Here is a 144,179-nt window from a genome sequence, read left to right on the forward strand (position 1 = left end):
CTTGACTTCTATTCTTTCCGCGCGGCATACAGCCCACAATATCTGCTTTATCGATAGTAGAGTGTACTACATAGTTTTGTAAATTTTTTGGTCGTCTGTATGTAACCCGCGGAACCACAGAAAAAATTTTGGAGAGGCGATCACTTTGTTCGGTGATGTTAAAGTGTTTTTTTAGTATTTTGTTGATGTTCGGAAGGTTGTTTGCGGAAGTTAAGATCAGGTTTGAGCGGTGTTCATTTTGTGCTGCCGGTCGGTCTTCCCCAAATGTTTCATTGCGATCAATTATTCCCGCTTTTTGGATGGCATCATCAATAGTTGCCGGATAGTGCTGGTGTTTCAGAACCTCCCGCATACGGTTGGAATTTTCCTCAAAATCTTTTGAGCGTGAGCAGATTCGTTTGAATCTTATTGCCTGAGAGTATGGAATTGATGTTTTGCAGTGGCGCGGGTGGCAGCTTTTAAAATGAAGGTGTTGTTGTCTGTCCGTGGGTTTTCTGTAGACATTGGTGATTAGTGCCCCGTCTTCAAATTGAATTAATACGTCCAGGAAGTTAATTTGAGTGGAGGAGTAGGTATGTGTGAATGAGATGTTGGGATGTATGTTGTTAAATGAGGTAATGAATTGGATGAGTTCATGCTCGTTTTCTGTCCATATGATAAATATATCGTCTAGGAAGCGTTTATAAAAAGCTGGTTTTTTTGGGTACGATCGTAGGAAGTCAGATCCAATGTGATCCATGAATATGTTAGCATAGTTTGGCGCCATTTTCGTTCCCATGGCTGTACCACTGATTTGTAGGTAATACGAGTTGTTGAATTCGAAGGAATTGAGTTTTAGAACCAGATTAGCGAGTGATGCGATGGCGGTTGGGCTAGGGGAGTTTGGGGCTTTGTGTTTTTCATATGATGTGATCAGAGCTTGGATCCCGTCCTCGTGCGGAATGTTCGTGTAAAGGGACACCACGTCAAGGGTCACTAAAAGGACTCCTTTGGGGACAGTAAATTTAGATAACTCTTTCAGGAAGTGATTAGTGTCGCGTATGTAAGATGTATGTTTGGGAGGGATAAGTTTGATGAGGGAATCGATGTAGTTAGATATTGGTTCAGTGAGCGTGTCAATGCCGGATACGATTGGTCGACCGGGATGATTTTCTTTGTGCACTTTCGGGAGCATGTAGAAACGCCCTGGGGACAGATCTATTGCCTCTAGTGCCTTTCTTACACGTGGTAGTATTTATATATATATATATATATATATATATATATATATATATATATATATATATATATATATATTTACATGCTTGCGAAAATGACGTCCTTGGCTGCAGAAGAAATAAACAGCGAAGAAGCTTAACACTTCATTTATTCTTCGTCGATGTTTAGACCCAGGGTCCGGTCTTTCTCAAGACTGTGGTTACATTGCTTGAGTTTCAATTTTAAGGGTTTGAAAATAGTACGGATGCTGAAAAGAAGGAACAACCCCGCCCCTCATATATATATATATATATATATATTTCCGACGTCCGATGGATGGATGGATGGATGGATGGATGGATGGATGGATGGATGGATGGATGGATGGATGGATGGATGGATGGATGGATGGATGGATGGATGGATGGATGGATGGATGGATGGATGGATGGATGGATGGTTGGGATGGTTGGGATGGATGGATGGATGGATGGATGGATGGATGGATGGATGGATGGATGGATGGATGGATGGATGGATGGATGGATGGATGGATGGATGGATGGATGGATGGATGGATGGAATATAGGAGCGTCCCCTTTGAAACGGGGTGGTAGCAGTAGCTATCATGCTCATTTTTCTCCGAATCGGATTATGTAAGGCGCCCTACAGTGCGGTGCTTCAGAACTTTTCCACCTGCAGCTATTGATTGTGAACTGACATCGCACATCACAAGGGCGCCTAGCTTCTCGCCTACATCGAAAAGCGGCCGGGATTCGGTCCCGCGTACTGGGGCAAGGCAGTCGAGTGCCCTAACCGCTGCACCACCAGGCGGGGCGCTTACATATGGGTGCTTTCAAATAAGAACGGTAATATGAGGTCCCATAACCACTTCAGCTTTCATTGAAATTTGTTTCATGTGGTGGGCAAATGCCTCAACACAAATGAATAGACCTTAGATTTGCAAGATACGGCGTAGTTTTCTCGGAAAAAGAAGTATATCACTAGAGGTCGAAAACGCCTATTTTGCCATTCAAAAAATTGCCACGTTTGGAGACCTGCTGTTTGCGCATTAAAATTTTTGTCCTACCCATTATGTTTCATTCACTAACTTTATGAAACTCTTAATTTTGTTAGGGCTAGTGAAACCTTTGTCGCAACAGTGAAATTAGTAAACAAATCGATAACATTGCTCGAAGAGCGACGCGCTGCAAAAAAAAGTCTATTTTTAACCTTAACCACGGGCATCATGCGTGAAGTTGTACTAAAACATTTTTTTTTATTTATTATGCGGGTTATGTTCTTAATTTCAGGCCAAATTTGGATCTTTAGACCTATAGGTTGACTATCCACAACTAATCGAAATAGCCCGAAGTGGAAAGCAGCAATAAAGGGATCACTTCCATTCTAATTTATAGAGAAAACTGCATCATGATATTTATTAATATCTCTCTAAATAGTTCCCAGAACCTCGCAAACATTAGGTACTAAACGTTTATTCTGTTCTTTGAAATTTTAAAAATAAATATAAACTGAGCGTTTGTCCTGAAAACTGTCGATATCCTGCCTTACATTATAGCTTGACGCAATGAAGTGTTGCATTATAAATTTCCACTACCTTATCCAGGGTTAGCTCTTTAGCCCTGAAAAAATTTCAAACCCTAGATTTTCCCTTTCTTCATATTTTATTTTCGAATCGGCAGAAGTTCAAGAATGTTAAAAAAATGGACCACTTTGGTTCCAACTTAAAACACTACCGCATCTTGAATTTTTATCCGAATCTTATTTGCAACTTTCACCCCCTTGTCGATGTCATTCCAATTCTTAGTTTGCAAAAATGGGCAGGATCGGGCCTAGTTGGTTATTTACAGTGGTTCACCGCACTAACACCTAGACAGACAAGAAACATTTGCGCTGTTTCTGGTTTACGCCAGAAAAAAGTCGTTACGGAAAAAATTCGCTTGACGTAATTACAATATAATCAAATATGTAATGTTTCGCGCTTTGTAATTTCACTTGGACCACCGTTGTATAGAATTTACGGCTGTACAATGTATGGTTTAATAAGCTACATGTCACAGGTTTCTGTAATATTTGATTTTTTTCAGATAATCTTTCCATTTTTATGGTACAAACATTCGATTTAAAAACTTGTCTTGCCTTTTGCTATGCAGGACTTTCGACCTGAGAGGACAGTGTTTTCTTTTGCAGTGTACGTGTTTACAGGCTGATGATGATGACAATTAAATCTAGCATTACAAAACTGTGACACTTATGTGTGCCGCAGAAGCGCACGCCTTGGAGCTGTTCAGGAACCCCACTCTACGTCGGAGGTCGCTGATCATCTTCGGCTGCTTCTTCACAAGCATGGCCGTGTACAACTACCTCAAAACGGGACACTTGATGCGCGCCAACCCACTGGCGCGCATTACCCAACTGCTGCTCCTGCTGCCTACTATCGTCACCGACATCATCCTCATTATGCGCGCCGGCCGGCGCAGGTCACTCGCCTTCAGTCTGGTGGGCCTGTCCCCACTGGCAGCAGCCCTGGGAGCAGCCCACATCGTTCATGCTCCAACGCAGGTTCTGGCCACCATATCCGTGTGCTGGCAGCTGCTGTTCTTCGTGTGCTCTATCTCGCTGTTCGTGATCACGGCCGAGCTATACCCGACCGTGCTGCGGGGCACCGGAGTATCCATGGGCTACGCTTCTGGGCGCGTGGGAGCGCTGGCAGGCAGACTCGCCAACGAGGTCCTTGCGGAAGAAAAGGAAGGCGTAGCGTATATCACGATGGCAGTGCTACTGCTCGTGTTTGGAGTGCTGGCTATGGGGCTGCCGGAGACGACGGTGTATCAGCCTGCCAACACCATGCGAGACGTTGTGGCTGAGAAATGGCGGCTGTACTCGCCCATTAGGGTGGCCCGCAAGCACAAGCGCCCGAAGCCTGGGGGCTCGAAACAATGATAGCGATGTCAGAATTGGCATAATGGGACACAACTGAATATTCAGTCAACAAGTGTTATTTTTATTCTCAGCATCTTACGCAGTTGCTTGTATGCCATTATATATGTTTGTGCTTATTTTTCACAGTAACCAAAGCTATATACTGCAGATATAATTATTTGTATCGATGTATTGAACGCACATACGAGAATAACATCTCTGTCATTTTCCCGATGTATTTCAGGACTAATATGCGGAGGTTATCTGGGGAATAAAGACGCGGCAGGTATCCTCCTCACAAATAGCCGGAGTTTTTATTCAGCATTGATCTTCTGGTTACATACTGCAAAAACTTCTGAAACCATAAAGCACAACACAAGCGCTAATACTTTCGCAACGGTTGTCATTTCTGACCGGACATGTCGCACCGTTCAACCAGTATGCAACCATAGAAAGGCTTGTTACCCAGACGTCGTCACCTTTTGTCCGGCATTATTGATACCCTCGTTTTTTCATGTCATTTTATGTGGTGTGAAATTTGTCTGTGCTTCAGTAGGAGTTTGTTTTCTTTCCTCATTTTAAACTGCTGCCATTAGTACGTCTAAACGCGATTCTATCTTTTCGTGTTTTGTCCACTCTTTACAAATAAATCACTGTTGCTTTGATTAATAGACGTTAACCACCACGTTGCGTTCAGGTACAGTAAGGAGCTACGTTCTGGATAGGAAAAACAGCCTGTGGTCAAGATAACGCACCCCTCTCGTTTTTCGTTTCTGTTGTGACGCAGCAACTTCCTAACTATGCAAAAACAAATATTTGATTATAACCTGTGCAAGAGCATGCATTCATTTCTGAGGCAAAGATCACGAGGCTAATAAATCAGTCGCTACAGGTCTGTACAGCATCGGTATAATGTGTTCATTTGGTAATGATCCGTTGTCTCTTCTCGTACATCTACTTCCCTTACCAAACTTTCAATGTTCCAACCTTTTGCAACAAGCGCGTCTTGGTGACATCCGCGCAAAACACATGTTCGCTTGCTTATTTTCGCAGGTGTTGCCCCTCTGGGTGCAGTCCGATAATTGTGTCCATATGCATGTTCCACAATCCTTAGATGTAGCACAAATAGACAATGGACCAAGAAATGCAGACATGTACAGCGCAAACGACCAAGAAAGTTATTTCAAATCCACACATTTAAGCACAATGCACTGCAGCGTGGTCAAGAATAATTATGCAGTAAGTGATAACGATGATAACGAAGCTCATTTTTGATACAGATTCACAGAAAGGGCGCACACATAAACAGTGTCGAGCCTGTCTTGCCACCATCGATGATTTCTCGTTTGCACCTATTCTATATTTGCGCCCATGACCCTGTCCATCTGGCTACGAGAAGTGTCGCACTTCGCGAAACTCCGCGTGGTACCGCGAGACTGTGACGTTGCTGTTAAGACACATCTAAGAGACTCTCTAATTTCATTTATTTTTAACTATTGTCCTCACGGCAGACAAGAATTATAATGTGCGTTTCGTGATCCTGGGCATCATGCCCGATGAAGTTACTAGGAATAAACAAGTAGAGAAAGCAACCACGACCCTACGGGAGGACGATGCGCCGGTGACGGTTGACAGCAAACTCCTTCATATGTGGGAAGCAAAATGCGGCATGGAGAGGCGTCTCCGGTCGCAAAGATGGAACAGGAACCTTAGGCGAAGGATAGCAAGATATAACAGATTGAAGATTACGCAGTAAGACTTTGCGAACAGAACTGGTGTAGTATGTGTGATGAGATCGAAGAGAATATAAGCCTTGTTAATACGTGGAGCCTACTCAGACACCTACTTGATCCTGACAATTCGAAAACTCAGTCGGACATAGGACTGACGAAACCCAGACACGCGTTCGAGGGCACGGACGAGGAACTCATGGCGAAACTAATTAACATGTACGTAGGCGACACACAAACCTTACCCCTGCCGGATTACGAAGGACCCTTAAACGAGGCCCTAGACGTGCCGATCACGGAGGCGGAGGTTCGTGCCGAAATATTAGGACTAAAAACAAAATCGGCTCACGGCCCAGACGGAATCACAAACAAGTTTCTCCGAAATTTGGAAGATAACTCCATCCGCACGCTCATCAAATACATGAGAATCGTATGGGACAGAGGTCACCTCCCACGACAGTGGAAGACGGCAAACGTAATTTTGATACCGAAGCCAGGCAAACCCCCGAAACTAGAGAACTTACGACCAATCTCTCTAACATCCTGTATAAGGAAATTGATGGAGCGTGTAGACCAAACGCGACTAACGCGTTTCATGGAGCTTAGCGACCTGTGGCCGCATGAAATGGTTGGGTTCCGGCCTGGCCTGTGCACACAGGACGTAATGCTCCGCTCGAGGCAGGACATCATAAAAAGCGAAACCAGGGACGCGAGGGTACTACTAGGTCTAGACCTGACAAAGGCGTTCGATAACGTAAAACAAGCGGCAAATCTTTCTGGCCTGCAAGAATTGGGGGTCAGAAAAAAGATATACGACCACGTAAAAGACTTCCTGTCGGGTAGAACGATAAAGTTTCAGGAGATTGAGTCCTTCACCGTCAAACTAGGAAGCAGGGGTACGCCACAGGGTTCGATGCTGTCCCCGTTCCTCTTTGATGTTGCCATGCGAAACCTGCCGGCAGAACTGAGAAAGGTGGAAAACTTGAAATTCAGCATGTATGCGGACGACGTCAACCTGTGGGCCACCCAGGGAGCAAAGCGAGCGTCCAGGAGCGCTTGCAAGCGGCGGCGGACACCGTGGTGTGGTGTCCTACGCGGCCGAAAGGGGCCTCTCGTGCTCTCCACAAAAATAGGAACTGTTTATCTACAACCCGAAGGCGCTCAGGTGCAAACGCCAGATAAACATCAGCGTAACAGTAGACGGCCAAACAGTGCCAAAAGTCGAACAAATTAGGATCCTGGGGCTGTTTCTATAAGCAGATGGGTACAACGATACAATGGTAAACTGAACGCGTACGCCACGCAAGTCACGGGTCTGTTCAGGAGAATCGCACTCAAGGGTAGGGCCCTTAAGGAACGAAGCCTCCTGAAACTAATGCAGGCTTACATCACTAGCCGCGTATGTTACGCCACACCATTCCTAAACATCAGATCAGACGAAAAGCAGAGAATAGACGCACTCATCAGAAGATGCGCGAAGAAGGCTCTGGGACTACCCATCTCTACCTCGACTGAACACCTCCTCGAAATGGGGGTGCACAACAATTAGACGAAACTAGCGGAGGCTGTGCGCACGGCGAAACTAGAAAGATTGAGCAGTACCACCACGGGCAGAATCATCCTCGGCTGGGTGGGACTGCAGTCCTATAGAGGAACAAGCGACAAAGTGGACATTCCACGAAAGCGTCGCGAATATTTAATAATGCCCCCCCCCCCCCCCTACCTAAAAATATGCACCCTACATACAACAAGGAGAGCAGACAAAAGAGGGCCGGGACGCTCGCAAATAAAGCGGGGAAAATGAAACCGGGGGAGGTCGTTTACGTGGACGCGGCTAGCGGGAAGTCGGGGGCGGCGGTGGCTGCGGTCGTCAACAGCCGCGGCGTACCCGCCACCGCCGCGTCCGTTAGAAGTCCAAATGTAGACACTGCTGAAGAAGTTGCAATAGCGCTCGCTTGCGTTGGAACGGAAGCCAGCATAGTTACTAGTGGCAGCAAAACAGCTGTCTGGAACTTTGGAAAAGGCAAGGTCTCGAAGGAGGCAGCCAAAATTTTAGAGAGAGGAAAACTTTAAAGAAGGATTCCAATTATTTGGACCCCCGCGCACGAATCCGTCCCCGGCAACGCGGCGGCGCACGAGCTAGCCCAAGCTCTCTACTTCCGGGCAGCCGTAAAGCCGCCTGGTTGCGATGGGATGGACGAGAGGTTGCAAACATATATTAAATTTTAGAACACTACAGACTTAGCAGAAGGTTCCTGCCACCACCGGACCGAACGCTTAATAACAAGGAGGCCGTCGCTTGGCGGCGCCTGCAAGCTGGGAATTACCCAATTCCCGTCTGGTTTTTCCACACGCAAGTGGAGGAAAAGGCGGACGATAAATGCGAAACATGCGGGTGCTGTGGATCATATAATCTGGCAATGCCTTGATTCCCATGGCGCCAAGGAAAACATAAATAGTAGAGAAGCCTGGGAACTGCTACTGCGGAGCGAGTGCCCCGCCAGCCAGCAGCAAGCTATCCTCCTGGCGGCTGAAGCCGCGAAGAAACGCTGTCGCTTCGCTTGTCTAGTCGCGGAGGCCACGGCCTCCGTTCCATAGTGTTCAGAAATGTGGCGCAACAAAAGACGGCATTGAGCCGAACGGAGAGTGCCAGTGACCTATCCGCGCCGCTTCGCGAAGATTACCCTGCCACAAGGGACGTTGTTGAGATTGACTCTAGTGGTGATGAACAGACAACGTGACATGGGGCTCAAGTGTTTAAAGTATGCGTCGGGTGAAGTCTTCACTATGCAGATGCCCAGGGTGCGGTTCCCTATGCCGTATGGGCTAGAGTGGCATCGGCATTCTAAAGCCGTTTCTGCTTTTCCGCAGCTTGGTTTGAGCAGAAGTGCCTGCCGTTCAGACTTACCGCCTGCAGTGTTCCTCTTGCGGAAGACAGTTATCACATAATGTGCCTATCGCTCTCCGCCGTGGTGTACAAACAGGAGGGCGGTGACTCCTACATGCCGCAAGCCTCGAGCTTACGACGGGCCCACTCTGAGGGCGACATAGGAAACCTGCAGTGGCCAGGCGACACGATCGTGCGGTAGTTGGAACAATCTTTGGCACTGCCTTTCTTTGGAATGGGGATGTAAGCTGACCTCCTTCAATCCTGTCGCCACTGCAGGGTTGTCCAAATTTGCTGACATAATGTATACAGAACGTTAACAGCGACGTCATGGTTGAGGTTTTGAAGCACCTCAGCTGGAATGCCATCAATTCCGCTAGCTTTGTTCTTACCAAGCCTGGCTAAGGCCCATTCAACTTCACTCTTCAGGCTCGAGATCAGTACTCACAACCGTCTTATGTTGGGTTTGCACGTCCGGGTCCTTCTTGTACAGTTATGTGTATTCCTGCCACCTCTTCTTTATCTCTGAGGCTTCAGTGAGGTCTCTGCCTCGTTTGTCCTTTATCACGCCCAGCTTAGCACAGAAGCTTCCTTTGATATCTTTGATTGTCGTATACAGAGCTCTTGTGTTCCTCAATTGGCTGTTGTCCTCAACTGCTTGGCACTGTATGTTCAGAAAGGCGTTCTCATCTCCTTCTTACTATTTTCTTAAAATTTGCACTGAGAACCTTGTTTTTTTTTCTTTCAACCATAACTTTTGCCATCCTCCTGAAGTACATGTGTACAGGCGCCTCTAGTGTTGTTGAAAATGAGTATCCGCTATGGTCAGGTTGTTTTCTTGACCAAACTGTACTAGCCTCTGCCCAGCTTCATTTGGCTCACCAAGACCAAACTTGTCTGTAATTCCGGATATTTCTTCACTCCCCACCTCAGCATTCCAGTCTCCTATGAGAAAAAGGACGTCTGATGATGGTGTGCGGTCTAAAAAGCTTTGCAGGTCAGCATAAAATCTCTCAACGTCAGCTTCTTCTGCAGTAGTGGTTGATGCATAGACTTGGATAACTGTTATGTTGAAAGGGTGACCTTGGATCCGAAGTGAAATCATTCGGTGGTTTGGGGTGTTTATACCCTAGCACTGCTTTGCCCATTTTTCTGTTTACTATGAGAGCGACCCATTCCTTCTCCTAGATTCGTACCCACAATAAAAGACATAATGGTCACCGCAATTCAATTCTCCCATTCCGGTCCACTTGAGCTCGCCGATACCCAAGATATCAATGTTCAATCTGTCCATTTCTCGCTTGACGACATCCAGTTTACCTTGCGTCATAGATCTTACATTCTATTTCTATATGATATATCTCCTTGCAACATTAGACTTTTCGGTCGCTTCCCGACACATCCACAACTGAGCGTCCTTTTGGCTTTAGCCCAGTCGCTTCATTTGTCCTGGAGCTACTAGGAATCGCCCTTTGTTCATCCCTAGTAACATGTGGGATGCCTTCCAACCTGGGGGCTCATCTTCCGGCGCCATATCATTAATGCTATTGTGACTGGTCATAGAGTTTTCTTGGCAGGAAATACTAGAGCGGGTTGCCATTACCTTCTCCAGTGAATCCCATTTTGTCAGAACTCTCTGCCGGGACCTGTCTATCTTGGGGGGCCCTACACAGCAGAAGAGCTCACGACTTCATTGAGTTTCGCAAGCTCCTGCGCCACGACAAGGCAGTGATCCATGAAGGGGATCACTGTCTTCTGAAAGGGATGCTGTCATTACTGCGTACCAAAAACTCTCATAGGACTGTTAGGGTGTCACTTTCGAATATTTGAATGATTCCCGTACTCTGAAAGGTTATTTCCCACGAACATTTGTTTTCGTTTTTCGCTACCAAAACTCATACAGCCAGCAAAAATTGCCATGACTGCAGCCATTCTCTGAAATGAACTGCTTTCCAGAGGTTGCTTATTACTGCGGTGGTTTGCCTCAGCGTTTATTTAAAGACGCATGGTTATTGCATACTAACTTGACCACGTGGTAGCACGAATCACCTTTTTAGGATGAGGCTTCCAAAACTCGATTTATCTACGAAAGAGCACAAAAGAGTTCGCCGCTTTTCCAGTCAGTCACTTTCCACACCGGAGGCAGATATTCCAAGCCTCTGCATGCGGCCCGCTCCCCTCGTGTCCTGTGTACCCATTCTGGCATCCCCTTTTCTCTTTTCCCTAATTGTTGAGAGAGAGTCTCCTTGCTTTGGGTGCCGCAAAAGCCAGTAAATTTGTATCTGTACCACGTGGCTGTAATCTGTAAAGAGTATAAATTATTTTATTAAGGAATCTTTCGCTTCTTGGAATTAGGCTGGCGTTTCAACTTCCAGACCATCTGTAGTTGTCCACTGCGACAAACGTCATGCTATTGTGGCCAAATCCACATTATTTTCCCAACAATAGCTAAGTCAAAACTAAAACGTCTTCCCAGAACTTCTGCTTTCTGTGGGAGATTAAGTTTCATGGTGAAACTATTCGCTCCATGCACTATTAACAGACACTATGTGCAATGTTAACGCACGTTAAAGACCCCCACGTGGTCGAAATTACTCCGCAGCCCTCTACTACGGCGTCCGTGTGCTGTGCGATGTCAGCGCATGTTAAAGATCTCCATGTAGTCGAAATTACTCCGCAGCCCTCCACTACGGCTCCTCTTTCTCGCGTTCCACTTTCACTCCCACCTTCCTCCTTTCCCTTACGGCGCGGTTGAGGTGTACACAGAAAACAAGTGAGACAGTTACCGCGCCTTTCCCTTCCTATAAATCAATCAATCAATTTTAAGAGACACTATGCTTTCATGGTATTTTTGAAGCGATAAGCTTCACCACGGGTTGGAGACGAGTTTCACATATGCTCTATGCCTCGACCGAGGTACGTCACAGCCAAGGCCAGCTTCGCAGCCCCCTCAACAAGCTCTGCCGGCGTTGCTTAGCAACGCCTAAAAGGTGTGCGACTCCTCCTTATTAAAAAAATTAGTCTCCATCTGGGAATAGAACCTCCATCCCTTGGCTCGGTAGGTGATATCGGCAATACGTTCTTTAAGTTTGCGGTTGTGCTTTTGGCTACACCAGCGGCGTCTAAGGCCGCGATGAGCTTCCCAGAGGTTAAGGAGGTGGGTATCCACGTCTGTTATTGCCTCTGTGAGCTGGATCTGCGATTCATGTGTGCGAAGTTGTGGGCCGAGTACGCGGCCTAGCTCGCGGACACGAACTAGGTGAATCGTAGCAATACGGCAGCCACACAGATGTCTAGCTGTAATACATGGTGGCTCTTCCGAGCTCTCATCAATCCAACGCAGACCCGCACGGAAACCCAAAAATATTTACACCGAGCATTCACTTCTTTAAGGCAACACTATGCAGCTGGCACAATCGCTTGAGGGACGCTACTTGTGCACAGGTGAAGGCCCTCGAGGATCAGTCTACTCCTACGCAGGCAAGGAGAACTCGGCGCTGGATAAACCTTTCCAGCTTCACGATCTTCGGGCCAGTCTAGTCAAAATGAAGAGAGGCACCGCGCCAGGTCACCGTCACCGTCAAGCTTTTGGCAAACCTGCCTGACTCAACGTACCAGTGCCTACTCGAATACATTAAAGCAATCTGGACAGGGGAAACATCCTTACCCAGCGATTGGAAAACAGCACCTTTGACTTACATCCCAAAAACGTCCAAACCAATTGACGCGGATAACCTCCGCCCCATCTCTCTGACCTCCTGTGTGGGCAAATTAATGGAGACTATAGTGCGCGATCGGCTATCCGAGTATCTTGAATACCGGAACACTTTCGCGGACACCATGTTCGGATTCCGCCAACACAGATCCGCACAGGATGTGCTTCTCCAACTTAACAGAGAAATTCTCAACTCTCCCTAGACTTAAAAGGCGCTTTCGATAACGTCACACATGAAGTCATACTCACCCGTCTAAGTGAAACACACTGTGGCTGCAATACGTTCAATTATATAGGATAATTCCTTACAGATCGACAATCCTACATCAAAATAAAAGACAAGAAGCACGGACCATTCATGCTCGGCACGCGAGGCACACTTCAGGGCGCAGTTCTCTCCCTGCTGCTTTTTAACATTGCCATGATGCGTCTGCCGGCCCAGCTGGCTGAGGTAGAAGGCGTGCAATACGCGCTCTATGCCGACGACTTCACCCTCTGGACCACGCAGGGCAGCCTGTGCGACATTGATTTGCCTGCAAACAGCAGCAAGCATAGTGGACTGCGATTCCTGGCGCTCTGGTCTTCAATGTTCCCCCAGAAATCGGTTTGTGCATCTCCGCCCCCATCAAAGATGCACCACACAAATCTCGCTCTCGCTTGCGAGTGGTGATGGTGGTGGTAGTGGTTATTTATTGTATATACAAAAGGAAAGAAAACATGTTTGCCAGCCCCGGTATGTGCTATCTGATATCTGAAGCACCTGAACTGGGGCGGTGGAAATAAAGGGATAGCGAGGAAAAGGTAGAGGAAATCAAAGAGGTGAGCGATAGGGAGAAAGAAAAGGGTAGGTAAAAATAAAAGAAATATATACACTATGGTACAGTATAACATAGTTTGCTTGAGGCCCACCCGCAAATGTCTTAGGTCACTGAGCACTTGGCACATCGGGCGGGCCTCCACAATAGCTCTGCGTCCAGGCAACTGTTCACTATGCACGCACTTGCACACTTTCAGTCACAGCGCGCACTATCTGGCGAGGTGAAATAGGCGGGTCATCAAGCCCGCCTGTTCGATATACTCACACAGGCTCACGTGTGCTCGCTAGCGGACACGCGCACTGCCCGGCGGCCACAGAAGCACAGCTAAGCTGTCCGGGATTACCCCCTGCGCTCTGTAAGCCGCCAGCAACTCACGTCGTGGTTCGGCTAGCGCGGCGCAGTGCAGTAGATTTTCGAGAGGTTCTACCGCGCCACAGCCGTCACACATATTACTGGTGGCAAGTCCGAGGCGCATCCGTCGTTCCCAGGCCACACACATCCAATGCGTGTACGGAGGATCAATGCGCGGTGCAGCCGAGTCAGCGAGCGGGCGTTGACACTGTGAATGCGTTCACCTCTTGCGATGCGTGGTTCGGGGTGCTTAGTCCGAAGGTGGTCGTCGTTTACTGCACGCACGTCCTCCAAAGCGAGTTGCTCGTCGCTATGAGGGAGTTCATGTGCTGCAGTCGCGAGCTCGTCGGCACGTTCGTTGCCCTCTATGCCGCAGTGCCCGAGGATCCACTATACCCGTATAGCGCAGCCGCGCTCCGCCAAGAGCTCGAGACGCCCGCGAACCTGACACAGCAGCGGAGTTCCTTGGCCGGTGGTTCGAAGGCGGCTGAGGGCAGCGCGGGAGTCATATAGCACGGCACACCTGGGTGGCGGCGGAGTCAGTTCAAGCAGTAGATCTAGGCCTATAGCCGCAGGCCCAGCAGGTACGCCGTAATGGAAGAACCCAGGAATGACAGGTGCAGCTGTCTGTGCAGTTTCAGGGCGGGGATGGTAGCCGCAGCTTCTAGCGAGCAACTATCTCTGACCACGGAGCCGTCGGTGTAAACGAGGAGGTGTTGTTGGAGTTCCTCGTAGATGACGACTCTGGTCAGCTGCTGCACTGCACAGAGCGGTGTGGTGCGTTTCCCCGCGATGCCGACCATCTCTCGCTGAACCTCAGTAGCAGCTAGCCAGGGCGAGCAGAGGTCGTAGGGGGGCGTTGCGTTGGTGAGCTGCTCGTACTCGAGCAGCGCCGCTCACATGCGCAGTGGCAAGCGTCGCGTATTGTAGCAAGCGTCCGCCCACGCCAGCCTTCTCAAGCGTCGCGAGAATGGGAGCGCGGCAGACGTTATCAAACGCGCCCGACACGTCCAGCAGCAGAAGCAACGCAACCTGTCTCACTGCCTTCGCGTGCTCGAGCGCGCTGACAACACCGGAGATGAAATCCCCAGTGTACCGAATTCCGCGAAAGCCCGTCTGCCGCTCATCAAACAAATCCGCCGCCGCAGCCTGCTCGTTAAGGCGATGTAAAGCCATGTGTTCCATGAGCTTACCAGCCGCAGATGTTAGCGCCACTAGACGGTATCCCGCGAGCTAGGTTGGTGGCCGTCCTGGCTTGAGGATGGGGTAGACGACTGCCATGCGCCACTCCTCCGGGTGGGTCCCGCTTTCCCCCACTAGGTTGATCTGCTGCAGGAGAACTAGCCGTTGATCTTCGTCCAGGTTGCGCAGGATCTGATAAGTCACCCCATCCGGCCCTGGAGCCGAGCGACGGTGGTTGCGCTGTAGCGCGTTGTTGTGCTGCGTCACTGTGAAGGGGGTATCACAAGGGCCACCAGGGGTAGGAGCGCTGGCGCTGTCTCCGGGGCTCACAGGTGAAGTATGGCTGCCTGCGTTCGCGGGGCTTTGTGGCGCAAAGCGGTCCGCAAACCGCTCAGCTAGCTCCTCGTAGCTAAGGCCGCGCTCGAGATGGCGAGAGCGGCCAGCAGCTGTGTGTTCGCGTGTGGCGTTGTGATGGTAAAGAGCCATCGGTAAAGAGCCAGGATGGTAAAGAGCCATCGCGAGCTACAGTCTTCCTCCATCTTCCTGGAGAGCGATGCCTACTGCCGGCGGTAAAGTTAGTTGGAATACCGCCTCGCTGCCGCGTTCAGCCGATTGTATACTGTCCAGTCAGTTGGTCGATCCGTCCGCCGCGCTCGTCACTCAGCTTTGTCGCGTTTTTGTCTCAGGTCGAGCAGCTTGTTGTCGGGCTTTGGTTGCCTTGCCCCAACCTCTACGCGGCGAGTGGCTGCGAACGCGCTACGGACGAGACTGGAGAAGAAATCAACTCCGGACGTAGCTGCGGCTTCTATTTCGCTGCGGAAGCGGGTCCAGTTGACAATTAAGTGCGCGTGGTGCGAGCTTCCTGGGCAGTGGGCTCAATGAGGATGGAGAAGTGATCAGAGACCCAGAGTGATGGTGCACGATGCCAGGTCGCCTCGATGCCGCTGGACGCGAACGCAACGTCTATGCAGGAGCCGGGTGTGCCGCGTCGCCAGGTGGGCTCGCCGGTGTTCAGCGGTGTGAGTCCCGGCTGTGTTGCCATGGCGTGCAGGTTGTGTCCTCGCGCGGTGTTTCGGGCACTGCCCCACGCAAAATGATGAGCGTTGAAATCTCCGAGGATGAATTGTCGGGAGGCGCAACACGACGAGACTGCACTGAACCACTGGGCATTCCACTCCACAGCTGGGCGCACGTAAACACTAGCCACAGACGTGTCCACACCACATATACGGACTGTAACAACAACACACTCCTGCACATCACTCGTCGCCACCGCCGAGTCAACGAGGACATGTTGGATATCGCGCCGCACATAAACCGCACACCGTGATTTCCCTGCCTTGTGCTGATGATCACTGCACGGCACTACAGCACAGGTCACCTCCTCACATGTTGTCGGGGAGTGGTATCCGACGCAGCCGAGCAGCCGCATTTGAGGCTCCCCCTCTTGTGCACGAACGTACGGATGCTGCAGCGCTACAACCTCAGGAGACTCGTCAGACACTCGTGAGCGCAGCTCTGAATAGCGCGCGGCAAGAGAACGTACGTTCCACTGCAGGATGGAAGGAATTCGGGGAGGTGTCTGGCGACTAGACATGATGTTGCACATCATGTAAGGAGGCGCCTGCTGTTTCTAAGTAGACGCACCTGTCGGGAGAGTCCTCGGGGATATACCGGGCGAGGACGCGAATTGCAGCCATCAGCTGCTCGGTCGTTTTGTCTCGCTCGTTCGGAGAGGTGGTGTGGATGTTGCCCGCACCGAAAATGGGTTGTGCGATGCGAGCTGTGGTCTGGGAGCCCCCGGGGTGCTGCTGGCGTTGCTGCTGGCATGGCCGCTGCTGACGCCCCTGCTGCTGGCGCGGTCCCTGCAACTGGCCCTGGTCCTGTCGGGGCTGCTGGGGCGGGCGCTGGTACGCGCCATGGGAGGCCATTTGCGCATAGGTGGGAGCATGCTGCTGCTGCTGGCAACCCGAAGGAATGGTACCCTCACAGACAACCGCGCGAACGGCCCGCCGAAAGAGGGGCACTTCTGACGTCGCGAGGATGATGGCCACGTGCCTCTCTCTCTGCCACGCGGGGCAGACTGGATTCATGGCAGGATGGCGGCCTCCACAGTTTAAGCACCGCGGCTTGGCTCTGGCGGATTCCGCACTTGGATGTGGCCCGCCGCAACGGGCAGAACGCTCCATGGCGCGACAGGCTTCGGTTGCATGGGCCAGGCTAGAACGCCGAGCACACACTAGCGGGCGAGGACTACACGGTCGGACCTGCAGAACCCGGCCATGGATGGATATATGTGGCGGCGGGGCAGTAGCGGCGAATCTGAGCCTCAGGATGCTGCCGTCCAATGAGGCCGCTTTCACTGTCACAGCAGAATCCACCGCTGCAAGGAGCTGTTTGGCCGCGAAGCGGGTGTCGACACCAAATAACAGCCCGCTGCACTCATTGAGCGGGCTGGTTCCTTGGCCCGCACAGGCAGGCCACGGATGATAGTTGTGGCAAAGAGGGCATTGAAATTGCCCTCATCGGCCACATCCACGGCCACTACGTTGCGACGCGTGTTCACGCGCACTGCTAGCACGCCAGGACGTGGATGACGCTCCTCCGCCAGGTCCCAGCCTTGTTCTCTGGTGAACCCAGTACCCCGGACCGCAGAGCAGAAAAGCACCGTCTTGTGTGGCAGCGCATTGGGGGCCACCACAGCAGACGTAGCCCTACGGAGGGCCGCCTGACGGCGCCGCTGGGCTTTGATTGTCTTGATTGTCCAAGGCACCAGGTTGGTGGGGTCCAATGCTGCCTGGACACACGCGCTCGGCAGCTGCTGTTTTGTGCTGGTCTCCGCCATGGAGCAGGTGCTGGAGGCTGCCGGTCGCTCCTGCTGCACCAAAGGCATCGCTCCAGCAGGCAGGATACTGGATATACCCATGACTAGAGCTGCTTCCACTGGGACTGCAATTCCCTCCGGTGGGGTAAAGCGGGAGAACGAGCCAGAATCAGGGGGCCGGTGGGCCTCCTTCTTGGCACCTGCTGCCTCTAGACTGTCAGTGTCGCTTAGTCTGGGCCTGGGCGAGCGCAACCTCTTGCGCAACACGGAAGTATCCATTGCGGAACATGCGTCTTCGCCTTGGGACGTCATGTTGTGCACTAAAGTGGGAACTACACAGTCTGGTCCAATTCTATTTTTTTTTTCAGGTTTTTTCCTTATTTCTCTTTCAAACAATGAAAGAAGGAAGTGCGACAAAAGACGGTTAGGCCAAATCAAAAGAGATCAGAGTACTCAGTCTCTTCATTCATCACCAAGGACGCCCTGACACAACACTAGCCAAGCTCTGCCTGGTTGGGGACAACGTGGGCAGTATGGTCTGCCGGGTGTCTAACAAAAGCGGGGGTCGCGAAGTAAGGATGCCTTGCGGCTGCAAACGCCTTCGTAACCAGTCGAATCCTGTATTCGACTCCTTGCTTCCACTTGCGGAAGCACGAGGAGGAAACCCTTGAGGTGATCCTCCGCAAAATCATAAAACGTGCCCTCGACCTCCCGCTCTCCACCTCTAATGGTCGGCTAATGGCCCTAGAGGTGATGAACACTTTCAGGGAGTTCGGGAAGCACATTTGATGAACCGATATATCCGCCTCATACAGTGTCGGGTCGCCGCCTTCTTGCTAGGCTAAACATGCAACATAAACATTTCACAGAGGAGAAGCTTGGCCTCCCAGAACTCGGGAGACGCGCCCTCAGAATGCGGCCTGCCCCAGCCAACATGTCACGAGAAGACCATAATGGGAGGCGCCTGGCGCGGACGGAATCCTTGGCCCGCCATTATGGCAACAAATCAGGCATTTGTTCTACTTGGATGCCTCGGGCCCCCATCCGGGGGGGGGGGATGATATACGGCCGCAGTCGTTCACAACGGGAACACAGTCGATGGCCTTACCTTCAAGGCCAAATCTATAACACACACTGAAGAGGTAGCCATTACACTCGCGGCCTCATAATACACCTCTAAATATATCATCACCGACTCACGAGGGGCTTGTCGGAACGTCGCGCAAGGGTGGACTACCCCCTTAGCATATAGAATATATCAAAATTGCAGTCGGGACAAGGATCCCGCGTGCCGATATCTCATCTGGGCTCCTAACCACCAGGGTCTTGCAGGGAACGAGGCAGCTGACGCAGCCACCCGCGCGGTTTCTCTCTGAGTAGTTTCCTCGGGACTCGAATCGGTGGAGGACATCGATTTCAATCCAGCCTACATATTCAAAGACATTGTATTTTTTATCAGAACTCGCATCGTAAATACCCTAACACATGCAAAGGGTTGGGAAAAGCGAACGAGAGGCTGCACCTGCGCCTCTTCACCAACATGATGATGTGCCCGGTAGCACTTCATCATTTTGACTCCCAATTGAGTAGTCAGTACCAGTACTGTAGGGAGGTGGCTGACACCTACCACATATGTATATGCCTGCCACATATGTATATGCCTAGTCCCTTCCCCAATCCCTAACCTTTCGCAGGAGGACTGGGAGGCAGCGCTGCTCGGCTGCTGCGACCTACAGGCCGAAAGAGCCTTGACGCGGCGTGCGCAGGCGACGGCAACCACCAATGGGGTCCCTGACTAGGGACTTCACCCAGTATTGTAAGGCCGAGGCCCTCAAGGCTCCGCGCCAAACAAACCTCCTTCAAAATGTACAATAAATGATTTTACCACCACCACCATCCCTTGGATCCCCAGCCGTACGAGCAACGCGTAAGAGGTTTGCGACTCCTCATTAGTCTCCATTCGGGAATCGAACCTCCATTCCTTGAATCCCCTGCCGACCCCTTTGCCGTAGCGCTACGCTCCGGGCCGTGAAACGCTGTTCATGTTTCCGCTTGTCTACCGTGAGAATGATAGCGAGATTCCGCGAGTGACAGATATTGCGATTAGCGCTGAATTTGAAAGTACCAAATACTAAAATAGTTAAGTCACTTAATTAGGGGGAATTCAAGGATGTGCCGTCACCCATCTGCCGCCAGCTATGAGGACCAAGCGGGAACTTGAAAGGCCAATACGGGGTAACAAAATTGCCAGCTTGCAGTCGCCGCCCTGTGGTCGCCTCTATATTACTTAGGGTCTTATCCGGTGGTGGCAGTAGTTTTCTTTTTAATCTATAATTCTCAACCATTTAACAGTATGTTTGCGCGCCCTCATCCTGGTTTTGGAAATCCGGCAGTTCTACAGTTAACCAGAAGTAGATAGCTCAGGCTAAATCATGTGCCACTTCATTGCCGGGAGCTGACGCATGCCCTGGGGTCCATATTAAGCCGACTTTGAGAGTCAACTCTTTGCCGGCCAGGATCCTCGCCGCTTCCGGCGAGATTCTGCCTTTCATTAAATTCCAGATACAGTTTTACTATCGCTGACAACAAATTTTGCTCCCGTTAAAACACAAGCGAGCGCTATAGCAACTTCTTCGGCCGTCTCTATGTTGCGGCTGCGAATAGTATCTGCCGACATGTGGGCTCCTAGTGACTACTGAGGCAACCGCCGCGCCAGACTTCACACTAGCCGCGTCCTAGTAGGCAACCTCTTCGTGATCCATTTTTCCGAAGCGTTTTGTTAGCGCTTCGGCTCGCTTATTCCTGCTCCCGGTATTACGCTCTGGATGTATCTTCCTCGGGAGTGGGTGCATCACTAATTTCTCCCTACATTTAAGTGGGATGTTAGTTTTAGAGTGCAGCCCGAGATCAGACTGCAAGCCGGCAGCCTGCAAGATGGCTCTGCCGATGGTGCTCCTTAGTATCTGTAGCTGAGACATGCGAACTGCCTCTGCGTATTCTTATCAGTTATTATGCACCCCCATGGAGAGGAGTGTCTCCGTAGAGGCGCACATCGGGAGTAATAGGGCACTCTTGATACATCTTCGGATGAAAGAGTTTAATTTCCTCTTTTCATCCGCTCTAAGATTTAAAAAGGGTGTAGCATAGCACACTCGGCTAAAGGTGTAATCCTGTACTAGCTTCAATAGGCTTCTTTCTTAAAGGCATCTGCCCCTAAGACAGATTCTCCTATATAGGTCTAGAACTTGAGACGCGTAGTCCTCTAGCCTTTTTATGACGCCGTCATTATATCCGTTTTCTTGGATAAAGAATCCCAGGATTCTGACTTGTTCTACTTTACGAACGGTTTTACATTGAACTTTAATTTCGAATTTTGAGTCTGTGTTTCTCCTAAGGTATCTAGGATAGTAGCTGAATAGTTGCGATTTTGACGGGGAGCACGAGAGGTCCCGATCGGCGACGTAGGCAACTACCGTCTCCGCTGCCTCCTGCAAACGCTCTTTTATGCTCGCGTCATTCCCCTGGTTATTCTGAGGTTTACGTCATCCGCGTATATGCTGAAATTTAAACAATCAATTTTCTTGAGGACCGTGGCGAGTCCTCTCATGATCACGTTGAAGAGGAAAGGCGATAGGACAGAGCCTTGCGGCGTGCGCTCTGGGATTTTGGTATCGGGCCCATCTCGGTCCGCCCACTCGGTGTTATTTGGTATGCCACTTTACGCCTTGTCATGTTACTGAACGGGAATGCTGTACGAAAGCGCCACAGACCTATATGCGTCAAAGTGGCAGCTTTTAGATGCTAACAATGTTGAAAACGTTGCAAGAATCACGCCATGACTGCTTCTGGTATTGCGTTGGGCGCTAACACGCTCAAACAGGGCTGAAATTGTCAAGTTAAGCAAGCCATGTCTCGTCGGTGCTAGATGTGCTGCATGATCTTGCAGTATCTGCTTTGGCGAGAACAAAGTTCGTAAGAAACAAATGACGTGTCCTTCAGATAACCGGGACAGAGGGGTACCAGTGCGCTTGCTGGAACAGCTGCACCCTTTCCAGATAACTCTAAAACACGGCACTAACAGCGCTACTGTGCTACCTTGTAGAGTGCCCAGCCACGCGCTCGCGTGGTATAGCTCATACTGTTGTTGTGCTGTTGTGGCTGTAGAAAGAAGGAAAAGAAAATGCACGGGCCTGCTACTGGCTCTGTAGCTGAGCCACCTCCGCTGCCTCGTGCAGATAGAAGAGAATATAGAGAAGAAAGAAAAGCAAGAGTGAAAGAAAGACGCGCGCCGCAACAACAGCCGTCGTCCACCACCAGCGGTGACGTGCGCAATGACGGCCTACCACAGATAAAAATTCGGTGCCAGGCCAGCCCCCGCCGCAAGCTGCGGTGACCCACCTGCACCAGCTCATACTGAGCGCAATAGTACATGTGCTTTTGAATACCTCACAATAACGGCCGGCTTCGGGCCTGCACAGCTGCAGCCTCTCCAGATAACTCTAAAACATGGCACTATCTGCGCTACTGTACTACCTTGCAGAGCGCCCAGCCGCACGCTCGCGTGGTATAGCTCATACTGAGCGCGATAGTAGTAAAACATGTGCTTTTGAATAGCTCACTATAACGGCCGGTTTCGGGCCTATATCCCTTATGTGATTATGTGCCAATAGTTATAATAACAATAGTTATAATAACAAGGGGGCAGCGGTGGCGTAGCGGTAGAACATCCGCCTCGCATGCAAGAGGACCGGGGCTCAAATCCCGGTGCCGCGCAATTCTCCACCGGATGAAAAAAAAAAATCCGCGTTTCGATGGAATTGCATATACAGGTTTGGGGTGCGACCTGATGCCGGTGAACACCTCCGGCAACGCACTCCCTCACCAGAACAGGAGTTGGCCACCCTGGTGCAGTAATTGGCCACAACCTCCTATGATAAGCTCCATAAAACCCGGGTCCTCAGTCACCAGCGGCTGCGGAACAACTGACCACGGCGGCGGTCAGACCTGTGACGCAGCAGGGGGTGCTAAAAAAGCCTGGCTCCGCTGGACAGGCCGCCATTGGAAACTGACCCTGGCAACGTTTAATGCTAGAACTCTAGCTAGTGAAGCTAGTTTAGCAGTACTGTTAGAGGAACTAGAGGGCATGAAATGGGATGTCATAGGGCTTAGTGAGGTTAGGAGGCCGAATGAGGCATATACTGTACTGAAGGATGGGCATGTACTGTGTTATCGAGGTTTACAAGAAAGGCGACAACTAGGAGTAGGTTTCCTTGTCAATAAGTATATAGCGGGTAATATAGATGAATTCTATAGTATTAATGAGAGGGTTGCAGGCATGGTAATTAGGCTTAATAAGCGGTATAAACTGAAGGTTGTACAGGCCTATGCACCTACATGTAGTTATGATGACCAGGCAGTTGAAAGCTTCTATGAAGATGTAGAATCGGCAATGCGAAAAGTAAAGACGCAGTATACTGTACTAATGGGCGACTTCAATGCCAAGGTAGGGAAAAAACAGGCAGGAGACAAGGCAGTAGGTGACTATGGCATTGGTTCTAGGAATAGCAGAGGGGAGTTACTAGTTGAGTTTGCAGAGAGCAATAACTTACGAATCATGAATACCTTCTTCAGCAAACGGAAGAACCGAAAATGGACATGGAAAAGTCCTAACGGGGAGACTAAAAATGAAATCGACTTCATAATGTCTTCAACCCCCGCCATTGTGCAGGATGTAGAGGTAATCGGGAAAGTTCGATGTAGTGACCACAGGATGGTGAGGTCCCGAATTAACCTAAATCTGAAGAAGGAACGCAATAGATTAGTAAGAAAGAAACCCATCAACGAATTAGCGGTGAGGGGGAGGGCAGAAGAGTTCAGGATCTCGCTACAGAATAGGTATTCAGCTCTAACTGAGGATGGCGACATTACCCTAGAGGCAAGGAACAATAATTTCAGAGATATCATTACTGAGTGCGCGGTAGAAGTAGGCGGTAGGATAGTTTGAGAGGATACCGGTAAGCTGTCTAAGGAGACGAAAGATTTGATTAAGAAACGGCAGAGTATGAAAGCTTCCAATCCAACAGACCAGATCGAATTGGCCGAGATATCAAAGCTAATCAATAAGCGCAAGGTGGCCGATATAAGGAAGTATAACATGGAGAAAATTGAGCATGCTGTAAAGAACGGGGGAAGCCTTAAAGCGGTAAAGAAGAAATTGGGCATAGGCAAAAACCAGATGTATGCGATAAGGGACAAGGCGGGCAACGTCATCACTAATATGGACAAGATAGTCAAAGTAGCCGAGGAGTTCTATACAGATCTCTACAGTAGCCAAAGTAGTCAGGACCGTAATGAGATTGGCGGTAGGGAAAAACAGTCAGACGTTCCACCAGTGACGAAGGACGAGGTCAAGAAAGCATTAGAAACTATGAAAAGGGGGAAATCAGCTGGAGAGGATCAGATAACTACAAATTTGCTGAAGGACGGGGGGGATATCGTACTAGAAAAACTGGCCACCCTGTATACGCAGTGCCTGGTGTCATCGACGGTACCGGAAGCATGGAAGAATGCAAACATTATCCTCATTCACAAGAAAGGGGACTCTAAGGACCTTAAAAATTACAGACCAATCCGCTTACTCTCTGTTACGTATAAGGTATTTACTAAGGTAATCGCTAATAGAATCAGGACAACCTTAGACTGCAATCAAGCAAAGGATCAAGCAGGGTTTCGGAAACGGTACTCTACTATCGATCATATCCATACCATCAATCAGGTGATAGAAAAATGCTCGGAATATAACCAGCCCTTATACATAGCATTCATTGATTACGAAAAAGCATTTGACTCAGTTGAAACCTCGGCGGTGATGCAGGCATTGCGAAATCAGGGGGTAGACGAGCCGTACGTGAAAGTGCTGGAAGATATATATAGTGGCTGCACAGCAACCATAGTTCTACATAAAGAAAGCAACAAAATTCCCATAAAGAAAGGTGTTAGGCAAGGAGACACAATCTCCCCAGTACTGTTCACAGCTTGTTTAGAGGAAGTATTCAGAGACTTGGAATGGGAGCAGTTAGGGATAAGGGTAGATGGAGAATACCTCAGTAATCTGCGATTTTCTGATGACATTGCCTTGCTAAGCAACTCGGGAGATGAACTGCAAATAATGATTGATGACCTAGACAGGAAAAGTAGAAAGGTAGGCTTGAAAATCAATGTGCAGAAGACTAAGGTAATGTTCAACAGCCTCGGGAAGGAACAGGAGTTTACATTAGGTAGCGAAATACTGGAAGTAGTAGGCGAATATATCTACTTAGGACAGGTAGTAACCGCAGATCCGGATCATGAAAAGGAAATAACAAGAAGAATAAGATTGGGATGGAGCGCATTTGGCAAGCACTCGCAGATTATGACTAGCAGCTTACCGGTATCGCTCAAGAGGAAAGTATACAACAGTTGCATCTTGCCTGTACTCACCTATGGGGCTGAAACGTGGAGGCTAACCAAGAGAGTTCTACTTAAGTTGAGGACAACCCAGAGGGCTATGGAACGAAAAATGGTAGGGGTAACATTAAGAGATAGAAAGCGTGCAGAGTGGGTCAGAGAAATAACTCAAGTTAACGACATTCTAGTGGAAATTAAGAAGAAGAAATGGACATGGGCAGGACATGTAGTGCGAAGAGAGGATAACCGATGGTCGCTGAGGGTAACAAACTGGATTCCAAGGGAAGGAAAGCGTAGAAGGGGGCGGCAGAAAGTTAGGTGGGCGGATGAGATTAAGAAGTTCGCAGGGGTCAAGTGGATGCAGCTAGCACAGAACCGGGTTAAGTGGAGAGATATGGGAGAGGCCTTCGCCCTGCAGTGAGTATAATCAGGCTGATGATGATGATGATGATACACATGACCGCTTACATGTTAGAATGCGAAAGAGTTATAATGAATGTGAGTCATGACTCGTGACTATCAGTCGTTACTCTACGTAACGCTTGCACGTACTTTGCACTTTACTGCACGTTACTTGTAAAGTCCCCTTTTATGCAACATTGCACAAATCGTGTGTCAAGACAATGTAAAATGTTACGTTCCAGCATTGATGGCCGTACACTTGCTTTTACTCGACAAGGTGTCCCGACGTGGCAGCAGCATCCGGATTTGGAGTCACGGACGCCGCCGTCGCCGCCTGTATGCTATTGGGATACATAATACCCATTGTTTGACTCGCATTATAGAAACTCCACCTCCGCACACATCTGCAGATTTGGTCAGAGTGAATTGATTTTGCAGGCCCCGGTTTGTAGGTGGTTATAGGCAGTCGCTTTCCGAGTTATGATGAGTTTCCCTAGTAGCAGGGCTTCTATTTATTTCGCATTAATAGATTCAACTAAGTGTGATTGGTGGCTGTTGGAGGTGGTTTTGCGTAGTCACTTTTCGAGAGACACTGGGTGTTACGAAAGCAAACACACCGAAAGCCAAAGCGAGACCTCGGGCGGAAGAGGGGTAGCTACGAGGAGAAGCCGCTGGTGATAGCAGCTTGGTAGTTGCCACACTATTAGAGACGAACGACAACAGCGAGTTGCCCACACCGAAAGCTTTCGCTCCACATCCGGTTCACAACTTTGTACCTCTCTAATTTTTCTTTGTCTGTGCTTTTATTGCCTTCGCATTAATGGCCTCAAAGGATTTTCACAAGTGGCAGTTGGCAGGTGGTTTTAGCGACAACAGATTTCCTTCGTAATAGAGCTTGTATTGTTTTAGTACTGGTTTGATCTGTATTAGCATTAGTTAAATGTAGCAAATGGGTGCTGGCTTTTTATTGGATGACACCTCTTTCATTTCGCAAACACAAAGGCCTCCACTCAGATGAAAAGCAGTTCTCTGTCTAGTATCTGTCTGTCGGTCCTCTTGACCAGCATCCCTCCAGTAGGTGGCGGCAGGCATAGTAACGCCTGCAATTAAAGTCACCGGCCAAACGCGCCTCCCACATTTCGTCCCATGGACGTCGGACGTCGATGCCGTCGAATTCGCGCTTATTGGGCACATAAGCATTTTTATTTATTAGTAAAGGTACATTTCCCCCACAAGTGCATTCATTTTCTTCGTCATCGCATGCTGCTAACACCAGCCTTAAACCTCGTGCTGAAAAAGAAGACTAAGAAGAAGAGTGCGCAGCAACGAGAGAGCTACGTTTCGAAGCCGATCTCTCAGACTTCTAATTTCCCTGACGATTTTGCGAAATAAGAGCGACACACTCCTTGGTCGGCAAACACCTTTCCAAAATGTCCAGCCCTGAAGAAGATACGAGGACGTCGTCTCGGAGAAGATGTTCACACAACCCACCCGAGGACAAGGCGAAACCATCAGAACAGCGTCAGCGAGGTGCCGGCCACCCAACAGGAACAGCCACGACCGCTGAGATTTCCGCTGTGGTTTCGCCACCACTCCTTTGTCCAAGCGAGCCAAATCACGTCGAAGAGACAAGGACTTCGCGAATTTCTCGGCGAAAACGCTTGCGCGGCCGGCCAGATGATTGTCCCATGCCTCTGATGTCTCCAATGTCTCTAGAGGTCCCTCAGGCAACCGACTCCGCCACTCCTGGGCCTATCGCTATTACCTCTGCAGAAGGTGACGACTCTACATCTGCAGCGCCAAACATCGCAGCCAGTCAAGTTGCGGTCACACAAGAACCCATTCATCAAGATATCCGTAATGTTGAAGAAGAGGCCCAGACGCCCCAGGTGTCCTTAGAACTCCGTAGCCGGCCTGATGTCCCGAATATGTCATTGTGGCCTACGGAGGGTCTCCAGGAAGTTTATTCCTCAAATAAAATTCCCAGCAGCATCCTTGCCTCAGCTGAGCCGGTATCAACGAATGCGAGCGATCTCGACAGAGAAACCACAGTGTCACAAGTACCCCGCGGTCCACCTTTTCACTCGCTTGTGTCACCAAAGAATTCGCAGGATCCACGGAAGGACGACGATTCTACAACTGCTACACCCGCCATTAGCACGGCTCCCACTGTGGCTGCGGTAGATTTCCTTCAATCAGATTTGAGCAGTATTGAACACAGACGATTGTCGCAAGTCATCCACAGTCCAGCTGCGATCCCGCCCTCGTCGATCCCGCCTTCCGACCTTCCGCAGGCTGCCGATGCTACAACTAGAGATCCTGCCACCGTGGCCACTCTCCCTCAGGTGCTTCCTCCACCACTTATACGTAATATCGAGGAAGGTAAGCGCCCGTTGAAAATATCTCGAAAGAGACGCTCTGGGCCACGTCCCGAGACGCCTTATTCGGGCCCACCTGGAGAAGATACTAAACATACGCTGACTACGTCACGTGTGTCGCGTAGTAAACGCTCATCTGGCAGACATATCTTTCCGGTCTCGCCGATGTCATCCGTCGATGCCCATGGGACCGATGCCAAACCTTCAGCACCCGCCACCGTTTCTGAACCTGCTGTGGTCGCACCACCACTTCAGAATTCTAATGTCGGAAACGCGCCAGAGCCGCTGACTCGGAGTAAACGCTGTCGTGGCCTCTCCACAACCTCAGTGACACCATTATCACCAGGTAACCAGCAGGAGATCGGTACCACAGTTACGGGACCCGCCAGTTCGACGACAAGCACTGCACCACCACCAATGGACAACATCCTGATATTCGGTCACGGCCAGTTCCAGAGGCTTGTCCTCTTCTGCACAGCATTGGCTTTCTTCGTGGCGATGCTGCAGACCTTTGCCTTCGACAGCCTAGCCCATCCTGTGGACCACTAGTGCAGGCCTCCCGCAGAACACGTCCTTCTGCCTACTAAGACGTGGAAGAACGGCAGCGTGCCGCTTGAGGACGGCGGAAAGCGGTACAGCCAATGTCTTCGTTACGATCCGCCAATTCCTGTGGAAGGCGTCGCCGTCAACAACCGGAGTGTGGTTCCCTGCGATAATGGATGGGACTATGAGGCAGGGTCCAGCGCGGGCTTTGGAACGCCGTCGATTGTTCAGCAGTGGGACATTGTTTGCGGCCGAATTTGGATTTTGGAAGCTCTCCCAGTGCTCAACTGGTTGGGTGGCGTGATAGGAGCTTCAATTGCTGGAATCACGGCGGATGTGATCGGACGGCAGCCAGTGCTCGTCATATGGGTGATGTTCCTCCTTTTTACGGGAATCGCTATGGTGTTCGCCAATACCATGTTAATATTTACCGCCCTCTACACCATCTTCTCCGCTTCCGCCATTAGTGTCTTTGTCACGTCCATTGTTATCCTGTTTGAGGTTACAGATATGCAGCATCGGGCTTCTTTCTGCACCTTCGCTATTATTGGTGCCATTTTCAGTGCCAGAGCATACAAACGCATAATCTCCGCAATCTTTCTCACCTGGCAGGAGAGACAGATCGCCTATATGGTTCCCGCATGCGGACTGGTCATGGCGGTCTACTTCATAGAAGAGTCCCCATGCTGGCTTCTGGCTGTGTCAGATATACGGCGCGCCGAGGCCGTGCTATCGAGAGCGTCACGAATGAACAGAATTGACCCGAATGCGTTCGCTCAACGCCTGGCTGCGTTGAAAGAGGACCATAAGAGGCAGCAGCATCACTCTCAGACCTGTCCTGACGCTCATACCATCGTCTCCGCTGACCAAGGTACCGTTTCTTTCTTTTCAAAAATCACCTATCAATCACTCCAAGCTTACCCAAATTTTTCTTGGGCTATGTATGCTTCCAGGAAAAGAAAACGACCCGAAAGCTAAGCACTGAAGTGCGCTGGACGCATGATATAGCAGAGCGTTTTCCTGTACCTTCAGTTTTGTCAGTCTTTTCGTTCTGCTTCCTGTGTAATATAACACTAAATGCACAACTGACATGAGTATTTGTAAGCCGCCGCATAATTTGAGAATCTAAATGGACAAATGCCAACTCACCCAAAAGCGGTCGCTTTCCCCTCTATGGGCGTCGTGCGTCCGCAGCACAGAGCTCGATAGAACTCAAAGTTGGAACAAATAGATACGACCGCCTATCGCAGAATAACCCTACTGAAAACATTGTATGAGGCAATAACCTCACACTTTCTCAGATGCTCTCATGCAATTTACATAAGAAGTCACGTACAAGTCGCATATAATTGCATAGCGTCTCATAGTTTCTTGCACATTATCATAAATTATGGGAGATATTTTATGATAATGATGTGCACCGTATCAGAGTATATGCGATTTGATGAGATTGTGTGAGGTTATTGCCCCGTAAAACGTTTGCTTTTTCAGTAGGGAGGAGAAGGGCTGTAAATTTGAACGAAGACGGTGATGAGCAAAGCGCAGTCGATGCACAGCAAGGGGGTAAGTGCATGGTGTGAAGAGGCGGGCGCGAATAGTGGGTCAGTACAGATGTTGCATGTCTTAACGCGGCCGTACATTATGCCTCAAAGCAAGATTTCGACTCGGAGGCCATTGGAACAGAAAATACCGAGATTGTCTCTGATACAGCCGAGATCACGCCCGCAACCGCATACTTTAAAACACCTCATCCACGGCACCCAAATCTTCATATTTTCCGCACTCTACCTGCCATGTTTAACAATGATGCTTTTAAAGCTGAGCTGAGCTCTAGCGACTGCCGGGACCCGGAACTACCGCCTTCTCGGGGCAGTCACTCTAGCTCAGCTCAGTTGGTAGAGCGACTGCCCCGAAAAGGAGGTGGTTCCGGGTTTGATCCCCGGACCAGGGCGACGTTTTCTTGAACTGCGAAGTTTCTGAGAAAGCTGTACAGCTTTAATTTGTAGCGTTATGTGTATACGCTTGGGTGGATGTCAATGAGTAAATACTCCCTTGTTACAAATCTACTCAACCTAAAGGGATTGCTCTAAATATTGGACCAAGACTTTTCAGTGAGGCGTTTCAAATGGGGCACACGAAGCGGTATCTGTAGTAATACTAGAAATCATTCCATTTCAGTGATGACTGTTGTACACCTCTTCATAACAATCGCATCAAATGCTTACAGGCGAATCATTACACGCAATTTTCTTCTATTCAACATTTGCTGCGTATGGACTTTGCGTGCGTTTTGAGATGGGGCATCCATGCCAAGATCAGCAGACTTTAAGCATGATCCCCTCTGATTTCTTGCACAACAGTCATCGTTCTTTTTCAGAGTGACGAGAGTGGCGACCCTTGCTGTATCTGGAGAAAACATTGCAGTCGCGTTGTCACCCGTTAATAATTATGGGGGTATTATTAACGATGCGCCCTTAACGGTGCGCACACTCCCAGACACCCTTAGAGTGAGTGGGGGTAGCTGTTCCGGCCGCAAAGGAGATGCCCTCGACCTGCGTGGCAAGCTCAGCCGGAATTCAACTACCTTGTAGTGACAGAAGGGGGTGGTCGTTTGGTGCCCAGCGGTCGCCGGTTCAAACCAGAGAAAGGATCGGAGTCAGAAGTAACAAACAAAACACAATTTATGCACAGCAAGAGACGATACAACGGAACGCACAAGATCACTTGAAATGCACAGACGAGAGGCTCACAGAATAACAAACGCTAAGCATGCGATTACACAGATATTCAATAACATAGAGGCTTTACAACAGATGAAACACGAGAGAGTTACATAAACAAACACCAAATTGTTCACCGGGCACTGTTGCAGTCCGACGCCTCAAGAGTCACGATGTGGCCGCCATACGAGACGAGCGCCGCTCCCTTGAAAGTCCGTGGGCTTGCCAGCAGCGGGTGATCCCCGGGAGTCCAGTCGAAACACAGGCGAGCACGTCGCAAAACACTTGACGAACTGACTGACTGACTGGCTCAACAAGCGGCGCGGTCGCTTTAAATAGGGCGCGCCGCGTCTGTTTGTTAACACGCGCCAAAGCTAGTGCGCACACACACATAGCTTCGCTGGTTATAGCTCCCTCTTCTCCTCCCGTCGAGCCGCGCGTCGTCATTGGCTAGGTCCCATAGAGGATGCTAGAATTTTCTGGCTGATTCCAGTCCGATGAATCACCGTCCTCCCCGGGCAATGGAAAAGAGGGTGACGGCAACGCGTACAAAGCTACGCGCTCTCCCGCGCGGGGATGGGGGCTTTCTCTACATGCTTTCCACGCGACGCCGCGCGGGCCTCGCGCCGTCCCGGCTTGATGAAAATGGGCGCCGATTTCGTGACACGCGTCACAAACTATAACCTGGCCAGAATGAAACTAGCTCTCATAAAAGAAATTAAGCAAACCACTATGCTTTCTGCACGTGGCATTATTTGTTAAATCTGGTTCCGTTGTACTTGTGTGTAAGCCAGGTATAAAGTAACGTAAGAAAAAAAATGTGTAAAAAAATCAATTCTACAGTCACTTTTGTAAGTCTTCGCGCGGGTTTCAGGACCGCTATGAAACGCTTCGTCGACTAAAAAACGCACGCTTCGTTTGTTCATTTCTGTCTCTCATCGCGTACTCAGCCCTATATTCCATCATTGGAACGTACGAAATGCTAATACGATTCTAATTACGCTCAGCGATTTTATGAAGCAGGAATAAGTTTTAGGGCAGGGGGGGGGGGGGGGGGAATGTTCACGTCGTGTGCCATCATCCCAGGTGATTTATTTACAGCAATGACACTGCACGTCACAATACAGCGCTGGGGCTGCTCGAAATAATCTGCAACGCATAATTGAATGTCGATACCAAGACCGACTGAAATACAGACCTGCACAAAAACAGGGTCCTATGGGACCTCGTGCGCCAACTTTCGTTACCTTTCTCGTCGTTGAGGGCGCTCGGTTGACCTGTTCGTCTGTCATTTTCATCATCATCAAATCACAAATTAATACAAATTAATATAAACAAACTGTACCCAAATTAGAAAAAAAAAAAAGATCTTTGCCCAAGTTATACTTCTAAAACTTTGCCTTTTTGTATTTTAGCGGAGAGTGTTTATTTTTATAATGTTTTTCCCTCGCCAGAAGACATACCGCGATTCCGCTTTGCGCGACGGCACTGCAGTTACTCGCTGCACATGCGCAGAACAGGAGCTTGTGCATTACAGCGTGGACAGATAAATAAACTATAACGACGAAGAAAAATGACAGAACTAATAGACCCTTCTTATTAACAGGTTTACAGTAGCGCCAGGTTACCCGTAGTGTTCGTTCCCTAGCGGCGAAGGCTATGAACTAGAACGTGCGCGCTGGAGCAGTGCTATCTGTGCAGGTCTGTGTTTCAGTAGGTCTTGGTCGAGACGTTCATGGGCCCACGCCCTGGTCATAGCCGGAATCGGGGCTTCTAACAGGCGAACGAGGTATACAAACTCTGTCATCCTGCGGTTTGCGTCTCTCCGTTGCTCCTCTCTGCCGTCTGTTGTTCTCTCCCACCTTTAGATGAGCGTTAGCACGTCACTAGACTCCCTAAATATCTAACAAATGTGTTAATGTCATCATTAAACTCAGCCAGCGCCGATGTTCAAGAAAATGTTCCTGAGAATTCCGCGTGATGTTATCGGCACCGGCACGTTGTCGCAGTGGGCTGTTAGGTTTGGTTTGCGCGCCCCTCGGTAGCGTTGGCCTGGCGGCTCCGTGGACGGCGGACGGCATCAACGGTCCCAGCAAAGACGAGGCGTCTTCTAACGAAATAACCTTTACTAAAACATCATGAAGAAACGGGCAGTGAAGCTGACCCGGAGAGATTACAGACACTCTCACACAGCTGGTGTCTAGCGTCGTCTCAACGGCGCGTCAAAGTAGTCTCTATCTCAGCGGAGTCGGCCGCTGCTTTTTATAGTTTTTCCAGTTCACAGGGAAAGGATAAACCCTCACAGGAAAGGGAGCGCCCGACAAGTCTGGGCAAAGTCTGGGCAAGATTGGATTACTCAATCGCAGGTGGTCCGAACGCACCTCCTCCACCTCCTGCAGACTGGCGAGGGCGGCGCACTCTCTCAAGAGCTCCAGGCTTGGCCGGCGTTTGCGCACACACGCACGCACACACATTTGGCGCGTGGCAGGATCACGTTGAGACTTGTCGGCGGGAGGAAGCGTTGCGCGGCCGATGAACGGCGCCGAAATGGCCGATCCGCTCGCGGTTCTGCCTGTTGCTATGCGGTGGCCGCGTCAGCTGTCCCACTTCTCGGTGGAGAAACGTAACAAGGTCTATACGTACTCTTTAGTTATTGCAGTATAATCACATAACATCTAATCCGCCTCTTAATGCACCCTAATTCACTTCTTAATTCATCTCAAGCGCCTAAGCAGTCTTCCCTCCTAATTATTTCGCCTAATACACTATATTCAATGAAACAACTGCAGCAACAAAATTGCTAGGGGACACTTTGGACAGCTAAAGCGCGTTTATAGCCTTTATAGCGCGGTGGTCTTGCCCCGCCGGGATGGTGCAGTGGTAAGACGCCCGACTACTGTGTTATTATATTATTATTATTATTATTATTATTATTATTATTATTATTATTATTATTATTATTATTACTATTATTATTATTATTATTATTATTATTATTATTATTATTATTATTATTATTATTATTATTATTATTATTATTATTATTATCAGTCCACAGGAAGGGAAAGGCGCAGTATCTGTCACACCTGGACACCTGCATGAACCGCTTGCGCTGCCTCTGGGGGCGGTAGATGCTAGTCGGAACCGCCCGCTTTTTTCGTCTTTTCTGTCGTTTTCTCTCTTGCGGAGCCACCGTACTGAGCAAACCAAAATACGCACCCGGGTGCGATCCCGACCTCGGCGGCTGCGTTTCGATGGAGGCGAAACAAAGAGGCGTCCATGACCTGTGCGATGTCAGCGCACGTTTAAGAACCCCAGGTGGTCGAAATTACTACGTAGCCCTCCACTACGGCTCCTCTTTCTCTCTTCCCACTTTCACTCTTACCTTCCTCCCTTCCCTTACGGCGCGGTTGAGGTATCCACAGAAAACGAGTGAGACAGTTACCGCGCCTTTCCCTTCCTATAAATCAATCAATCAGGGTGACAAATAATGCGCCTTTCCCTGCCTGCGAACCAATTATATTCTCGCTTTCTTCTTTCGCTCCTACATTCCTCCTTTGCCGTGCGGCTTGGTTAAGTTGTCCGTGGAGTATTGTGACAGATACGGCGCTTTTTCTTTCCTATAAACCAATTTGAAACGTCGCTGATGCCTGCTGTACTTCGTCAACTTCTACGGGGTGATCAAGCTAACTGTGGCCAGGGGCTGAAAAATGAAACATTTGAGGTGGTCCAGGCCCCGCCGGGGTGGTGCAGTGGTAAGACGCCCGACTACTGTGCCGGAGTTCCCGGGTTCGAACCAGACCTCGGCGGCTGCGTTTCGATGGAGGCGAAACGAAGAGGCGTCGTGTGCTGTGCGATGTCAGCGCACGTTAAAGATCCCCAGGTGGTCGAAATTACTCCGTAGCCCTCCACTACGGCTCCTCTTTCTCTCTTTCCACTTTCACTCCCACCTTCCTTCCTTCCCTTACGGCGCGGTTCGGGTGTCCACAGAGCAAGTGTGACAGTTACAGCGCCTTTCCCTTCCTGTGAACCAATTTATTTAATTTGAGGTGGTCCAGAGAAACCACTTGTAAACAGATGCCACCCATCTGGCGCACCACAGAGAGATTCTTGTTTTGCAGTTAGCTAATTAACAATTAGGATTATTTTTCTACTTTACCAACTATGCTTTTTAGGCAATAAACGGATTTGTAGAGTTGAAAAGCACCTTCGGAACCCCCATTCCATTTGCTTCCAATAACGAAAGCCTGACGTGTATTGTTTTTCCAAGTTCTGAAGAAGGCCCGCGAAATACAAAAAAAATATCACGTCACTGGCGCATTTGTGCGCAGCGATTGTGCTGCTGTCAACCTAGGTTTCAGTGAACGAAATCAGCTACAGCCTTGGCTACACGACCCCGTTGCAGCGGCAAGCTGATATGTCTGCAGTGGTTTCTTCGTCCGCTTCACGCAGTCAACGCACGTCACGTGACGGTTCATGTCGCGGCGAGCTCACCGGCGCTGGCTGGAGCCATCTCCAGAATATCAGCCTACCGCTGGAAATGTGCTGTCGAGGCACGGACGCAGCTAATTTCTCAAACAATTGAGAGCATGATAGCAACAGCTACCACCCTGTTTCACATGGGGCGTTCCTATGTTCTATTCATCCATCCAGAGCAACACGATCGTGGAGCACGAGTGCGTTAGCCGCGTGATATTTTTGTATTTTGCGAGCTTTCGTTACAGCTTGGAGAAACTATACACGTGAGATTTTATCGAAAATTAAGGAAATGTGAGTTTCAGAAGGTGCTCTGCAACTTTGAAAACCACATTTATTGTCTAAAGGCAATACATAGCAAATTAAAAAATCGTCCTAATTACTAAATAATTGCAAAATAAATTGCCTGAGGTGCACCTGATAGCTGACAGCTGTATATAACTGGTTTGTCTTGCCTGCCTCAAATGTCTAATGTTTTAACTCTTGGGGAATGTTAGCTTCGATACCATATATATATATATATATATATATATATATATATATATATATATATATATATATATATATATATATATATATATATATGGTTGAGGGTGGCGCTGGTGAACACTCTCAAGGTTCGTATACAGACAACATAAATACCCAAGCAAGTAGCAGGGGGGACAGCGGCCGATGTAGCTCAGTTGGAAGAGCAGCGGACGCGATATTCGGAGGTCGTGGGTTCGGTTCCCACCATCGGCACGTTGTTTTTTCTTCTACTTTGTGTTTAATTATCTTTCCCCTAAACAGATTACATACTAATTTCTGTGATTATCCAAGTAAACGTAAAAAATAATAAAAAAATACATAAAGTACCATCCCCAACGCTTTCCTTGGCATCGCCGACTGTTGGCTTCTTTCATTCATGTATTATAACGAGCACCCTCATTTGCCCTTAATTGATCTGCTTATAAATATACATATATATATATATATATATATATATATATATATATATATATATATATATATATATATATATATATATATATATATATATATATATATATATATATATATATATATTTAACGTACTTGGCCGCTTAAAAAATTATAGAGCGAAGGGTGCGCTTCATTTAAAGAAACATTTTATTGGCCTCGACGTTTCGACCAGAAGCTGGCCTTCATCAGGAGTGTGAATGCAAGCGATGGGAGTAGGTTTTATATGCAAAGAGTGGAAAGAGAGAGAGGTGCGCAGATTACAATGGCATTGTAGTGATGGGTGGGGTAAAAAGCAGGTGCAGGCGGGGAGTGGAAGAAAGTGCAGGTGGGGAAAAAAAAAACGGCACATGGAAGGCAACAAAAGCAGGAATTGTGTGACCTTCATTGTGTGTATGGTGGGGGAGGCTGACATTCCTTTGGGCCACCTGCAGTAAGCTTGACTTGGCCGTTTTGGGTGTGTTTGAGGAAGGAATTTATGGGGTAACTGAACTTTGAAGTGGAGAAAGAATACCAGGGCTCTCATTAATACCGGCATGCAGGGCATTAAATTTAAATATAAAGTACGATTCTCGCTGTTCCCGTTCGCGGTTGCTATGGAAGCCGTTCTGGAGCAGGAAAACTTTCGAATTCGTGACTTTTCTGTTGCAGGTGTTTGGACAGGGGAAGGTGGGGGAGAGATTTGGTGTGTGCGCGATGGTTGTTGAAACGAATTCGGAAGGGGTTCTCGGCCTGCCCTATGTATTGCATTTACACTCGCCACACTCGAGCATATATACCACGTTCCTGGAGTCACAATTCAAATTTCCGCGGATGGAGTGCTTAAAATCAGAGCGTGTGCTCTTTGCCGTGGTCGTTGTTTGCATGTGTTTGCAAACTTGACACCTATTTTTTCCGCACGGCATACAACCCCCAATATCTGCTTTATCGATAGTAGAGTGTACTACATAATTTTGTAAATTTTTTGGTCGTCTGTATGTAACCCGCAGAACCACAGAAAAAATTTTGGAGAGGCGATCACTTTGTTCGGTGATGTTAAAGTGTTTTTTTAGTATTTTGTTGATGTTCAGAAGGTTGTTTGCGAAAGTTAAGATCAGGTTTGAGCGGTGTTCATTTTGTGCTGCCGGTCGGTCGATCAATTAATCCCGCTTTTTGGATGGCATCATCAATAATAGTTGGCGGATAGTGCTGGTGTTTCAGAACCTCCCGCATACGGTTGGAATTTTCCTCAAAATCTTTTGAGCGTGAGCAGATTCGTTTGAATCTTATTGCCTGAGAGTATGGAATTGATGTTTTGCAGTGGCGCGGGTGGCAGCTTTTAAAATGAAGGTGTTGTTGTCTGTCCGTGGGTTTTCTGTAGACATTGGTGATTAGTGCCCCGTCTTCAAATTGAATTAATACGTCCAGGAAGTTAATTTGAGTGGAGGAGTAGGTATGTGTGAATGAGATGTTGGGATGTATGTTGTTAAATGAGGTAATGAATTGGATGAGTTCATGCTCGTTTTCTGTCCATATGATAAATATATCGTCTAGGAAGCGTTTATAAAAGCTGGTTTTTTTGGGTACGAGCGTAGGAAGTCAGATTCAATGTGATCCATGAATATGTTAGCATAGTTTGGCGCCATTTTCGTTCCCATGGCTGTACCACTGATTTGTAGGTAATACGAGTTGTTGAATTCGAAGGAATTGAGTTTTAGAACCAGATTAGCAAGTGATGCGATGGCGGTTGGGCTAGGGGAGTTTGGGGCTTTGTGTTTTTCATATGATGTGATCAGAGCTTGGATCCCGTCCTCGTGCGGAATGTTCGTGTAAAGGGACACCACGCCAAGGGTCACTTAAAGGGCTCCTTTGGGGACAGTAAATTTAGATAACTCTTTCAGGAAGTGATTAGTGTCGCGTATGTAAGATGTATGTTTGGGAGGGATAAGTTTGATGAGGGTATCGATGTAGTTAGATATTGGTTCAGTGAGCGTGTCAATGCCGGATACGATTGGTCGACCGGGATGATTTTCTTTGTGCACTTTCGGGAGCATGTAGAAACGCCCTGGGGACAGATCTATTGCCTCTAGTGCCTTTCTTACACGTGGTAGTATTTATATATATATATATATATATATATATATATATATATATATATATATATATATATATATATATATATATATATATATATATATATATTTACATGCTTGCGAAAATGACGTCCTTGGCTGCAGAAGAAATAAACAGCGAAGAAGCTTAACACTTCATTTATTCTTCGTCGATGTTTAGACCCAGGGTCCGGTCTTTCTCAAGACTGTGATTACATTGCTTGAGTTTCAATTTTAAGGGTTTGAAAATAGTACGGATGCAGAAAAGAAGGAACAACCCCGCCTCTCATATATATATATATATATATATATATATATATATATATATTTCCGACGTCCGATGGATGGATGGATGGATGGATGGATGGATGGATGGATGGATGGATGGATGGATGGATGGATGGATGGATGGATGGATGGATGGATGGATGGATGGATGGATGGATGGATGGATGGATGGATGGATGGATGGATGGATGGATGGATGGATGGATGGATGGATGGATGGATGGATGGATGGATGGATGGATGGATGGATGGATGGATGGATGGATGGATGGATGGATGGATGGATGGATGGATGGATGGATGGATGGATGGATGGATGGATGGATGGATGGATGGATGGATGGATGGATGGATGGATGGATGGATGGATGAATGAATGAATGAATGGATGGATGGATGGATGGATGGATGGATGGATGGATGGATGGATGGATGGATGGATGGATGGATGGATGGATGGAATATAGGAGCGTCCCCTTTGAAACGGGGTGGTAGCAGTAGCTATCATGCTCATTTTTCTCCGAATCGGATTATGTAAGGCGCCCTACAGTGCGGTGCTTCAGAACTTTTCCACCTGCAGCTATTGATTGTGAACTGACATCGCACATCGCAAGGGCGCCTAGCTTCTCGCCTACATCGAAAAGCGGCCGGGATTCGGTCCCGCGTACTGGGGCAAGGCAGTCGAGTGCCCTAACCGCTGCACCACCAGGCGGGGCGCTTACATATGGGTGCGTTCAAATAAGAACGGTAATATGAGGTCCCATAACCACTTCAGCTTTCATTGAAATTTGTTTCATGTGGTGGGCAAATGCCTCAACACAAATGAATAGACCTTAGATTTGCAAGATACGGCGTAGTTTTCTCGGAAAAAGAAGTATATCACTAGAGGTCGAAAACGCCTATTTTGCCATTCAAAAAATTACCACGTTTGGAGACCTGCTGTTTGCGCATTAAAATTTTTGTCCTACCCATTATGTTTCAGTCACTAACTTTATGAAACTCTTAATTTTGTTAGGGCTAGTGAAACCTTTGTCGCTACAGTGAAATTAGTAAACAAATCGATAACATTGCTCGAAGAGCGACGCGCTGCAAAAAAGTCTATTTTTAACCTTAACCACGGTCATCATGCGTGAAGTTGTACTAAAACATTTTTTTTTATTTATTATGCGGGTTATGTTCTTAATTTCAGGCCAAATTTGGATCTTTAGACCTATAGGTTGACTATCCACAACTAATCGAAATAGCCCGAAGTGGAAAGCAGCAATAAAGGGATCACTTCCATTCTAATTTATAGAGAAAACTGCATCATGATATTTATTAATATCTCTCTAAATAGTTCCCAGAACCTCGCAAACATTAGGTACTAAACGTTTATTCTGTTCTTTGAAATTTTAAAAATAAATATAAACTGAGCGTTTGTCCTGAAAACTGTCGATATCCTGCCTTACATTATAGCTTGACGCAATGAAGTGTTGCATCATAAATTTCCACTTCCTTATCCAGGGTTTGCTCTTTAGCCCTGAAAAAATTTCAAAGCCTAGATTTTCACTTTCTTCATATTTTATTTTCGAATCGGCAGAAGTTCAAGAATGTTAAAAAAATGGACCACTTTGATTCCAACTTAAAACACTACCGCATCCTGAATTTTTATCCGAATCTTATTTGCAACTTTCACCCCCTTGTCGATGTCATTCCAATTCTTAGTTTGCAAAAATGTGCAGGATCGGGCCTAGTTGGTTATTTACAGTGGTTCACCGCACTAACACCTAGACAGACAAGAAACATTTGCGCTGTTTCTGGTTTACGCCAGAAAAAAGTCGTTACGGAAAAAATTCTCTTGACGTAATTACAATATAATCAAATATGTAATGTTTCGCGCTTTGTAATTTCACTTGGACCACCGTTGTATAGAATTTACGGCTGTACAATGTATGGTTTAATAAGCTACATGTCACAGGTTTCTGTAATATTTGATTTTTTTCAGATAATCATTCCATTTTTATGGTACAAACATTCGATTTAAAAACTTGTCTTGCCTTTTGCTATGCGGGACTTTCGACCTGAGAGGACAGTGTTTTCTTTTGCAGTGTACGTGTTTACAGGCTGATGATGATGACAATTAAATCTAGCATTACAAAACTGTGACACTTATGTGTGCCGCAGAAGCGCACGCCTTGGAGCTGTTCAGGAACCCCACTCTACGTCGGAGGTCGCTGATCATCTTCGGCTGCTTCTTCACAAGCATGGCCGTGTACAACTACCTCAAAACGGGACACTTGATGCGCGCCAACCCACTGGCGCGCAGTACCCAACTGCTGCTCCTGCTGCCTACTATCGTCACCGACATCATCCTCATTATGCGCGCCGGCCGGCGCAGGTCACTCGCCTTCAGTCTGGTGGGCCTGTCCCTACTGGCAGCAGCCCTGGGAGCAGCCCACATCGTTCATGCTCCAACGCAGGTTCTGGCCACCATATCCGTGTGCTGGCAGCTGCTGTTCTTCGTGTGCTCTATCTCGCTGTTCGTGATCACGGCCGAGCTATACCCGACCGTGCTGCGGGGCACCGGAGTATCCATGGGCTACGCTTCTGGGCGCGTGGGAGCGCTGGCAGGCAGACTCGCCAACGAGGTCCTTGCGGAAGAAAAGGAAGGCGTAGCGTATATCACGATGGCAGTGCTACTGCTCGTGTTTGGAGTGCTGGCTATGGGGCTGCCGGAGACGACGGTGTATCAGCCTGCCAACACCATGCGAGACGTTGTGGCTGAGAAATGGCGGCTGTACTCGCCCATTAGGGTGGCCCGCAAGCCCAAGCGCCCGAAGCCTGGGGGCTCGAAACAATGATAGCGATGTCAGAATTGGCATAATGGGACACAACTGAATATTCAGTCAACAAGTGTTTTGTATTCTCAGCATCTTACGCAATTGCTTGTTTGCCATTATATATGTTTGTGCTTATTTTTCACAGTAACCAAAGCTATATACTGCAGGTATGATTATTTGTATCGATGTATTGAACGCACATACGAGAATAACATCTCTGTCATTTTCCCGATGTATTTCAGGACTAATATGCGCAGGTTATCTGGGGAATAAAGACGCGGCAGGTATCCTCCTCACAAATAGCCGGAGTTTTTATTCAGCATTGATCTTCTGGTTACATACTGCAAAAAATACTGAAGCCATAAAGCACAACACAAGCGCTAATACTTTCGCAACGGTTGTCATTTCTGACCGGACATGTTGCTCCGTTCAACCAGTATGCAACCATAGAAAGGCTTGTTACCCAGACGTCGTCACCTCTTGTCCGGCATTATTGATACCCTGGTTTTTTCATGTCATTTTATGTGGTGTGAAATTTGTCTGTGCTTCAGTAGGAGTTTGTTTTCTTGCCTCATTTTAAAGTGCTGCCAGTAGTACGGCTAAACGCGATTCTATCTTTTCGTGTTTTGTCCACTCTTTACAAATAAATCACTGTTGATTTGATCAATAGACGTTAACCACCACGTTGCGTTCACGTACAGTAAGGAGCTACGTTCTGGATAGGAAAAACAGCCTGTGGACAAGATGACGCACCCCTCTGGTTTTTTGTTTCTGTTGGGACGCAGCAACTTCCTAACTATGCAAAAACAAATATTTGATTATAACCTGTGCAAGAGCATGCATTCATTTCTGAGGCAAAGATCACGATGCTAATAAATCAGTCGCTGCAGGTCTGTACAGCACCGGTATAAAGTGTTCATTTGGTAATGATCCGCTGTCTCTTCTCGTACAACTACTGCCCTTACCAAACTTTCAATGTTCCAACCTATTGCAACAAGCGCGTCTTGATGACATCCGCGCAAAACAGATGTTCGCTTGCTTTTTTTCGCAGGTGTTTCCCTTCTGGGTGCAGTCCGATAATTGTGTCCATATGCATGTTCCACAATCCTTAGATGTAGCACAAATAGACAGTGGACCAAGAAATGCAGGCATGCACAGCGCGAACGACCAAAAACGTTATTTCAAAACCACGCATTTAAGCAGAATGCACTGCAGCGAGGTCAAGAATAATTATGCAGTAAGTGATAACGATGATAATGAAGCTCATTTTTGAGACAGATTCACAGAAAGTGCGCGCACATAAGCAATTTCGAGTCTGTCTTCCCTCCATCGAAGGGGGGAAGAAGGTGGTGAAGGGTGGCAGTTCCTGGCCCTACGGGGCTGGGACGGTAGGTCAACGCCGCTTTCGGCGGGGGCTAGCCAGCCACTGATTTTTATCTGTTGTAGGCCGTCATTGCACCCGCCACCGCTTCGGTGGGGGTGGACGACGGCTGTTGTTGCGGCCCGCGTCTTTCTCTCCCTGTTCTTTTCTTTCTTGTCTATTTTCTCTTCTGTCCGCACGAGGCAGCGGAGGTGGCTTAGCTACAGAGCCAGTAGCAGGCCCGTGCATTTTCTTTTCTTTCTTCCTACAGCCACAGCAACAACAACAACCTCCATCGATGATTTCTCGTTTGTACCTATTCTATATTTGCGGCCATGACCTTGTCCATCTGGCTACGAGAAGTGTCGCACTTCGCGAAACTCCGCGTGGTACCGCGAGACTGTGACGTTGTTGTTAAGAACTTTATTTTTCCACCGATGTAGGAGGCCCCCTACTCCCCGCCCCCGGCATGCAGGCCTATGGGACGGAGGCCGGGGCCTCCGCGACTAAAGACAGGCGAAGCGACAGTGTTTCTTCACGGCTTCAGCCGCCAGGCGGATAGCTTGCTGCTGGTTGGCGAGGGACTCGCTCCGCAGTAGCAGTTCTCAGGCCTCTCTACTATTTATGTTTTCCTTAGCGCCATGGGAATCAAGACATTGCCAGATTATATGATCCAGAGTACCCCTTTCTCCACAGGTTTCGCATTTATCGTCCGCTTTTTCCTCCACTTGCGTGTGGAAAAGCCAGACGGGACTTGGGAAATTCCCAGCTTCCAGGCGTCGCCAAGCGACGGCCTCCTTGTTATTTAGCGTTCAGTCCGGTGGTGGCAGGGACCTTCTGCTAAGCCTGTAGCGTTCTAAAATTTCCTTATACGTTTGCAACCTCTCTGTGATGTTATATATGGGCCCAGGTCCGTTCAGGAGCTCTGGGCAGGTAGCAGAGCAGGTTCACAGACACACGGACGCTTTTCTTTTCTTGACCAATTAACGTAACTGGCAACAGACATGCATACAGCCTAGCTTATCCTAATAGGATATGTCCCAACACAAAACCGTCCTACTTCTGGTTTTCCGCTCGTGGACTAGATGCCGGTGCAGGCGAGTCCGCCGGTGCTCCGTTCACGCCAGTCGCCCGAGGACTCGGTAGCGCGACAGGCCACGCTCCGGCGTCTGTGTCCGGCGTCTGCTTCACAGTCCGGGGTACTGCGGTGTACCGCGGGGTACCGCGTCACGCCCGGGTACTGCAAAGTGCGGCACCAGTACGGCAGCACAAGTGTGGCGGCCAGGCACGATGGAGCTGGGCAGTACCAGACCCGGACCAGGTGCCCGGCAGGTGCTGGCGAGCCGGCCTTGTGCGCCAGGCCCAGGACGATGAACTCCGCCGCCAGCGACGCCCAGGAACGTCCGACCCGTTCGCTTGTCGGAACAAACTCACGCGCACTGGCACGCCCCGCACGCGGCCACACTTCACTTCCTTTCGAGCCACCCGCACACTCGCCACAATCACCATCATCACAACCTCCCCCCGTTCCAAGACAGTTTCTTGCAACTGTTCTGGCGCCGGGAGGGGGGAGACGTGGCGGGAAATAAATGCACAAACTACACAAATAACCACAAAGCAGAAACACACAAAAATTCGTCACAATCCACACACCATTCACAATCCACAATGCAACACCTTGTCACCTGGTAACAGTTTTCTGGGCCGACTTTTCCGGTTATAATACAGTTTCTGTTTCTGACGTGCTCGTGCTAGTTGTTCGTGAGCAATCTGGCACGTATCCTCCAAACGGTTTCTGAGCTCGACGAGGTAGGTGTACGTTGACCGAGTATCTCCATCGATATGCTGATTGGTCCAGAGCTCCTTCAGTACTGTTAGTGGTCCTCGCACATGACGGCCGTAAATCAACTCAAAAGGAGAAAACCCAAGGCTTGCTTGTGGAACTTCTCGGTATGCAAACAGTAACGGTGCCAGATACCGATCCCAAGACCTAGGTTTTTCTTGGCACGTCCTCTTCAACATAGTTTTCAATGTTCCATTGAACTTCTCCACAAGACCATTTGCCATGGCATGGTAAGGTGATGTCTTCAGAAGCTTGATGGAAAGAAGACGACCAACTTCACTCATGAGCTCTGAGGTGAACGTGGCTCCTTGATCGGTCACCATTTCTTTCGGTATGCCAATGCGGGAAAACATCTCAACGAGCGCTTCAGCAACATGCACAGCATCAATAGCTGGAAGGGAGACGGCGTCTGGGTACCGTGTTGCAAAGTCAATCAAGGTGAGCACATATCGGTTTCCTTTATCAGACGTAGGTAAGAAAGGTCCTATGAGACCGACGGCCACTCGTTCGAAAGGAGTGGTAATCAGTGGCATGTTGCCTAAAGGGGCAATGCCAACTTTGCCTTTCGGTGTTGTTCTCTGACACTTATCACATCACTTAACGAATCGTTTAACATCTCCATGTATGTCAGGCCAATAAAAGTCCTGAAGTATACGATCAGTAGTACGTCTGATCCCTTGATGTCCGGCCATAATACTTTCATGTGCTATTTGTAAGACTGATTGCCGGAGTTTTTGTGGAACAACAACCTGCTTGAAGATCCTTCCCGATGTCATACAGTAATATCGATAAAGAATATCCTCTTCTTCACAAAAATGGTACGAATTACCTTTACCTGATCGGAATTCCTTATCTACCTTAAGGAAGAGCCGTTTTAAGGATACATCTTTCTGCTGCTCTTCTGCTAACTGGTCCTTTGTCATGTCACACAGAAGAATGGGTGGCACGCACAGCGGTGTTTTCTTTTCTGTTGGCTTGGCCAAGGCTGCAACACATCGTCTAAAATTCACAGGTCGCTCCTGTTCTCGGGAATCTTGCGAGGTATGAAGCTCTAGGCTGCTTGAGGTCATCCAGTCGTGATTGGGATCATCTGGGGCCCTGACACCTGGTATATTCCCAAGCACGAGATCATACAAGGGCCGCTTCATGCAAAGCGCGGTCACCTCGCCTTTGAAATATGGCGTGTCCACTGGTACTCTTGCCACCGGTAACTGGGTTACCGTACCATTGACAAGTACTATCCTCTCGGTCTGCCCTGTGAAGCAGTTCTTTGGGACCAAACCCCGGCGGACAATAACGACATTACTACCAGTGTCTCGAAGCACGCACACTTGTTTCCCCATCACAAACCCTTCTACAATGAGCATTCTTCCTGTTGAATTCTGAGGTGCGTCTTTACTGACCTGCGCCCAACTGCTAGAGTCGGATGGGCTCCGGGCCGTATGCCAGTCAAGATGATCAGCACGTTTGGGAGCCTGAATTGCAGAGCATGCGGCACTCTGTTCTTCCTCTTGGTGTCGATTCCTGCAGTTTTCGGCCTTGTGTCCGACCTTTCCACACGAGTTGCACTTGAGCACCGGTCTAGTGGACGTGCGGCAATCGGAAGCCCGATGTCCTGGACGATTGCATAACATACACCGCAACTGGGGTTTATTCGGCAGGCTGACGGAACTCTTGGTATGAGGTTTCTCTTCGTCAGGGACTTTACCGATGTTCGAATAGTTCTGAGCTTCCAAGTATCGATCGGTTGCGTCTGCCATGATGTCGAGTGTCTTGCACTTCCGTTCTTTCAGAAACACAACGAGTTTTGGGTGGCAACACCGCAGGAACTGTTCACCGATCACATGATCGCGCAGGTCTTCAAATGTCTTGGGAACACTCGCCATTTCGATCCAATGGTCGAAGTAACCCGAAAGCCTGGCGGCTAACTGCCTTCCCGTCTCGCCATCTTCTGCTCGAGCTTTTCGAAATTTCTGGTGGTAACCTTGAGCCGTGAATTTAAAGCGCTGCAGAAGAGCCTTTTTGACCTTTTGATAATCTAATGAATCTGCAGCTGACATCCTGCCGATCACGGTCAAGGCTTCCCCAGTTAGGCACATACTTACGGCCATCGCCCATTTATCTTGAGGCCAGTCCTGTCCCACTGCCACACGCTCAAACCGTTGCAAATAGGCATGCAGGTCATCTCGTCGCTCGTCAAATAGGGGTAGCAGTTTTTGAGGGTTGAAAAGCTGTACTTGTGGCGCTGACACTATGGGCTCGATATCATCTGTCGTGTTGCTCCTCGCTCCTTCTTGGAGTCTGAGTCTTTCTCTCTCTCCGCGGCTATGCGACTTTGCTCTCTTTCAGCAGCACGTTCGGCCCTTTGCTCCGCGCGTTCCTTATCTATCTAGTCTCTCAGCTCGGAGCCTGAGAAACCCAGCTGAGCGCCCAACGCGGCTAGACGCTCTAGGTCCATCTTCGCTCAAACGTCGCGATGCGTGTGAACCCGTCCTCGACTCTCTGCCCTCTCTCTGAATGATTAGTTCCTTGAATCTACTAATTTCTAGGATCCTGGCAGGCTCGCCAAATTGTGATGTTATATATGGGCCCAGGTCCGTTCAGGAGCTCTGGGCAGGTAGCAGAGCAGGTTCACAGACACACGGACGCTTTTCTTTTCTTGACCAATTAACGTAACTGGCAACAGACATGCCTACAGCCTAGCTTATCCTAATAGGATATGTCCCAACACAAAACCGTCCTACTTCTGGTTTTCCGCTCGTGGACTAGATGCCGGTGCAGGCGAGTCCGCCGGTGCTCCGTTCACGCCAGTCGCCCGAGGACTCGGTAGCGCGGCAGGCCACGCTCCGGCGTCTGTGTCCGGCGTCTGCTTCACAGTCCGGGGTACTGCGGTGTACCGCGGGGTACCGCGTCACGCCCGGGTACTGCAAAGTGCGGCACCAGTGCGGCAGCACAAGTGTGGCGGCCAGGCACGATGGAGCTGGGCAGTACCAGACCCGGACCAGGTGCCCGGCAGGTGCTGGCGAGCCGGCCTTGTACGCCAGGCCCAGGACGATGAACTCCGCCGCCAGCGACGCCCAGGAACGTCCGACCCGTTCGCTTGCCGGAACAAACTCACGCGCACTGGCACGCCCCGCACGCGGCCACACTTCACTTCCTTTCGAGCCACCCGCACACTCGCCACAATCACCATCATCACACTCTCGTCCATACCATCGCAACCAGGCGGCTCTACGGCTGCCCGGAAGTAGAGAGCTCGGGCTAGCTCGTGCGCCGTCTCGTTGCCGGGGACGGACTTGTGCGCGGGGATCCGAATAATTCGAATCGAATCCTTCTTTCAAGTTTTCCTTTCTCAAGGAGCACCTGCTACAAGGGACAACACCCGGATACGTCGACTGCGACACACGGACAAGAACCGTGAGTGTACAAGGCACATTTCAAGACCTTTTTTACGCAAATCGGAGCTCGGGAGACCGAGCTCCGACTGTCTAAATCCAGCGTCGCTCCGGCGCCCTTGCTTACCCGAACGCCAGGCCTAGTGCGGCGCGAACGCCACGGCGGCAGTCATGGAATACGCCGTAGTTGGGACGAACGCTTCTCCAGCCGAATTCGAAACACCAGACTGGAAGACAATTGTTTCTTACCGTACCAAGAACCCCAAATCTGAGTTATTAGCACCTCAGAGGAAAAATGAGCAGTCCAAGAAACCGAAGGCGAAACCTCTCCCTCCGCTACATCCGAAGAAACCGCTACCCCGACTCCCGGAAAAGGACTATAAAATCATCTACAGACCAACGGGTGGCGTAGACATCACGCGCTACACCGAGAAATCTATCAGGCAAGCGATCGCAACAGCGAGCGGCGTCACCGCGTCCGCGGCCGAAAACGACCAATCTAGAACCAACTCTGCAAAAAATGTGATCACCATATCGACGCCGGTGCAGGCAAACGCACTACGCTACGTCGCAGTCAAGCAAATCAAAATAGAAGGCAAAGACATTGTTATGACGTCGTACATCGCCCCTCCGGACAGGGCCCTGCAAGGCATTATCTATAGGGCTTACGATGGCGAAACGCACCAAGAAATGATGACCGAATTCCGAAAAAGAAACCCGGACATCGTTCAAGCACGCACCATGGGAAGAACATCAAAGTCCCTCCTGCTTCACTTCGACGCGGACGAACTCCTAGATAGCATCGTCTACTTCGGAGTCCTGTACCCAGTTTACCCCTCCATTCCTAAAGTAGAGGCGTGCACAAACTGCAGAAGAGTCGGTCACAGAAGAGACGTATGTCCGGAGCCACCGCAACAACGGTGCCCATACTGCGGAAACCAACACCTGAAAGAAGAAGTCTGCGACCCGGTCTGCATTATCTGCGGAGGAGGGCACCGCACAGGCGATAACAGCTGCAAGAAGCGATTTCAACGACACCAAAAGAAAATGTCGGAGCACCAATCAAGACCCAAATCACGGACATGTGACGACCCAACATCTACCGAAAGGAAGGACCGCTCGAGCTCCTTCCCGTCCTTGGACAGCGGACGCAGCAGCAGCCGTAGCGGACGGAGCAGCAGCGGCGGACGAAACGGAAGCAGCAGCAATGGAGGAGGCGCCAGCACTAGCAGCCGGACTCAGAGCCCCGGGCCGAAACAGGTGAGCTGGGCAGGAGTGGCCTCTCATGGGAAGGGGATGGAGCTGCAGACATTACAGTCTAAACTAGATCAGGCACTCCATCACATTCAAATTCTCACGGATAGAATCAAACACTTGGAGGAGGAAAATAGTAACCTAAAAGCACCCGTCATATCTAAGGACCCACCTCCGAAACCACTCCCATTGCCGGAAGTCACAGAAATGGAAACTACTGTGACCGCCTCAGTCGAAACCCCAGTAAGCGTAGTTAGCAAGGAAGAAACACCTCGCAAAAAACGAGCAGTAGCAGCTGACGTAAGAAATACCTCAGTGGAGGATAGAGTCCCAAAACTCGAACAAAAAGTGGAGGAGCACAGCCAGAAACTCGATAGTCTAACCCAAAGAGTTGATAATTTAACACAAAGACTGGAACAACACATACAGGATGTAAATCACAAATTCGGAGTAATTGACACCGTTTTACAGGAAATTTTACACCGGCTTCCCCCTTTAGCTCAAGGGGCGCCAATCGATCTATCCCAGCAAAATGGCCAATCCTAAAACCGTAACAATTTGGCAGTGGAACTGCAGGTCTATGCGCAACAAAAAAACAGATCTGCAGTTACACATTCAATCGCAATCCGAAAAACCTGACATTATAGCGATTCAAGAACCCAGAATGTCTCGACTAAAACTGCCAGGGTACCGGGCGGTTCTGCCATGTCACATCAAAGAAAAGCCTTTAACCACTACGTTGGTACATAGAAATCTTACCGTGGTTAACCACGAGATTGAAAACGTAGAGCTCGATTGTATATTAATTGAAATTCTGCCTAGCAGAAGAAACTCCTCTTCTCTGTTCGTACTAAACGCATACAGCCACCCCAGGGCACCGGCTGGACCAGCGAAAGCCGCTATACTCAAAACCCTCCAAATCGCAGGCCAAAACCCAACCCTAATTGTGGGCGACTTCAACGCTCAACACGTGCAATGGGGACACGCAACCATGTCCAGGAAAGGAACGGCCCTAATGGATTTTATCCAGCAAAGAGGGCTCACTCAATACACGGACCCCATGCAACCTACTAGGATAGGAAACAGCGTGACCAGGGACACGTGCCCGGACCTAACGATAGGCAAAAATCTCCCAGACTTAAGCTGGAGCAACACCAGACAAAATCTGGGAAGTGACCATTATATCAATGTCTAAAATCACCATTGCCAATCTCAAACCCCAACCCAGAAAAAACAAAATCACCGACTGGGACAAACTTAGGACTATCCGCGACCAAAACAACGAACCAATCATAGACTTAGAACACTGGACACAGACCCTCCTATCGGATGTGGGAAAGGCCACTAAGGAAATAGTACATGACTTAGGCGTAAATACGGTTGACAGCCGACTTACGCACATGTGGGAGGCAAGGCAGAGCCTAGAAAAAAGATGGCTTAAGCAAAAATATAACAAAAAGCTTAGAAACAGGATCGTCACACTCACAAAAGAAATTCAACACCACACCGCAGAACTAGCGAGACAGCAGTGGATACATATTTGTGAAAATGTGAATGGCAATCTAGGCACAAGGCAGACGTGGAATCTTCTGCGGCATCTCCTTGATCCGGAATCCAACAAAGCTACCACTCAAAAGGAAATCACCAAAATTTTAAACATAGACCCAGGCACGGATCAAGATATTATAGACACGCTACAGCAGAAATACTTCTGCACAACCCGTGAGACGAAGTCCCTGCCCAATTATAAAGGAGAGCCTAACTCCATCCTGGATGCTGACATAACATTGGCGGAAATAAGAGCAGCCCTCTTTAAGGTACGTACAACATCCGCCCCAGGAGAGGACGGCATTAACAATAAGACACTCAGAAATCTAGACGACGCTTCTATCACAGCCCTCGCGGACTTTGCGAACGAGTGCTGGAGGGAGGGAAAACTCCCAGCGTCTTGGAAACATGCCATCGTTCAATTTATCCCAAAACCTGGCAAAAAGCTCGCGCTCGAAAACCTCAGACCTATTTCGCTTACTTCTTGCATAGGAAAACTGATAGAGCACGTCATACTAGACAGACTCCAGTCCCACATGCAAAAAGAGAATTTATATCCAAACACTATGGTCGGCTTTAGACCACATTTATCAACACAGGATACGATGCTAAGACTAGCAAACGAAGTCCTATCTCATGAGCAAGAAAGGAATACCAGGGCAATCCTAGCCCTAGATTTAACCAAAGCCTTTGATAACGTTAAACACAAAGCAATCCTAGAATCTCTTTCACTGCTGAATGTAGGCGCAAGAACGTTTAACTACATCAAAGACTTTCTCTCCGATAGGACGGCTAAAATTCAAATTGGCACTATCAAATCCGACACCTTCACTTTAGGAGATAGAGGAACTCCGCAAGGATCGGTCCTCTCCCCCTTTTTATTCAACATAACCCTAATCAAAATGGCACACGAACTCGCAAGAATCCCAGACCTAGAACACTCTTTGTACGCGGACGATATCACCCTTTGGACCACCAAGGGGAGTATTGGCACGATACAAGATACGCTACAACAAGCGGTAGACGTAGTCGTAGAGGAGGCGCAAGCCGCGGGACTCGCGTGTTCCCCCCAGAAATCTGAGTTACTCATTCTACACCCAAAGCGTCAAAGAAAGAATAAAGCGCCTGCGATAAAAATCTACGCGGAAGGTGCAGCCATCCAAGAAGTGGAAACACTAAGAATCTTGGGAATGCTCATACAGTCAAACCAAAAAAACGACACACTAATTAAGAAACTGAAAAACACCGTGAACCAAATTTCCCTCCTCCTCAGACGAATCGCGAATAGGCGTGGAGGAGTTAAAGAAGCTGAGACCAGGAAACTAGTAGAAGCCTTCGTTCTAAGCAGAGTTATCTACTCTACACCATACGTCACCCTCACAGTTAGAGAAAGAGACGACCTGGATTCACTAATTAGGCAGTCCTATAAAATTGCGCTAAACCTCCCTCGTCATACCCCAAATGAAACACTACTAAAGTTAGGAATTCATAACACCTTAGCGGAAATGGTGGAAGCACACCTCACCGCACAGTACGAACGACTGTCAAGCACTGAAACGGGACGTTTCATCCTAAAAAAGGCAGGAATACAATATGAAGGGACCCGGGCCCACACTTTGCCGATTCCAAGACACGTGCACGAGCAATTAATAGTCCGTCCTCTGCCTAAAAACATGCATCCAGAATACGATACGGACAGAAGAAGGGCTAGAGCACAAAAATTACACGAAAGATTTTCAGTACAGAAAGACACGGCGCACGTGGACGTGGCAGAACATGCGGACAGAGATGCCTTTTCCCTGGCAGTTGTCGATCATCGAGGTTCTCCCCTCGCATCGGCGACAATCAATAAAACAAAATTTCCGGAGGAGGCCGAAGAGGCTGCCATAGCTTTAGCCATTACCTCCACCACTGCCAAATACATCCTTAGCGACTCTAAAACTGCAATTCGAAATTTTGCAAAAGGAAGGGCCCACTCCGCAGCCATCAAAATCTTGCAAAAAATCTCCCATACCCGCCTTATCACATTGATCTGGGTCCCTGCCCATTCGGACCATCCTGGGAACGAGGCAGCGCACCAATTTGCCCGAGGATTCGTAGTTAACCGGGAGGTGCGCTGCCCTGAGCTCAGGTCGGCTAGGGAGCGGATGACAACCTACAAAGAAATTACTACCCACTTCAAGAAAGAAAGACAAATCTTCCCAGAACCACATCGATCACTAAGTAAAACACAACAAGTCACCTGGCGCCAGCTTCAAACAGACACTTTCTTTAATCCGTACATGTACTCCATATGGTTCCCAGAGCAGTTCAGCCCTGTCTGTTCTCTCTGTGGACATCAAAAGGCAGACACACCACACATCCTATACTCATGTAATCAAGACAAGCCATCACAGAGTCTGCAGCTCTCTACCCAATCTCAGTGGGGGGCCGCGCTGCTCAGCTCCGACCCGGAGGTTCAACTCCGAGTCACGGAGCGAGCCGAAGAGGTCGCCAAACGACATCGTCGGTCGGCCACCTGGCGTCCGGCCTAGAAGAGGAGCCCACCGCGGGGACGGGAACGCCAACCCACCCCGCGCCTACGACCTCTTCTTTAATAAAGTTTACCTCCTCCTCCTCCTTCCTTTCTCAAAAATTTTGGCTGCCTCCGTCGAGACTCTCCTTTTTCCAAAGTTCCAGACAGCTGTTTTGCTGCCACTAGTAACTATGCTGGCTTCCGTTCCAACGCAAGCGAGCGCTATTGCAACTTCTTCAGCAGTGTCTACATTTGGACTTCTAACGGACGCGGCGGTGGCGGGTACGCCGCGGCCGTTGACAACCGCAGCCACCGCCGACCCCGACTTCCCGCTAGCCGCGTCCACGTAGGCGACCTCTCCCGGTTTCATTTTCCCCGCTTTCTTTGCCAGCGTCTCGGCCTTCTTTTGTCTCCTCTCCTTGTTGTACGTAGGGTGCATGTTTTTAGGTAGGGGAGGAGAGGGGGCACTATTATATATTCGCGACACTTTCGTGGAATGTCCGCTTTGTCGCTTGTTGCTCTGTTTGACTGCAGTCCAACCCAGCCGAGGATGGTTCTGCCCGTGGTGGTTCTGCTCAATCTTTCTAGTTTCGCCATGCGCGCAGCCTCCGCTAGTTCCGTCCAATTGTTGTGCACCCCCATTTCGAGGCGGCGTTCAGTCGAGGTCAACATGGGTAGTCCCAGAGCCCTCTTCGCGCATCGTCTGATGAGTGCGTCTATTCTCTGCTTTTCGTCTGATCTGATGTTTAGGAATGGTGTGGCGTAACATATGCGGCTAGTGATGTAAGCCTGTACTAGTTTCAGGAGGCTTCGTTCCTTAAGGCCCCGACCCTTGAGTGCGATTCTCCTGAACAGAGCCGTGACTTGCGTGACGTACGCGTTGTTTATTTACCGTTGTATCGTTGTACCCATCTGCTTGTAGAAACAGTCCCAGAATCCTAATTTGTTCGACTTTTGGCACTGTTTGGCCGTCTACTGTTACGCTGATGTTTATCTGGCGTTTGCACCTGAGCGCCTTCGGGTTGTAGATAAACAGTTCCTATTTTTGTGGAGAGCACGAGAGGCCCCTTTCGGCCGCGTAGGACACCACACCACGGTGTCCGCCGCCGCTTGCAAGCGCTCCTCGATGCTCGCGTCACTCCCCTCGGTGACCCACAGGTTGACGTCTTCCGCCTACATGCTGAATTTCAAGTTTTCCACCTTCCTCAGTTCTGTCGGGAGGTTTCGCATGGCAACATTAAAGAGGAACGGTGACAGCACCGAACCCTTTGGCGTACCCCTGCTTCCTAGTTTGACGGTGAAGGACTCAATCTCCTGAAACTTTATCGTTCTACCCGACAGGAAGTCTTTTACTTATTCGTATATCTTTTTTCCGACCCCCAATTCTTGCAGGCCAGAAAGATTTGCCGCTTGTTTTACGTTATCGAACGTCTTTGTCAGGTCTAGATCTAGTAGCACCCTCGCGTCTCTAGTTTCGCTTTCTATGATGTCGTGTCTCAAGCGGAGCATTACGTCCTGTGTGCACAGGCCGGGCCGCAACCCAACCATTTCGTGCGGCCACAGGTCGTTAAGCTCCATGAAACGCGTTAGTCGCGTTTGGACTACACGCTCCATCAATTTGCCTATACAGGATGTTAGAGAGATTGGTCGTAAGTTCTCTAGTTTCGGGGGTTTGCCTGGCTTCGGTATCAAAATTACGTTTGCCGTCTTCCACTGTTGTGGGAGGCGGCCTCTGTCCCATACGATTCTCATGTATTTGGTGAGCGTGCGGATGGAGTTATCGTCCAAATTTCGGAGAAACTTGTTTATGATTCCGTCTGGGCCGGGAGCCGATTTTGTTTTTAGGCCTAATATTTCGACGCGAACCTCCGCCTCGATGATAGGCGCGTCTAGGGCCTCGTTTAAGGGTCCTTCGTAATCCGGCAGGGGTAAGGTTTGTGTGTCGCCTACGTACATGTTAATTAGTTTCGCCATGAGTTCCTCGTCCGTGCCCTCGAACTCGTGTCTGGCTTTCGTCAGTCTTATGCCCGATTGAGTTTTCGAATTGTCAGGATCAAGTAGGTGTCTGAGTAGGCTCCACGTATTAGCAAGGCTCATGTTTCCTTCCATCTCGTCACACCTACTACACCAGTTTTGTTCGCAAAGTTTTACTGCGTAATTTTCAATCTTTGTTATATCTTGCTATCCTTCGCCTAAGGTTCCTGTTCCATCTTTGCGACCGGAGACGCATCTCCATGCCGCATTTCGCTTCCTACATATGAAGGAGTTTGCTGTCAACCGTCACCGGCGCATCGTCCTCCCGTAGGGTCGTGGTTGCTTTCTCTACTTGTTTATTCCTAGTGACTTCATCGGCCATGATGCCCGGGATCACGAAACGCACATCATAATTCTTGTCTGCCTTGAGGAAAATAGTTAAAAGTAAATGAAATTAGAGAGTCTCTTAGATGTGTCTTAAGAGGAGAATGGCGAAAGCTATGTCCGTCCTTTTTTATCCTTTGCCTCTCATCGTTTGCCCCCTTATCGGCGTTCGTTGTAGTGCTAGATGTATAATTATAATTGTTTGAAGGCAAAGGCGCAGTATATGTCACACACACTTTGGAAAGTGTTAGTTTGGACGGTACACAGAGAGAGACGCATGCACGGCTCTTTCGCGACAGAATTTTGAATCGCTATGCAAGTTAGATGGAAATATGAGTCTATCTCAGACTTGGAACCGCAAGGGTAAGGCGTAGTATCTTCTGTGAACACCTGAACCGCGCCGTAAGGAAAGAGGGGAAGGTGGGAAATCAAGTGGAAAGAGAGAAAGAGCAGCCGTAGTGGAGAGCTACGGCTCCTCTTTCTCTCTTTCCACTTTCATTCCCACCTTCCTTCCTTCCCTTACGGCTCAGCACCGGTGTCCACAGAAACAAGTGTGACAGATACTGCGCCTTCCTCTTCCTGTGAACCAATTATTATTATTATTATTAGAGACACTGGAGAAAAAAAAAGACGAGAGAAGAGGACAGCGACTGTGCGGCGAGTAAAGTAAATGAAATTCGTTATCTAATTGGGTTGATGGCGTCCAGAGTTCAAGGGCAAACAAATCTATTGCGGAGAAAACGGTTCTTCTCACTCAGGCCGCCACTCACTGGTTGGAGCAGTCACTGTCACCCGCGATGTAAAATTAGCAGCGTAAAAGTACAGAACGTCGATTCAAGCAGCGAAACCGCGCAGCCGCGGTTTAAAATCCTAGCCGCATTTCATGAGAGGCGGAATGCAAAAAAATGGCCGTGCGCCCAGCATGCGATCCGGACTTCTACTACGTCGTCATTTCAAGTCGTTAAACCAAACACATGGTCAAAATTACGGTGAAAAGCATTGTATTGTATATAGGATATTCTTAGTGTGCCGAAAAAGTTGAATCGCGGTGTGTGGAGGCCCTTGACAACATTTGCCCGGGTCAAGAACTTCGTGACTTGTTCAGCATCAAAACAACTCTTGAGCCGACAACTGAAGCTGCTCCAAGATTTTCTTGTCCGAGAGAGATTATGGGTCATTAGTAGAAACAACGAAAACAATCATACCTGCAGTTAACTCACTTTTCGACATTTGTCGTCGACTGCAAGCCCCACGCTTGCGGTACGGAGGTACAAGATGCACGCTCGTTTTCTTTGATGAAGCCCGCTACAGCTGCACTGTGCTCGCAATCGTCACGGTACCGGCGAATGCACCCGCCTTCCCGAAACTTCCGCGGCCCTGTCGAAAGCTCCGAGCGACAAGCAAGATAGCTCGGCATGACATGAAGCTGCGAAGCGAAACCAAGGGGACAGTGTCATGCTGCCACAAGAAAAAAAAACGATCAACATCGTCTCAGCTTAGTTCTCATTTCCAATGTTTAGGGCATGAGGCGCACACATAATACACAAAAAGCTCCGTTTACTCACGTGAAAGTTCAAAACCATATGCACACTTGTTCCGTCGCGAGGGACATTTGATAGTGAGGTCCTCGTCATTTTTTACGTTGTAATCGCGACCATTGTAGAACAGGAGGCGTCCTTTCGCCAGAATCGGCGGTCGGAAAGAGCTTTCAAAGCCTTCGATGGCTTCAAAACCACAGAAAATGACGACCGACATGCCTCCCGCAGTACGAATCGAATGCAACCCGAACGTTCCGGACACCTTAAATAACTCGGCGGCGTCGTTGGTGGCGTTGAACGCTGCGCTCCAATAGTGCCGCCTGGACACTGCAGGTTGCATATGTCGCCCTCGTAAGCTCGAGGCTTGCGGCATTTAGGAATCACCGCCCTCCTGTTTGTACACCACGGCGGAGAGCGATAGACACATAGTGTAATAACTGTCTTCCGCAAGAGGAACGCGGTAAGTCTGAATGGCACGCACTTCTGCTCAAACCAATTAAGCTGCGGGAAAGCAGAAATGGCTTCAGAATGCCGATGTCACTCGAGCCCATACAGCATAGGGAACCGCACCCTGGGCATCTGCATAGTGAAGACTTCACCCGACGCATACTTTAAACACTTTAGCCGCGTGTCACGTTGTCTGTTCATCACCACTAGAGTCAATCTTAACAACGTCCCTCGTGGCAGAGTAATCTTCGTGAAGCGGCGCGGACAGGTCACTGGCACTCTCCGTTCGGCTCAATGCCGACCGGAGACTGGAAGAAGCGCTTCGCGAGCGTCGGACAACGGCCGTCGTATCTGGTGGCGGGCTCCGTACCACTGGACAACGCGGGACCGCAGCGGAGTGGATTCGCGCTGGGATGTACTGGAGTGTCGACGGCGTATGAGGCTGATGGTGAGGCGGCTGTTGCTGCTGGGCTTTCTCCTGGAGCCACTCAAAGCTGAGGCCGAGCTCCTTCAGTTTGCGCTCGTACTGCAGCTCCAACCTTCGCCGTGCAGCCGCCTGGTATGCCAGAGTTAGGAATGGCATGGAACAAGGGATTAATGAGGAGGATATAAGTATTTCAACTGTGCTTCATCAGAAAGCATATTGTGTATTGAAACAGGGAACAAAGATTAGCTAAGGCAAAGTGCCCATTTAAACGCACGGCAATAAAGATAGCCATAGCTCTTAGTCAGATGAACAAAAGTCAGCAATCGTAGCTTACGAAGACATAACTGCTGATTTACGAAAGGTCACCGAATAAGAACTTGGGCTGGTGGATTGCCCATTTTGTTGAAGAAACATACAGTTTGGTTACGTGAAGAACGAAGGCAGATAAACAGAAAGCAATAAAAAGACGCGGCTCTTCTATGACTTCTGTTCAGTGCATGCATTCATTTTTTTTTCTCGACGCGGCTAAACCTTTCCTGCTAAAAAAATTTTAAACAACAGTTACGGCACAGTTCTGTAGACTATAAACCAAGTGGAAAAGCTCAGCGCTCCATTCGATTCATGCGAGGCGGCGGCCAAAGAAAGAAGTAGCCACTGACGGTACCCACCACGGCCTGCCGCTCCAGAAGCAGAGGCATGGCTCGCACGCGTGCTTCCATGCTCTGTATCTCCCGCTTGTATTCGGCTTCACGTTGTTGTGCACTTAGCCTGTGAAAACGATACAGGCAAAACACAAATGTTGAACGAAAATACCATCAAGGAAAATAGCATCAATAAGCGTCTGAGGTTACCATTATCTCAGTATTCTCTTCTACATGATACGTCGTATATAGGGCATCGTTAACTATCACGAGAATTGCACAGGATTTAGGATAGGACCACAGTGATTCAAAAATGGTTCTTAAATTAAAGAAAGAAAAGTATCCTAGAATCTCCATGGGGGGAGAGGGAGGCAACAAGATCACAATAATACTTCCGGAAAGTTCGTAAATTTTATGGGTGAATGGGGGCTACCATGAAACGAACTCTCAGAGTTCCTAGATGGTGTTACTATCCCGCCATTCCCTTCATACATGTGCAGTTGCTGTCACCTTGCTTTAGCGCCTTCTACAGTTAAGCATTCTGTCTCACATGCATTGTATGTGACCGACACAGTGTCAATTGCAATGAGTAGACAGTGTCGGAACTAAAAAGATTCTGTCTTGTTCCGTCACCTCAGAGATCTCAGCCTCTCTTTAGCCGAGGGACCGGGCTCTGGGGCACGCCTCTGGATCATCTCGAGTCGGTCGCTGAGCTGTGCCCTGCCCAGTTGCCGGCGTCTCTCGACCCAAACCTTCTCGTGGAGCTCCCGGCGCTCAGTCTCCCTCCGCCGCCTGCGTGGTGGCAGCCGCAGTCCAGGAATATAGGCAACCATAAGGCTTACTGCTCATTGGCCTTTAAGATCAAGAAACCTTTTTTCGAATTCAGACGTTTTCACTGAATAGTTCAGTAGACAGCTCCATCATCGCGCCATATATCAACATCTTAAAACGGAAGAGGCAATTAATAATTCACTGTGCGCTTTCATCTTTGGTGTGACGCTTATAACCTTAGCAAACATGAGCCCTTATGAGGAATTCCTACACTGTAGTAGAATTCTTTCGAAATGTATAGTTTAGGTTTTAGTTTCAGCAGTGGAACAGCAACTATGGCGTCCCATGCATGATGGGGATGATGTTTACGAATAGATATAATTGTTGCTTTTTTTCGCTTCTGTTCGCTCCAACATTTACGCTAGCCTAGGCCCCCATGCAGCCGATTTGAATAATTGGCTAATAAATCGGTAGCGTTAACGGCGGCCTTCAACGGGGAACCCAGCAGCACGCCGGCGGGTCAAAAAATCGGCATTGATCTAGAGGGTCGCGGCGGAGCGCGTTACTTAAAGTGGGTAAATTGTCTGGTAAATTGTGATTAATAAGTACTAATACGTCTAAGAATCATTATCGCGTGTAACAATGCGGAGCAATTTATTTCGCCGGAATTGGGGATAATTAGGTGTGAATTGAATCCGTAATGCTTACGCTCTGAGATAGACGCGCTAATGATATAGGCCCACCGATTTATTGAGGAGGAAGGGCGCAGCTTCAGTGTTGCCTCGACTTTTTAAGCCTGTTAACACAACAACCTGGCCAGGATCCTACACAAGGCAATCTGCGAACACGGGGAAGACGAGGTCAATCGGCGCTTGGACGCCAAGTACCTGCCGACCACCCCCACGGAAAGACACCCGGATTACCAAGGCAAAAAGAACGAGACGCTAGATCGCGACATTCAGACCTGGGAAGTCAGAGTTGCCCTGCAGGATCTCAATGGAAGGTCTGCCGCGGGTCCCGATCGAGTGACCAACAGAGCGCTCAAGAACCTCAACGAAGCGGCCATCGAAACGCTCACGAACTTCTACAACAAGTGCTGGCAAGAAGGAAGGCTACCCAAGCAATGGAAAGCAGCCAAGACGATCCTCATCCCCAAGCCTGGCAGGCCGCCCAACATAGAGAACCTCAGGCCGATCTCGCTCACTTCGTGCGTGGGAAAGGTCCTCGAGCACGTTCTCATGAACAGGTGGCAGCGTTACCTGGAAGAATCGGAGTTTTACCCAAATTCCATCATTGGGTTTCGGAACAAACTCGGGACGCAAGACGCCATGATCTTACTGAAGAACGAGATCATCGACGATACGACGGGCACCAAGGACAACAGAGCCGTACTCGGGCTGGACTTGGAGAGCGCCTTTGATAAAGTGAGGCACTCGGCTATCCTGTCCCAAGTATCCAGGCTAAACATGGGCAGGAGGACATACCAGTACATCAAAGACTTCCTGACGGAACGGACCACCGAAATCTGTGCGGGAGACCTGCAGCTCGAAGAGAAGAAGCTGGGCAGCGTCGGAACTCCGCAGGGGTCGGTAATCTCCCCGCTACTCTTCAACCCCGTGATGATCGGGGTGGCCACCCGGCTAGAAAGAGTAGCAGGAGTCCGGCACACCATCTACGCCGACGACGTTACGCTATAAGTACCGGGAGGAAGCGACGGACACATCGAGACAACGCTGCAAGAAGCGGTCAACGCTATCGAGGAGCAGCTGGACGGGTCTGGACTCGTTTGCTCTCCGGCCAAGTCAGAACTGCTGGTGATTCCCCCGAAAGGATCGGGCAGGAAAAGAAAGAATATGGAAGTCAAGTACGAGCGTCCCAAGATCACGGTCAAGACGGCGGGAGGACAAGTAATACCGGAGGTCGAGAAGATTCGAGTACTCGGGCTGCTCATCCAGCGAAACCGAGCCAACGGTGAAATGGTCAACAAGCTCGCGGGCAAAGCGGCTGCGGCAATGAGACTCATCAAGAGGGTGTCCAACAGAAAAGCGGGGATGAAGGAGGAGAGCCTGACTAGGCTCGTTCAATCCTTCGCAGTTAGCCACATAACGTACGTGGCCGCCTTCCACAACTGGAGGCCGAGTGAACATAACAAGATAGATGCCACCATACGCAAGGCGTATAAGGCGGCACTCGGTCTCCTCGGGGGCACGAGCACCGAAAAATTCATTGCGCTGGGAGTCCACAACACGCTGGACGAAATAGCCGAAGCACAGAGAATGGCGCAACTCGAGCGTCTCTCTGAAACGAGAACCGGAAGACAGATACTGCGGGACCTTGGCCTCGAACCGAGGGAAGGCAAGCAGCAGAAAGACGTACCTATACCAGATAGCATCAACAGAAAGCTCAGGGTCTTCCCGATCCCAAAGAACGTGAACCCCGAGCACAACAAGGAGCGGAGGTTGGCGAGGGCCAGGGCTCTCGTAGACCTCCACGCCAGAGAAGAAGGCGCCGCCTACGTGGATGCGGCGGAGTATCGAGGGAACACCAACGCATACGCGGCGGTGGTTGTCGGGGCATCGACGGGTGCAACGAAGACCGCGGTGAGCGTCCGGACTCGAGAAGCGCACCGGGCGGAGGAGGCGGCCATCGCCTTGGCCGTTTCCGACCCCGGAGGCACTACAGTGTTGTGTGACTCTAGAACGGCAGCGAAGAACTACGCCAAGGGTAGGGTATGTAGTGAGGCCGCGCGCATACTGCGCAAGGCCGATGACATCGGACGCAAAAGTCCTGTGGTGATCAAGTGGTTTCCGGCCCACATGGGCAGTGACGTGTCGGAACGCGGAAACGTGAACCACAACGAGACGGCCAACCCGGCCGCGCGAGGACTAACCAACCGCGCGGCTGCAAGCACGGCCGACTCGGAGTCTTGGTCGCGGCGCAGTGCCAAGGACAAGATGACCACCTTCAACGAAATAGTGAAATGGTACAGACTGAACAGACAGACTATGCCGCCACCTCACCCGGGGCTTACCCGGAAGGAGGCAGTGTTATACAGACAATTACAGACGGGGTCCCTGCTCACCCCGGTGCTAGCTAAGCACATGTGTCCGAGTGTGCACGCGAGCGACATGTGTAGACTGTGCGCGAAGGAGAGAGCCACCGCGGCTCACATCCTTTGGGACTGTAGCGTAAATCCGCGCGAAGCCAGCGAGAAGACGACAATCCCGCCGCAGCTAGAGGCTGCAACGAGGAGCTGTGATCAAGAGACACAACTCAAGGCCATCCAGCAGGTCTCGGCAGCTCTAGAGAGGCAGCGACCGAGCGAAACCGAGGAGAGGGGGGGCAGCACCCCCAAGAAGGGGCCGGCGGCCCTCTCGAACCCGCGGAAGTAGCGAGGGACGTAACAAGACCTCAAGGAGCACAACGCACGAGACTGACGTAGTGGCCGCGTCGCGGTAAAAGCTTGTCCTCCCTGCTTGGAGGGAGCCTAACCGATTCTGCAGGCATTTTAAATAAAAGTTGTTCTCTCTCTCTCTCTCTCTCTCAAATCCTGAAACGGATCACTTGGAGGAAGTTGCCTTACTCACCACACAAAAGAACACAAGCAAGGAACGCCTGTAGTCTCGCCCATTATTGGTGCCTCTAATCGGCGACCTTAATTGTAAGATGAATGCAATATGGGTAGTGCATCTAACAGAGCATTCCTTTCCAGCACCAGCGTGAAAAGCGATTTCTTGAGTACGAGGAAAAACTCACGCCAGCTCCCTCTGTCTGAGCAGCGTGCAGGCGTTCATCTTGACGATCAGGGCAGGACGAGGCGCTCCGCGATACTCCTCCGTCCGCTCGGAGCTTCCCGAAGACGCCAACGACGAGCGCGGTGAGCACGAAGACGCACTTCGACTCCTGGCTACCGCCTGCGAGCGCTGGCCAGCGCCTGCGTGTGGCAAGAATATTACAGGCCCCTAAATTTACTCATGCATCGCGTAAACTGCATGCAGTGGGTACGCAGAAACCTAAAAACACACATGCGAACCTCCAATATCTACAGAAGCACCTTCCTGGCCCACAGGTCTTTCGTGCTGAGGTCGCTTCCGTTCTAAGAGAAGCTATAGGACTTAACTCCCGTGGCTATATCACCCGATCTAGGTTCGCTGGCTTGTGATGAGCATTAAAGAAAGAAGGTCCCCTCGAAGCCACATAGAGCACTGGTGCAAACGAAGTATAATATGTGTACTGCTCACTGGTTCTGCACTATAGGCGTACAGCACAGCACAATTTGTTTAACGTTTATCAATATTCCTTTTAGATGGAGTGAGGGTTTTCTCATTAAAAGTTTTTTTTTTTTTCGTTTTTAGCTTTAGAACTCTTCCGATAGATCGTATTTTTAGCTTTCAGAAAATATGACAGATTTTGAGCAATATCAATTTAAAAAAAATGCTTTCTGATAGTTTTTGTAGACACATCAGGCGAAGAGAGGGAGTTTGTTTGTGGAAATTTTCTTGCAGAATTTTATTTTTAAATCTATTTTCAAATACGATTTTTCTTATAGGTACGTCACCTTGTTAGCTGCTGGTAAATTCGTATTCTTCAAAAATATTGTTTCAGGCGTTTCCGCGGCTATATCGAGCGAAAAGATGGAAGCTCTTATATCCTCAATCCTCAGTTTTATAAAAGCAGCAACTTTAGAGGACTGTATTTCTTTACTGAGAACTATGTCGTGTAAGCAACAAAACTTGGCACAGATTTCAACAAATGCATTTCACATCACTAAAATGTGAATTAATGGCTTATGTATGTTTGTACTTTACTGGTGACAACTTTATAGTACAGAAAAAGAAAGCAACTTATTAAATATACGTTTTGCATAATGTGCATATTTATAGCGAGTTTACGTAACGAACCAATTTGTACCTTTAAAATTACCAGATACCACATCCACTATATCGCAAATTTACGCTGCCGGTGAATGGGGGCTCAAGTGCTATAGCACTATTCTATACTCCAATATTATTTCACTCAATCGCCATTACATCACTCGACATGCCGACATGCGCATAACCACAGCCTGGCACGTGCAGTGAGCCGGCGTTCATGCCAAATAGAGCTGCACTGCTGCCACAGTTCTACTTTTCCTCACCTGCTGATGCAGTCGTCGCATCCCGTGATCCCGTCCGCGACACGTCGTGCCGAGACGTCCTCCGTCCGACGGCCACTGGGGTCGACGGGGGCGCTCCGCAGTGCTGCAGCGCTGACTCCGACGCGCATCGAGCCAGCGATGTAGACGACGACGCATATGACACGGACAGTACCGTGCTGAGGGGACTCGAGCAACGCCTCGTTCTTTGCGGAGACGCGAAGGACTCCATATTCGGTCATGTAGCTGCGTAGGTAGTAGTTTTTTGTCAGCCAATCAGTTCGAAGTCAGCTAGTGTCGGAGGTAGTCGACGAGCATGCAACTTCTTCAAAGTGCAAGTGTTAGAAATGAGCTTTGTAGGTTACAGCTTTAAAAGTTATGTATCATCATTATCATCAGCCTGACTATACCCACTGCAGGGGGAAGGCCTCTTTTATATTACTCCAATTAAGCCAGTCCTGTGCTAGCTGCATCCACTTGACCCCTGCGAACTTCTTAACTTCATCCGCCCACCTAACTGTCTACCCCCTCCACCCTGCTACGCTTCCCTTCCCTTGGAATACAATTTGTTGCCCTACACGACCATCGGTTGTCCTCTCTAGCACTACATGCCACGCACATTTTTCTTTTTTATTTACATTTCTTGATTTCCACAGCAATTAACACTGTCTACCTTTGGCGGCATCCTTTGCTATTCATCTGTCCATGAAGCAAGCTAGGCACATCAAAATTCTTGAGCCAATATCTTCGTCTTGTGAATATTTTTTGTTCAATGGTTGAGGTTAGAAGGAAAGATTTAAAAAACGAAATTATCACTCAAAAGTTTTGGTGCGCCTAGCTTGCCTCATGGCTAACTGCTTTGACAGTTCAGAGGAAGGTCTTTGGGGTAACAAGGAACCTCTTTAACGAATGACTACTATTTGTGAACGCAGAGTTGATTTAGGCAATCCTGACTGTAGATTGGGGTTCACTACAAGAGAACGACGGGGTTTTTTCGAAGAATTTGAGTAGATTGTAATATTATCCACAACAGCAGACGCTTTTCTATGTTCCGAATGAAATCATTTTGTGATAACGAGAACCGAAAAGCGAAACCGAAACTCAGTCCTTGGCTAGACAGGGTACTTATGGCATGAAGCGGTGATTCAACAATTATTACTATCTTCGGAAGCCACCAAATGTACATCAAAACTTTACCGTTTTCCCGTTTTCTTCAGTGCAAATATTAATGCGAACTACGGCATGCTAGAAAGGCTGATGATCGAAACTTATTCTGCGAGGAAGGCACAAGGCCGCGTTGAGGGCAGCATGCAAAGAACGTTCGTAACCCGATCAGAAGGGCTTTAGTCGGCACCCCTGATCGCCCTGATCAGGCCACTTTGGCTCTCATATGTAGCAAATATCAGCGGTGCGCAACGCGGCACGGCACTCTAGGTGCTGCGGGGACTGTATATGCATGGTCATTGTTCATGTTTCAAATGCAGCAAAATGGTATAAGATCCATGCAGCAGTCGAGCCCACAGTTGAAACGTATTGCTACGAAGATGAAGAAGCCGGCAGTGGCGCGGGGCGAAGCGCTCGCGCCAGGCCCGCTGGCTATTAAAGCATATTTCATCGTCATGTCATCACGTCGTTCTGTTTCTAGGCGGCCCATGATTTAGCCCGAGATCTCTACTTCTGGGCATACGCGGAGCCGCCCGACTGCCAGGCGATGGACGAACGTTTGCAAACCTATAAAGAAATAATCGAAAATTATAGATTAGGAAGACGTCTGATGCCGCCACCGGATCCCAGTTTAAATAATAAAGAGGCCATAGCCTGGCGGCGATTGCAAGCCGCAAATTTCCCGAACCCTGTCTGGTTGTTTCACACCCAGATAGATGAGAGAAGAAATGATAAATGTAAAGCCTGCGAAGCGAGGGGGCCCTCGACCATATACTTTGGGAATGCCCTAAGTCTTCGGGCACTAGGGACAACATTAAAATTAGAGAAGCCTGGGTAACCCTGCTTCGAAGCAACGTCCCGGCTGATTAGCAGAAAGCCGTCCGTCTGGTGGCTGAGGCCGCGAATAACCAATGTATATTCGCCAGTCCTTAGTCGCGGAGGTTCCAGCCCCCGTTCCTCAGGCCTGCGTGCCAGGAGCGGGGAGTAGGGGGCCTCCTAAATCGGTGGAAATTAAAGTTTTATTCAATCAATCAATCGTTCTGTTTCTGTTGTGTCGCCGTGTTACATCGCTTGTCATGCCACCTCGTAACATGTGGTTGGAGGTCCAGTTCATCCCCATCCTCGCCTTGCACCGTCGAAGCCAACCGTACGCCGGGTCCATCTGCTGAAAGCTCATGGAGATTGCCGCCCAGCTTTGCCCCAGCCCTTACTGCTCAGACCTGACCAGCCGCTGTTCCCAGCCTCGTCTCCAGCCCTGACCACAACACACGACGACCAGGAAGAGCCCAAAGCCGACCCTACCGACCCCACGAGGAAGCGACCTCACGAGACAGCACCGCCGCCCAAGCCGTTCGGCGTGTCCATGAGCCTTGGCCTTCGGCAAACGGTGAAGATTGGACTTGATGCTCCGGTGGAAGCATTCCTCCCATCTTCGCATTCATTGTGGTGTCCAGCGTTTCATGTCCCAATCCTGTGTCTGTATTCATCGTCACGTCATGCATTGGATTTCTAGCAATCGATCGGGACGATCGCTCGGTGGCCCCGAGTAATGCTACGAAGATGACGAAGCGGGCAGTGGCGCGGGGCGGAGCGCTCGCGCCATGCCCGCTGGCTATTAAAGCATATTTCATCGTCATGTCATCACGTCGTTCTGTTTTTGTTGTGTCGCCGTGTTACATCGCTTGTCATGCCACCACGTAGCAATATTACCGCGGTGATTTCGGACCATCGCCTATTCGCCAGAGTATATAATCACAATATGGTGCACCCATATAGGCAACAACGAAGAGACTGTGGTTGCACTTAATTTTTTTATTAGACTGACTGCACCCGCGAAAGAAACCCGGCGGCGGCAATAGCAGAAAGAGTGCGTGTGAGTTTGGGACTACGAATGCAAGTTGCGCTCGACAGTACTCAATTCATCAGCGCTGAAGCATCGACCTAGATAGAACGGCCAAAGGTGCAACAATAGTGAGAAACAATGTGGAAGCGGTTATTCTTGGCGGTAATCTTTCTCGATGCAGCTTTCGCTACACAGGAAGCGACAAAACCTGCTTTCTGCTGCACTGGGCACGAATAAACAAACAGCAGAAAACTCTTTGGCGTGTTACAGGCAATATAATGAGGCCGCATGCCAGACGCAACACAGAATACAATGGTTCGCAGGAGTGTGATAAAGACTACTTAGAACACACTGGCGCGAAAATTAGGTGGAATAAGTAATTTGATGCGTGAACGACTTAATACGGAGAGATATTGCACGAACGTAGGCATGTTAGCTACTGAGGTACTGGTGTATCGTAAGAGGACGTACGTGTAATTCCAATAAGGGGCGGGGATAATGAAAAATTGATCGTGCAATCTGCGGTAGTAGCAAGGGCATGAGCCGCCATATTGCTCCTGGACACACCCGTATGCCTCAGTGTCGAAAAGATATTTCGACCACCCTATGCCCACACTGCATCCTCCGAGGCAAGACGAAAAATTTCTGTGTAAGTAGCGTGTGAATACGTGAAGACTGTTGGTTTTGTATTATAGTGTTCTACAACTTTATCTGAACCGCTTGAAAAAATTCTCCCGCTTCGATTGATGGTTCGTTTGCAGTGAAGTCAGGTGGAGGAAGGAAAAAAAAACTGAGGAGAGGACCGATGTATCCCAGATGCATTGCGAGAAACGTGCCGGGAGTCACGCGCTTTTTTGGGGGACAAATAGCAACAATAGATATGGGGCAAATAGCAATAGCGTCAGCGTTGCTATGGGGCAGCAAGGCTTTCGTCGTCGGCGTCGGATGGCGCGGAGAAGCGCTCAGACGGGAAAGGGCACACGGAGGAGTGCAAGGGGAAAAGCTACCCCATGTGTAGGTGGCGCCACAGCATTTTCCGGTCGCGGGCCGGCGTAGCGAAAAGTGACGTCACGGCCTCTCCTCAGTTTTTTCCTTCCTCCATGATATAGAAATGTTGCGTGTTCTGGACCCTTGTGTTGCGTGCTAAATTTCACAATGATGCTTACCTGGTTTGGCCGCATGCATGATGTGAAACCAAAACCATCTGCTGTGAAATTAAGAGAGCAAAACTGCCCAACGCCAGGTTTCCGAAGAAAGTAGGGCACCCTGGCCAATAGTAGCGCCATCCAGAATAACTATGCAAATCTGACATATCGCCTCGGCGCTTAGAGTCGTGGTGCTGATCTCCAGCTGCGCCAGGTGGCGCCACCACAGCATTTGCTCGGAAACTCGGCATTGGCATTTTTGACATGACTGCAGCAGATAGTTCTGGTTTTTTCATCATGCGCGTCAAACAATCAATGTAAGCACCATTTTAAAACTTACACGCAACAAAAAGGTCAACACGAAAACTTTATGCATGGTTTCATCGCAAATGAACCTCCGGTCGAGGCGGAAAATTTTTGAGAACGGTTGAGATAAAGTTGCAGGGCACTGTAGAGCGGTAATGGCTGCTCAAATTGAAGGCATCTCAGCGTGCAGGGGTAAGGCAACTGGCCCATGTATAGGCCCCCGAGCAGACGGCATACATCGGCATAATCACGAGTGCTCACTCAGGCTTGTTCATAAAATATTGGTCAACCTGCGGGCTCATTCGCTAACTCACACTCACCCATGCTCGGTATGACCGGACATGTGAAATTCATTTGGACTCGCCAATCACTCGGACTCATTGCGACTCACGAGTCATTCGAAGTCGATCACTCGTTGCGACTCGCAACTCACTTCGAGTCGCGACTCATTTGGGCTCACTCATATTGACTCACAACTCATCTGGGCTTACTCATTTCGAGGAGGCGCTGTTTCGACTCGTCCTCATTCGGGCTCATTCCCATTCACCTTGGGCAAAGTGCACAAAATATTCAGAGGAGCACACGCTGGTAGACGTTCTACAAATTTCTCACTTCTGGTCACTGAGAGACGTTGCCAAGGCATCGCGCACGTAATCGCGCTCATCCTTTGTTGCGGCAATAAAACTTTCCTCTCCTCAGCTGTGATTAAATGAGAAAAAGAAGGCCACACCGTCGTCACCAAAACACGATCGTGATGAACCTGAGCTCTTCATTACGATCATGATTTGAACTTGAGTCTTGTGGACTCATGCACTCACAACTCAGACCCTATCTGAACATGGTCCCGAACTGTGTACTCACGACTGAGATTATGATGAAATGTGAGTCCCGACTCATCGACTCAGATCATGATCTGAATTTGGTGAGCCTGAATTCTGAGTCGACACATGAAGGATTCTGCCGGCACATGGTTCGTGTACAATCACACGCTATTCGAGCGTGATCGGCAGAGGAAAATTAAGCGACATCAGTAGATGCCAATCAATCAATTTTTGCTCACCAGAACATCGACAGTGACTAATTAGCATTTCGTTTCTGTGCCTGCGAAGTAAAATGTTCAGCACTTATGATTTTTTTTTATTTGATTTGAGTGTCTAATTTTCCCTGGACCTTGAGGAGAGCACGCTAAAGCTTCCGCCCAAATTATCTACCGATCTATCAGCATATGTGTGTTGGTAGAATTGTCAGGTGCCCAGCTGCAAACAAAAATAAAAGTAAAACTTTATTACACAATAAATACGCCTACACAAATATGTGGGTACTTTTTTAAATTAATAACAATGTTACAAAAATTTCACGAATTATTATATTGCCACTGCTTCAGAACCGTAGCAATTGACTGAAATTTTCTTTTCTGTTCTAATATCGCCACAAAAACTTGCATATCGGTGCCACATATATCTGCATGGTTGCATTTCGCGGGTGAGGACTTAAAATTGCTCCTTTCTGCATATAGTTTCGCGACTGAGCTCCATTAAACTCATCGGGCTCGGAGGGCGGGTTTCAAGGATTTTTTCGGAAAATTTAATTTCAGGGAGCTAGGGGTGGGGGGTAACAGCATATGAGAAGCGTTATAATAATTTTTGGCACCGCACGGACTTCCCACCATACTGCACCACATGCAAAGCCTCCCCACCCACCCTCTACCATTACTTATGGGAATGCCTACATCCCATCCGCGTTCCTCCCGTCAAACACCCCACCCCCTTCCTGGGAGGCTGCCTGCCCTTCTAGCCACGCAACCTGCAGATCAGTTGCAGCTGGTCGAGCGGGCTAAGCTAGAAGGAACAGCCAGAGGGCTCCTGGACTAAGAGGTCCTCCTGGGACTGTTTACATTTTTTTTATTAAAATAAAGTTTTTTCCTCCTCCTCCTCCTTGGCAGTCATCAGAGGAACAAAAAAAAGGGGGGGGGGGATGGGGGGGGTTGTCCGAGCACGTGGAAGAGGTTCTTTATTAAAAACGACTTAGATATAAGTATACTAATCTAAGCTGTGTGTAAGCGGCTCCAATTTCTTTAGTTTCTACACATGCTGAAACTCCGCGGCACTGGCACCTGAGGCAAACCAAATATTATGACACAAGCATGGTAACTGTTATGGCTGAAACATTTAAACGACCGCGATCAGCAAGCATAGAATTAGTTGTGTAGATATATACACGAGAATTCGCAACAGACGCCACTTTGTCAATGCTCAGCTGTCTGCTATGTTGTTCCGCAAAAAGAGGAAACGACTCGCCCAACCTTGCTGATCCGTAGCAGTACGCCGCCGATTATGTGAAAGTATGCAGATAACTCACGTAAGTGCCGTCCGTTGAGAAATGTTCCCGTCACCACTCGCAGCGCTCGTAATTCTCACCACTTTTCCGCACGTCCTTGTACAAAACGAACAATGAACGTTCATCTTGCACGAAAGTGCACAGACGCGGATCCGTAAATAGCGGCATCAAGACTGTCGTGTACATTCCGTGTTGATTCGACGACTTGTTGCCATAGTTACGAAGCAAACCAAAACAACGCGTTGAAGGGTCGAAGAAATATTTACCTATATTAGCACAAAAGTATAGCAAAACTAGCTGATGCGAAAAAATAAAATTGTTTTTAGCAACCTGTTAGTTTAAAGTTATTTTTGTTTATTTCAAGTTTCTAAAAAAAAGAAAAAACAACTGTTCGTGTTTGCTGCAGGGCTAATATTATAACATGGCTCCTCAAGCGATTCGAAGGCATGTTTTAAACCGCCGTTTTTTAATGTCCTGTGCTTTACCTTTGAGTGACTGCTGATAGAAATTATATATAATCAGAGGACGAGATTGTGTTTAACGCAAAAGAGGTTGTATTGCTTCTTTAAGTGAGTTTTCGAACAGGAATTCGCCCACGAGCCGGTGTATGCCGGCGTTGGTTTGCGGGCTCGCTTTGTCTGTGACGATGCAGTGCATTTCCTCGCTTCGACGACAGCCTCGGCTACTTTCACCAGGCGCGGCTCGTCGTTTACTGAGAACCTCGTCGATCTGTTTGGACGCCGACGAATACGATACTTCGACGCTCACCAAACACCGATGGGACGTGGTCATCTCAGGAGCCGGGCTAGCTGGGGCAGCTCTCGCATGCGCCTTGGGTAAGCTGCTGCGGCGCCAGCTTTGCAGGATTAACTGATTATTGCCGGCTTAAAAAGAAAGGCTAGCGACTGCGCTGTTATAAAAGTCTGCCGTCGGCGCGATATGGTCTTAATAGAGTTCTACGTGTGTCAGTGACCACGGCCAATGGCTTCCAAGGGCAGGGTCGCCAAACAGCAGGAAATAAACGCCGTCGTATTGCAAGCAGCTTGGAGGAAAGAGCGTTCCGGCGTAGCTGATCAGGCAGTGTACATGTGTTAATATATCAACCATTATTGCCGTGCGTTTTATGACATTGCGAGTTTGCGTTCATTGGGCAGGTAGGATTTCTTAGAGCGTGACATAGAATGTTGCGCACCGCATCTAATCGATCAAAGTTTTTTCTCGTAATCATTCGGGAGTTCAACACCGTAATTTCGGATGCGTTTAATTTGCGTACAGCTTCAAACAGCATTTATTAGTTTGTTTACAGCGGAAAGTGATTGCATGTTGTGTTTGATACGTGTATTTCTGCAGTGCACATTGCTTGTTTAATGCAAGGGGATCAGTCTCGCATAAAGCTGCTCTGTTCGCCGTCCTCCTTTGTGTGTTTATATAAGGTTGCAACCATGTCTTGAAATGTTGGGGTTATTTGTTATTTTTCTTGAAATTTGAGATGTAAATAAAGATGTTACATGCATAAGACAGTATTTATTTTGTTCCAGAATTTATAATCTGCTATTGCCTAATTATTGCTTACCAAATATCACTTTTCACACATTCTATATTGTTAGTCGTCATTTGAGGTAGCAAAGCAGACAAAAGAAAACTTTTGCTTTCTGCAATTGTTGCATAAATCCTGCATGTCAAGAACTTGGCTATCAAAACCCTGCACAGAAGATCTGTTGCAGCACTGTGTTGCTCTGATCTTGAAAGACCCTCTAAACATTGTCATTATTCTCGGTATCATGCTTGAAGATGTTCGTATTATTTGCTAGTCACTTCACAAGGTTCAACATGTCTACCGTGGTGTGGCATACCAGTAGGTCACAGCACAATACAGCCGTGCTGCAATAATTTCAGCAGGTTTCAAGAAACACGTGAATATGCATTTTAACATGTTAGCGTTAAAGGTCCCGCTGTACATAAAATCTTGCATTGTTGGTATTGGGAACAGAACAGCATAGGATTGGGTCTGGCAGGTTGAAGTTGGCACGCACTTGATATGATTGGATTCGGATTGGTTGGTGGGCTGTGTAATGTCATGAGGGCACATGGCATTGTAGGCGCTGTCAACTCTGGCTTCTCCATTGTGACGAGAGGGTGAGGTTGGAATTGAACCATCCTGGACCTTTTTGCAAGAAGTAAGATTTGCTACTCCTCCTAGGCCATACTGCTCCATTTGTATAGCTTGGTTAAAGGGCGGCTTTACAGGTGTCTATGAATAATGTTCACATAACTGGGTGACTTATGACAGCACGTTTAACAAATATATGGGATAATAGAAGCACAAATTAAGAGGCTAGTGATTAGGCAAGTAACAAAGGGCCTGTATGTGCATAAGGAACCACAGGGAGGCCCATCAACACTATCATGTCATACGCTTAAGAGTGCTGCCCGAAATTACTACTATCTGAAAGATGGCAGCGCATATATATTGAATGGCTATATTTGTGCCATAGCATGTGTGCGTGTAACAATAACTGTGATTGGTGGCAGTAAATGAAGTTCATGCTTTCAGTTTGTCCGGGGGGGGGGCAAAGCTGGCTGCGACCAAGAAATGGCACGGCCACTGTTTTGGCTACGCACTCTAGCCTTTTGTGCGTGCCTTTTGAACATGTGCAGTATATGTGTTATTGATGCTCGCAATGGGGGGGGGGGTCCAAGAGCTCACTGAAATAGTTATTCAGTCCTTCTTCTATTAACTGGTTTTTGTTCGGTGCCGAGCCATTTGGTCTACATTTTCATACTTGCCTTTTACATGCCTACACAGGTTTCCCAGGAAATCTATATATTTGCTCTGCTTCAGCACTCCATACGAGTGGAATGCTTGAAGAGTGTTCTGAAAGTGCTAAAATGAAATGTTCGATTTGCGACGGTGCTTCCGGTCTTGGATGCTCAAAAGTAGGTAAAAGCAAAAATTCTGTATTCCAATGTGACCTTGTGTTGATGCACTCAGGTAAGCTGTAGACGTGCAGCAAACTTAGCTGGCAATGAAATAAAAATGCAAGCAGTTCTTTCGGGCAAACTTATGCCCAGCAAAAGAGGGAACTTAGGGATGGGAAAGGAACAATTGCATTTGGGTCTTGTCCGAGTCAGAACGACCAGACCCCCCAGCCACGCTGTGTAGGTAAAAGAAATATAATTTTCCAAGGACGTTCTTGACAACTATAGAGAAACGCAGGCAGTGTCGCTATCATTTGGGGTGAAACACGCAGTGTTACAAACAGCTATGTAAACTTTACGGGGGTCATATCCTCTAAGGTTTCATTATACATTTTTCATTTGGAATTCATTTGGTCCTTTAGAATTGGGCACTGTGGTTTCGTCATATAGCCAGGGCTTTCAAGCATATGTGGGTGGTGATGAGACCATTGACTGCATATCACCGCCACTCATGAATTGGCGTATGGAAAGTGTGGCAAAGGATATTGTCGATGAAATTTGTATATCAAGGATTTGTGTGATTCGCTTTTGCTGCTTGTGTCTTGCGTTGCATTCACTCCGACATCACGCCAGATGAATTTGTAAATGAGTAATGGCTCCTTTTAAATTATGGCTTAACTTTTGTGGCAGCCTACAGTGTAAGATGTACTGTGTAATGTATTTCTGCGATAAAATTAAAAAAAAAAAAAGTTTAAAATGAGCTATACAAAGTGTGAATGAGCATGTCACTCGCGTCATTTTTCAGCCGGCCAAAAAAATTAAAGCTGTCTCAGGAGTATGCCTTATTGGTGTCACACAGCACCCGATGGGAACCACAGGTGGCATACCAGTCGGCCACGGCACAGGCATCAAAATTGAAATAAGGAGTCATGCAGTAGACGTGTTAAGGCCAGTTACTTTTCGTAATGGCATAATAGCTAAGCAATCTTTGGTACTAGCAGTATTGACAGCAGTGGCTTCATTTCGGTGGGAGGGTGAAATACCAAAGTTGCTGCCAGCTTTTTGGATTTATTACAGGCATACTCCTCTAACTATAGTTATTCCACTGTTCATCATCTCATGAACTGCCCAGGACCAATGTGTTGTTTTCAAGCAACCATGCTGTCCCACCACATCGGATCAGTGAAAAAGAAACGCAAGACAAAGAGCGCACTTCAGCAGCACTCATATCATATATTCATTTATTTATTTTATTTATTTATACAAGTACCTGCAGCACCCATGGGCATTATAGCAGGGGGGGCAATAACGGTAAAAAAATACCTAAAATGAGCATGTTACAATACTGAAAGTATACAGTAAAGCACATTTGTTTAACAATAAAAAGAACAACAATTCAATGCAAAAATTCCACCCTTTTATTGCCAGATGTGTCAAATTGTTTTCTGCAGTAACTTGGTATCACTTTACACTTAAATTTCTTAAAGGGGTGCCGTGACGTTCGCCAGACCGCTAAATTCCAGCTGACCTCTAGGTTCTTTACATCTTCCCGATGCCCAAAGCCCAATAATAAAAGTGAAATCGTAGCGTGTAATATTTTAATCCGGTTTTATAATCAGTGTTTTTGCACCGATGTGAGCGACACACGACGGCGAAGTTCGTTAACGGATATGACGTTTCCTTTTCGCTTGGGCTGCTCGGGCGCTGCTTCACTGATTGGTCGAGCACGCACATTAGATTTTATAATCGAGTGTTCTTCAATTTACTGTGCAGAAAATAAATAAAAGGTGTTTTAGTTCCACGTATATTTTTTAAGTGCCTGTAAATATAGCTTCACTCCCGCGGGCTCCTTAAATCCCAAGGCAGTTGACAATGTTTGGATCTTGGAGGTCGGCAAAATCGCTGGACAGTCGAATCACGTGACTGATTGTTTCTGCCGACGCTCCACAGATGGCGCAAGTTGTGTCGAGATTGCTCGTGAAGCGCGCTCGCCACAGCCAAGTCCGCAGCACTCCACAGCGGGCCTCCGCCAGCAGCCCACTGCTCAAGGAGTTGTCGTATAGTCGTTTTCGGCAGATGATCTCCTTGCTGGCCCTGTAGATATACGTGATAGGCTTCGCCTTAGCTCCTGTGCGCCACTCCTCCATCTTCGCCTTCGCATTCTTGTCCTCGAACTTTCACACAGGTAGTGCTGGAGTGATCCACGGCAGCACCAGTGATGAACGCTGGAGGAATGCCAAACGCGTTCCGGCGAGTTCCACCATAATAGCGAAATCGTCAGCGTAAGAAAGGGCTGGAATGCGAGACCCGACACCTCGGCAGTGATGCAACACACGTGGTTGCTGTTACTATGGTAACGAAGCTGCCAAAAAGCACAGCTACAAGTTGAGTTGGACAGGCAACCATGGTTGATAGCACATAGGTTCCGCCCAAGTCTGGTACTGGGTGAGCGAAATGCGAGAGGGGCTCCCTCTCACACCAGCTCAGACGCGTTGTTCTTTTTTTCTTGTGTTTAGAATTTTATAAACCGAATAACCCTCATTTTCGTGCGCCGATTTTTGTAATTCTCTTTGAACTGACATCGGCACGGTGCAAAGAACATAGAGGTCGGCTGGAATTAGCGGCCTGACGGACGTCACTGTGCGCTTTTAAGATGATTGTTTACTATTGTGTCTTGGAAAGCTTTTGGCCTTGTAGAACCAAACATTTCCAGAAATGCCCTTAGTCCTGACCATCCAAACACTTTTCCAGGAAGAGTACAGATATGTGAACTCCTAATTAATCTTTATGACAAGCTAGTGGAGCTGTTCACACATTCTTAAGGATATTCGAGGTATAATCAATAAAAAAAGATAATAATAATAGCAAAAAGAAGCAATGGCTTTCATTTAAATTTGAGTTATGCTTCGCTTAGTGATCTGAGGTGTAGGTAAAGATGGAAAAAGCATGTATAAGTATGGCCGCTTGGAACCAGCTCATTGTGAAGTTTTCTTAAATTAGGTGCTTAGAGAGGCATGAAAAAAAGTGTAGTTTATATATATATATATATACGCTGGTGGTAACACAGGACGTTCCACGTCCACTGCTATAGTTGAGGGTGGCGCTGGTGAACACTCTCAAGGTTCGTATACAGACAACATTAATACCCAAGAAAGTAGCAGGGGGGACAGCGGCCGATGTAGCTCAGCTGGAAGAGCACCGGACGCGATATTCGGAGGTCGTGGGTTCAGTTCCCACCATCGGCACATTGTTTTTCCTTCTACTTTGTGTTCATTTATCTTTCCCCTAAACACATTATATTACTAATTTATGTGATTATCAAGTAAGAATTAAAACAAAAAAGACAAAGTACAATCCCCAATGCTTTCCTTGGCCTCGACGACTGTTGACTTCTTTCCTTCATATATTATAACGAGCACCCTCATTTCCCCTTCATTTATCTGCTTGTAGCTTACAGGGGTCTCGGTTCTGGCAGTCTTGAAGCCATAGGTAGCGTAAGAGGGTTCTAGCACAGCTTTCGCCCTCGCTCTTGATCACGTTCTACTGACGCTGGCGGTAACACAGGACGTTCCACGTCCACCGCTTTAGTTGAGGTTGGCGCTGGTGAACACTCTCAAGGTTCGTATACAGACAGCATTAATACCCAAGAAAGTAGCAAGGGGGACAGCGGCTGATGTAGCTCAGTTGGAAGAGCACCGGACGCGATATTCGGAGGTCGTGGGTTCGGTTCCCACCATTGGCACGTTGTTTTTCCTTTTACTTTGTGTTTATTTATCTTTCCCCTAAACACATCACATTACTAATTTATGTGATTATCAAGTAAAAATTAAAAAAAAAAGACAAAGTGCAATCCCCAATGCTTTCCTTGGCCTCGCCGACTGTTGGCTTCTTTCCTTCATATATATATATATAAAAAGCTGTACTAACTGACGAGTTCTTTTGATGTCCATTCTGCGAAGTTTCTCAAGTTGTCACAGGTGTTGTCTCTGCAAGGTGTCATCTGTCATCCCTAGCCCATCAGGATGAATAATGAAGCTGGCCTGGTTCAATTATAATAGGCCCTTTGTCTTTGTTATTCCTTTCTGTGCCGACTACAAGCTTAGCTATAAGGGAGGTAACGATATCAATGTTACAGCTTTCGTTGACCTTTACCCTAACTTTCACACTGCAGATTCCCAACTGAATCCTTTCTCAAGCAACATATGGGAGAATGACTGGAAATCATATTTTGGCCAGGATATAAAAATTAGTACGCATTGATTTCGGTATCATTTATATTAAATGTGTTCTGGGAGTATACCCAGTACAAATGCTGTCTGGCACCAGTGCATTCTGATGGGGTAATTGCAGTGCAGGGTAAAGTCCACTTAACATTCTGAAAGGATTCTTCTCAGGATCCAATCTTCCTCCAACAGTGTGACACCAAGAATGTCACTTTTGAGGCTTATCCATTCAACATGTATACATCTCTTTTTATGTTTAGTGCATCTTACTATCCTGCTCTATTTGTGCGGTATAATCAAAAGACTACGTGCAGTTACTACAGGGGGCTGAATACTCTTGTATTGCTTCTGGAAAAGATTTACTTGCAGAGTTCTGGGCTTCTTTTACTCTGTGAAACGTGGTTGATCACCAAGCTATTGCACTTTTCAGCTTTCTTCAGTACACTGTATTCGTTGCTAAGGGGTCTTTCTCTCTACCAACTGTACAGGAACATCGGAGGCCTTTGCCAACAAACGGGTGCTGCTCATTGACAGACGGCAACTTCGTTCCGACCATGATGAGGAAAACTGGAGCAACCGTGTCTATGCACTGACACCAGGAAGCCGGAGCTTTCTGCAAGGTATGAACAGGGTTTTGCGAGAAGCAGGTATCTTTGCTCTTTCTTGGTGCCAGTTTTCCAGGATATACTGGGGGAGGAATGGGGGAGGGGTGAAACGCTTGCACCATTTCTGCTTCGCAAGCTGCTGCCGATTAGTTTATAAAAATTTTTTTTCTCCTTCACAAGCAGCTTGATGTTTCAAAAAAGTAGGAAAATAGGCTGCTTCTGGAGTTAAACTCTTGGTAATGATTTGGTTTGTGATGGGAGTGAGTGCTACTATAAGTACAGTGGTGGGAGCGCTGCTCCCAATGCATTAGGCCTTGTATGTGCTGCTGTAAAGGAGTCATATTTAATGATTTGTGCCAAGGCGGCACCAAAATGATATTCCACTAACCTAGAGCCAAAGAGGATACTAAAATATGAAGGCTGCCGCTCAGTGTACACAGGAGTCACTTTGTTTCTGTTACTTCATGTGTGATGAAAAGATGATTGACAGAATCCAATGTTTTGCTTTCTAGTCCTTTGCTGTTGACTGTTACTGCGAAGGTGTGCGTTTTGCAAATCTTCGGAAATACTCTCGGCACTGTCCCATGCAACACACAAAATGCACATAATAAAAAATGAAATAACGAGAAAAAAACAAACAAATTGTTGAACTACTCTTCGCCACATTTTGTTACCTCTGCTGGATTTTCACGAAAATTAAGGGAGAAAAATATAAAAGGTTTCTGAAAGTATAATTGTGAAATTTTGTATAAGCGATCATAATGTTGCTATGAGGATAAGTTTGTTACTTGCAGTATAGATGGGGAATGAATGAATGCAAGGAACAGTTAGAGTGCTTCCACCTTGTCATTCTCTTCTTCACCCGCAGCATCGCGTGGCGCAGTGTAATTGGCATAACAATATTATTTCCATTAAACTCTCAAACATTTTTGCGAATTAAATTTAAAATTCTGCCTACAGCCATGTTACCCTTTCAGAAATTTATGTTTATGTGGGTGGCAAAGTGCATGTACACAAAGTATTCACAACGGCAGCTACAGACATGAGCCATTGATGCCATGTTATTATACACTTAAAGGCAGAGCTAAAGTGCCCCGAAATTTTTCCCAAGAAAATTGGAATTTGAAATAGAGCTTTCTTTTGTTACTTGATCTAATCAACTTCATCTAAACTCATTAGATTGGTGATGAAATGAACTGTGTGATTTTCATTTGGGAGTGAGTGATGATGGGTTCAGAGACGAGTATGCAAAAGATGTGGGGGTGTGGGGGGGGGGGGTAGCCTCATCCCAGTTTACTTATGAAAAAGCAGGTAGCAGTGATTTATGCTTTACAACCGTTTTCAGGGAAACTGGTCACATTGTCTACAGAATACAATGTTCTGCGTTCATGCTACCCATTTTCAAATAGTCGCTCATGTCTCTTTAATGAAGGAACATAGCATAGATATTTGTATTAAAAATGTTGCGAACATTTCACTTTTTGCTACTAGTAGTATCATATTAGCACACAAATTTAGTCAAGTAGTATACGTAAAATGATTTGGCTCGCTTTTTTGTGCATTTGGCTCGCTTTTCTGTGGCCTATGCTCCGAGTGTGTACTTTCAGTTGTAAACTCAAAGGGTTCATGGTTTCACCTGTGCGTCTGCATTCTTTTGACAGCCCTCGGAGTGTGGAACATGCTGCCAAAGTCCAAGGTGCAAACAGTCAAGCGGATGCGGGTCAGTATCGCTATAAGAAGCAGTATGCTAGCATGGCTCCCAAATTTGCCACCCAATTATGGGATGAGCTTAGCTATGCCAAGCTTGCTAAACATTTTGATTTCATGTTTTCACTGTCTGTGTCGTACGTGATGCATCATAAACTATTATGCCTGCCAAACGAGGGTTGTCATTAAGCGTTCATTGGTTTATTGCAAAAACATTTCTAAGATGATCACATTGGCAAGTGTGTGAAATTGAGAATGATAAAAAGAAAAGGAGGTGGCTGACCTTTTGCAACACTCCATACATTTTTCAAATGTACCAGTTTGGCTACTTGTCGCTATAGCAGCTTTCTTGGCACCTGCCTTGACTGCTCTGTGTTTGCTTCTTTTGCATGAAGGGTTCTAGTTTATTTTTATCGTAGCCAACAGGTAAACATTGAGTAAGGTTTTCTGTTGACTGCGTTGTCAGAAGCTTGTTAACAAACATTTTGAGTGCGGACATGCTTGGGGTGCTATGGAGGGCTGGAGACCTATGTAAATGGTTATTGTCCTGCGGCCCTGCTAACAGGGTGTTGTGATTGATCTTTAACCAGCTGGTTAATTGTAGGTTTACTTTTTCTTTTCTTGGTGTGAAGAAGTGAACGTGGTTGCAGGTATGGGAGTCTCACTCCTCCGCCTCCATTGCCTTTTTTGGCCGCACGGCAGCTGGAGAAGTGGCGTTTGACGTGGACATGACCAACCTTGCCGATGCCCTGTACCGTCGCTTGGCCCAGCTGCCTTCGGAAGTTGTTAGAGTCTGCTCTGGGGTCAAGGTGAAGATGCTTTCCGAATCTGCAACGATAGGCATATAGATGCCCATCCTGCGAAGGAATGTGAGGGGCCATATGATAGCTATTACACTGTGTTACATGTCCAGCATTGCTCTTTTTTATAGACATTGTTTTCATCGTGTGTATAGGAGAGCACGACAGCTATTGCAAGGTTTTTACACTACATAGCGTAGTGCAAATACCTCTCAGTTTTCTGAGCAAACATCCATGCAAATCTCTTGTTACTGGCATCTGAACCTAAGTCATTTACTATACAGAAACTTGTGTCAGGGGGCACACAGTAACAAGGATTTCTCGCTGTTATGTTGGTTACTGTCGGAGAGACTGACGACACGGACCAGCCCAGTTGTGAACAGAAAAGGAACTAAGGTTTATTCAGGATTTGAACTTGGGTCGCGGTTACGTAGGTGGCGCTGTCTGGAGCCTTGTTAGGATTGAGGCGGCCACGTAGAGATGGCGCTACAGGATGAGAAGCAGAGTTGCAGTTGTGCGCATACATAACACGCCCTTCTTTAACAAAAATTGAGAAGGTTGCACACGGAATATCCTGGTTATCTGAAGTCACTGATTGGGCTCGGATAACGTACAGGAGGCTTGATCCTTCTTCCTGATCGAGTAGTATGAGGTGGGCGAGAAGGTACTTGAAGTGGTTGGGTAGGAAGGACCGGATATTCTGGGTTCTGTTGAGGAGTGCTTGAGTCGATTATCTCGTAGTCTTCCGGCGAAGTTTGGGCAGTAGGACGTTCCGCCGTTCGAGGTCGCAGGTGGGTTCGATTTCTTACAAAAATGCCTCCGGTGTCTGTTTTCACGGCGTACCTTCAAGGCTTTGGGCCCACATTTACCACGGTGGCTTTATCCAGTTGCGGCTATTTCGGAGCCATACGGGTTGGCCAGGAACAAGCGGAGGAAGGTTTCTTGTGTGCAGGTCAGCATGCTTGTGTTGTTGTTTCTGCCTTTCTTGCAGAAGATTCTGGTGAGCCTCAGTTGGAAAGCTTGGTTTCAAGGCACTTGGTAGTGTTGGTAGGAATGTGCGAAGCTTTCTACCCATCAGGGGCTCAGCCGGTGATTTTGCTCCTGGTATTGGTGTGGAGCGGTAGTTGAGGAGCACTACTGCTAGGTCGTTGCCTTCCTCGGCTGCTTTAGTCATCATAGCCTTGATGGTCTGTATCGTTCTTTCCGCTTGACCATTGCTACGGGGGTACAAAGGATAAGAAGGCTGGTGTGTCACGTCCCACTCACGGAAGAACTTTCTAAGCTCGTCGCTGTCGAAGGGTGGTTCCTGATCAGATACGATTGTCACAGGAATGCCAAACCTGGCAAATGTTTTTTTCAGTACCTGTATGAGCGAACTTGCTGTGGTTGTTCTCATCTGCCGAACCTCTACATACTTGGAAAAATAATCGACAATCAGCAGGTATGTCTTTCCCTGCAGATGGAAGAAGTCCATGGCGAGTTGTTGCCAAGGTCGATCAGGAAGGGCTTGGTCCAATAAAGGCTGGTGTGGATTGCCAATTTGACGTGATTGACATATGCAACAGCTCTTGACCAAAGTCTCGATGTCATGGTTTAGAGTTGGCCAATACACACTCTGGCTTGCCAAACCCTTGCACGCAAGATTCCGCGGTGTGCTTGGTGGAGCGTGCGAAGCACATTTGCCTGGCATGCGGCTGGTATAACCAAGCGTTGGCCGTAGCACACGAAGCCTTCCGTTGTGTAGAGCTCGCTTCTCACATGGTAGAATGGTTTGACTTTGTTGTCTACCTGTGCGAGTTTTTGAGGCCATCCTTCTTTGATGTATTTGGCTACTGTTTGAAGAGTCGAATCTTGTGATGTCTCCTCAGCGATCTCGCGAAGTCTGCTAGGAGTTGCTTGAACCAAACTTGAAACGTCAAGTCCGGGATCCTGATCTGCTGTTTCCATTCTTGTTGACCCATCGGGAGCTCTTGATAAGGCATCTGTAACTGCTAGTTGTTTTGCCGGAACGTAAGTCAGAGTCACGGTGTACCGCTGGAGGCGCAGTAGTAGCCTTTGAAGTCGGGGTGACATTTTGTTCAGGTCCTTATTCTGCAGGCCAATCAGAGGTTTGTGATCCGACTGTATGGTCACTTCTCGTGCCAACGTGTATTAATGAAATCTTTCACACGCAAACACGACGGCTAGCAGTTCTTTCTCGATTTGCGCATACTGCTGCTGGGTGGCTGTGAGAGCTGCTGAAGCGTAGGCCACGGGTCTGCCTACTTGCAGTAAGACTGATCCCATTCCATAGAAGCTGGCGTCCGTAGAAATTGTCACGGGCTTTGATGGATCAAAATAGCGAAGAACGGGTGCCGTAATCAACCTTGACTTCACGAGCTTGACGATGTCGGTATGTTGTTGCGTCCAGTGCCAGTGAACATCCGTCTTCAGTAGTTCACGAAGAGGGCTTGTGAGTTCCGAAAAGTTGGCAATGAATTTCGTCAAGTAGGTAACCATTCCAAGAAATCTCTGCAGTTCTTGCTTGTTTGTTGGCAGTGGCATAGACTCGATGGCTGTCACCTTTGCTGTGTCTGGAGCAATCCCATGGGATGATAGTTGGTGTCCAAGGTATGTAATGGACGTCAAAGCCAGCTGGAGCTTTTCCTTGTTAAGTTTCAGGTTGTTGGCTCTGGCGATGGTCAGCACCTGTCTCAGGTCGCCCGCATGTTCTTCAAGGTTTCTTGATGCCACAAGGATGTCGTCAAAATAGGGCTTGACAATTGGTTGCTGCTCAAACACCCTGTCTATGGCTTGTTGGAAAAGTTCAGGAGCTGTTGCAAGGCCAAATGGAACCCGAAGGAAACGATAGCGTCCCCAGGGCGTCGTGAAAGTGCACAAGCGCAAGCTTGGCTCGTCTAGGACCAGCTGGTAGAATGCACTTTTAGCATCGAGAACAGAGAAAATCTTAGCACCATTCAGCGTTGTGAATAACTCTTCAGGGACTGGAACCTGATAGTGCTGTCTTTTCACAGCTGCGTTAAGGTTGCGAGGGTCCAAACACAGCCTTACGTTGCCATCTTTTTTGTGAATAATGACAACTGGGTGAACCCACTCGGAAGGCTCTGTCACCTTCATTATGATGCTGTTCTCTTCCATCCGTTGCAGTTCGGCCTTCACTTTGTGCTCTATTGCACAGGGTACTCGGCGTGGAGCTGACACCGTAGGAATCACTCCTTCTTTCAGTTGTATAGAGCACACCCCAGGCAATTTCCCAATGCCTTCAAATACATCAGAAAAGTCGTCGAGCATGTTCCTTATGATCTGGGTTGCTGTGCATGCAGCTACAGTTGTTCGCTGCGGCTGTACTCTTTTGATGAGCTGCAATGCCTTGCATGCGTCGGCGCCTAAGATTGGCTTTAGCGGCTGTTTGACGACGAGGAAATTCAAGACGCAAGAGTTTTCGCCCGCTGAGCATTTCAGTTGGCATTCAGCATATATAGGAAGTTCCTGCCCGCTGTACGTCATCACTCGTGCATGCGTCGGCTTCATGTCTGGTTGCATACGCCAGTTTCTGATTTGATGCATGGGCATGATGTTCACGTCGGAGCCGATGTCCAACTTGAACACGATGCTGTGACCATTCACGCAGACTGTTTCGAACCATTCTGAGGCACTGTTTACGTTCAGGAGATCGAGGCTCTCCAGGAAGAATTCTTGTTGCTGATCCTGCTGCTGAGGACCTTCAAGGAGCCTGATTCGCTGACTTGAGTTGCTGCCTCGTTGACGTTGTTTACACATGCTCGAAAAATGCCCGAATTTGCCGCAGGCGTAACAGTTGTGACCGTAAGCGGGGCAGGCGCGCGGCTTGTGCGTTGTTCCACAGCGCGAGCATTTGCGTTGCTGCTTCTGCTGTGGGATCGAATGCAGGGTCCTCGAAGCTGGTTGTTTTGACGAGTTCCATCTTTTCTGATTGTTTATAGCTTGCACTTCAAGCTTGGGCTCTTGCAGGTCTTTTACGTGTTTCTTAGAAATCTCTGCTGCTTTGCACGTTGTAATTATTTTGTCAAGCGTGAGGTCCCGTTCATGGAAAAGTCGCTCCCTCAATGCCGCGTCTCTAATTCCGACAACGATGCGGTCCCCTATGAGCCTCTCTGCTTTTTCTCCAAAGTCGCATTTTTCTGCTTGCCTCCGGAGGTCAGTTACAAAGTCGTCGAACGGTTGGTTTGCTTTTTGTTGCATGCTGTTGAAGACAGCCGACGCCTGTATTACGTTTTTGTATGGCTTCTACAGAGCGTCGAACTGCTCGAGGAGGTACGTAACTTGATCCGGCGTCTGCGCGCCGTCGGCGCACGGAGGTTGAGGGGGGAATGTCTGGGCGACGCGGCGGCCGCGGGGCCTGAGAACATGGAGGAGTAGGGCCTTGCGAGTAGCGGGAGGCTTGCTGGCGTACTCACATGCGAGTTCGTAGATGTTGTAGGCGTCTTTCCAGTCTTCCCATGCCTGGTGCGGGTTGTCGCTGGGCTCGAAGTGAGGAGGTGGTTGCAGAAACACACTGGCCATATTTACGGGGCTCTAGGTTATTCTGACACCATGTTATGTTGGTTAATGTCGGAGAGACTGACGACACGGACCAGCCCAGTTGTGAACAGAAAAGGAACTAAGGTTTATTCAGGATTTGAACTTGGGTCGTGGTTACGTAGGTGGCGCTGTCTGGAGCCTTGTTAGGATTGAGGCGGCCACGTAGAGATGGCGCTACAGGATGAGAAGCAGAGTTGCAGTTGTGCGCATACATAACACTTGCAACATTTACACCCAAGTCATCAAGAAAAAGGCAGGAGCAAACCAGTCAGATGTCACCTTCCGCCAGTTGATGGTAAAACATGTATTAGGTTCAGAATTGACTGCATCGGGGCTAGTTTCTACCCACTGCAGTAGCTGGCCAGTATTAGGAATGTTGGCTTTGCAGCAGGGTGTCTAAAAACCGGGAAAACCAGGAATTGTCAGGGGAACTCCATGCACTGGGAAAAATCAGTGAAATGTTAGGGAAACCACTAAAAATTTCTCCAGGTCAGTCTGTGAAAATGGCACGATAAATTCTTCAGTGCATCTTTATTTTAAGCTGGTGCACAGAAAGTATGTTATTCATGCAACTTTTTTTTTTTTGTGCTCTCTCGCCAGAGCACGGCCGCCACTGTGGTGTGGTCACGCCATAAGGCGAGGTGCTATATTTTACTTCGACGCCAGCGCATAGCTGAGCCGCCACAATAGAAGAACCAATACGCACGTGAAGTGGGTGCTCAATAAAATATGCGGAAGCGCTGCATTTGAGTAGTATGTGACAATACGCAGGAATAACCGTGTCGGCAGCGGCCAGCGTGAAAGCGATCGGCAATCCGGGCTTCCAAGCACACGCTCGCGCAGCCATATTGTATTGGAATATATCAGCTGTTTGCAGGGTGGGTTGCGTGCGTGCTCTGAGGCTGTCATCAGTGGCATCGGTGATCTTTTAATTTTCAGTAAAGTTTTGACGTTCTCAACGGCCATTGAAACGAATGACAACCTTTTCACTATTGTACATTGCAGACTATGAATAATAATGAGCTTTTTATTGTGAATTATTCATCTAAGCTCATTATCATGAGCAGCTACATTTTTTAGCCTGTTCACTTGTCAGGGAAAACCTGGAAAAGTCAGGAATTTTGAAATTAGTGGTTTGTTAGACACCCTGCATAGCCACATCTGTTTACAGTATATTCAGAACCAAGTTGAATAGCAACATATTTTGATTGACTTTGTAACGAATGCATGCTAGTCTTGAATTCTTGGCTGCGACGGGTTTCAGTTACTACCGTATTTGCTTGCATAATGCTCGCACCCCCAACATTGGACTTCAAAAATTTGAATTTTTTTTTCCTCGCATAATCTCACCACCAATTGTACCACCGCGAGAGTCGTCTGCTAGTAATAACAAGCGCCATCTTTTGAGCGCTACTGAACCTAGCTGGCCTCGTGTGCATGTGCTGCCAGGCGGCGATACCATGCTCGGATAGATCATCATCATCATTGGTTATGCTCGTTTTTTTTTCTCCGCGTCTCATTATCATTGTTCTTTCCGTTCGTGTTACTTTCTTTGTTCCACCGTCTACCGTGTTCTTAGTGCCGCATTGCAGTGGGGCATTACGCAAGTTATACAGCTGCTTTTAAGCTGAAAGCTTTCGAGTACGGGCTACAACATAGCAACCGCGCTGCCAGCAGGCACTTCGGCGTCAATGAGTTCTGCATAGTGCGCTACTGGAGACAGTGATTGCAGTGTCGATATGGACTCGGATCAAGTCTCTGATCAAGAGTAGAACTGTATGGTCTGCTGTGAGCATTATACCACGGAACACAGGGAGTGATGATGAAGCTGCGTGCGGTAAATAAAGTGCTTTTGGCGACCCCATACTTTTATAACGAGGTTAAGTTCTTCTTGAAAGTATTGTTTTGGTTATATTTACAATAGCTGACCTAAGAATCCCAATTCGCATCTATTTAAATTTGCTTTTAGCTCTCCAAAACATTTGCTTGAAAATTTTCCCTGCGCAATTATCGCACCCCCCAACTTAGCATCAATTTTCCGCTAAAATAAGTGCGAGCATTATGCAAGTAAATATGGTATATTAAGTAGCTGTTTTAAGTTATTCATGCTGTTATAGCTTTTCTTTTTAATTTGTGTGCTTTTGCAGGTGGTGAACTATGAGCTGCCAACACTGGAGCGTCATGACCCAGTGGACCCTTGTCCGCCCGTTCGAATTCATGTTCTCGGAGAAGACAAGCCTCTTGAGACTTCTCTGCTGGTGCAGTTGCAATATTGCTTGGGTTCTTTTTCATGGGAAGAAGCTTGTTAACATTAATAGGAAGATGTGTTAGCAATGGCGGCTGCATGGGAAATTCTCTTTCCTACGCTCTGCTATGAGGATAAACCTTGAAGTTCATTGCCTGAAAGGTACACTGTAGAAGTGGCCACTTTCTGCATTTCATTGCTTTGGTTGGTAACGACCGCTTACAAAATAATATGCTGCCGATGCCTTTTGGTATCTTATCTGTGCTAGAACTTCATATGTCGGAACTAGTGTAAATGGTCAAGGAAGAGACGAGGCAAAGTGTAAAAGGAAAAGGTAGATATGGTAAAAAAGAGGATGAAATCAGCAGTAAAGGCTGGAATGCATGCGGCGTTGCTTTTCAGAATTTTCGCACGCCGAAAGCTGCCGCGCCGACGCGATGCCCAGCTCGAGATGCATGGAACGACGAAGCGGGCCGCAAATGACTCGATCCGAAAGCAAATGCATCAGCGATCGGAAATAACCGCAGAGCAAGGTACGCGAGAGAAGCGACGCTGTCCCTTGTGTGAAAATCGTGAAAGGGCTCATTCCAACGCTGCTGTGCTAAATCTAGAAAATGTACATAGGTCGCACAAGGATTTGGCTCGCTAGAATGAACGAAGATACCTCGGAATGCCCGCCCGGATACCAGCAGCACAGTTTTTTCTTTTTTCTTTTTTTTTTCAAATTTCGCTTAAGGGGGGACGCGGGCTTTGAAAGTCGAAAAATCGCGAAAAAGTCGGCTTTTAAAAAAGTACATATCTCGGCTGTATATGTTATAAACTACCTTTCCTATAATTATAAACGCCTAATTCATCGTAGAACTGCTGTAAATTAAATATACAACTGGGCGCGGCAGCCCCAGAGTCGCGAGCGAACGGCAAAAGTACCCAAACTTCGCGCGCGCGCCATTTCTGTGCCGCTGAACCGAGCGCCGCCATCTTGGTCTTGTTTTGTTTGTGAATTCTTGCCCTTTTCCATATTGCCTTCGCCGGCGGCGTCCGCGGCGTAGCAGAAGCATGGCTCGCTTGTGATTGGGGGCCTCACAAGGATTGTTGAGCTTCCCGCGTCTCGAATTCGGGCTGTGATTGGACAAAGCGCGCGCTCCGTGAGAACGCGGGGGATCGCGCGACTGCTATTGGCTGCTGCGCGCGCTGACGCGGTAGCCCCTCCCCGGCGCGTCGTCTGCTCCGGCTTGCTACTGAGCTGGCGTTCTTTGTACGCTCGCTGAATCGCTCGATGTTTCACCATTTTGAGATCGCCGTGATCATCGGTCGTTACGAATTCTGGTGGCGTGTTTTGAACGGTTATGTGCACTTTGTAGATTATTGCACGGTCGGCCACGATGCGCGCTAAGAAGTTCAAAACACTGCATACGTCGTCGTTCTGTGAATGCCGTCCGAATCGCGAAGTTAGCGAAAAGCGTTGTCAACGGGCGCAGAGACGCTTCTATTAGTGCTGCTTCTGCTACATCACTACTAGACCGACTGCGCTGCCACTTCCAACTGCGTATCTTTCGCGTCAACGTAAGGAGCCGTCGTTTGAAGCGTGCCTGCTGTACCGACCTTATCAACCTCGGCGATCTCGGCCTCGCGTATCGCGTCTGTCATCGCAAGCGATAACGCGTCGTCAGCGTCGTCCGCTGTTCGCATGAAAATGCAATTTCCGAAGGAATCGGGGAGGTGGAGGCACAACGTGCTGCAGTGAAAAACAAACTTTAGACTTGAAAATGCTGTTTTAAACTTCAAGGGCCATTTTCTCAGAATGAATTTTTTTCATGGTATGGTTGCTTATTCCCGCAATATTTCTGGAACCGCTAATCGGATTCCCACCTGGTTTTTTTTATTGTGTGCCTGAATAAATTTCCGAGGGCAAGACAAGCTCATTTTTTCAAATTATTGAGTGTGGAATTTATAATAAACAATCAAAATTAGACTAATGCAAGTCCAATTAGTGGCACTAACTTCAATGCGCTGCTAAAAGTTTTCGGCAGGGAAATTTAAAAAAAGGGCTCTGTCTTGCCCTGTGGTACCTATTCAGGAACCTTCATAATGAATTTCATAGTGCCAACACATTTTGCAAGTTCACCAGGCATGGAACAAGGAACCCATATGAACCATTCTGATATACTTCTCTAATTTGAGTACCAATGTGCGCAGCTCCATGAAACTTTGCAGTTATTCAAATGGCTGTGCCATGAGTCCACCCTGAAAATTTCATTCAATTATCTCAAGAAACAACAAAGTTGGTATTCAAAGGTAGCCTCCCCCCTTAAGGGACAGAACAGATACATTATGATCCGAGCGTAGGTCGTATACTCACAAAAAAGCAACATTCCGTGCTTGATTAAGTGTTCATTTTCACGATAATCCCACTTCTGCGGCTAAACTGCCTCACACCTCGTCGACCATAGCGGCCATGTTGACAGTCGCCGCTTAAACCGGAAATGCCAGCTTTCCGGCAGCTCACCGGCTTGCTGATATCGATGATACAGATGGGAATGTAGCTAGTTATGGTTTATTTAGCTGCTTCGTTCCAAGTTTAGAGATTTCGGTTTTGAGGTTATTCAGATTTGAACCCAATTGTAACGCGCATGTATTTTTCAGCGCTATTTAAAAAAAAAAAAGAGAAAAGGTGCGGATCATAATCGTGCAATAATGGTGTGTTTCAAGGGAAAGCTGAAGAGCTGTGATGGCATTGTGTTAATTGGCATGGCTTCAGGGGCCAGGGGATGACTTCACATGCATAAGCAGTCAGGTGTACGCTGCTGTGCCTTGCTGAATGCCGCCAAGCAATGAAGAGCGTTGAGCTCCTTGGACGAGGGTCCATCATAGCCGTGGGAAGAAACATTATTAGGAGTTGAATCGGCAATTCTCTCACTGTTTCAGGTGCTGGTGAGAAAAAATAAAACGGCATGCTTCACCTGCAGTCTTCATGCATTCAAACTGTTGCAGCTAATTAAATTCTAAAGAACTCCTCAGATGCCCTTTAAGGCTGCTTTAGATTGAAGACATTCCTTATGGGGTAGTGGGGCTGTAGCTGCACTGGGTATTGCTTTAGAATAAAAATAAAATGGAGTCTAGCGGGTGCTGGCTAGTCTCCTTGACAGTAAACTTGCATAGTAACTGGGAGTTCTTTATGTAGATCAGAATCAACGATGTAGCTTGCATAATGCTGGAGTAAATGAGTTTTGCAGGTTGTTTGGTTTTCTGTATATTTTTGTAGTTGAAGTATTTCATAATAAATTCTGACAGTGCCACATGGACTGGAGGGGTGTACATTATTACCTTCATACTCTTGTTCCTTGGAAAGAGCCCTGTTCAGGTTGTAAAAAATTCTCCTGCACAAGCTGCTGAATCATTTGGGCTCACACACTAATCACAGTATCGCTTGTGATAGTTCATTTTTTTTTGCAAATAACTTAACATAAAAACCTGCATTTTCTGGAACCTGGTAGAAATTGTTGTCTACTGCAGCTGAACTTTTCATGAAGGCAAGCAGAGCAGCCAATTTCACGCTTCATACCATTTTAATTGTTTTGTGGTTTCCTCTCCTGTCTCGCGTTTTTTTGTGTGTGAGTGGGGAACTAATAGCCTTTTTATGATTTGTAGTAGCGGTAAAAAAATACTTCTGCTCCAGGTGGGGGCAGATGGCTTCAACTCACAAGTCCGCAAGAGCATGGGTGTCAGGTGCCTCCAGTGGAACTACAACCAAAAGTCCATCATTGCCACTGTCAAGCTGTGTGAGGTGGGCCGTAGCTCCACAATTCACTTTGTCACATTGCCTGCAGTAAAAAAAGCCTGCGCTAAGTGGAGTTGTCGGGCTCCAATTAAATACATTTCCTGGAAGGGTATTGTGAACCTAAATTTTTCATTGGTAACAGTGAGTGACATTAATTCATGGGTGTCATCTTGCAGACTCTTATTAATTTCTATATGTGTCGCTATTCGTGTTAGTAGATAGGTATGCATCATTTTGTTTTGGCCTGAAAAGGAAGGTAATAAAACTTAGTTGATTAAAGTTGAACCTTTATATGCACTCTAAGGTTTGTATTCTTGACACCCATTGGTAACACTGATGGTAAGTATAATTTTTGGGAATGGTTATTGTGGTCTATAGTATAGGTTTCATGAATGGCTTCAATATTAGATGTAAAGTAGCCTTAAAGATATACTGAATAAATGTCCAAGAATATTTTAGAAACACCACAATTGCATTCTTAAGACATGAGCACACTAGTACAGACACATAATTCGGGTTAGTTTTGAGCTTATGGCTTTATTTTTTATGTTTACTGAGCGGCCGCCGGGCCCCAGGCAGCGCGCTCCCGACTGGTGTGACGTCACATTTACCCTCAGCAATGTCATGGCCCCACCGCCGCCACCGCCCCTGCACCTGAGAGAGGGCCTGCCTAAGTGATGCAGGAAGCCGGCGTGAGGGGGAGGGGAACAAGGCGGTCGCTGGGCGAGAGAGTGGGTTGTTTTTGACGCGCAGGTGAGAGGGTCTGCGCGGCAGATGCACGAGGCTTTCTGCGAGATTTGTGCACACGGAGTGCGGAATGCTGCTGTCAAGGGAAAGGTGCACTGGAAGGAAAGGATGAGTAATGTGCAGCATGGTTGAAAGCTGAGCGCTGAGTTCGCTGTCCGTAGGAACACGAGGAGATGTTTTAGGGTTGCGCTCAAAATAAAAAATGAAAAAAAAAAAATCTATCCGTGCGTTTTATGAGTACCATGGAGGAAGGGAAATATGAGCGGGTGCCTTTGGCGGGTGCGATCACTCGCAATGGGGGTGGCTAGAGAGGGAGGCATGAGGGAGGCGGGTAAAAGTGACGTGATATCTGGTTTTGTCAGAGCTTTCACAGGAGGCCGCTAGGTGCGGCGATTTGAGAAATATTCATTAAAATACTTACTTTCCGCTCATTTCTGTTCATAAAGTGTATTGTTTTGGTCACCCTCAATGCAATAGTTACCATCTGCGCTAGGAATCTGGACGGCGATTTTTTTTTTATTCAGTGTACCTTTAACACCAGCTCTCCATTGTCGCTCTTGATGTGCGCTTAGCAACGATAAAATGTTTGTTTTGTTGTCATTAAAGAGCAGTGCTGCGGGTAGCAGGGGATTGCTTTCTGCGTCTATTTTCTTCCCCGAATTTGTGTTATACTGCTCATGTGAATGAAGCCCAGCCACAGTGGCGCTACGGTTAAGATGCTCCACTACTGTGCACAAGAATGCGGGATTGAATCCCGGCCTCGGCGGCCACTTTTTGATGGAGGCGAAAAGAAGGGCGCCCATGTTCTGTGCGATACCAGTGTGCGTTAAAGGACCGCAGGTGGTCTAAATTTCCGGAGCCCTCTACTACGCGTCGCTTTGGAATGTTACATCCTATAAACCAGGCTCTCATAAATGTATTTTATTGATGCTCAGTATTGGCCCATTAATGCTGTAAAATTTTTCTTAATTACCAAGGGGAATTCTCACACAGGTGCCATATTCAAATTACTCTTTGGCAAGAGAAGAATAAGAAATTAAAGGAGAGCGTCAACACCATTTCCCATTCTCGCAAGCCAACTGTGAAGACATTGGGGTATGCAGTTTTCTTTTTTTGACATAGTATCTCTGAGGTCTCTGTGGCTATGAAACGCTGCCATTCAGATTTAAATGGGCTTCACCGAGTCTATTATAGGTTTCTTCGATGTGGCTTGCACTGGCTGCACTAGTTCTGAAAAGTGCTGCAGCGGTACCAGGTGGCCACGCGAGCGTGCAGTGCTAGTTCCGACACCGGTGTGCGGCGGCAGCTGCCAAAACGAGTACGCCAGTGTAGGACTCTGCAACCTAGCAGACGCGTGCGCGCATCATGCATCGCGTGATGTAACATGATCACGTCCAGTTTCAAAGCCAGCTGCCGTAGGCCTACAGCGCTCGATCGGAAAGTGACGACGACTAACAGTGACACCAATTGACCAAATATGTGCGACTGTGCACGATCGTTATATCGGACGGTCTGCGAAGGTGCCATTCATGCGCCTGGGTACCAGAGAATTAACGTTGTAAGCAGTTGCCACGAGTACTAGTTTAAATAATTAAGACTGCCTAACAAGACGCTTGATTGGTTTCCACGAACTTACTTCTGTCCAAAAGCACTAGCTGACGCACGTATGTTTGTACCTCATTGCGCTCTCAGACATTCTATGTGCTCCGTGGACGACAAGTTTGATGTCGCATAGTCGCTGCGCAAGCTGTCTTGTGGCACGCATACTTGGCACGACTGAAACTCGATCGATCGCAACTGATTTCTGTTCGCACCCACCCGTCTTCCGAGGTCACAACGCGATAAAAAAAAAAATACTACATAGGACAACGCGCGCGAAGGTGCCGTATCGCGGCCACGTACCACTACATATGTGGGTACAACTACATATAATACCGCTCCTCCATCAACAAAATGCCAATCGCCAGCATGCAGCCCAACTACCTTGTACAGTCGAACCCGGTTATATCGAACCCGGATATATCGAATTTTGCTTATATCGAACTCGCGAAATATCCCCTTGAAAATCCCATGTAAAAGTATAGGAAAGCCGCGTCATATATCGAACTCAATTTCACCGGTCGTTCGATATATCGAACTCCGCACCACGCACTGGAAAGTGTGCCTTCCCCAAAGACGATCGCATCACCCTTGGCCGTTTGCCGCGTGACGTTTTCAAGCCACGCGCGGAAGGAATGAGAGGGGACAGTTTGGCGACGGCTGGTCTGGGCAGCGTCGCTCCCATTCCCCAAAGGCGCGCACATCTGCAGTTAATGTTTCCCATTCGCCAACACATGACGTTTGCAAGCCATGTGCGTGGGTGTGCCCATTCTTTTGCTGAGCTATCTCTCTCCTTCAGCATGCGCAACAACCCATGAGCCAAGCCAGCTCAGCCCGTTTTCAGACCGACGTCGGACGCTTTCTCCAGCGTGTGTTGCGAACCCTCTGCGTGCGGCGGCGCGGCGGCGGACGTGGTTATGGCGCCTGCGGATGTTAAAAAGGCTCTCTCTGGTGTTTTTTTTTTGCGAGAGTCGTTTTTTCTTATCGTTGGGCTGTACGCGCGGCGTAGCGTAAGATATGGCAGCTGCGGGCGTTAAGAAGTGGTAGGTTTTTTTTTTTTTTTTTGCGGGGATATTTATTTTATTTATTTTTTTAGCGTTTATCCTTGCATGGTATGAATCAGCGAAAGCACGCGGTCAGCTGCTGCGATCATGACGCGTGATAAATCGAACCAGGCTTGTGCAATCGAGCCATCACGGGCACTCTGCCAAGTTCACTCCCCGCCACCGCAGGAGCTATAAAAACATAAACGCGCCCTGCCGTTATCGCTGCGCAGCATCTTGGCACGCTGCCAATGAACTGTGGATGAGACGACCGAAACGGACTGACGCGCGCCATCGACATGCAAGCGAAAATCCGCGGCGACACAGAAACCTTGTTTTGAGATGCCGCGATGGCTCGAGTGGCGAGAGGGACGCAGTTCCAACAAGTTTGAAAATTTTCGCTCTGTCGCTGCCGCTTGTCGCTGAGATCGCTCAGTCGCTTGCATGTGAGCGAGCTAGCCTTAATGCATTTTTTTTTTTTTTTCAAATTCTCGGGTGCAAAAGTGGAGGGTGGGTTCAATTATGCGCGTGGGTTGATTACGCGACAAATATGGTATCGTTTTTTTCACATCGTAAGTGCCATCACAAGCCAATTTCTGTATATCGAATTATCGATATATCGAACTATTTCGCGATCCCCTTCGAATTCGATATATCCGGGTTCGACTGTATACGCAACCATTTGCGGATCCGTTAGCAACGAACCGTACGGGTTCTGAAGGAGACGGACTTTACAAAAGCTATGCAGAACGATGTGCAGCATCGTCTGCTCTTGGCCAAGCGGAGCGTACGCCATGCTGCACTTTTTTCTGCACCTCTTCTGGAGCGAATGCAGAGTGAGCGAGAACTCGTGCAGAACTAGCCCTGCACCTTGACAAAACGAGGAGAGAAGTGCAGACGGCGCTCGCGGCACTGGCAAAACGAGGACGGCGGTGCTGCACTACTTGAACTAGTGCAGCTGGTGCAGGCAAATCGAAGAGACATAACTTACGTTGCTAGTGTGGTGCCTTAATCTAGAGGCAGAAAAAAGTGCTTCATGTTTTAACCCAATTTCTTTTGCCAATAAATATGTCTTCTGCTTCAGAATAAGCATGAACATAGCCACAGGGAGGGGTACAGTAGGTTTCACCCGATAATGCAAGTCTGGTGGAGTTGTCCTTATGCAGTTGGCGGTGGACTGCCATGTTATTGTTGTGAAAATATTGTATACTGTTAAGGCTGACATTCTAAACGCCTTTCTAAGGAGGCCTTTCTACGGAGATGCGAGACTGAGATAGAACATACAGTACAAAGTCGATGATAGTGAATTCCACGGGGCTCCGAAAATATTAGTATTATTCTGAATTCGTATGATCCAAAACAAGCAAAGTTTAACATAAAAATAATATACACAGTTTATTTATCTTCATTCATTTTGGTTGAAAAAGTCAGTAATGCTGGTTTGCACTTTTCTTGGCTGGATGTCAACAATCAGCCCAGCCTGGACAAACGTCCATCTCACTCGCTTTTTCTTGCCGATAATGGTGAGCGTCATTTTTTCAGAACCATCAGCTTGCAACAGAAAAGTATGGGCACTCTTTCTTTACTCTTCTGGCCATCACGACACGCTTGGCCTTTCACACACAAACTCTAGCTCGGTTGCAGATTGAAGAATGCGCCTGCCTCATCCACATTGACAGTGTTGCATGGCGCATACCTCGTGGGCAGCGACTCGATCCAGTCGCCAACAGCTGTTTAATCTACTTTTTTTTTCTTGTCCGCAAACAGTTTTGTAAGCAAGCCCATGACTTTCTTTCAAGAGATGGAGCCACCCTCTAGATGCTTGAAAATTTTCGACACCAAGAGAAAGTGCAGTGTTGTCTGTTTTTTTTCTTGCGGATCCTTTGCCATCCACCTTCAGTCACCTCGCGACATCACATCAGCAGAACTTCTTCCAACTTCACCTTGAAGCTCTTTGCTTACTTTACATTGACACCGAAGTGCTGAGCAGTCTTTAAAATGGCGTCCGACTGCCCAACAGTAGTGCGCAGTGTCATCGCGGCTAGTCCCAGCTCGTTCACTAAGTCGAGACGTTTTTTTCTTTGGGTTTTCATCAACCTTCTTCAAAATTTTTAGCTTCTCTTTGAGAAGCTAAAAAAGGGCCTTCCATTTCCAAGACATGTCAAATTTGAACGATCCGTGTCTTTGACATGCACTTTGCTAGCATTCGTGTCTGGTCATGTCATTTTCATGCAACACGAAACACTCGCAGCAGCAGGTGAGCAGCAAATGCAGGGATGTATCGGCGGAGGCAAGGGAGAGGAGAGAGTGCGCATTTGCGAGGTGGCAACATGCTCCGGTAGCTTGCAAAATGCCATAGGCCAATCAGAAACTGCATGACATCGCCCATGTGTTATTGGTAGCCCAGCAGCCAGTTTGATCAGTGCCGCGTGACATGCGGAGTGGGAAAGGGGTGAAGAGGCGCCCTCCTCGTAGCCATGCATGCTCGCCCACTTGCGTGGGTGGTCGCACCGGTTATGCGTTCGTGTCATTCATGTGAACTTGAAAAACAATTCGTATAATCCCGAATCGTAATGCATTCTGTACAATGTAGATTTTCCCGAAAACTTCTGGCATTCGTATTATTACGAAATTCGGATCAACTGTTATCGTATCATCAAGATTCTACTCTAATTGATCAGGAAAGGTTTATTATCATGGCATTAACTGACGGCATAGAGAGTTGACAGAAATCACAACATAATGCACATGCAATGTTTGTTTTTCTCGCGTCTTTTTCATGTTGCAGTCAATTTATGCAATGGATGGGTTTGGCTTGTGGAGTTTTTGTCCCAAAGCGACTCAGTTTATGAGGGATGCCATAGTGGAGGGCTCCTGAAATTTTGACCATGCTCCTGGGGTTCTTTAATGTGCACTGACATCGCAAAGCACACATGCACCTTGCTTTTTGCCTTCATTGAAAATGGGCCACCGCAGTTGAGCAATTTATGCAGGGACTTACTCATTATAACAAGCAGTCCTGTTAGTATTTCATTAAAACTTCCTGTTCATCTTGATGTAGGGGTTTTTTAGCGCAAACAAATACAAAGACAAGAAAGGCGAGACGTACACACCCAAGCACTATGTGTGTGTAAGTCTCGCCTTTCTGGTCTTTGTCTTTGTTTGCACTAAAAAAACCCTACATCAAGCTGTTAGCATTTGGTTAGCCGGGTGGCATGTGCTGTCATGAGTGGATAGTAAGGGGAGTGAATTAGGATCATATCTAATCTCTTAAGTCCTGTTAGTATCAGGTTAGTGGGGAGCAAATTAGGATCATATCTAATCTCTTCAGGCGACTGATCATCTTACGGGTAGATTTTTAAACTCCGTTGTATGTATAGCAGCTATCTTGTCCGGTGTGTACAAAATGCTTTAGTTCTTTCATTGTTTAAGCAGGGGGGGGGGGGGGGGGGGGTTTCCTCAGCGTCTGCTCTGCTGTCTTCCTTATTTTTCTCTAGATCCTTAGGGTCCAGAGCCGCTGGTGTTTCTTTCCTCTATTTCCTTACGTCGACGAAAGAATTTGCTACCTTTAGAAAGCTTGATCCTTGTGTGAGTGATGTCATTGGTAAATGCTTTACTTCGGTCATTCTTGCCCTAGCCGGTGGACAACTCGGTTGCGTGGCAACGGTTCCTGCCTCACGGAGTGGTGGCCTTGCTTCCGGTGAGTAATCTCTGGGCATCGCTTAATGCATATTAAGTGATATAGCGATTTAACTGTTATAGGTGCATTGTTAAGTATCCGTTCCTGTAGGATGAAGGCATGTTAACCTGAAAGCAAGTTTCTTCACACGCTCGGATTCTTTCACCCTGTTTGTGACAAGGCTGTGCATACTGAAAAGGCTGGCTTCTTTGTCTCCCTCGATCGGTTACTCCCAGTAGCGTTCAGCTGTGTTGTGCTCACTCCTCCTTGCAGCTGGATTCGGAGCACTCCTCACTGGTGTGGACGGCACGCTCAGACCTGGCGGACAAGCTGATGCAGCTGCCCGAGGACGGTTTCATTGATGCCCTCAACAAGAGTATTGTGAGCCTACAGCCTTCTGTCTTGTTTGTCACGTAGGCACAGTGTGCCAGTGCGTGCATCCGCTTGTAGTTGTGGGATGGTGTGATGTTAAAGAAAATGAAACTGAAACTGCGACTGAGCTTTATTTCGGAAATGGAGAACATCCACTTGTCATCATGCCTATCACAGTGCGGATGTGTCTCCGAACACCATTGTTCTGTGCAATTCATGCTTTGCTAGATCTTTTTCAGTAATTTCTGGCAGTGTGATCCTTACCTCGATATGATCCCCTGTTCGAATTAACTGGCAGAAGCTCGCCCATGTTGAAATTAATGAGGGTCCAACACCTTTAAATTTTTTTAGGCGTATAGATATATGGCCAAAACCATGCTCCTAGTTCAGATTTTCTCAGTTTCTGAGGGTTGAAGTAACGGGACCTCGTTATCCAAAGATTTGAGCATATGTATCCAGGATGTTCAAACATAAAAAAAATTATAGGTGTATTAGGTAATTTTCTAATATTCAAAGAAACTCTGAAGATCAATTTTCAAATATATACCTTAATTGAGCAAGAAACATGTTCAATCCTTATTCAGAATTTGAGCTGTTCACACATGCCCATTTTTAATCAAATTTTCTTGATGATAAGGGCATTTTTTTTCAGTCAGAGAAACACCAACACACAAAAAGGGCAACCGATTTAACTTGTTACTAATGTTAAGAACAAAAATTTTCTTGAGCTGCCTCATTTTCCCTTTGAAGTCCTGTGTAATGCTGTAATTGCAAAGAAATAACTGCAGTTTACATCTGTCTATTTACTGCCATGTAGTGATCCATGGTTCAAACTGAAAGCCTTTGCTCGGGGCTAGGCTTTATTTGAGAGGGCTGTATCGTCTGTAGCCGTGTAGTGTTCTGTGTTGACTGCACTCCCTGTCGCAGATGTCTCCTAAGTGCATTGGAAACGCTATAGCATGGTTTTCAGATCTTATTACAAAAAATCCCTTAAAGAACTTCATAGACACCGAATTTTGGTGTCTCTTTCCTTCTTGTTTATGATGCGTAACCATTCCCGTATATATCGATCCGCGCGCAGGTTTCGCATAAGACCGCTAAATAATTTATGATTGAATTTTCTTTTCTCACCAGTTCCGGTTTTATCAGCCGAGAGATCACTGCGACGTCACAATCAAATCTTGACGCGCAGCTTGAAAACTTTCTTTCAGTAAATGGTGATATGTTAGCCAGAATTCAGCATGCAGAGAGTTCCATTATTAGTCCTGTCCTTTCTGGTCCAGTGGGGCACAGGCAGGCACATGCCATTGGTCGACACAGCGCTGTCCACGGTGACATCACTGCTCCAGAGGTTTGGCATTGGTAAGTGGGAAAAAGTAGTAGGCGAGTACATGGAATGTGCACAAGAAAAGGGTGCTGGAAGGTCAACTGCCGGTCATGTCTGATCAGTGCAAGTGTATGAATTATTTTATCTGGCGGCTTATGAGCACAACCATCAAGTTCACGAGTCTTGGTTCATCAGTCTCGTGATGTCAAGGTAGTAGTATTAAAGACATTCTGGTGTGTGCTCAGTGCTGCAATTTTAATGCACTTCTGCATGTTAAGTGGCCACAATTGCAATGCGGAAATTAATGCATTAGCTACAGAGCTACTTTTATATTGACTAATCGTCCATTTTTCATTTATTGTACCCTCAGGGCTTTTGCATTACAGAGGAGGTCGGAGCAGTGAAACAAAACAAAATCAAGTACCAGAGGAAGCGTGACACAAAACGATACTGTTGAAAATAGCTCAAAACGAAATTCAACAAAAAAGAATACAGGTATACACGAGTCAGTAAAAAGCAACCAAACAAAAACATTCAAAATAAATTCGTGAAACAACTTGGGATTAATCAGATTTCAACAGTGCGATTAATGTGGCTCTGAAACATGCAGGGTCGATGATGCAAGTAGCTATCTGTGAAAGATGGTTCCAGTCATTGCATGTTTTAGGAAGGAAGGAATTAGAGCAGGTCATTGTCCTACAGTGGGGAACAGCAACTTTTTGAATGTGGTCAACGCGAGATGAAAGATGGCTCTTTTATACAAGTAGCCTTCAACTGCGCATTGTGGTAATATAGCTTGTGGAAAAGACAAATGCGTATGGGAAAAGCATAGGAAAATAAGAATTTCTGTGTGAACGTTAATCGGAGAAGACAGGTGTTCAGAGAACAGCAGTTGGCTTCTAGCAACTCTGCTTTATTCTGATGTATTACTATGGGCAGTACCCATCATTTGGAATTTTTCATCAACATTGCAGCATGTGCATTTAGCTCTGTGCTCGCGAATCTGACATTAATGCAGTCAAGGTTTGGAATGCATTTACTGTGTTTTGAACACAGATGCGCTTGCTCAGGTTGAAATCTTGATGGTAGCATTCTATTTGAAATGGTCTTCCCCTTTGCCCTACAGTACTTCATGTCCGCAGTTTTCATTTTTACATGTGCATGAGTCTTTGCATATCGGGAAATTCCCGTGCGCTTACATGTGCTGGATACTGGGGCAGTCACTTGTCTGGCTGATGGAGTTTCCGGGAAAAAGAGGCTTCATATCTGCAATCAACTGCTATGAGCTGATACCAACTACAGTTGAATTGGTGCTGTTTCTGGCAGTTTTCAGTTTTCATCTTTTCTGTTGGAACTCAGTGTCTCTTTCCTTGGTTAGAAGCTAATTTGGAGAGTATGTTAGCAAGTTGCTTATGTACCTTTAAACTCATCACAACAGAACATTTCTCTTTGTTACTTGCATAATGTAAGTAGAATATTGATATGATCTAACTCTTGCGAGGTTACGGAAAAAAATTTTTCTGCCGCAATAAGAGAAATGCTTATGCAGAAGCAAGTGGAATGTATTCACGCAGATCTAATGGCTGATGCCATCTATACACATGGCTTGAGTTCATCACTTTTAGTGCGCAGGGTCATGATGCCAATGATGCTGTGGCCATATGGTCCATCTTGCCATACTTTATAGTGTAAACTTTTCTAGTGTCTTCTGTACATCAGTGCATCTTATACTATGTGGAATGGCTGTGGAAGCATGTGTAGTCAAGTGTCATTGGCCTAACTAGGTAAATCAAGATTCGTCTGATGCAAGGGTGTGTCTTATGTACCAAATTTTTTGTTAACAGCCTCTAAATATAAGGGGAGAGATGCGACTTTAGCAACAGTTCATCTTATGCAACAAAAATATGGGACTGCTTGTGGTACCTACTGTACGACTAGCAATTACGGCATGAGCAGTGTAGGGCACACTGCCAAGTGCAGTGATGAGCATCTGTAAACTAATGATCTTTAAAACTTATTTACTCAGTTTTATTCCATATGTCTTAGAAAGCTTTCAGAACCTGCCGGGAATAGACTGGTTAAAATACAATGAAAACATTTTCATGACAAACTGTCAGCCATAGCAAAATCATGCTAATTAGGGGAGTACTAATCAAGAATTGCTAGTTAACATTTTAATGAACTTCAGAATTATACTGCCATAATGTGACCTTCATTTCAAAAACTGGTGCTACTTGTGCTGCCTCTAGCTTGGAATGGGCTCTAGCCACCAAAAATTGTTAATTTAAATGATACCTAATAAATATTGGTTAAGAAGAGCTTTTCGCTGGTCTAGTTGGTACAACATTTCAAAAAAAGGACGAAGCGCTAACAAGACATTCACAAGAAAGGGGACATGGACAAGCGCTCACTGACAACTTATTTGTTAATTAGTTATGTAATTGCCATAGTTTCAAACTAACTGTTCACCATAACTGATGCTTTGTTTCTGAAGAGAATGTTTTCCGGAATTTTCAGTGTTCACTGAAAGAGTTTTAACAGGTTTTAGTTCATCGACATGACCATGTGAAGCTGCAAGAACATGTGCCTAATCTTCTGCACGCTTTTCTCTTTCCTTTCCTCCTCGACACATGGTGTTTTTGCAGCCCCTCCTCCCAGCAGTGACCCCCCGATGCACATCCTGTCGCTAGTGCCGGGTAGCCGCGCCACTTTCCCCCTTGGCCTTAGCTACGCTGCACACTACGTTCTACCCAGGGTAGCCCTCATTGGGTAAGCATTCGTTGCTGTCAACGCAGTGGAAACCACGTCAATGCCATTTTTAAAGCCTGGGGGGAAAAAACACATACTACCCACCTTTCGAGGAAATGTGTGATCCAGGCTGCCTAACTTCGACAAATATAGCTGCTGAATGAGATGCAGAGCCATTCGTTGGCAAGTTCACTTCATAAGGATGAAAGCAATTGTTGGTGTAAGGAATGAAAGCTCTTTTTGATTGCAGGATTAAGTCTGCATTGCTTTGTCTTTAATGCAGAAAGACTTTAGCAGCACATTCGATCTGTTGACAGCGGTTGCAAGACGGACTTGCTTCCTTGCTGTTGGCTGATGCTTCTCCCTTAAACATTATCACTGTTGAGAAGCTGTCATGGTTGCTGATTGTCGCCACGTTTTTTTCTCTTCACGCTGGATTCCCCAGCTGGCACATGTGTAAGAGCATAGATGCAAGTTCTTAAATGCTTCACCCTCATGTCCCTAGGCACTGCAAGGAAGCTGCCCAGTTTCTCCGACCGTGCTGTCACTATTAGATGCTTCACTCATTTGCATCAAGATATTGCAGACAAGAGCCACCACAGTGGGTGACCGCCGCCGTTCTTGAACTTTTATTTCATTTATTTATTTATTTATTTATTTATTTATTTATACATACTGCAGCGCAGTGGAGTGGTATAGCAGGATTGGGTGATTAAGATATACATGCATGAAACATATTGTGAAGGGATCATGTGCCCCGTGTGTTCTTTCTTAGCACATGTGCGGTTGGTTGCTGAGCATAATGTAAGACCACAGTTTGTCAAAATTTTGAACATAGGTTTGATTTGTAGGGTTTAACGTCCAAGTGCAATTCGTGCTATGAGAGACGCCATAGTGGAGGACTCCGGAATACTTTCGACCCCATGGGGTTCTTTAACCTGCACTCACATTATACAGGGAATGGGTGCATTGCTTTTCACTGCCACCGTCAGAATTTCATCCTGCATTCTTGGGTTCAGTAGCTAGTGCTGCAACAACTAAGTCACTGCGACTGAAAATATTTTTTTTAATTTTGAGCATAGTAGCCCGGAATTCATGCTATCCAGAAGCGTATCAACCAGGAAAAAAGTAAGGAAGCTTTGTAAGACATGTTTACTGTCCCGCAAATTCAAGCCTGTCAGCTGAGGAACGTAATTTGTGCTACATATTATTTTGGAAGTAGTTGTTCGTTTTCTTTTCTGTGAAAAGACTATAAGGATATTAGCACACTGAGGATGTTGATATACAGGTGTTGAGACATGAAATCATGGTTTGCAAATCGAATTAAATTTTTTTTTTTCAAATGGTAATGGAGGTACTCTGTGTTAAAAAAACAAGCAATTCTCAAACGAAAGACTGCTGTGAGAAAGAGCAGATGTTCTGCACGCACATGTTATTGAACTCTTATAAGAAGAGTTATTCATAAACTATAATCCCTCCCCACACTGCAATAAAAAGAAAGGAGGGAGACAGAGGATCAAAGTAGCCTCTGTGTATACAAATTGTTTTGTAGTCTAAATACTTTTGGACAGTCGTTTAAATACTGTAACTGCATTCATTGAAAGAATATAATATGACAATTCCACTCAGTATCGTCACAGCAAGAGTGCTTCATGAATGATGCACTTGTGTATGCTGATTTCAAAGTGTCTGTTCCTGTCTTCCTTCTTATGTTTTTTTTCTTGCTTTTATTTGGATTCACTGCGCAGTTTTAGTTCTAATCTAGGCAGCTTGTGTACTGTGAGCCTGTCGAGAGGCTGCGCAACAGCGTGACGCTTCATGCAGCACATAGCAGCTGCGGTGGCTTTTGATGAACAAATTGCAGTGATCAACCGTAAGCTTCAGAGGAACGACAAATTCTATAATTTCTGTTTAGGAGGCTTAATTTTTTTTTAAAGTAGAACTGCAGTGCTAATCAACTAGGCACCTGCTTACTGCCTGACGTCAGTGATTGTTTAAGAATCCCAGGTGGTCAGAATTTTCAGAGGCTTCCGCTGTGGCATCCTTCATAGTCCGAATGGCTTTGGGGCGTTAACTGTGTAAACTAACCCATACCTATTCACATTACACATCTTTTTTTAATCGCGTTCAATGAACACATGTTGTCACATTTAAATTGAACATTGGCTCCACTGTGGTCGTGATGTGGTTGCAGCACTCGGCTTTTGTGACCAAGGATGCGGAATCGAATCCTGGTTGCGGCGGCCGCTTTTCGATGGAGGCGTCCGTGTGCTTTGCGATGTCAATGCAGGTTAAAGATCCCCAGATGGTCAAAATTTCCAGCGCCCTCCACTACGCCATCCTTTGTAGCCCGAGTTGCTTTGGGACGTTAAACCACACAAACCAAATCAAACCATTGTGGGGTGTTTGAAATTCGTACTCGAGGTCATGTGGCTGTCACGTCACGACTCTGTCGACCAAGCAGGATCTTTTGACCACATCCAATTACACCAACAGTGACACCTGCTTTCCTGCGACATGGGAACCTTACGGTAGTGTGTAAAAAAAAAATGGAGATGATAGCAGGCTTATTGGAAGCACATGTCGAAGGTCACATTTTAAAGTATGTTTTAGTAATATTTTAAAGAAATTCTGAAATAAAATATCAGCATTGAGTTCATAATGCGTTAAAGCCTGAACAATTTGTCACTTGGATGTATTTCACTCTGCACAGTGATGCTGCCCACCGAGTACACCCTATGGCTGGCCAGGGTGCAAACCTGGGATTTGGCGATGCCCAGGAATTGGCCCAGCTCTTGGTCGAGTCGGTTTATAATGGAGTTCCCATAGGTAAGACGTTAACTTGTTGTCCATTTTGCTCATCTGTGTTGTATTCTGTGGCATTCACAAGTTACCTTGCATACGGAGGCAGAGTAGTTGGGCTGTTTGCAAAATAAATGTAGAGTGGAGTTTCTTGTATTATGGAGATCCTTTTGTCTCAGCCAAACCGGAGAGCTGAAAATCTCTTGGGTTCAAGGCATTTACAGCAAATAAACTAAGCCCAATCAACAGTGTACACGGTTCTTTAGTTCAGTTCTTCAGTACGTATATTTAGCACCGTGCTTCGCGCATGCAGCATGAAATTGCGATTGACTATGAGCACATATAAATATATTTTTTTTTCTAGCACCTGCGTCCACACACATGTGCACGTGCTCTCGAAAGTATTCACTTCAACTGCTTGGTGATGAAAAGATCCTTGTTGGTCCCATAAGCACTTTCGATGACTACTGTCCGGCATATGAGCTTGAAAGGCCGGGAAACTGAAGGTACTTTCATACATCACCGTCGAGCTGAAGGCAGCCGTCATGAACTAGTTGTAAATCCCGAGACGTTTTCATACATTAAAGAAGTACAGACACCTAATTTTTGGGTTTGTGTTTTACCCTCTCAAGAATACTTCCTCCACTCGAAGCAGCACAAGAGGCGTATGGTGACGTATGGAGATTGAGACCAAAAGTTGGCCTGAAAACTGCATGCTGCAGTGTGTAACACACTGATTTTTTCATGTCGACTCTTAACAATCTTAGCAAGCAATCTCGACGTTTATATTGTAGTAAAACTTGTTTTGCAGGCTGCATGAAGAAGGCGGCTGAGAAAAATGGCCGAAAACGCTTTAACATCTGGCAACAGTCACTGCTTGTGATGCAGAGTTTTTGTGGAACATGGCATAGGCTTTGAGAAATTGTTTGAATTCTCGGGTTTTATTTTTTGTTGTGAAACCTCTGTTACGCTCACCCTTTGCCTTCGGAGGGCTTGGGGGTGAGCGGTGAAAACATGCATGTTGTTTTGCAGTGCATTGCAGTGCATTTGACTCGTCACAAGCAGATGCCACCTGTGGTTTCCAAAGATGTTGGGAGCCGTAATTGAAAACATGCTTGAAAAGCCATGTCCTTCACCAACTGCAAACATCCCTCCATATCTGGCTTTTGACAAAGTTACCCTCCGAAGACTACTGCATAATCTTTCACGACTAAACTTAAACCCACTAGTGTTTGAATGGCTGCAAAATTTTTGACTAATCGCCAACAGTTCGTATGTGCCAATAACCGCACATCTTCCTTGTCCCCAGTCACTTCTGGCGCACCTCAAGGTACTGTTTTACGACCCTTACTATTTTTAATACAGTTGAATCCCGCTATAACGAAATTCACGGTGCACGAAAAAAAATTCGTTCTCGCGGAACTTCGTTATCGCAAAAATTTGACGTGAAACGCAGAAAGAATTGCCCAAGCAGCAGCAAAGGCGTTTAATGCCAAAAATCTGTAAGCTTGGTTTGCTTACGCTTCAAGGCGAGCAACGCCGTCACGCGATTTTCGCACTCGGTCAGCAAACCCATTGCAACATCGTCGTCTCGGACAGCAACGAAATTCCTGATGACATCAAAAGCGTCCATCACCTGTACGGCGGTTGCCGCAGCCGGCGCTTCCTGTACGTCGTCGTCTTCTTCATCGGAAGAGTCCTTATCATTCCGGGCAGCTTTTATGATCTGCTCATCACTCACATCTTCGTGAACAACAACACAAGCGTCAGCGCCGATGTATTCGTCGAGCTCGAGATTAGGCGGCACGGTTCCTATTTCTCCCAGCGTTTTCCAGGCGGCCGCGTTCCCCGGAGCCGGTGACGCCTCTTCGTTGTCGTCTGTAACGCCTGGTGTTAGGCCAGCAGAGTGTACGGGTCGACCTTCGGCAAATCCGGCGTGCCTGAAACAGTTCACAATTACTGAGCGCCCCAGTGTGCTCCAGGCAGCAGACATAATCTGCAGTGCCACGTACAAGTCCACCTTCGTGTCTCGGCCGGTTTCAGTGTTAAAAAGCAGCCGCTGAATTAACCTCCCGCGGTAAGCGCGCTTCAGGCTAAGAATCACGCCCTGATCGAGAGGCTGTAAGACAGACGTGCAATTGGGAGGGAAAAACTTCAGCTCCGTGTTAGTGAGCTTGACTTCGTCGGAGTGATGCGCTGAACAATTGTCCAAAAGCAAGCAAACTTTACGGCCCTGCCGCTTCATGTCGCGGTCGAATGCCATCATCCACTCGGTGAAAATAGCGCGGGTCATCCATGACTTGTTGTTCGCCTTGTACTGCACAGGTAGGCTACGAGTTCCCTTAAAACAGCGCGGCTTGGCACTTTTGCCTATGACTAACGGCGGACGCTTGTCCGAGCCATCCATGTTTGTGCAAAGCAGCACTGTGATGCGTTTTTTGCTGTGTTTGTCGCCGTGACAGCGCTGCCCCTTGAAGTCGAGCGTCCTAGCCGGCAACATCTCGTAGAATAGCCCGGTCTCGTCGGCGTTGTAAATGTCTGCAGGCGCGAAGTTGCTTAAAATTCCGGCCATGTTACTCGCCTTCCAAGCAGCTGCTCCGTCCACGTCTGCTGACATTGACTCGCCGCACAACACTTTTCCAACGATGTTATGGCGGGCCTTGAAACGGTTTAGCCAGCCAATGCTGGCTTTAAAATCATCAATGCCAAGTAGGCATGCATAGTTCAAGGCTTTCTGCTGGACAATGCTTCCGGACAGGGGGACGTTGCTGGCTCGTGCTTCCACAAACCACGCATGCACTGCTTTGTCCAACTCTTCATGGAGGGGCCGCGTCACCTTTTTGTGCTTCGAGGATGTGCCTGAAGCAAGTGCCATTCTCACGCTGTCCTTATTGCCTAGAATCGTTGACAGCGAACTTGCAGGAATTCCGAAGTCTTCAGCAATTGCCGCTTTCTTCCTTCCGCTTTCTGCTTGGGCGATTATTTGAGCTTTTTGCTCAAGGGAAAGAGTTTTGCGTTTTTTCACTTGCGTTGCCATCGTGTCCTGCGGATGAAAACTCGTCGTTGTCGAAGAGAAAGGCAGCGAGTGAACAACGCGACCACGACACAAAGCCAAAATGGCGGAACTGCAATCACGTGATTTCATGCTTAATGTGGCTTTGGATTTGACTTGGACTTCTCGCCAATAAACTAGTTTCGGTTTCGATTTTGAACGCGAAAATTTCGTTGAAGCGGAAACGCTCTGCAAAAATGGTTCGTTGTGCAGAGAAATTTAGGCCATTAATTCTTATAGGATACTCGCGGGGAATAAAAAATTATTCGTTGTCGCGGAAATTTCGTTGTGGCGGTATTCGTTGTGGCGGGATTCAACTGTATACATTAATGATCTTCCTAATAACCTGTCTTCTACTATTCGTTTGTTTGCCGACGACTGCCTCATTTACAGAAAAATAACAAACAGCATGGACTCATATAAACTTCAGTGTGATTTGAAACTTATTGAAACATGGTGCACTAATTGGTTAATGAAGCTAAACATAAACAAAACCACTCTAGTCTCATTTCATCGTCGTGCAACATATCACACCGAAAACTATACTTTATGTGGTGACCAAATATTGCATGCAACTACATATAAATACCTGGGCATTTCATTTACTCAAGATCTTACTTGGACATCTCATATAAATAACATCACTAACTAAGCTAACCGTGTTCTAGGTTATTTTAGGCAAACACTACACTAAGACTTGCTCCCACTCACGTAAAACTGTCTGCTTATTTACCCTTCATCATCATCAGCCTGACTATACCCACTGCAGGGCGAATGCCTCTCCCGCTCCAAACTGCAATATGCTTGCTCGATCTGGGACCCACACCAATCTAATCTTACAAAAACACTCGAATCCATCCAAAACAAAGCGGTAAGATTTACCTTTTCAGAATATTTATATCACACAAGTGTTTCATCACTAAAAGACAAAGCTAACCTTGCAAATCTAGAATCCCGTCGTAAAACCACCAGGCTCTGTCTTTTCCACAAATTCTATCACTCAACCCTGCGCAATGCCGTTATCACCCCTGCACGTCGCCACTCGGCCCGGACCAACCATCAAATAAGCCGTGATCTACGTGATCTCATCTCAAGTCATTTTTTGTTCTAACAGCAAAAGATTGGAACTGTTTGCCTGCCGAAGCTGTGACTCATCTGGACAACGCGCACTTCAAATCATTCATTGAAAATATAATAACTTAATGTAAGCCCACCCTTCATGTAATGCCTCTCGTGGGCCTTTGAGGTACTAATAAATAAATAAATAAATAAAATAAATAAATACCAACATGCTCCTTCGATAGCACAGCGCGTCCTAAGATGTACATACCCTCAGGTGACGGGCAAGCCATTTATGCGTGCGGAACAGCAGCGATGTCCACGCACCTTCACCACGCCTTTGGTATCCTCCAACTTACTGCGTGCAATACGCTGTTTCTGCACAAGTTTTCCGCCATCTGCGGAAGCCACCTTGGAGTAGGAGCCACAGAAGGAATATGCCGCTGCCGCCGCTTGAGTCCGGCCATGGGCGAGCTCATCGCTAGCCATCAAATGTGCGCCTCAATTCTGCACATAGTAGTCTCTGATATGTTGTTCACTTATCCGGTCACGACTTGAAATGTTCCCATGCCACAGAAGTATAATGCGATTATCAACTACAGCACTGGTGTCTGCGGCTGATCTTGGATGCCATGCTCGGTATGAGCAGGAGGGACGGCAGGGAACTAGCCACTTAAGTTTTCTCTGCCACTGAAGCAGCGATTTGAGTGGAGGTTGCTTTCTGTAGCGAAAAACAGGCCTCAAGGGCCACTTTGACTAGAAGTTTGAGTCAAGGCTGTTCTTGAATACAGCAGCTAGACTAGATTGTGACGTTACAGCTATCTCTCGGCTGCTGAAGCCAAAACCGGCCGCCACTAAGCTTGTGGTATGACGAAGCTACTTCACTCATTCCGGTAGTGGCTGAACATACTGCACATGCGCAACATGGACCATGTAACCAGCCTGCTAAGCTGTCTCTGTGTGAAAACAGTTCTAGAGTGATGCTAGCCTATACAAGAAGGTTTTGCACTACATGATTGGCTGCCAAGAGGTCAGCTGCTAGGGGGAAGATTAGGCCCTCAGGTGTAACAGCTGTGCAGTGAATTGACTCAGTTTTTGCCACTGCTTTGAGCAATTAAACATGCCTTTACAATGGATCTTTTTTCTTTCTACCTCTGCCACTGACTGCTCTCAAACTACTGCTCATTATGAAGAGCTTTGCTTGGCACCTGTTCAGTGCCTTTCTCAGGCACAAGACTGTGTGTAGGAGTTGAATGAATTGGAAAATTTTTCAAAATAAAGTAGGTCATGCTGGCAGTGAACAAGGGCAGTTTCATCGGTTAGTGGAAACTTTTGCCCTGCGGGGAGAAATCACTTAGATGATCTGATGATAGTGATTCTAGCATCCTATGTGGCCAGTGCCCAGTCAGATCAGTTCAGTTCAGTCGTTCAGTTGTGTCCAACTCTTCGTGACCCTATAGACCAGGTCACGCCACGCTTTGCGATCTCTCACTATCTTCCTAACATCAGATAACTTCATCTGCAGCGCCTCGAGGATGCCATCTCACCATCGCATTCACTGTCTACCCCTTCTCCAGCGACCCTCAACCTTTCCCAACATCAAATCTTTCTCCAGCGACTTCTCTCTTCTCATCAGATGACCAAAGTATCTGAGCTTTAACTTTAGAATTTGACCCTCCAATGAGCAGTCGGGGTTTATGGTCGACAATATCGACTGATTTGATCTTCTGGCAGTCCAAGGAACTCTCAAGAGTCTCCGCCAGCACCACAATTCAAACGCGTCAATTCTTCGGCGGTCAGCCTCCTTCACAGTCCAACTCTCGCATCCATACATCACAACTGGAAAGACCATAGCACGAGTTATACGGATCTTGGTTGGCAGACTAATGTCTCTGCTCAGATCAGGGCAATGTCTATTACCTGCCGGTTATCCAGATCTGTTTGGGTAGAGCATACCGGGGGCATGAGCCACAGATCCAGGAAGCCAGCCATACCGGGTGCATGAGCCACAGATCCAGGAAGCCAGCACGAGCTGCTGTTATGAGACTTTGGAATTGGAATTTATTTTTAGGATTATGAGAAATCTGGAGTCCGGAGCTTAAGGCAGGTAATTCTGCCTGAAGGAGCTTTGGGCTCCCTGTGAAAAACACAAGTACAGATATACACTTACAGCATCCATACTGTGAGACAATCCTAAACAAAACAGTAAAACCTCAATACACTTTTAAAGAATGTGGAAGAAAACACATTATCTGAAAAAACGTATGATCAGCACTGCAGGATTTCGGAAAAATTTAACTCCTGAATGCATTATGAAGGGAAGAGGAGGCTTTCACTGCAAGTAGATTAGCATTTATAGACGTCACATACTCACAGCTCTTTTCCTAGCTGTCACAGAATTCAGTTGGGAAATCGTTTGAACGGAGAATGTATCAACGAGGCTCTACTGCACATCAGTACAAATTTGTAATGAGACCAGTGCATCACCGGAAGCATAAAACACAATGCATCATATGAAACAAATACACTAGTCAAAAGAAGGGTAAGTCTAATTAAATTAAATAACCGCTCTTGGGCACTTCTCTTCTCTTGCGCAGTGAGCTTTGACACGCTTCTGCGTTACGAGACCCTGCGTCAGCGGCACACTGTGCCCTTCCTGCTGGCCATCGAGGCCCTGGTTGGGCTGTACCGGTTCAACGTGCTACCCGTGGTGGCCGCCCGCAGTGTGGGACTCCAGCTGATTGATGCTTGCGTTGGATTGAAGGTATGGAGCATACAGCATACAGCCGGACCATCAAACTTTCTAGCATTTGGCTTGACTTTGCTATCACTCCTGTAGTGAGGGTAATGTGCGGAACGCTATACAGCAAAACATCGTCGACATGTTTTCTAAAAAAATTATTCTAGAGAAAAAGTACAGTCCAGAACCAAGGAGATTTTAAAAAAATGCTACTGTCTATGGAGTGCAAAGGTATTTATTTGCACAGTCACTTAGGATCTGAGAAGATTTTATGGAGTTTCTAGAATACAGTCATATTTGCATTGTCTTTAGCATAAAACACAATTACCAATATATTTACGCCCATGACAGGTAGGATGAAGCTAGCTACCATCTTTTTGTTGGTGTTGACATTATTGTGGGCACTTTGCTGCATTGCGTGTCTGCACTGCAGAGAAGCCAGCTGCTGGCTGCCACAACGCTTCTGTGTCACATGCCTCCAAGGTCAAGCAGTTCTCGTTCATTGTCATTTTGGAATTCTTCGTTTCATTATAAGGGAGTAATTACTCATTGCATCCACCCAAGCGCAGCCATACGGCTACAAAGGAAAGCTTCAGAAACTTCGTAGTTAAAGAAAAATTCGTCGTTATCCAGAAATCGAACCCGGCACCACCGCATTTCCGGGGCAGTCGCTCTACCAATTGAGCTAACCAGGACGGTCAGCAGAGCAGATGGTAGGACGAGAGCGAATTGATCTATAACTCGAAGTGGGAATGGTGTTGGTCAAATATTTAGGGGAATCCCCCAAGGTAGAGTAGATTTATTTCATTGTATTTACAGTCGACGACTGATTTTTCGGACATGCTTCATTATTCGGACTTTTTCCCAGCCCCAGGACATACCTTATAAAGTCAATGTATTGTGCTGCTCAAAATTTCGGACACTCTAATGAGGGCTATTCGATTTTTCGGACATTCCAAGCGTCAGCCGGGCCAACTGCCACACATTTTGAGTGGTGTCGCCGCCATCTTGTTTGTTTACTTTTTCCTTCAATAGCCTCGAAACTGGTGCTGGCCTTGCGTGCCGCTCCTTAGCTAAACACGCTGAATCGAGGCTATAATATTTGCCTAGCAGCTTCCGTTTCCAGGACAACGTTGCTGCCGGAGTGCTTTCTTTTTTTTTTTTTTTCCTTTTAGCGTGATCGCTTCTACTGCCTGTTCCTCTGCGTGTTTGCCGTGTAGGCCTAGCCGTGGTCATGCTGATGCGAGAACTACGTTCTGTCGCTACTGTGGCTCACATTTTATTTAATCGGCTTCAGTTCTGTTTCCGGATTTTATAAGATTTTTTTTTTTTTTTTTTCGTGCAACGCGACAGCGAGAAGGCACTCAACAGAGTCGGTGTTGTGATTCAGTGTTTGGTGGTTGTGGTGTGCCTCGACAGTGGGAAAGCCTACTCTGTTGATTTGCTTGGAGCACTTAGTACCCTCGCCGATGCGTGGAAATCTGTAGCACCCACAACGCTGCGCAATTGCTTCCACGACGCGGGATTTGTGCTGAATGACGAGTCGGCTGCCTTGGACGAGGAGAGCGTCGTCGACCAGTTGTCAGGCAGTGAGCAGTTCATTCACGACCTTCGCACTGCTGGTGTCGAAATTCCATCAGCCGTCTCGTTTTCAAAGTTCACATACGTGGACCACCAGTTGGAACTGTGCTCTGGGCTCATAGATACAGGAATTATTCGCCAAGTGCTTGTGGAGTCTGAGAGCAAGGACGATGATGACTCACCTGCAGCAGTGCAGCCGACGCAAGCTGAGCTGACAAGCGAAATTCAAATGGACCTGTTAGCATGGAAGCGGAGCGTGGTGCAGAAAAGCATTCATGACTTTTTCCGGCCTCAAAGTGAATAATAGGCAATAAATTGAGCTTTTTTGGTGCACATTTGTTTTTTCGGACTGCCCGACTTTTCAGCCATTTTCATGGTCCGTTGAGAGTCCGAAAAATCGGTCGTCGACTGTACTTCGTTGCACAAAGTCGGCGCACAGCAGCAACGGGTTTGACTGCTGATGAATGAAAATTTTTTACCTGACTCCCAGGGGTTGGGTTCAGAAGTTTTTGTTGGTTCAGCTTAAGAAAAAAAAAAAAAGCAGCTGACAGGAAAAATGGCTTCATAACTGAGAATGGCTCACTGAGTTTTTAAGTGTTATTTTGGCTGGCTTGTATTTACTAATTCACACGAAATAGATATTCGGCAAATAAATAATGGAAAAGGACTTTTAAACATGACCTCTTTCTCTTGTCTCTTGTCTCTTTTATTTCGTGGTCAATTTCAGTTTGGCAGACCTTGGGTTTTAAATATATCAGCACAGAAACGTAATGGGAGTTTCGTCTGCAACAGCTTGTTTAAGCAAAGTGACAGAGTTTGAACGCTGTTCCAGATGTGCATTTTATGCACATGTTGGCACCACTTCAGTAGTGCACCTTTACTGTGCTCCACTAAAAGTAATTTGAAGTGCAACTAAAACATCTTGCACCCTGCTGCAGTAGTAAGTTTGGGTTCTCGTCTCCAATCCTGTATCAAAGGATGCAAGACTGAATCCCGGCCACCATGGCCTCTTTTCGATGGACGTGAAAAGCAAGGCGCCCATATGCTGTGCAATTTCAGGGCACGCTAGAGAACCACAGGTGGTCGAAACCTCCAGAACCTTCCACTACAGCGTATTTTGCAGCCACTGTTACTTCTTACATTAAACCCCATAAACCATAAACCAAAACATCTTGCTTGAGGAATGTGCAAGGGAGAGAGGTAGAAACTGCATTTCTACTCTTTAAATACCTACATGGTATTCATAGCATATTTATCGTTTCAATGAATAGTTAAGATGGACTTAGCAAAAATTTGCTTGTAGTGGAACTGCACTCGGAAAATGATTATTGCAGAGGCAAATTAGTCGCGTTGTATAAAGTAATACTTAGAGCTAATAAAGGATGGAAAACATTTTATTTTGGCAAAAGATCGAACAGAAGCACTGTTTGAGATTGTGTGTCTTTTCCTGGTCTGCTGCAAATAATGTACAGACTTTACATAACACTGTACATGCACCACACCTATTCCATTTCGTGTTCTTGAATTCATTACTGTAATCGTGTTGCCATACGTCTTTGTTTAATGATAGCATTTACATTTTGCTTGTTTGGTTTGAAAAAAAAAAGAAATTTGAGTAAAAAAACAACTTTGTTTATGATAAAGTGCTGCTTACTTTTCTCCTTCTGGCTACAAGCTTACTGCATTGGATTCTGCTTTCTCTTGTTTCAGGATAGGATAGTTGATCGTGCCTCCTACTAGGCATGGCAGTCAGCATTATGCCTGACTGTAGTTGTACAGGTGAGTATGCTGCATATTTTTACTGTTATAGGGGGTGTGTTGTAATTGCACATGGCACAGGCCTTGTTTGTGATGGCTAAGCATAACTAAGTTGTGTTTTGGAAGCTCGTAAAATATGTCTGCTGTGGTCTGCTAGAGTCGTTTTAAAGGCACTAGTGATAGGAAATTAGATTTGTGTGCCTCATTAGAATGAGTTTGAGTTGAATTGAAATAAAGTAGAGTATGGAAAAAAATGCCTGCTTTAGTGTGCCAAAAGTAAGGAAACTCGTGTATTAGGTAAGTGTATTAGGGTTTGTCTCTTAATTCAAGTAATAATTGCCTATTAGAAGGATTAGCTGTGGTTGAAGCTCATGCTAGTAAGCATCAGAGCAGCTTGCACTTTCAGCTTCATGAGAGAGTGATTTGAATCCACTCTTATTTTTTCTTTCAGAATGATCTCACTGCTGAAATTTATTGGCAACTGTCTTGCCATTTGATAGATTTGGAATGAAATGTGCTGAAACATGAATAAAACAAGGTCTTCCGTATGAACACCCTCTATTCATAGCTTTGTGCATCTAATACATGAAGTTTTTAAAAAACGTTTGGTGGCTCGTCATATCACCCTTATCGTGAACGATGGCATCTTAGAAGTAAAGGTGGTTAGCTGTTTTTTATTACATAGTTTTGTGCATGTCTTATATTATTCGGGAAAGACAGGAAGTTGGTTGTCGTAGACTGAGTAAATACGCCTGGAATCTCGTGGAAGTCAGCTTATCATTTTTAGAAATAAGGTTTTTGAAATATGGAGGTGGTTTCTGCGGCACATCTGGAATAGTGTTGGAGAAATCAGAAACCTAGGTAGTAATCTTAACTAGGGACCTGGTTAACTGATTTCTAGTACAGCTGAACTTTCTGATAGCATGATAGCAAACGTGAATATAGCAAATCATAGAATAAAACAAAGTTTACTTGCAAAGGTTGGTTCTTTGTTTCTTTATTTTATTTTTATGGGAGTTCTATCTGTATGCAAAAAAAAAAAAATCAAAATGTTTCACTTGGTAAACAGCTGCTGCATTCACATGGCTAAAAATGCATAAAAGGAGCTGAAAACGCTTTAGGAATCAACATTTCGTTCATTTGGAGTTATTGCACATCCATTAACATGCCACGTCATCTAGGGGCAGCAACAAAAACTGTATTAACGGCTGAAAGGCATGTGATCAAAACCATCACATCAATCTGCGTATCCTTGCCACCACTATGACCTACCTGTGCGTATGTGCTGCTTTCCATGAGTCTGCTGACTGAGTGACGCAAAATGCGAACTGAGAAAATGCAAAAGTTTCACTTGAGACAACAGTTGAGACAAAAAATCAAAACTTTTACAGTCGCCGACCGTTTCTTTCATACTTGGCGACCCGGGAAATGGTCCGAATAATCGAACAGTCCGAAACATCCCTCAGTTTGAAAGAAAATTCACTTTTCTGCAAAAAATCACGAACTTTGCTGCTTCCCATGTTTCGTTTATATGCCGATAACAGGGAGTTATAGCATACACGATTTGCTACTGCTATCGGCTTCCATGCGCACGTGATGAGTGCACGCGCCGCTCATGCGCTCATTATCATGAGCAGCTACATTTTTTAACCCCTTCCCTCGTCAGGGAATTTGAACTGAAATAATCAGGGAAAACCTGGAAAAGTCGGGGATTTTGAAAATAGAGCTATGCTAGACAGACCCCCTTGTGGGGCCAGAACTGACCGACCAAGAAATCATTGATAAGCCTGGTTCCTGCAGGTAATGCAAGTAGTGATGATGATAGCCAGTCCCTAGAAAGAGAAGATCGAGCTTTAAATAGTACAGAGACTGATTCTTGGGGACATCTCATTCAGGACCACACTATCCTTTTGGAAAACAGTATCAAAAATCAGACATGATGCATTTTAGTGTGAGAACATTGGTATGAATGATGTCAGTACTGTACCACTTAAAGTTTCATAGGAAAACAATGTGCGGGGCCGTGACACAAATATACCAACGAAAGATGGTACAGCACACAGTCGAAAGATCAATGACAAGCTGAAACTATCTGCTCTGGTAATTTATTGCTATCGTGGGCTGTTTTATTGGAAGTCATGTTTCAATGTAATAGCAGTGCTATGAAAACAAAAACTGACCATTGTTGTCTTTGTGACACTTATCTTTACCATGCCTTCCCCTATTTTGCTGTTGTGTTCTCTGAAGGGGAAAGCTTTTAATGGCTCGTACTGTCGACAATAGTTCATCTGGTCACACTATAGCTGCCAATCAAATGACATCAGAAAAAAAATCCTATCTCCAATGGGATCGAACCTCCATCTTTCGGTCCCCAGCCGAACACTTTAACCAACTGCGCCACGCCCGGGATGGTGAAATGTATATCATAATTCTTGTCTACCATGAGGGTGGTAGTAGCGATGACAATGGTGCTGCAATTAGTGATAATGGTAATGATGACAGTAATGATAATGATGTATTCAGTTGATAATAATGAGAGCAAGCGTGATGCACCGTGTCTGCCAGCCATGCTTATGCTTTCGCATTGCTGCACTGTAGATTCCACAGTGCTTTTGGAATAGTTTTTTTGCATTTGTAGAAAAATGCTTGATTTACGACGTTGAGGTTGACAAGTGCAGCGGGGCAATACAGACCAGAGAGGCTCTGCGCAGTAGCAATGTGATAGTCTGTGTCTTCTTCATCGGCGTCTAGCGGGGTCCGTCTTCTTCACACATAGTTAATTATTTCTACTGTTTTATGTTTTTTTTTCTCCAGTGTGTTGTGTACAACTATGCATATTTTTTCTCTGGCTATACCCGTGTCATTATATTTATGTGTAGTACAGTCGAACCCGGTTATATCGAACCCGGATATATCGAATTTTGGTTATATCGACCTCGCGGAATATCCCCTTGAAAATCCCATGTAAAAGTAGGAAAGCCGCGTTATATATTGAACTCAATTTCACCGGTCATTCGATATATCGAACTCCGCACCACGCACTGGAAAGTGGGCCTTCCCCAAAGACGATCGCATCACCCTTGGCCGTTTGCCGCCTGACGTTTTCAAGCCACGCGCGGAAGGAATGAGGGGACAGTTAGACGGCGGCTGCTCTGGGCAGCGCCGCGCCCATTCCTCAAGGGCGCGAGCATCTGCAGTTATCGTTTCCCACGCGCCAGCACATGACGTTTGCAAGCCATGTGCGTGGGTGTGCCCATTCTTTTGCCGAGCTATCTCTTTCCTTTAGCACGCCCTACGCATGCGCCAAGCCAGCTCAGCCCGTTTTCAGACAGACGTCTGACGCTTTAGCGTGTGTTGCGAACCCACTGCATGCGGCGGCTGACGTGGCTCTTTCTCTCTCTCTCTTCTTTTTATTTTATTATTATTTTTTTTGCGAGAATCATCCATTTTTATCGGTGTGCTGTACGCGTGGCGTAGCGTAAGATATGGGTGGTTGCGGACGTTAAGAAGTGACAGGGCTTTTTTTTTTTTTTTTTTTTTTACGGGAGTCGTTTATCCTTGCATGTATGAATCAAAGAAAGCACACAGTCAGCTGCTGCGATCATGATCCCCGCTCCAAGCGCGGCGTGATAAATCGAACCAGGCTTGTGCCATCAAGCCATCACGGGCACTCTGCCAAGTTCGCTCCCCGTCAACGCAGGAGCTATCAAAAGATAAACGCACCCCACCCTGACGTTATCGCTGCTCAGCATGTTGGCACGCTGCCAAGAAATGAGCTGTGGATGAGGGGACCAAAACGGAGTGACGCGCGCCATCGACATGCAAGCGAAAACGCTTGCGATTTCTGATTTCTGTCGCGGCGACACAGAAACCTTGTTTTGAGCTGCAGCGGTGGCTCGAGCGGTGAGAGGGACGCAGTTCCAAGTTTGAAAATTTTCGCTCTGTCGCTGCCGCATCGTCGCTGAGATCGCTCAATCGTTTGCATGTGAGCGAGCTGGCCTTAACGCTTTTTTTTTTTTTTTTCAAATTCTCGGGTGCAAAAGTGGAGGGTGGGCATATTATGCGAGTGGGTTGATTACGCGACAAATGCAGTATCGTTTTTTCGTGCCGCCCCAAGCCGATTTTTGTGTATCGAATTATCGATATATCAAACTATTTCGCGATCCCCATCGAGTTCGATATATCCGGGTTTGACTGTATACTGTGTAGTCTTATGCCCTAAAGGTTGCAGTAAGTACTGGAATAAAAGTCACGACGGGTGATTGAATGCATCAGTATAGCCCATTTGGGGACTGCTTGTGCTGATGCTTTGGCTGCGGAGCATATATGCTTATGTCAGTACTAAAGAAGGGCACTCACATACTTCTACAGCCCCTGTGAAATTATACAGCCAAACGAAGGTTGGGAGAACTGAGGACACGAGACTCTTCCATTCCCGAGAGACTATAGTCACTGAGTATGCAAAATTGGGCACTCTGCAGGACCCAGTAGCAGACGCTCTTGGACTGTATACATTTAATGGGGGCTGTACGTCTTCACTTGAGCCTCCAGTAATTGCCTGTCTGTTCACAGTACCAACTCCATGTTCGAGATAGAGAAGCTGGCTGCTGGTGAAATGACTTTAGTGCACATTGGAAAATTGTGACAGGTAAAATTTAATTCCCTTGCTGTGGTGGTTCAGCAGTTAGGACGCTAGACTGCGTGGCCCAATGATGGATCAAATCCTAGCCACTTTTTGGTGAAGGCAAAAAGCCAGGCGTCCATGTTCTGTGCGATATTGAGTGGTAAAATTTCAGTCCTCCACGCGGCATCTATTGGCCCGAGTCACTTTAGGATGTGAAATCCCATAAACCAAACCAAACTATCAAATTCATTCTTCAAAATTGCTTAGTAAAAGAAAGAGCAGTTGTCTGAAGTCTTGTCATATTCTCCCTCCCCCCCCTAGTGCAAAGGCAAAGGATGCACGGTGGGAATGCAAGGAATGAAAAAAAAAGGTATCGTAGCAGAGGTCCTTATCAGAACCCTAAAAAAGCTGAGGTCCTTCACGCAGCTCTTAGCTTCTATTGCTTGCTCTGTGGAAGACTACTGTATACAGTCTATGACAGCCCAGTAAACCATAGCTGCGAATGCCACTTATGGAACTGTGCGGCTGCACTTGATATGTACATTTGCCCTGTTCTTTTGGTAGACACAAAGGTGGCTACTGCACCACAGTTAACCACAATGCACTACACACGGCGTATCAGTGAATGCCCACTATAACTGATAGCAATCAATTTTAGAGCGCTAGGTTTTCTTGTCCTAGTTCATTCCCCAGGTTTGTGCAGTCATTGTAGGCACCGTCCACAACACAGGCCTTGGCATCGCGCCAAGAAGCTGCTTGCCACCAACTTGTTTATCCTGTGAAGGAAGCGACGGCGGCCTGCCCGGCGAACTTAGCAGCAGCCTAGACACCGACAAAACAGGGCATGGCGCACAAGATGCCACCTTCCCGGCGAACTTAGCAGCAGTCTAGACACTGACAAAAACAGGGCATGGCGCACAAGATGCCACGTACGGGTTGAGCGTGGTAACTGAAGCCGTGAGCCACACAGCAGGGTTAGCCAAGCCAAGTTAGCTAAGCCGAGAAAAATGTGCGCGTCTCATTATGGTGCTCTAGAATATAGTTGTTTCGATGCCGCCGAGCCCATTTGCATGGAAAAATTGGTGCAAAAGTATGGCCACACCACACTGCCACCAGTGTAGGATGCCCATGAAAGCCATGGGTATGCCACGGGCCATGACGCGATTCTGTGCGGTTCAGCCGGTCGAGCCAAGTTGTTCATGTGACTGTATAGTTTTCTGGTTTTGGATTTTGAGTTCTGAGTTGGAGTAAGAGATGGCTATCTAATAGTTTAAAAGCTGGTTGCCAAAAGCACAAAGTCATAAAATGCTTGCAAAAATGAACTGAATGACTGAAAAAGCCAGGATGAGTCCATGACATTGCCTGACTGGGAGAGTTGGAGGAGGGTGGGTGTTGGGGTTCCTTGAGGCAAAAGAGGTTAAATCTTTTAAATGTGTAAAATAAACTTTCATGTTCGCTATTCTAAAGGCTACACTTCCTTGTATGCCTACCTAGCCTCTCTGTACTGAAGTTGTAGGCCTTTGTCCCAGTCATATCTGGGCAAATAATGTAATTTACAAACAGGGCAGGCATCAGTGATGATTAGCATATATTATTCCCCAGCTACTTTTGCCAGAACAACGAAAGGCCAGGGAATAATCAATAATAATTGGTTCACAGGAAAGTGACGGCGCTGTATCTGTCACACTCCTGTAGAAATCCGAACCACGCTGTAAAGGAAGGGAATGAAAACGGAGAGAAAGGGGTGCCGGAATGGAGGGTTTCGGAGTAATTTCTTCCACGTGGACCTTTAACATGCATTGGCATCGCACAGCACACGGATGCCTGCTCGTTTCTCCTCCAAAAGGCAGCCGTCGGCGGTCGGGATCCAACCCGGGTACTCCGGCACAGTAGTCGGGCATTTAATGCACCACCAAGGCGGGCCAATTGGAATAGGTCGGATTCGGTTTATGGGGTTAGACGCAGTAGTGGATGGCTCCAGAAATCGCACAACACGGATGAACCCTGTTGCACCTTCATCGAAAAGCAGCCGCCGACAGTCGGTTTCGAATCTGGGTACTCCGGCACGGTAGTTGGGCATCATAACCACTGCACCACCACGTCGGGGCATTATAAAAATTGAAAAACGAACCCTGATGTAATTACGAGCAGACAATCTTTCAGCGCCTCTTTGTATTGTTCTTTAAAAAAAGTATTTTTGTTTTAGTTTGAATTTAATAATAGTAATTCGTTTACAGAAAAGGAAAGGTGCAGGATCACATTTTTTTCCTTGGGCACCTAAACCGCACCGGTAGCGAAGGGAGGAAGGCGTGAGTGTGAGTGAAAGCACAAATTTGATTTGATTTGAACGTCGATTATTGAATAGGAAGACTCGTGGCCATAGATAGCGGTAAAGGGGAGTAGGAAGAATCTTCATTGTTTCCTCAGGTCGTCACTCAAATCACATTGCTCTGAACAGGCCATTGAGGGAGCTATACTTGGCAAATATCATTTGTGTGTTAGCATCAGTTGCTAGAAGAGAATGGTAAATTTCAAAATGTTTACTTCAACAGAGCATCGAAAACCAACAGTTCAGAGCGTCTGTAGTGCATCAAATGACCTCTTATGCTTGCTGTTGTCTTAAGTGCTTGCAAACACAAGAAAGCTATTTACACAAGACTCGATATGTTTGCAACCACTTGCCAGCATGATTCAAAGGTATCTTCCTTTTTGACGGGGGTCGTTGGCAAAGACAGGAACAAGCAGGGAGAGGGAAGGAGACAGAAGTAATACGCATTCCCCTTTTATAAGCGGCGATCGCGCTATACTCCGTCTTGCAAATTGTGGATACCTTCTAGCTGACTCTGACGCACAACAGCAGCTCATGGTGATTTGTTTTATTTTGTAGAGTATACCATCCAAAGCGACTCGGGCTCCGAAAGGTGCCGTAATAGAGGATTCTGGAAATTTTGACTATTTGGGGTTCCTAATGTGCACTGACATACAAAACAGACGCCACCGTTTCGCCTCTATCGAAACGCAGCTGTAGACAGTCGGATTCGAGCTCTGGTACTCAGGCACAGTAGTCGGCCATCTTAACCATTGCTGGTGCATCGAGCCAGACCCACAGAGCTGAGACCAATGGACTCCTGGACCAGCACTGCTGACCATTGCTCCCTCATCGTTTCCTAACCCACTACCCCTAACCCCTAATTTTTGGGTAATAAAGTTTATCAATCAAAATCGGGCGCCACATCTCTACGCACAGTCATCGGTCGATGCTTGCGTGTGTGCAGGGCGCATAACAGCTGGTAATATATTCAACATTTCTCCAATATATTAAAGAAATTGGTTTACAGGAAATTAAAGGCACAGCCCAGTAAAAAAAGAATCAATGGGCCCAATTGGGAGGACCAGTCAGATTGAATTGGTTCTGCCAATCCCATTCAATACCAATGGGTCCTGTCCAACCCAACTGGTTTCTTCACTACCAATTGGGAAGCCCAATGGGTTTCTTCAATCCCAGTTGGAATGCCCAGTTGGTTTCCTCACTCCAAATTAGGATACCCATTTGGTTTCGTAACTACCAATTGGGACTGAAGAAATCCATTGGGCTAATTGGAAGCCCAGTGGGTTTTTTCAATCCCAATCGGGATGCCCAATTGGTTTCTTCACTCCCAATTGGGAGTCAAGAAGCCAATTGTACTTCCCATTGGTTCTAAGGAAACATTCCCAGTTGGGAAAGTCAAGTCAGTGATATCTTTGACTGAGATGTGCGCATATATACATACCTCTAAAAGAGACAACAGTGAAGTATATGCCACTTAATCCTATTAATTGATTTTATCATGCCCACTGTAAGTGCAGGCATATAAATAAGTTAATTCAGAATATCAGAGATGTGTCACTGGTCCCAGCAGCACTGTTCAACGAATGGAGTATAAGTCTGAGAAGCATCCTTTGGATATATACATTGAATCTGTGTTAGTTACGTGTGTGTGATGCATGCATGCTTGTCTTTCATGATTTCTGTAAAAACTTTCTAATTTCAGTCCACTTATGCAAAAGTCGGCTCCCCTGTAACTTCTCAGCTCAATGGGTATGCCATTTCAGTTCTATTGGTGAACCATTTTGTTTTCATGGGTGACCAATTATTTCCAGTTGGGAGCACCAATTCATATCAAATAGTCAGGCCCAATGGGTGGCAAAAACAAAATTTGTTTTTGACCAATTCATTTCAGTTGGGAAATTCTCAATTGGACCCATTGATTTTTTTTGACTGGGAGTATGTCACACTTTCCTGGGGACAGCTGAACCACGTCATAAAGGAAGGGAGGAAGGCAGGAGTGCAAGAGAAAGAGAATTAGGAACTGTAATGGCAGGTTTTGGAGCAATTTTGACCACCTGGAGATCTAACGCCTCCGACGAAACTCCATTGGCTGCGTTTCGATGGAGGTAAAATGTAGAGGTGTCCGTGTTCGGTGCGATGTCAGTGCAGATCTCTAGGTGATCTAAATTACTCCGCAGCCCTCCACTGCAGCTCCTATTTATCGACTTCCTCCGGCATAGCCTTGATGTGGGCCTATGCAACTTGGTCTCCAATCTCCCTCATCATACCGGGCTCTGTCATCACATGGCTTAAACATGAGCGGAGGGGTTTGTTGTGGGACCTTGTCCCCGATATTACTGCTCTGATGCCTTCTGGCATTTTTCGCCCTGTCCAAGATGTCACTCACAAAGTGCGAGTAGGTGCAGCATATATGCACCAGACGTCCTGAGTTGATGATGCCGAACCAGGATTGGCTGCCCCAACTGCCCTGCTGACTCCGTTGATCTGCAGCACTTGATCTGCACCTGTCCTGGCACGGCGAGCCTCCGCACCCACTGCAAATCTGCTCACCACATTCAGATATACGAAGACTGGACAGCCCCCAATATCGACGCTAAGCACAAGCTTAGTGCCCTGCTAGACGTCATGTCAGAGTATGGCGCCCTCAACCTCACCTAACCAGCCCCCTTCCCCTCTAAGCCTCAGGCCATCCTCATGAATAAAGATTTATGAATGAATGAAGGCTACCGGCAATATATTGCCACCAAATTGCATGTTAGCAAAGCCCAAAATTCTTTCTAATGACATAGCGTACGGCAAAGCTTACACCCCTTTACTCGAACGAAACACTGTAGAACTTAGTGTATATTGCTATCGCCCATAACTCTTACAAATGTCGATTACGAAATGTTCATGAACATTTCAGCTAAAAGAGTTCAATTTGTTATAAAAGCCTTACTCGGGCCTCACCAGACGTGAGGTATAAAAGGCCGAACGATTGCCACAAATGTTAACGTTTCAAGAAGCCTTCTTGCTTTTGAGGCAGATCGTATTTTTCCTTTTGAGACCAGAATGATGTGTTATTGCGGACAGTGCAACAAGTCAGGCTCTGCAAATACCTGTTTTTGCAGCGTCATCATACATCATAAAGGAAAAGACTAAGAGGTTACCTCCGTGAAGTGGTAGGCGCTTTTAAAATGCTAAGGGTGCTCTTTTCATGGTCGTATTTGTGTACTGTTTCCAGAAAGAAGCTCTACAGGGATCTTGCTGATAGCATACTGCCAATTGCCTATCTATCGCTCCATATACTGTGTAAGTTCCTAATGACATTTTGAAGAGAGTGAAAATGATGCATTTTCGGCCCTCTGTCAAATTCTTTTTTCAACTTCATAATGACACGCTCCCTGTCAAACCTTGGCTCCAGGATAAAATGATTTTTGTTCCTTGGACTGTAAACTGTCTTCTTTGTCAGTAGCCAGAAACAGCCGATCATATTTTTCTCTATTGTTGGGATGCCGTCTTTCACTAGGACATCTAAAAGCGCACTTTAAAGAAAACTGCCCATAATGCCATATGGTATCCGTTTCTTGCCTGTGGAGAACGATAGGAGCGTGCCATACATGTTTATAGCCTTGAATTTACATGCCATGTGAGAAACGAGTATGGCTGTGCATCATGCTGATGGTTGCATTCGATCTTTAAGTGTAAACTTTATTGTTAGTGTCATATGTCGGAGAAGCTTTCAAGGCTGAAAATGGACCACCATTATGGTGTTTTGATAGACAAGTTGGCTACTATCAAGCGCTTTTTGTAATGTAATAACAGCGAAAGTTTGGTTCCTGTTTTGAGAATATGTTTCTGCTTTTCTTTTCGGCTGTGGAATTGAGTCGCAAGAAAAAAAATTGGTTCTGGTTAAACTCTAGTTAACCCTAGTTGAATTGCGATAGTAACGGCGGAAGCTTCTGCCTGCTACATTATTCCCCTATCTCGCCCTATCAGTGTAAGGTGCTACATTATTGGGGACACTTAATCTCATCCTTTAAGAGTATGCGAGAGCATAAGTTACCAGTCTTCTTCTGATCCTTTTCCTCCTCCTTGGCTGTTCAAGGTCAAGTGCGTCCTCCGCCGGTACTACGCGATGGCTCGAAACCTGGCGGAGTATTGCTATCGCAATAAATGTTTGGTGTATCGGTAGCGTAATCGTCTCGCAATCAGAAGTCTAGGAGATCAAATTTCAGTAAGTTCAGAGTATTTATTTTGTCCCGCCGCAGTGGTAAGACGCCCGATTGCTGTACCGGGGTTTGATCCCGACCGCCGGTGGGTGCGTTTCGATAGAGGCTAAACGAGAGACGTCCGTGTGCTGTGCGATGCCAGTGTTGTCGCTGTAGGAAGAAGGAAAAGAAAAAGCACGGGCCTCTACTGGCTCTGTAGCTGAGCCACCTCCGCTGCCTCGTGCGAACAGAAGAGAAAATAGAGAAGGAAAGAAAAGAGGGATAGAAAGGCACGCGCCGCAGCAACAGCCGTTGTCCACCACCGAAGCAGTGGCGGGTGCAAAATTCGGTGGCTGTCTGGCCCCCGCCGCAAGCGGCGTTGACCTACCGTCCCAGCTGGGGAGCCTCGATGCAAACGCCCGTTTTTAGGGTGGAGCCACCTCCAATAAGAGCGGCGCGAGTGGCCGCCAGATCTGGTGAGCCAGCCACACTGTGCGGACAGCGGCCGCTAAATTTAGCGGGACGCAATTCCGCGCCTGCACATTGCCAGCTCCACTATTATACCTATCTGGTTAGGGTCCCCTATTCTAAATCTTCTTTCCTCACCCCCAGGGTGACAGTGCTCCCCCTTTATTCCCGCGTTAAGAATGCCCGAAAACCTGTTCTCTCACAATGGCCTGTGCACCTCAACCGCGCCGTAAGGGAAGGGAGAAAGGTTGGAGTGAAAGTGGAAAGAGAAAGAGGAGCCGTAGTGGAGGGCTTCGGAGTAATTTCGACCACCTGGGGATATTTAACGTGCGCTGACATCGCACAGCACACGGATGTCTCTTCATTTCACCTCCATTAAACGCAGCCGCCGAGATCGGGTTCGAACCCGGGTACTCCGGCACAGTAGTCGGGCATGTTACCACTGCACCATTCCGGCGGGGCAACTAACATAAAACTTGAGTGGCAGGCTAGCCCCCGCCGCAAACGGCGGTGACCTACCTGTCCCAGCCCCATCAGGGCCACCAGCTCTTCCCGATAAACATCTCCAGGTGGTAGAAATTACTCCGTACCCTACCACTACAGCGCCCCTCTCCACTTTCACTCCAACTTTCAGAGCCCCTCTCTACTTTCATTTCAACCTTCCTTCCCTTACGACGCGGTTCAGGTGCCCATAGAACAAGTGTGACAGATACTGCGCCTACGAACCAATTTATTACTCGGTGTATTTTCATTTACTTTATTTCTTTTATTAGTTGTGGAGTTTCGCGTTGCAGCGGTCAACGATAACTACAACGCCGACTCCGGTTGTTCTGCGACACAGGGCCCTTATGCTATTGCGTTAAACAATACTTGCTTCTGGAAAGCTTTTTAACAGGCATGCGGATCTTTCGCTTATTGCAATTTTGTCTGCGATGTCAGAACAAGATAAAGATCCTCAGATGGTCTAAATTATTCCGGAGCCATCCACCACGACACTACTTTGTACTTTCAATTAATACTTCCGTGCCCCGCCGCGATGGTTGCCCGCCTACTGTGCCGTAGTACCCGGGTTCGATCCCGACCGCCGGCGGCAGCGTTTCAATGGAGGCGAAACAGGGTAACGTCCGTGTTCTGTGCGATATCCGTGCACATTAAGGAACCCAACGTAGTCGCACTCCACTACTGCACTTTTTATGCGAAGCATATTACTAGAGCTAAGCCTCAGCTCCTCGAGCGCGGCGGTGTCGCCACCATTGACCTTTCATGACCTACCACGTGATGCGTGACGTCACGACAGAGGAGAGACCGGGCTGTCGAATCGAGGCCGCTTGAGCGCAACGTGGAAATTATATGGATACCAGCACATGAATCCATCGCGGGGAATGAGGCTGCTCACGAGTTTGCCCGAGTTCTCTATCACCGGGCGGCTGCCGAGCAGCCCTCTTGCATGGGTATAAAAGATAGCCTAATCTCGTATAAAGAGGTTTCAGAGCACTATAAACTAAGCAGAAGGGTCTATCCGCCGCCAGATCGTTCCCTCGGAAACGGGGAGGCAATTGCATGGAGGAGACTACAAGGGGGCAATCATATTAGTCCCTTTTGGATATATGCAACAATTTCAAAAGATGAAAAGGATCTAGATTACATAACATGTGGGAGATTGGGCACTCTAGATCATATTATTTGGGAATGTAACAACAGCCCAGGAGCTAAAGAAAATATAGATAGAGACGCCTGGGAGACCCTGCTGCGAAGCGAGGACCCCGCTCAGCAGCAGCAAGCCATCCGCCTGGCGGCTGAGGCCGTGAAGCAACAATGCATATTCACCAGGCCTTAGTTCGCGAGGCTCCTGAGTAAGGCTCCATTAAGCCTGCGTGCCGGGGAGTCCGAAACGGAGCTTCTTCTGGGTGGAAATAAAGGTTTTCAACAAAAAACAACCGGGCTGCATCTCGCGCCGTCGAGCGCGGCGTCGCCACCAAGGAGAACCACGTGATGCGTGACGTCACGACAGAGGAGAGACCGGGCTGCATCTCGCGCCGTCGAGCGCGGCGTCGCTACCAAGGAGTACCACGTGATGCGTGACATCAGAGCAGAGGAGAGATGGGCCGCCGGCTCGAGCGCGGCGTCGCTACCAAGGAGTACCACGTGATGCGTGACGTCAGAGAAGAGGAGAGATGGGCAGCCGGCTCGCGCGGTCGAGTAAAGCCCCTCAATAAACTAAAAGTAGCGCCATCTCCTCTCTCCTCCTCCGGCGGCGCCGCTCCTCCTCTCGCATTTCGACCGTGGCTCCACCTACGGGGTGCGCGACTAGCGCGCGCTCTCTGGAGCAGGCGCCCTTCACAGCCGTCTCGATAAGCGCCGCGCGCGCGCCGATCGAGGCGGCCGTGCGCCGGGTCTCACCAGAGCCTTGCATTTTGTCGCAATGTGTTCAGGTTAAAATATTACTCACTGCTGAAACATAATTACCGAATGTTGACAGGGATTTCCCACCGGAATAGTTTCAGCTGTGAGTGTCATACACCACATATACGCGATTTCGGCGTTGGTTCAACTCGCCGTCATCTCCGTGTGTCCGTAGTTCGTCACATTTGGCCACTCAGCGGCATGCTTTATAAAATTTGTAACTAGGCGGCGGACAGGAACAATTTTGGAACAGTCTGTGTATGGTTTCTTCGCAGCGTTGACTGGATTGCGCGCTGCCGCTAAACTTGAGAAGTGTGGCAGCAGCTGTCTTCCATGTATTTTCAACTTCAGCTGCAGATCAAATTAACTATAGGCGGCGGAAGCTGCAGTCTGTGTGGAGTCTTTGCAGCTTTGATTGACTTGTGAGCTACCGGTAAACTTGGGGAGGGAGGTAGCAGTTATTTTTTATATTTGGCGTTGAGACGGTGCCGTGTTCAGCTGCCATGGTGTGTCACCATACGTACACGATTTTGGCGTCGATTTAACTCGACTTCACCTCCTTGAGTCCGTCAGCCGTTAACAAAAGTGCGCAACATGCTTGAAAAAAAAAATTAACTAGGCTGCGGAAGCTGCAGTCTGTGTGTTTTTTTTTGCAGGTTGGACTGAATTGTAAGCTACCGTGAAACTTGAGAAGCGTGGTAGCAGTTTTTCCTTTTATATTTTGCGCTGAAACGGTTCCGTTTTCAACTGTCAGTGCGTGACACCATTTGTACCCGATGTCTGCGTTGGTTGAACTCGCCTTCACCACCGTGCTTCTATCAGCCGCCGGCCAAAGAGCACAACATGCTCGAAAAAAAAAATTAAATAGCCAGCGGGAACGATTTAGTAGCAGTCCGCGTGGCAGCAAAACACACGGCGATATGTGCCGCGCGCGCGCCGCCCGCCCCGCTGGAAAGGAGGAAGCTGCACGCCCAGCAAAAAAAAAAGCGCGCGCGCGCACGTGACGGCGCTCGGCCAATGAGAGGGTCGAACGACGAAGGAGAGCGCAGGAGAGGAGGTGGGCGGCAAACTTCACATGTTGGCGCTACTTTTAGTTTATTGAGGGGCTTTACGGTCGAGCGCGGCGTCGCTACCAATGCGCTTCCCACTTCTACCTTTAGGTGCGCTGTAGTGAACACGTGATGCCGGAGCGGCGGTATATGGGGGTACTCCCCAGTTGGGGCTGGGCAGGTGGGTCACCGCCGCTTGCGGCGGGGGCCAGCCTTCCACAGAATTTTTATCTGTTGTAGGCCGTCATTGCACCCGCCACCGTTTCGGTGGTGGACAGCGGCTGTTGTTGCAGCGCGCGTCTTTCTCTCCCTCTTCCTTTTCTTTCTTCTCTATTTTGTCTTCTGTCTGCACGAGGCAGCGGAGTAGGCTCAGCTACAGAGCCAGTAGCAGGCCCGTGCATTTTCTTTTCCTTCTTCCTACATCCACAACAACTTCTGCTAGGCACCCCATGATGTGCTCATAACCATGCCTAGTGAAGACGAAACGACCGTTGCTGCATGTCAAGCCAGCTGGACATGGGTAGTTTACGGGGAGGCTTTCCCATATGACCGTGTTGTTGCCGAAAAATTCATAATCGTTGATCCCTTCAGCACGTCGATGTTCTAAGAGCTTTTGGTACGCGTACATATTCGCGTAGTGGTAATCGATCAACGTTGGCCCGGGGTTCGTCATGTTCGTTGTGTGTCGGTAACACAGTTGTACTACCGTATTTTCGAGATGAACGAGTCATGCTATTGCCGAGTTTAACAAAGGAAAAACCGAGCATTTCCAAGCCTAGCCACCAATATGCTTCGCATCTGACTAGGCCTAACCTTAGCTAAGCCTCAGCATTTTTTCTCTCCGCTTTCACTACGGCGCCTTTCCTTTCTTAGAAACCAATTATTTTTGTTATCTCTTGCACATTTTTGTGTGGACACCTGAGCCACGCGGTAACGGAAGGTAGGATGATGCGAGACAAAGTGTAAAGAGAAAGAAAAGATGTAGCGAAGGGTGCCGGAGTAATTTCGGTTTCCCGGGGTTGTTGGTTGGTAAACATTTAATAAACAGTCAAGGGGCCGAAGGCCCAGATCTAGGGGTCGGCCAAGACTCCTTGGAATCTGGCAGCCTCTATAGCGGGAACGATGAGCGCTCTTTTGTATCCAGTGTAGAGCCTCGTAGACGAGCCTCCCAGGTATGTTGTGTGGGTGCTGGCGTGTGTTGTCGTGGACAAGTCCAGACCATATGAATGAGGTCTGCTGGGATATTGCAGTATTTACACATCAGCATATACCGTTCAGGGAATATATTATGTAATCTTCTGGGATTAGGGAAAGTGTCCGTCTGGAGTGGGCGCCATATGACGGCCTTGTCTTTGTAAGTTCTTGGTGCGGGCCTGGACAGATTTGGCGAGAAAGACGATAATGTTGGAGCAGGTCGCGTGAAGTGATTATGGTGTCCTTCCTGGCCAAGGCGGGCATGTCGGGGGCGGGATAAGCTGCTTGGAAAGTGAGCACTCGAGCTTGCTCATGTGCTCCCCCATTACCCTTGAGACCCATGTGGGCTGGCGCCCATATCAGGAGGTTCAGATATTTAGGAGGATTTGATATGAGTACGCGAAACGCTTCAACTGAAATGCGGCCATGAGTAAAATTAAGAATGGCGCGCTTGAGTCACTTATAAGTCATGACTACATGCAAAAATCATTCTTATCCCCAAGCCAGGTAAGCCCCCGAGCCTCCGTCCGATCTCACTAGCGTCCTGCGTGGGTAAGGCCGTGGAGCACGTTATATTGGCGTAGCTCTCGACATACATAGAGGATCGTGATCTTTACCGTCAAGCATGATCGGCTTTTGGATCCATCTATCCACGTGTGATGCTATGCTCCAGCTCAAACATAAACTTCTGGACCACAAAACTCGAGACACTCAGGTCATCCTGGGCCTTGACGTCGGTAAAGCTTTTGAGTGCCAGGGGATCCTTAACGTGTCCCGCCGCGGTGGTGCAGGGGTTAAGGTGCCCGACTACTGTGCCGGAGTTGCCGGGTTCGATGCCGGCCGTCAGCGGCTGTTTTCGATATATGCGAAACAAAGAGGCGTGTGAGATGTGAGTGAAGGTTTAAAGATCCCCAAGTAGTCTAAATTACGCCCTAGCCCTCCACTACAGCGCTTTTTCTCTCCGCTTTCACTCCCGCCTTTTTCCTTTCCCTTACGATCCGGTTCCGGTGTCCACAGAATACGTGTGACCGATACTTCGCCTTTCCTTTCCTGTGAAACAATTATTATTTTTATTAATGTTATTATTATCATTATTATTATTATTAACGTGCGCTTACGTCGCACAGCAACAGCACACGGGTGCCTCTCCATTTCGCCTTCATCGAAACGCAGTCACCGGCGGTCGGGTTTCGGATACGGGTACTCTGGTACAGTAGTCCGGTATCTTAAATACCTCACCTATGCCACCGGGGCATGTGAGCGAACGATATCCTTAGCAATAAACATGATAGCGAGTATATCGTGTCTTATATCAAGTCAGCTATTACTCGACATCATACGTTTTGGCTCGTTGTTGTCAAGGAACATTGATGACGTCACAGCTCTTTCGACTAATGAGATAATTTCGTGACACGGAGAATATCAGGAGTGTGCTGAAAGTTATACAAAAAGGAGAAAATGAGGGGTGACACGATCCATCAAACGCAGGCGTGCAACTATATGTGCCTAGTGTCGTCTCTTCTGTTTGCCTGTCGTGTCTAACTTTAGTGATACGATAGGCTCCGAATGTGGGAGGAGGTCTGGAGGACTTTAATTCCCCCCCTCCTTCCTTAAATTTTTCCGATGGGGGAGCTACCAGGAAACTGAGCGATGGGATCAGGGGCAACATAGCACTGCTGCAGACTGGCACATTCTCACTGGCAACGCGGAGTCGTCGAGAGCGTGGCTGAACCGTCGATGCCAAACAGCGGTAACTGGCTGCAGGGTATTTCCCAACTGTCACATGTTAATTACAACTTGTTCGTTTTTAATTGAATCGATATGCGCGGTAATGTCGCTGTTTCCAGCCGCACGCTTCACGATAAGAACGGCGAAGTACACTGTGAAAAAAAAAAGCGCACAGCAATGCAAATTAAACAAACTGGTCCGGTCAGCCACTTTATATCAGCACCAATATACCATTCGTCACTTGTAGATTCCCAACACAGTTCGAATGAGTCACTAGCACACAAACAGCTTTTATTCGATCATGCCACGTACCATATTAAAACGCCCACTTTCCCAGAGACACTGCGCAAATAACCGATTTTGTTTTGCCAATCACGTCATCCACATCTGAGATCCTTTTCGTCCCTCCATCGCATCAAAACGTATCTCAGGTCAACAATGGGGCAAGCTCGATTAAATCACATAACACTAGTCTATGGGCACAAAGAGCTTGCCGCAAAATAAATCAATGACATTGCGGACAACTTTGTTTAGAGGCCCACTGTGCGAAGAAAAACATTCTGGATTGTGTGGTAGCCTTTGTTTGATATATGAAGGACAGTAAAATTAATTATTGTAAAATACACCAACTATCATATATCTGGCAATGTCCATGAGCTCAAATTATTCCCTCCCATATAAAGCAGCCCTCAGTGCTCTGTGGTGCCGCTTTGATGGCCATTGCAACTTCTGATCTTTGACTCCTAGCTATTTGTGTCTTCTTTTACATTTTTGAAAACTGTATCAATAGTTCATACTCCTTTGATTTTTAAATTGTTAGCTTGTGACAATGTTTGTATGGTCCATTGTTTCTTAGACACGAACAGTTTAAAATATGTTTACATTAATATTGCAATGACCAAATTTGTGTCTTTGCAAATAGCTATTTGTGTATCTGGAATAAAGTGGTGTTTCCAGAAGAATCAATTTGTCACACGTAGGGCGAGACCATAGCTCGCGGACCCGTTCTTTAGAAGACGGGGCTTTTATTATATAGCCTCTCTGCCAGCTTACATCTTGTACTGACATTATCTGAAAATACCATGGCATGCCACGGATAATATTCCCGGCTTGAGCGATCACGATATCTTGCAGTTCGCTTTCCATTTATGGCATGCACCATAACAAAAAGGCCCCAAGACCTTTAGCGACTATAACAAAGTTAACTTTGAAGCCCTTATTAACAGGGCCGCTTTTTATGTATTTTGATCTGGCGCACCATGCTGGCATTCAGCAATATAATTATTGAGCTTGCGCATAGTCCTTGGGCATCACCCCGACGGAGTGGCGCAGTGGTTAGGGCGCTCGATTTCTGCGGTCTTGGCGGCCACTTTTCATTGGAGGTGAAAAGCAAGGCGCCCGTGTGCTGTGCAATGTCAGTGCACGTTAAAGAACCCCAGGTGGTAGAAATTTCCGGAGTCCTCCACTACGGCGTCTCTCATAGCCTAAGTCGTTTTGGGACGGTAAACCCCACAAACCAAAACAAACCAGTCCCTGGGAATCACCTGTAGTGCTAGTGAAGAAGATCCGAGCTGGAGATTCTGCGTCTATTATGGCAACCTCAACAAGTGCACAAGAAAAGGCGTTTACCCTCTTTCGCGCATCGACGATGCACTCGATTGAATAGGAGCCAGTTACTTCCCTCCATTGGCCTTCGCTCTATATACTGGCAAATCTCCCTCGATGAACGAGACTGCGAAAAAGCAGCATTAATTACTCTTGACGGCCTATATCAATTTAAATTTATACCTTTTGGCTGTAACGCCTCCGCTAGTTTCAAGCGAATGATGGACTCGTTGCTGCGAGGTTTCAAGTGGACGACTTGTTTGTGTTACTTAGACAACGTCATTGTTTTCTTGTTCACTTTTGACAGCCACCTCTCGCCTTTCTACCACTACTCTCGAACTATTTCTTCGCGCCGGCCTTCAACTCAACTTCAAGAAGTGTAGCTTCAGCCACCGGGAAATCGAAGGTCTTGGCCACTTGGCTAATGCTGCCGGTGTTCAGCCTGACTCCTATAAGATTCGCGCCGTCCGTACTTTTCACATGCCACGGTCATTTAGTGATGTTCGAAGTTTTCTCGGCTTGTGTTCTTATTTTAGCGCTTCGTCCAGAACTTCGCAGCCCTTGCTCGCCCTCTCACCGCCCTGCTGAAAAAAATATGCACCTTTCTCTTGGGGCTCGGGCCTGCAGCTTTCTCCGAGCTTATTGCGGCTCTCATCAATCCACCCGTCTTGGCCCATTTTAGCCCTTCCGTCTCCTACTCCGCACTGACGCAGGTAGCCACGACATTGCAACTATCCTCGCTCAGCGACACCACTACTGCACATGAGTGATTGTGTATGCCAGCATATAATCTACGGCTGAACAAAATTACTCTATCACAAAGAAGGAGTGCCTGGCGCTTATTTGGGCTAGAACGAATTCCACTCTTACTTGTTTGACGATCCTTTACATTTATCGCGAACCACCATGCCTTGTATTGACTTTTTAACTAAAAGAGCCTACTGGACGTTGGGAGAGCTGGGCGTTACGGTTGCAAGAATATACCTTTTCCGTCGTTTTTTAACTGATTGGCTTCACCAAGATGCAGACTGTTTGCCCCGCCACTGTGTCGATCCTCTAAGCTCTACGGACCGTGACGGCGACGCATGCGTCCTTTCTTTATCGGCCTTTCCCCACACTGCCGACAAAAAAGCACTTGGATGCTGCGCTACGGTGTACCATCGACCGTTTCACTACCGTCCACTCTCATCCTACCCTCGTCATGTTCCTACTCCAAGGGGCGTTCTATACCCTGCAATATGCGACCTGGTGGCGCTGAGCTCTTGCTCGTCGTTCCCCAAATATCTCCTTTCCATCATCCTCGAACAATTTCGTGATGCTCCGACGGCTGGACATCTTGGCGTGTCCTGCACATATGACAGCGTGTGCCGACGTTTCTACTGGCCGGGCCTCTATCGCTCCGTCGAGCATTATGTAGCCCCATGTGAACTGTGCCAGCGCCGGAAGAAATCATCTGTATTGCCATCTGGATACCTGCAGTCCATCACCAGCCCGACAGACCCGCTTTTCCGTTTTGGCGTTGACTTCATCGGCCCTTTGCAGTCTCCACCTCGGGCAACAAGTGGATCGCCGTTGCGACCGATTATGCTACGCACTACGTCATTACCCGTGCCATCCAGACCAGCTGTGCTACAGACGTCTTTAATTTCCTTCTCCGTGACGTGATACACCATTATGGTGCCCCTCGTGAACTCCTCACGGATCGTAGTCGCTGCTTTCTCTCCGGAATGGTTTTCCTGTGTGTTCCGCGTTCGCCACAAATTTACCACCATCTATCATCTTCGAACCAACGACCTCACAGAACGCCTCAACCGTACAATCACAGACATGTTGTCAATGTATGTCTCTGACGACCACCGGGATTGGGACATTAATCTACATTTTGTAACATTTGGTTATAGCTCTTTTCGTCATGGTACCGCTGTACACTCCCTTTTATCTGCTCTTTGGCCGACGCTCCTTACCCCCTTCGATACATGACCACTCGCTACTGACGCCGCCACCAGTACCTACGCTTCCGATGCCATCGCCCGCACTAATGATGATCGCCAGATTGCTCGCGATAGGCTCTGCCTCCTTGTCGCGAGTCTTAGGTTCGCGACAGGCTCCCAGGAATGCCGTTACTCAGGTCGCCACCGCCATGTGCTCTACGCTCTCGACTCTCGTTCTGCTTTGGCTCCCGTTCCGCCGGGTGGGCTTGTGTGAAAAACTTCTGCCATGCTACACAGGCCCTTACCGCATCTTGTGCCGACTCACCGACGTCGCAAACAAAATCGCACCTCTGAACCCGAAGTCTTCTGCACCCCTAGCCTCCGACATTGCGCATGTGACACGCCTCAGGCCGTATCGTTCACACTCTTCTTCGTTCACCTAGAACGCACCGGGACTGTGTTTTTGCAGCGGGGGTAATGTTATCTAGCGTACCATGCTAGCATTCAGCAAGTGAAATCGACGCAGAGTGCGTAGGGTTAAGTGGTGCCCATAGAGCTTGGATAAGTGTCACACGCTGCTGGGTGGTTTTCCAACCGTAACAATATTTTCCTACCAGGTTATTTTTAGCGCTCAGTAGGAGCGAACTGGTGCATGTACGGAAATAAAGTCTTTTAACTAATTCACCGTCTTATCCGTCTACGGTGTGTATGGTTTGGTTTGGTTTGTGGGGTTTAACGTCCCAAAGCAACTCAGGCTATGAGAGACGCCGTAGTGGAGGACTCCGGAAATTTCGACCACCTGGGGTTCTTTAACGTGCACTGACATCGCACAGCACACGGGCGCCTTGCTTTTCGCCTCCATCGAAAAGTGCCGCCGAGGCCGGGATTCGATCCCGCGTCCTTGGGAACAGTAGTCGAGCGCCGTAACCACTGCGCCACCCCGGCGGGAGTGTGTACACTTCAATAGCTATGGTCCATGGTATAGCAGATATTTCAAACAATTTTATCACAAAACGACGATACATTCTGAAATTCTAAGTATTCATTAAATCCCGTTTATAGGGCAGTACACGAGACAGCTATTAACGAGTACTGAGTCTACTAAATGCACCTTCTTTAAAATAGCCCTCTTGAACAATCTGAAGACTAATCCAAAACGCTTCTGGAACATAATAAAACCTAGAAACAGCAATAAAGTGTCATTATTGCACCCACCGGCGAACCTGCTCCCGACCACCTCAGAGGTACAGTACTAAATGATACTTTCGTTAAGTCGTTTTCTTCTCTATACAATCTTATAAATCGTTCCGATCTGTAACTATGTGATCATTTCGTGGTGTATCCTACCATGTTCGACTTGTAAGATATCATACTGATTATCCATTTGAAATAACATCCCTTAGCGAAATTGATTGTAGAAATGGAAAATTTATGCGGAATGCTGAAGAGTATAGTTTTATTTTTATGAAATGCATATTCTCACAATCGTATCATGATAGTGTACTACTGAAGACTGGCAGACTGCTGTGCTCATACCAGTACATTACGTCGGAGATAAATATAATTCACTTAACCATTGACCCATATCTTTGAGATATACCACGCAAAATAATGCTACGTGTATTTACACATCTTGGTAGTGTTGTGGAGGATAATTTCGTCTCTCTAACAGAGAATGGCTTCCGAAAGTCTTTTTCTTGGGACAATCAACTATCCTTCACTTACGGCTTGCATTTCTGTTTGGGCTCCGATTTTTCATCTTATTGCATATTTCGTGGCTTTGCTAAAGTATCCGATAATGTTAGCAACTTATTGCTATTACTTAAACTATGTGTGCTGAACATTGACGCTGCAGTTCTTAACTGGACCCGTGGATTTCCTTCTTTTTATGTTAAATTTGTCAGCAATAATGACGCTGATTCTTCTACTGTACCGCTTGGTTCTGGGATTCCTCGAGTATCACTACTTGGCTCCCTTACTTCTTTATTTCTTGTATTGATGTGAATTGTCGTTTCCTTATTTAAGGTCCTCCGTACTCAGAGGGTAAAAAAATTATCTCTTGCTAAGGAGCATGCCCGGAGGAGTGTGCTAACTGGTCCCCAACCACGCCTTCCCCCGCCAGAATGAAAACTCGGCTTTTAAGAGTGACAGTCAAACCTAACAAACAACGTTGTGACATACATGACTTTTGAGGTGGGCATTAAACAATGTAATATCGCAAAGGCCACCAATAGTCAGTGTATAGCATACGTACCCCTGCCCACCTAGACCCCGCCGGGGTGGCGCAGTGGTTACTGCGCTCGACTACTGTTCCCAAGGACGCGGGATCGAATCCCGGCCTAGGCGGCAGCTTTTCGATGGAGGTGAAAAGCAAGGCGCCCGTGTGCTGTGCGATGTCAGTGCACGTTAAAGAACCCCAGGTGATCGAAATTTCCGGAGTCCTCCACTACGGCGTCTCTCATAGCCTGAGTTGCTTTGGGACGGTAAACCCCCCAAACCAAACCTGCCCACCTAGGGTCAGCTTGGCGGACATTGTTCACCAGGAACGGGGTTGTAGAAGTGGACCCTCTTTTGAAACGTAGTTGTTCCCGGTACAATACCTTGCCTCATGACACCCGCCCCTTCTGTCCTACTCCTGTCTGCGAGGCAGTCACCGTCCATCTCTGGACGTGCCCATGTATAAATTCCATCCGGCAGAAGCGCCTGCTTCAATGCCCCCCCCCCTCCCCTCAACCGCCTTTTTATGGTGCTTCCCCTGGCCAACCGCCGGATGTGCACCTCTGCATATTTAGACCTTATTACCGGCCCTGACTGCATCTTTAAAAGAATCTGGCATGTGCCATGTATTTGTAAATATTATTTTATGCTGACAGACATATGTTATCGCAATAAATAAGAAACTGTCAGCGCTAAAAATTCGCTGTTGGCGCGAGAAGAACTAAGAAGAAAACGACGACTGAGGGATCCTTGCCCTATACCGAACCCGGTCTTGTTTCTCGGCTAATTTTGTTGGTTGTAGACATCTCAAAGAGTCGAGGAGTCTTATTGCAAACTTCTAAGCCACCATCTGTAAGAGTGAAGCACCAAAGAAGAACGGCCGTGGTTCGGTAAGAATTTCAAGACACCTTCGCGACATACCCGCCACAGTCATAGCCTTCTCTAAAGAGTGGATTCCAGACTTCGAACATTCCTATGTTACAAAAAGAAGTGCTAGGCCTTTCACGCTTTCGTATTCAGTGTCTCTGGACGACATATTTGTACCGCTATCCGTAAGCATTATAGAATAATGATTTGTTGGGTGTAGAGTAGCGAAATGTTTCAAAATGGTGACAGCACACGCCAGTCCACCTTTTCGAGGTCTACTCGTGGCACATTGTTGCGAACGTACATAATATAGACGAGCGCTTCTACGTCCACACAGGTATATTCTGAGACGTGACCAAGACATTTCCGAACGGATGTCATGCCTTAGTCCAGACATATGATTAAATTACGTCGTTTCTCTTTCAGAACGTTCCAGAGTTTTTCCACCGGGTTCACATCTTTTATTGCGCCACATTCTAGTGCACGGACCAGGTATTGAAAACGGCGGAAAGCATGCCGAAGCAGCTAAGCGGTAGCATACCGTTCACAGTTCTTTTACGGTGACCGTCGTAAACAGCGCCGGCTGTTTTCCGATAAACACATTCTCCATATTCCTGCTAACCACAGTGGCAATAATTATACCGGAGAAACGTCACCATAAGGAAGGCGAAGGGAGAACACAAGACAATGGCTGCCTTATTCTTCTCGTTTTACTTGTCCGTTGATGTTTGGGCAACCAACGTGCAACCAACTAGTTCGAGGTTCCGTTTTTGTCGGCCATTACAATAACGCTCCTCGGCTGTAATCTAAATTTACGAATATTCTTGAGAGTTCACTATGATAGTGACGCAACTAAATCTTCAGCTCTACCATTTTCGCCCGGCGCCTGCTCCCACTGACGTATGTACCGATGTTGGTTGCGATCATAGCAGCACGAAGGCGGCGGGGGAGGAATTCGCAGTCGGTCCGGAAGCTGACGAGACGTGATGGTGCTGAAGGTGCACCAGGAGGTGATCCTGGCAGAAGGAGTTTGAATAATGGCGGCTGTAAACAATGTACAAGGCCGCCTTAATCCTTCAGAAATTGCGAAGAGCTTGCCGAAGCACCCGCGGCTAAGTGCCGTCTGTCGTGCGCAGGATCCATTCCTCAAGGAACCATTGTGCTGCGGCTCCCTGGGCTGCCATTGGATTCCAAGGCCGAGGAACCGACCGAGTGTTCGGCAAGGTTTTCCTAAGGGGAGATGCCATCAAAGAAGCAGCCGAAATATGGAGGTGTAAGAAAGCAATTCTTATGTCCTTTAAAGATAAATCAGTTTGTTAAAAGAGCACAAAAATACGAAGAAATAGTAGAAAATGACGCAGTTAAGCAGCTTTCATTCCGTTTCTTTTTTGAACTTTATTACCTTACTTGTGATATGCTAGCAACTGTAGACTGTAGACTGTTCGGACTGTAGAACATACGTCATAAGTTCGCTGCACGCGAAGACTGCTGCAAGTGTTGAAGCGGCGGCTCTCGCTATCGCCAATGTTCCGCTGATCAAGAGAGGCGCATGTTTTTCTTTTGGGAGGCGGCACTTCAGCCGGAGAATAAAGCTACTTGTCTACATAACTCCTTCATAGACTTGGGCGTTAGCAGGCCTCACAATTGCCTTTCATTTTACCTGACGTAATTCAGTGTACAATTCATAGCGCTAAGTACGTTGACAGGTAGTACCTCCTTCGAATGTTCGTGGTATGAAGAAGCGTCCTTTGGAGGTTTTGATGAAGTTTCGTAACTGCGTTCGTTAAACTGCCGTCCCCATAATTACTTCGCCAAAGTAAACGACATCAGATTAAGGCTTGGTGGTTATGTAAAAGCTCGTTTGTCCTCTGGGGCGCTGAAATAATAGATCTTCATTTTCTGGTGTGCTACTGTATTTACGCAAACATTTGTGTTAAGCTTTTGTCTCTTGCATCGAAAGCATTTCTGGCCGTTACATGCCAGAATGAAAAACACAATCACCGTTAACGGAGCAACGCAAGTACGATATATGCAATAAGTTAAATTGCGGTAGATCGCAAAATTAAGAATATTGGTGGACGTACGAAAAAAAAAGAAAAAGAATTAGTTGACGTCGCTTGCTCGAATTTAGGGCAGATTTTACTGATTGCATTAAACTTTATAAATGCTTTACGGCGTCTGTTTAACATGCTCCTTCGCGCAACTTCGTCACCACGCTGTCAGTCGTGTCGGAAGAGATGACAAGTGCACATGCTCTTGCACCGCTAGGAGCATGAGAGACGGCCATCTCAGTGTTTTGGACCAGCGAACTGCCTTATACTTACGGAACAGCCCTGCTGTCAATTTCGAAGATGGTGTGATCAAAGATCAGAACGAAGGCGTTAAGTACGAATACCATGAAGTAAGTGGAGGGTTGA

At 47.4% G+C, this 144,179-nt stretch overlaps 5 protein-coding genes across 5 annotated transcripts in view; 4 read left to right on the forward strand and 1 right to left on the reverse strand.

The window, feature by feature from the left end:
- Positions 1-4,161, forward strand: part of LOC146176871 (solute carrier family 22 member 7-like) — an 11,637-nt gene extending 7,476 nt beyond the window's left edge. The window contains exon 3 of the mRNA XM_084581412.1: positions 3,485-4,161. Within this exon, the coding sequence (XP_084437538.1) occupies positions 3,485-4,161 (677 nt within the window). The remainder of the gene's footprint in view (positions 1-3,484) is intronic.
- A 36,957-nt stretch (positions 4,162-41,118) lies between these two features.
- LOC146176872 (uncharacterized) lies at positions 41,119-41,808 on the forward strand. Its single transcript, XM_084581413.1, has one exon. The coding sequence runs from the start codon at positions 41,119-41,121 to the stop codon at positions 41,806-41,808; it is 690 nt and encodes a 229-aa protein (XP_084437539.1).
- Positions 41,809-57,221: 15,413 nt separating this feature from the next.
- Positions 57,222-72,006, reverse strand: LOC146176873 (uncharacterized). Its single transcript, XM_084581051.1, has 6 exons — positions 71,835-72,006; positions 65,022-65,264; positions 63,641-63,818; positions 59,747-59,905; positions 59,141-59,240; positions 57,222-58,601 (listed from the first exon to the last, which is right to left on the reverse strand). Exons 2-6 carry the CDS (start codon positions 65,248-65,250, stop codon positions 58,230-58,232), a joined length of 1,038 nt encoding a protein of 345 aa, XP_084437177.1. The 5' UTR covers positions 65,251-65,264; positions 71,835-72,006; the 3' UTR covers positions 57,222-58,229.
- A 208-nt stretch (positions 72,007-72,214) lies between these two features.
- Coq6 (ubiquinone biosynthesis protein COQ6, mitochondrial) lies at positions 72,215-117,709 on the forward strand. Its single transcript, XM_084582995.1, has 14 exons — positions 72,215-72,649; positions 79,444-79,575; positions 81,222-81,280; positions 81,918-82,076; positions 88,775-88,885; positions 92,549-92,656; positions 99,677-99,739; positions 99,992-100,099; positions 101,374-101,452; positions 104,063-104,186; positions 106,879-106,994; positions 113,676-113,842; positions 117,110-117,178; positions 117,609-117,709. Exons 1-13 carry the CDS (start codon positions 72,421-72,423, stop codon positions 117,137-117,139), a joined length of 1,485 nt encoding a protein of 494 aa, XP_084439121.1. The 5' UTR covers positions 72,215-72,420; the 3' UTR covers positions 117,140-117,178; positions 117,609-117,709.
- Positions 117,710-142,898: 25,189 nt separating this feature from the next.
- Positions 142,899-144,179, forward strand: part of LOC146176875 (uncharacterized) — a 4,451-nt gene continuing 3,170 nt past the window's right edge. The window contains exon 1 of the mRNA XM_084581052.1: positions 142,899-143,035. Coding sequence (XP_084437178.1) covers positions 143,003-143,035 — 33 coding nt within the window. The 5' untranslated portion in view covers positions 142,899-143,002. The remainder of the gene's footprint in view (positions 143,036-144,179) is intronic.

The sequence above is a fragment of the Amblyomma maculatum genome, chromosome 10, assembly GCF_055883805.1.
Source record: "Amblyomma maculatum isolate TAMU_Amacu chromosome 10, ASM5588380v1, whole genome shotgun sequence".
NCBI classification, from domain to species: domain Eukaryota; kingdom Metazoa; phylum Arthropoda; class Arachnida; order Ixodida; family Ixodidae; genus Amblyomma; species Amblyomma maculatum.

Coding starts and splice junctions, on each gene's coding strand:
- LOC146176872 (XM_084581413.1), top strand. CDS start 41,119: ATGTGTGCCGCAGAAGCGCACGCCTTGGAGCTGTTCAGGAACCCCACT.
- LOC146176873 (XM_084581051.1), bottom strand. CDS start 65,250: ATGGAGTCCTTCGCGTCTCCGCAAAGAACGAGGCGTTGCTCGAGTCCC. Junction 59,906..63,640: donor CTCAGACAGAGGGAGCTGGC/GTGAGTTTTTCC, acceptor GCCACCACGCAG/GCGGCGGAGGGAGACTGAGC. Junction 58,602..59,140: donor TTCTGGAGCGGCAGGCCGTG/GTGGGTACCGTC, acceptor CTGGCATACCAG/GCGGCTGCACGGCGAAGGTT.
- Coq6 (XM_084582995.1), top strand. CDS start 72,421: ATGCCGGCGTTGGTTTGCGGGCTCGCTTTGTCTGTGACGATGCAGTGC. Junction 81,281..81,917: donor AAACAGTCAAGCGGATGCGG/GTCAGTATCGCT, acceptor ACGTGGTTGCAG/GTATGGGAGTCTCACTCCTC. Junction 92,657..99,676: donor CCACTGTCAAGCTGTGTGAG/GTGGGCCGTAGC, acceptor TTCTTGCCCTAG/CCGGTGGACAACTCGGTTGC.